General features: G+C 38.9%; 2 protein-coding genes and 1 long non-coding RNA gene across 3 annotated transcripts; 1 reads left to right on the forward strand and 2 right to left on the reverse strand.

The window, feature by feature from the left end:
* The first annotated feature begins 25837 nt into the window (after positions 1 to 25837).
* LOC145766031 (ADP-ribosylation factor-like protein 8B) lies at positions 25838 to 75020 on the forward strand. Its single transcript, XM_082577684.1, has 7 exons — positions 25838 to 26807; positions 35351 to 35431; positions 44863 to 44936; positions 65650 to 65743; positions 71736 to 71803; positions 73858 to 73928; positions 74008 to 75020. Exons 1-7 carry the CDS (start codon positions 26685 to 26687, stop codon positions 74055 to 74057), a joined length of 561 nt encoding a protein of 186 aa, XP_082433810.1. The 5' UTR covers positions 25838 to 26684; the 3' UTR covers positions 74058 to 75020.
* Positions 75021 to 75347: 327 nt separating this feature from the next.
* LOC145767049 (uncharacterized) lies at positions 75348 to 81352 on the reverse strand. Its single transcript, XM_082578787.1, has 6 exons — positions 81209 to 81352; positions 80348 to 80509; positions 79807 to 79898; positions 78615 to 78725; positions 77260 to 77505; positions 75348 to 76942 (listed from the first exon to the last, which is right to left on the reverse strand). Exons 1-6 carry the CDS (start codon positions 81321 to 81323, stop codon positions 76736 to 76738), a joined length of 933 nt encoding a protein of 310 aa, XP_082434913.1. The 5' UTR covers positions 81324 to 81352; the 3' UTR covers positions 75348 to 76735.
* A 39678-nt stretch (positions 81353 to 121030) lies between these two features.
* On the reverse strand, positions 121031 to 122473 carry LOC145765917 (uncharacterized). The gene is made up of 3 exons (XR_014288676.1): positions 122215 to 122473; positions 121523 to 121701; positions 121031 to 121284 (listed from the first exon to the last, which is right to left on the reverse strand). It is a non-coding gene; the product is annotated as an uncharacterized LOC145765917 (long non-coding RNA).
* Between the last annotated feature and the right edge of the window lie 21706 nt (positions 122474 to 144179).

Raw genomic sequence — 144179 nt, forward strand, 5'->3', positions numbered from 1 at the left:
AGATCCTCGAAAGACTGATCTATGCCCGCGTCAACCCAATCATCGACCCGCTCCTTCCAAAAGAGCAAGCTGGGTTTCGGCGCGGAAAATCCACTGTAGATCAGGTCACACTGTTGACCCAAGACATCGAGGACTGCTTTGAGGCAAAAAAGAAGGCCGGCGCTGTCTTTCTAGATCTCACAGCTGCCTATGATACTGTATGGAATCGCGGCCTTACTTACAAGCTGCTTCGCCTGCTTCCTGACCGACATATGGTCCATATGATTATGGAACTCGTCAGGAATCGAAGCTTCACCCTCACCACCGGCAACCCACGGCGAAGCAGACTGAGACGCCTGAAAAACGGCGTCCCACAGGGATCGGTCCTGGCTCCCCTTCTTTTCAACATCTACACCCACGACCTGCCAACCACGGTCTCCGCAAAATACGCTTATGCGGACGATCTGGCAATTCTCCACTCCACAAAGTCGTGGGAAAATCTAGAAGACACCTTGAGCCAGGACATGCAAACCATCTCAGCTTATCTCCAGAACTGGCGACTGAAACTCAGCGAAACCAAAACTGTGGCGGCAGCTTTCCACCTACACAATCGGGAAGCTGATCGTGAGCTACATGTCCACAACAACGGAAAACCTCTGTCCTTCTGCCCCGAGCCAAGGTATCTTGGGGTGACACTAGACAGATCGCTCACATACCGCCACCATTTGGTGTCACTGCGCAAGAAACTGACATCCCGCGCTGCATTACTGAAGCGCCTGGCAGGCTCTAGCTGGGGGGCGAGGGCTGACACTTTGCGAATAGCAGCCTTAGCCCTTGTCTACTCTTCAGCAGAGTACTGTGCACCTGTCTGGTGCCGCAGTGCTCACTGCCACAACATCGACACTGCCATAAACAGCGCCCTGCGCACAGTGACCGGATGCCTGCGTCCCACACCATTGGACAATCTCCCCATTCTCGCTGGCATCCAACCTGCTGAGCTTCGTCGCGAAGAAGCCACTCTGTCCCTCGGTCGACGGGCACTGGAGCCTAACCATCTTCTCCACCACAAGATCTCTGCCTTCCCAAACGGGCACCCCCGCCGACTGAAATCAAGACACCCATTCGTGCCAGCCGCTCGGCTTCTGATCAACGAAGCTGATGAACAAGACATCTCTGCGGCTACTTGGGCGGACCATAAATGGAATTCTGAATGGAAGTCAAGCACCACCAGACTCCATTCATTCATCCCCGACGCCGACACACGCCCCATCGGCCTGACACTACAGAGACAGGCATGGGTGCGCCTCAACCGTCTCCGTACGGGCGTCGGGCTTTTCCGCTCAACCATGCACCAATGGGGAATGGCTTCTTCCTCCTCCTGTGAATGTGGTGCCGAGGAACAGACCGCAGACCACATCATCAATGACTGTACCATCTTCAAACCACCTAACGGAGTGGAAGGTCTGCGCGTCATGGATGATGAAACTAAAGACTGGCTGCTCTCTAGCAGCCTTCCAGTGTAGTCCGGGAACATCGTGAATCTGGGGTGGTAAAAGGATAGACCCTCGGCCCCAGAAGCTCAGACGACGACGACGATGTTGCAAATATGCTACGAGTGCCTTGAAAGAGTTGAATTCACCATTTCAACATAGATGCTTGAACCGGGCAATATTCCATGATATAATGAAACTAGCTTCAGTGGTTGCGTCAGCTTCCTTGCTGAATGTTTTCAACGAGTTCTGCTGGGTATTTAGGGAAAATTTTAGCTCATAAAATTAAGCTTAGCCTATTTCTCCGTAATTCCGACTTAGTTGGGTATAGGTGGTGTGAAAGTTTTTGTGTTTAGCTTCGTAATGGCGTTTCAAGTTACTGGTTTTGTAATGGTTGAACGAAGCATGACAGATAGGACACACAGGTTTACCTCCATTATCAATAAATCACAACTCTTCCTTCCATTCTGTTTTAAAAGTTCTATTCTCCTCTTCATACTTTCTCTTTTTGCAATTCCTCGACGACATTTTTTGGCTAAACTCTTTTTGCAATTAGTATAACCGTAACCAAGACTTGAAACTAGGTCAGCCCTGACGCAAAGCTCTAACATTTTACTAGAACTACAGTCTATAAGTTAGCACACGTCTGTGCAATTATCTACTTTTCGGAGTGTACTTTGATTACTATCTGTCAGTCCATTGCTACTACGTGTGATAAGAACGCATTGTTTCATAATCTGATCAAACAACTCATCAAGACTGGGAAAATGCATGTCTAATTCACCAACGCTAATTCATTAAAGAGCCGCAATCAAAGGCTCAAAGAGCAGCAGTTTGGCAACCCCTGGAAGGTGATAATCTTCTTTTATTTTTACGTTTCGTCCGGGGGCATAGTGAGTATCTAGCTCACTATATCCCCGGTTTCGTCAATCAGACTCGACGAACTTCTTCAGGGGTCTATATCAAGTAGTGACTAGCTGTCTAGCATGGCAAAACACAGGACCATTTGCTGTAAAACAACTAAACATGTAAAATGAAACTTAACTTCCCAACAAAAGTGTCCAGCGCAAATTTTAAAAGTAGAAAAAAAGGAGTTATCAATAAACAAGAAACTTAAATAACGGCATAGCAGGCAGAGAGGAAACGGTATAAGTCATGAAGAATCTAATTGTTTAGCCCACTGCCCAGTTTTCAATCAGCATGAAACCAATTTTGCCTACATACTTCAAACAAGCACTTACAATAGTTTTTTTTACAAAGCAACATGGTCCTGTGTTTTACCATGCTAAATATGTAGCCACAACCTGATCGAGCCCCTTTTTAGACAAGTTGGTCGTGTCGATATCACAGTTTCGTTTGAAGCGTGCACAAGCAGCAGCTGAGTTAAATAGGTAGGCTAGCCACCATAAAAAACATCAGCATAAGAACATAAATTAATTATCATGTTGCTACATTCATTGCAAGCACGCGACAAAAGTTTGACTTCAACAAAATCATTCCCAAGGGAAGCAACTATAAGCACAGTCTTCTTGGGCAAATGTATCTTCAACTCGGTTTTATCACAGAAAATACTAGCTTCTCAAGAAGATTGAGGACATGCCTTCCTTATTTAGAGTGAGGCCATTACTGATCAAAGATATAAACAGGAACGATTTATGGTCTTAATCAAGACTGAAATTTGTGGCATCGCTTCGGCTTTAACTTCGTATTCAGCAAAATGTGAAGGATAGGCAGGGGCGTTGCCGGGGGGTCTAGGTGGTACTTTTAGACCCAGGCCCGGAATATTTAAGGGGCCAGAATTTAAAAAATTCCCCGCGACTTCAAACATTATCAAGATCTTAATATAATCAGATCTAAAGGAATTGCCACCAGAGGTTAAAACAGCCACTTCAGCCGTCAAATGGTAAAGTAGCCTACTGGGCCCCCTTCCGGCTACCGGGTTCACTTCAGCTCTCTGGTAGCCTAGTAAAATACCCACTTCAGCCACCAAACAATAAAATAAAAATTTAATTTGGTTTAGTATAGTGATTTCCCTAACCATGAATATTTAGTGAAATATAACTCGAAACACGAATTTCAAAATAAACAAGCTAATGTTTGTTTAAACTCAAAAACTGAAATGGCACAGGGAGGGATTGCTATCCGTATTTCTGGACTAAAAATTAGACCAAAACCGCTTTTCAGATTGCTGCAATCATCAAATGTTTGACCTAGGCCCAAAAACCTTTCCCAAATCAAATTTAAAACTTTCTGACTGTCTGCATTAACTTTGCTGTAAATTTTTCTTTTCTGGTGAGCCTAGAATTACCAGTGAAACATCAATGGAATCGGGAAGTAATACTCTACCGCCATGCACCATATAAAAGTTCAAAAAAGCAACGCTAATTGGAGATAGTACGTTTCGCGGTTCGAGAAATTTTAAGATTGCGCAAAATTTGTTAAACAACCATGCTTTTGGCATCGAGTTTGATCTATTCTTCTTAATTTTTTACTTTGAACGGCATGTGTCATCCTCATTTTAACAGCAAACTTTAGGCTATATTCATAACATTGTTGATGAAAGGGGCACGAAAATAAATTGGTAGCGGGCCCGAGAAATCCTATCAACGGCCCTAAGGATAGGCTAAAGCTTTGGTAAAGAGTTCGCTTTGTTGAAACATAGACTGACAAAACAAAGTAACTTCAACGGTTTAACATGTTTTATTACACAAAGAGACGTAACATAACTAAAATAAACTCAAACGTTTTCGACACGTTGGCCTAACTTAGCCTACTTGTGTCCTAATCAAGAATTACTTTAATTCTGCAATATACATGAAATGAAAGTTATAAGATAAATCTGACTGTGCACTGTGTTCCTGTAACTATACACTTTGAACTAAAAAGCACAAACTGAACAAGTGATACAAGAATGATTACGAGTAAATAACATGGCGAGAAACATATCACATGAAGTGTAAAATATAACACGCGGCAAGATCGCTTTTTGCCCTGACAAATAGAAATTTGGTTTCATCTTGAGTCTGTTCTCTGATGCCCGCTTGGTGTGTTCTGAACTTCTGATGATCAGTTGTTTCATAATAAAATCAAGAAATTGAAAAACAAGTTTTATTTAATTAGATGGCCATCTTATTCTTTCAATGAAGTCTTAAATATGATCAAGGCTGATAAACTAAAGGACACGCCAGAAGAAGTAGATTTTAGTTATTTTATTAGTGTACCCTTTCTAGGAAAAGATTCAACAAGGTTTGCAAAAAATCTAGCTAATCTTGTAAAAAATAAATTTTCGTGTAATATTCATCTACTATATTACTGTAAAACGTTTTTACAGTGCACCAATATTTTCAATTGAAGTCACCTACTCCCTTTGCTTTTTCTTTGAATGTTGTGTATAAGTTTAGTTGTTTAAAGTTATTTAAACGCCTGGTCAGGCATTTAAATATTTTTGAATAACTGATTTGAAAAGTTGCTTTGTGGTCTCGATGGGGAATTAGAGCAGTGTAAAGCGACTGATTTTAGGAAAACCAATAAAGATTAAAGCATATTCAAGGTGTAGGCTATAGCCTATTATGTGCAATGTGCAGCTGTATGACATGCTACCTGTCAATTGATTGGAGGTGAAAGAATCAGTGGACCAGGAATTAATAACAGCCTACCGTACCGTCAGTGGAGAGTGGTAGGCTGAACAGTGAACACATTTGTTTCAAAATATTTTTGCAAAATTTAACTTTCAAAAATTTCAAATTTCTCTTTTAACCGACTTGAAACTTCTTTAAAAGTCATTTCGTTTAGTGCAGTTTGCTTTTATTTCTGACCATTACAACGGAAAAACAATATATGACAAACATAGCAGAAGTCTAGAAAAAGGTAGAAGCGAAAAAACGCCGACGTTATAACGTGCATGATTCCAAAGCAGGACAATCAATTATGGCACGGTCGCAACACCTCAGCCATCCATAACAATAAAAAAATTGAAATCATTGAACCAAGAATCATCATAGCCTACCTCTCGTTTATCACCGAATGCTAGCCTACAACCATTTTATGATGAAGAACAAGTCTAAAAACACCAGATGGACATAACCATACCTACGTTCTGAGGTTCTCGTATGTTTGTTTTTGTTTTGAAACTGCTTTCACGTAGAAACAAAGCCGTATTCGCTTTTCAAATTCAAAATATTTTTGTTTTCAACATACCTAATAATTTATTTATTGGGGATTGTTCATTATAGTTAGGCCTATTCATATTTTACTAGTTATTTTTTGTTGTATTTTATATTTTTAATATATCACGAGGTTAAAAATAAAATGTATATAAACTGATATGAATAACAAACCATAATATCACCAGCGACTTTATGCTCAATAAGACTTTGACTAATTATAACATCTCTTTGTGTTGCCATGTGCCTACTTTGGACTCTGTCAGTATATTTTCTTGTTGACACGAGAAATTTAACAAATTCTGCTTTAACAAATTACAAAACAAAATTAAGAAAAATCTTTTCTTTCTATTCTTTCTTTTAAAGAATACTTTCAGATCACAAACACATTCTTACAGAGGTTGATGTCATTCGTACTGACAATAACTTTTAAACATTGTGATTTGTGATTTTTTAATGGAAAATGTGATGTCGCCATTACTCGTTTAAGTGTTTATTGCTTTCCATAAATGAAATTGTTGACAGATGGAAACATGGATTGAACAGCAAAGTACGGATTATGTTTCATAAAAATCCCTCTTCCAGGCAAACCCGATTAACCCGACCTAACAGTCCTCTCGAAGACGATCGAAAAACACTGGACCGGATTTTGTAAGCCAGCCCTAATCAACGGCTAATAACTCCGCCGCTAAATATGGCAGGATTAATAAAATTGACATGCACATGGTTGAATGCATTTTGTTTTGTTTTGCAATCAGTTATTTTCAAAACAACTGCGTAGCCTAGTTTGTGTATTCTGAATATATATGTTTCTAAAACGCCCTAAAAACACGAATTGTGCTGGCATTTAGTCATTTTATGGCCGAATTTGCTAGTTCGAATTTTGAGTTTAATTATTAAGTTAGTAGGCTTAAACATGCAAAAGCAATATTTTGAAACAATTTATTTTTTTCAAGGTGTTTTGACATGATTGTGATAAATTGCACTATACTATTGACTTCATTGCGGGCACTAAAGATTGATTTTTGGTTGGAAAAAAATCATTATTGCAGTCTTCAGAAGTAGGCAGTGATGTACGCGCATTCAAAAAATATTGCCGCCGTCAGCGTAAACGCAAACGTTCGAAAAACCATACGCCGTATGCGTCAACGCAACTTGTAAAAAAGTTGGCGGCGTCAGCGCACACTAGCGCAAACTCCTTTCGTTTGCTAGGTGCTAAACATTCACACGGTATAAACCACTTGAAACAAACAAGTTTTATTTTGAATTTTCACGAAGAAACACAAGCATCTGAAAGTGTTCATCTGACATTTTGCTGCGTTTTGGTTTCAATATTGGTTTGCCCATTGAAAACATTCTTTCAACCGCAGCACTGGAAGGTATTGGCGTGTTGTAGCGAAATAAAGTATTTTGGAAATCTTTCGTTGGAAAAGCGCCAACGGTTAATGGTCCTTAGTGTGGCCTCTCTTCCAAGTACGCTTTTACAACCTCGTCTATGCTGTCTTCGCCAGTGTCCTCATAAAGAGCATGGAGTAGCCTACGGGGTTCGTTGTCGCTGGCTTCCTTCGTCTGGTTGCAGTGGCTCTCAGCCTCAGAGTTTTTTAACAACTTTGATATGTGGCGAGTGGCCATTTTTCGAATTTCCACTGGATTGACATCAGGCAACCAATCGAGCCACCGCGAAAGCCTGTAATTCGTATGTATGGCGCTGGCGAGTATGGAATCCGCATCAGTAAACAACCGTCCAAACGTGTAAAGTCAATGGTAACTTTTTCACAAACGAAACTTGCTTACATTACTTTTACAGTACAGTGTAATTCTGTTTATGCAATTGAATTATGGATTAAAACTATTGCTCAGTACTCACCTGTTTTTCATACCCTGCACAAGGCTTTTATGAAGCGGAGAACAGTGTTCGAGGCCACTTATTCCAGCAAACGCATTTAGCAGACTTGCTATTGTGGGAAGAAGAAGACCCATATATGGTCTTTCTTCTCCCTGAAGAATATCCAAAGCAGCAGCAACAGGACTCATTAGGCTACAACTTTGTATTCTCGAAGGAAGGCCAGATCACCTAAAAATTTAGGGTTTATGTAAATATCAAATTTTACTACCAAAACTCATAGACATTGGATTACTCACTTGTTCTAAAAAAGCGCATTTCCAGTTTTGTACAAGAATTTGATAAGCCAGATTTATTGCTATCGCAAATGCCCACGCAGCCCGCCAAACAAGCAACACCATCATAAACGAAGCTCTATCTGGTGGTAGGCTATTTGGGACAACGAGCAACTTTCCCACTTCACTTTTAATTATCTCGGAGGCTTGAGAAGTCCTGAAATAAATAATAAACGAAAATATATAATAAATAATTAATAAATCAAATGAGATGTTGAAAGTGATGCGGCTTGTGTTGTGACCAGTTTTAATCTAATTGCGGATGGTGGTAGATACTAAACACCACATAGGCTATTTAGACGAAACACAAAAATAGCGTATTCTATTGACCTTACACACCTCTGCTGTTTGTTCCATAAAGCAACTGCTTTTCCAAAAGCAGAACGGTTGACCTTTTTGTAACTACTGTTGGAGAAAGCTTTTTCCGAGTCCACTGTAGCAACAAGGTTTAGCGTGTGAGCTGCACATCTCCAATGCCACTGTAGCAACAAGGTTTAGCGTGTGAGCTGCACATCTCCAATGCCACTGTAGCAACAAGGTTTAGCGTGTGAGCTGCACATCTCCAATGCCACTGTAGCAACAAGGTTTAGCGTGTGAGCTGCACATCTCCAATGCCACTGTAGCAACAGGGTTTAGCGTGTGAGCTGCACATCTCCAATGTTTTGGTAGTTCATAAATGCTCTCTTCATCCGTTGCTAAAATTGTCGACAAGCTGGTAATATCTACGCGATCTTTTCATTGTTGTACTATTACTAGGTTCAAGAGAATCTGCTCCGTGTTCTAACACCGTCTCGGAAGTATCGCCAAAAATCCTGTTAATCAGCAATGTCAGGGCTGTAGTTAAGCAGAAGATGTTTATCATCAACAATTTTATGCATTTACCAAAGCTAGGAGACTTACTTAAAAGCTTTCACGAAATTAGATCCATTGTCTCTTGTTGTACTGACAACGTTGGAAGTGATATCGAAGGCCATGTGGGCGTCTTGAATGGACTTTGCAACAACGTTATCAGACGTATGTTTTCTCAATATAATTGTTGACATGCTGGAACTCTCTTTTCTCTTTTTAAAGTCTCTTGGTCGATCCAATGGACTGTCATGCCAAGATAAGACCTAAAAAAAAACATTCTATGATATTCTCACTATGCAAATGTTTTTACAAGAAAATCGTACCAATACCAGAAAATTCTATATTGCAGTTCTTTTACGCTGAGAACATTTTCAGTCTCAAACATGTATACGTGGTCACAGCAGTAAACCAAAATCTCTTCGTGGGAAAATTGTAACATAAAATTCCCGGATCCGTTCGTCTGTATGTAATGACCGAAAGAAACACTCTTCTGGAAACGTCTATTCGAGAATTGTATTTCTGTAAAAATAGCCACTGGCTGTCGAAATTGGAACGCAACACGATACGCCACTAAAACTTGTCACTACAATACAAATTACTTGGATAAAAGACCGAAATTTTGTCCAGCTGGCAAGCACTAAGCAAACCAGTTAAATTTTATGCGACCAACTTCTTCAAGCAACAATTTTAAAATGACGAGAATAAATTACGATATTTCAAACGCACCTAAGCAGTTACTATGACGTAATAATGATAAGCAATGATAAGTTATTCAAGCACCTGTTTAAGTTTGGCTTACACCTGTTCAAGTTTGGCTTACACCTGTTCAAGTAATTAAAGATTTAACGATGATGTAATGTTATGCTGCAGCTGCAATGTTTTACAGGTCTTGCAACGATTCTGCAATCTGCTCATTTTTTAGAAATATCCAATTACGTAATACGCTAAAATTCAGTAGACCTGAATGGTTTTATATGACGTTTGATATGAAAATTGTCCGTAACATAGCGACCCCTAGTTATGACAGTCTAACATGGCATAACTAAAAAAGAATTTAAGGATAATTGTGAGCCAATGAATAAAAACACACGATACACAAATTGTTTGAATCACTCACGTTTAAGTTAATACGCAAATATAAAGGGCCTGCAAAGAATGAACAACAATAAGAATAATACGCGACGATACATGAAATTGGTACCATAGGTACACACTAAAATGATGCTATATGCAATTGTTGCGATAATAACCGACTGTTCTGGGTTCAGACAAGGGTCGACCACCGCAGACAGAACCAGGCTCAAACCCTAACACTTAAGTGTTCTTTACGGGGGCGAGGCACAAAATATCCCTCAACACGTAGGCCTAGTCTACTTTCACTTCCCCCTGTACTCTCATCATAGTTGCAGACGGCAACTTTAGCTCTACGATCCACAGACTTCCCTTTCCTAATTTGTCGAACTACTTCATGCACCCTCCCAAGTTGCTACTTCCCACGTTTACCAATGTCTTGGAGAGAACCCACCACTACAAGTTGACCAGGCTCCAAATTCTCGGCCATTTTTAACCATTTTTTCCGGCCCTGAAGCCCTGGCAAGTAAAAATCTATCCATTTGCTCCAAAATTGCTGAGAAAGTGATAAATTGAACCGATAATCCCTTCTTAATTGGTCACGATCATGTGTTTTCCCAACAGCACAGTATGGGTCTAAGTATGGGGTCAAAAGTGAGGCAGGGGTGATGACAGTAAAATCCCTAGGGTCGTCACTCAAAGGTACCAAATGGCGTTCGTTCACGATCCGAACGGCACTGCCTGTGTAAGTAAGCAGTTCAATAAAATTGGGCTTACGTATTGAAGTTTCCAAAATGTGAAAAAAGTACTTGGTAGATTTGGTTTCGTGGCCGATATGACTAAGTACTTATTTCACATTTTGATTTTAGCCAAAATCTAGCCAAGACATCTACCAGAGGGTTTAACAAGTCAGGATCCGAAATCATTACATCATTAACACAAGTTCCTCGAAATTCAGACTTGCCATCGTAAACAATACGCTTTTTAATTGTGACGTCACAAAGTATGGTAAATACCACTCAAATCCCTTTGCATTTTCTGCTTCACCAGCACGCTCAATATAGCCGTTAGATTTAAGATCCTTTATGGTGTCAGTAAGGAAATCACGAAGTTCAGGTAGTTTTAAAGCCTTCTTTCTTAAAGCAGCAGCTCTATCTGACGCCAACACAAAATTGTTAGTTAAATCATCAATATCTTCCTTTGACGTCACCGGCGCAATTACCGTACCTGTTGTGTTCGCGTCATACACAACAAGTGGTATCGGCAGGCTAATGGTGGGAATTTCTTTATGTCTGTAAAACAATTGCTTTTAGAGAAAAAAACGGCATCAAGAATGGGTTCATCTAATTCAATGTTTCTCAACCTTTTTTGGCCCAACGCCCCCTTCATGAACTGGCAAAATTTTACCGCTCCCCCCCCCCCCCCCCCAACAAAAACGATTAATTACAAAAAGAGAAAAAGTACTATTAATACTTCAAAAAGTGCTCAATGCCAAAAAAAGCCAAGCAGATTATTTTCTTTCAGAAGTACCCATACCATTCAAAAGCATTAACTGTACAGACCCCAATTGTAGTAATGATCTTCATCAAAGAGAAGTTGAATTGTTTTATGATAACTTGATACATGCTCTACATATGTCAGCAAATCCGTTTTCTCAGACAATCAAAAAAAGATCCAAATTAGAAATCACAGGATGGAATGACAAAGTTCACACTGCTCACCAAGTTGCTAGAATTGCTTATCTAGAATGGTTGTCGAGTGGTAAGCCTCTCACTAGCCTTACTTTTAACAAGATGAAAACAACTAGAAAAAATTTTAAATATGCATTACGGAAATGTCGATCAGAGACTGCACAGCTTAAAGCTGATTCTCTTGCTGAAGCCCTTCATCATGAAAATTCGCGAAAATCATTTTGGCAAAAAATTAAGTCCTCTAAAGTTAAAGGTCCTATCTCTTCAACAGTAGGAGGAGCAATTGGGTCTACTGCGGTGACTGAGATGTGGAAAAATTATTATGGCAATTTATTAAACTCTGTGCGTAACAGTGAAGCAATAGACATGTTGATGCAAGACACTGAAGCTTATGCCAATATCGAGAAATATCAATGCACTACTGAAACGATACAAATGCTACTATGCAAATTACCCTTTAATAAATCTGCTGGAAGTGATAAAATTTCAGCCGAACATCTAGTATATGCAGATGAACTATTGTGCTTCTTGTTCAGCTTATTGTTTAATGTATGCCTTTCTCATGGTATGCTGCCTTCACCTTGTTTAAATACCATAATTATCCCTGTTTGTAAGAACAACAAAAGCAATATTCAGGATGCTGGAAATTACAGACCCATTGCAGTGGCAACTGTAGTGTCCAAATTATTTGAACATTATATCCTTGAGCATATTTCACCGTTTTTAAATACATCTGACAATCAGTTTGGATTTAAGCCAAAACATGGCACAGATTTATGTGTTTATCTTTATAAACAAACAGTATCTCATTACATACACAGCAATAGTCCTGTGTTTAGTGTATTTCTGGATGCATCCAAAGCATTTGATAGAGTTAATCACAATATCTTATTTAACAAGTTAGTTTCACGAAATGTTCCTATGTGCTTTGTACGATTATTGAAGCATTGGTATAAAGAACAAATAATGAGAATAAAGTGGGGGAATCAAATTTCTGATCCCTTCCATGTCACCAACGGAGTAAGACAGGGAGGGGTTTTAAGTCCTTACCTGTTTTCTTTGTATATAGATGACTTATCGACTGAATTGAATTCCCTAGATGTCGGATGTAATACTGGTTCATCTCACTTGAATCACCTAATGTTTGCAGATGACTTGTGTGTATTTAGTCCAAATGCTAAAGGTACCAAAAAACTCATTGATGTGTGTGAATCCTATGCTTCTAGACATGACATTATTTTCAACTGTAACAAAACTGTTGGATTGGTCCATCAATGTCGCAAATTTAAAGTTTTGACTTCTCCATGCATGCGGCTGTACAATACACAAATTAAATTTGTTGGACAAGTGAAATATTTAGGTATACTGATTATGGTGATACCATCAGTGATGACGCAGATATTAAAAGGCAAGTGCGATCTCTTTATGTCGCTGCCAATCAGCTTAGGTCCAAGTTTGGAAATTGCTCTACCGAAGTTAAAAATGTAATGTACCAATCATATTGTATGCCAATGTATGGTTCGCAACTATGGTGTAACTATAAAACTTCTACTTTAAATCGCATACGAGTTGCTTACAACGACTCGTACAGAATTATCCACAATTTGTCGAGATGCGACAGTGCTAGAGTGTATCAGGTACAGAACGACGTGTTAACATTTGATGCTCTATTAAGAAAAAATTGCTATGCATTTGTAGAACGTTGCAAAAGATCAATTAATCCACTTTTGCGCAATGTTTTGTCTTCTGATTGCTACTTTAATTCTACATTTTATATTCACTACAACAGTATTTTGTACGTTGTTTGACGTAGCCTGCTTGATGTTGTGTTAGTCTGGTAATTTGTGTGATGACTGTTAAAAAATTTGAATTCTATGGACTTTGAGTCTGATGCAAATAAATAATATCAAATAATATCAATAACATCAAATTTAGACTAGTTACCAGTTTCTAAATCCCTTAGGCTACAGCATGTTTTACCCTAAAAGGGGGATCATCAGAAGAACCTTGTTCAAATAGAATTCTATTTCTATTAGAATACGGTAAGGAATTTTTGATGATCCCCCTGTTAGGGTAAAAAAGGCTGTAAGGGTTTTAGAGACTAGTAATTATAATTGATATATATTTGCAAATATATATTTGCGAGCATGAAAACAGTAGGCCTATAGGCCTACTGGTACGAGTGTGAACCTTGGGCTTGGTGAGAAAGTGCCATTTTCTTCACAACCGGTGTAAGCCAGTGAAAAACATTCGAAGATCACCTCTTATGGATATGTCAAGTGGGTTTTGCTGTTTGGTATGTAGCAGAACAACACAGATGAATCCCTTTTCCACCAGGTATAAGGTAGGAAATGCTACCGCGAAGATACGAGCTCTTTGATGAAATCGTTATGCTGGGCGGTAGATGGTTTAAACCAGAATGCCTCCTAATAATCAAAACGCACCCCTTAAGCCGAGGTAATCATACAGCCCCCTGAAAAATTAAAACGTCCCCTGGGGGGCGGTACCACCCCCGTTGAGAACCACTGATCTAATTGCTCGTTAGCTGAAGACTCTTTTCCTCAGCATGCAAAAGAAGATTGTGTGTGGCTAGCGGATTTTTTTATCTGGACTTACTTTGGAAAACTTGCCTGATGCGGATGCAGCAGTTGCTTACTTTGTCAGTGGGTAAGCTACACGGACGCCGAATTGTGCGACACAAAAAATGCTCTAATTGCAATGAAATTTTGGTTAAAAGTGATAGTTCATGTAATTTACAAGACTGTATACCCGTTAAACATAAACAATTGTTTGTGATGGCAGATCGAGGTGGTCTTTCTGAGCCCACAGAATAGGCTACTGCTTTGCAGTGATTGCACTCGCTGTAGCCTACAATATTACACCGCACTTTCAGACAACAAAGTAATGTTAAATAAATTTTTCAGGGCGAACAATCAAAAGTAGCTATATCTTTTCAAACACTGTTACTCAACTAGTTCAAGAATCGGTGTCGTTGGGCACAGTGGTGTAGAAGCCACTTGGCGGTTCTGGTTCTGTGCCAGGCTGCAGGGGAGGGCAAAATGAGGCTGCACAGTGCACTCAGCACGAGAAATGAAGTAATGCAAAAATAAATAAAAAGTAAAACAAGAAAATGATTTACAAAGAGACAGCTAGCACATCTTAAAAAATTTAAGGATGGAACAACAGCTAAAAAGCTCGATTTGCTTCTTGCGTGATGTTGGATAGCTGTTCATACACCACTTGAATGATAGGCTATGTTTGGATTTTTGAATCTTCACGTGCTGCTGCAAAGCGAAAGTCACAATGGATTCACCAACGCTTTTAAAAGCACTTATGACGACGAGGTGGATTTTTGGAGTTAGCTGTGGAAATTAACAGATTTAAGAGGCTGGTGCGAAGCAGTGAAACCACGTTTGATCGTAATGCAACAGCGTTTGATGTTTTAAAGTGGTTAGCTAAATCACACCTACTTGATTCGACACTATATTTATGCTTGTGTGTGAAACTTTATCTTACCATTGGTGTTTCCATTGCGAGCTGTGAGAGGAGTTTCTCAAAGCTCAAAATGATAAAGTCGTATTTACGTTCTACCATGAATGATGATCTGCTATCAGCTCTATTGATTCTTTAGAGACTAGGCTACATTCAAAAACTTGATTTTGAAGATATTATTGCTAATTTTGCTTCGGCGAAAGCTCGAAAAGTTCAATTTTGAGGCGGCTATTGATCTTTTATTTGCCTAACACATTTGTTGTCCATTTTTTGTCTTTTATTTTTGGCCTTAACGCTGAGACAGGTAGAGGCTTCTTTCTCAAGCAATACCGGTATAGAACTTCTGAGACGCGGCACATTATTTGTAGCTAATTATTTTTATTGAAAAGATTGCTTGAACATGAAGCTATTTCAAAATTTACTGCAGTCTACTTAGGGCGGCATTTTCAACGAAAGCCAGGGGCGGCAGCATATGCTCCTACGCAGGCGCGGATCTAGGTTTTATTTGGGGGGGGGCCAGAAAATTTCAAAATGAATTAAAAATTAGGAAAAAGATAAAACAGATATGAACAATCAGTGACGTAGCCAGAAATTTGGGGGGTTTTGACGGCCGGCGGGCGAAGGCCGTCGGCGTGTTCTCCAAAGGCGACACCCAGCGGCGGGGGTCTGGGGGGCCTCCCACAGAAAATTTTGAAAAATTACTTTCAATTTGGTGCATTCTGAGAGCATTTTCAACAAAAATATGGGTATAAATATTCCTGTAAAATGGTGCTGTCCGGTGGCATATCAAAAGGATAAGATCATGTTTTCTTCGGCATTTTTTCGGTAATAAAGCTAAAATCTCTATGTTTTCTTGTTGCTAATTCCTGGCTGAGATGTTTGAATGTTTGGTATTGGCAAAACTTGCTCTTTTAATGCAGTTTCGCTTAAAATTAGACAAACTTTGTTTTAGAGACATAGAGACTGAAAGCATCATTCTCAATATCGTGACGTCACACGCGTGCCAAAGGGGGTTGTAAGTCCGCTGTGGGACTAATATCAGCTGTTTAGAAGCATATCAAACCATTCAACAATTTCTCACAAAATTTCGGGGGGGGGGCCGGGCCCCTTGCCCCCCCATAGATCCGCGCCTGCTCCTACGCCACTGGTTGGGCAAACTGCTTGACGTGAAATGCTCCAAAAATCATTTCAGCTTTCATTTAATTATACCTACACTGTGCTTTCAATTGTTTTGCCAAAAATGAATTGAAACGTTTTAACAATCGCTTGATCGATCAAGAACCTCCCGCTAAAAAACTCCGTCAAGTGCGAAAACTGACTTCTAAAGCGTCCTCCAAGACATGAGATTTTGCTATTTGTTTTTGGCTTGGTAATGTCGCTAGTCTGCAATGTCATCATACTTGCTATTGTTTGAAACGTATCTGTGTTCCTTGGAGAGTGTTTTTCAACGTTATTTTCATGCAATAAACTGTTTCATGGATGACAGCTACGGCTCTTGATAGGCTACGCTGATTACGACACTTCACTTTGTGACGTCACAAACGTCGCACGATCGTAAAATTTCAACTTAAACGTAATCATTCGTCATTAAGGTCAGATCCTCGCTAGATTTTTGTTAAGTCGATTACCATTGCCAAGTAAACATAAAACATCAGTAACCCTGTTTATGCCGGGCGGAAAAACTGAGTTCCTTGTCCCGTAGTTAAAATTAGTCCCGTAGTAAAAAATAAAAATAAACTTTACAGAGTGTGTATTGTAGCGCCAGAGAGCTCTGTCGTCTCTGACGTCACACGTACACGTCACTAGAATCTTCCAGAAGACTCCGCCTTGAGCGCATAACTGCACGTCTCGGGAATTCAATTCAGCAATCGGGAATTCAACTTCTGTAATCAACGTCACTATGCCGAATTCCTACCTTGGTTCATCGTTATGTAGAATTGCAGTCGTGTTGCGTTGTGTGATCATATGTAAAACTCGCAATCTCACACTAGTACCTTCTTAAAGAAGTTAAGCTCATGATAAAATCAATCAGTCGTTTGTTAAGTTCTTGCAATATGTAAAATCAGTTCTTGCTATAAAATCAATCAGTCGTTTGCTATGTGAAATTTAGTCTTTTGTAGAGTTCTACAACATGTAAAAATCAGAGTGTGTTAAGTTTTTGCTATGTGAAAATCAATAGTTTGTTGAGTTTTTGTTCAATGTGAAAAGTCGGTTCTTTCAATATGGAAATCAGTTGAATGCAATATCAAAAGTCAGAACTTAAAACCAGTATCGAGAAATCAGTCTTGGTAAGCAATATATCAGTTTCGTTGTTGCTACCGTTTTCTATTTTTGGTACTGCCAGGATGACGTTTGGATCAGTTCATTGTTAATGTAGCAGCGACGACATTTCGTATCCAGTTGTTGGTGGTGGAGCTTTAATATTCCGGTGTTTTCCTTTACTTTCTGTGTTGCTGGATCGAAGATTAAAAACTATAAACAATTACGTTGTGAGCAAGCATTGATCTTCTGAGTTGAGTTAGGAAACAATACAGCAGCGTAATCGACCTCGTGTCCTATCATTCCTTGCCGACTTTGCCCAGGAATGTTGCCATCCCACTGATGGCTGTGTATGGGTGGATATGCTGAAAGCAGCGTCCGCTACATATTTCTGGTGACCCCGACGTGATGTTTTGCTAACTGTGAGTTGTAACGACGCGATCTTACTGTGAATTAATTACTTGACTTAACTGTGAATTGACTGAATGTGAACTGATCGCTGGATGCACTGGATTATTCTGGATTATATCACGGATTATAACAAGCCTGCCTTTCATCGGACGCTCCTTCAACGACGACGCCGTGGGACTCAAGTTAAGTAACATTAATTCATGATGTTTGAATACTCTTTTTACATTATCGTAGTAGCCGTAAGCTTTTTAATCTCCCTCGCCGTTGTCGTCCTTGGTCGTTGTCCCACTCGTGGCTCGCGATCGGGGCGTCTTGACAGCAGCGATGACAATGTGTTTCGCCCCCGTCTGGACTGTGGTGCCTGTAGGTATCTTAGGCTTTGTTAAACGTTCACTGTTTAGTTCCCCGTCCTGGGCATGACGTAAAACTGCATCCATCCAGCCGTCCTGGGTACGACGTAAAACTGCATCCCTCCATCCCATCTTTCATCAGTTAGGTGCCGTTCTTGCATAAAGTTATCGTATTAATTACAGCAGTCTTCGTCCTGGGCATGACGTAAAACTGCATCCATTCATCCATCCATTCCACCTTTCCTTAGTTAGCTTAGTCATCGTTTTTGCATACAGTCTTCAAAGGAATTACAGTAGCTCTCCACCACTTCTTAGTCCTGGGTAAGACTTGAAACTGCATACATTACCTCAGTTAATCACTCCCTCGTTTAGCAGTTCCCCGCTCTGTAGTTGTCTTTAGGAGCTTTAGGAGTTGTGTCTTAAGGAGCTGCGCTTCCCTCACATAGGCGTGCGACGCAGCACACTTCCCGTATATAGTACTTGTTATAATCCTTGTCAGTTCACCGTTGTTTTGTTCACGTAGCGCCTCGTTGCTCACCCTTGTAGTCACTGTCGTTAGGAACTTGCTTGTTAAGGTGGTATCATAGATATAAGTCGACATGCTGCTTGCGACTAGCTTGCCCGTCGCTTTCTGCCCTATTGGCCTTGTCCTGCCACTGCTATCGTTGCTTAGTTATCATAGATGTAAGCCGACATGTTGCTTGCGGCTAGCTTGCCCGTCGCTTTCTGCTCTATAGGCATTGTCCTGCTTTTGTTGCCCAGCTGTCATAGATATAAGCCGACATGTTGCTTGCGACTAGCTTGCCCGTCGCTTTCTGCCTCATTGGCCTTGTTTCGTCACAGCTACTCGCATTCATCTGTCCACTGCTTCCTGCCCTGTTGGACCGGTTCTCCGCGCAGTCGCTTCGCATAGCTATCATGCTTTCAGTGTATTTATCGTTTGGTCCCTGTACCTGCAGCACTGCATACACACATTAAATGCTTCCGCAGTGCTCACCTGCTGTAACCGTTGTGTTTAGATTGTACCCTTGTTGTAGTTGTAATTGTAACCTTGTTGTAGTTGTAACCTTGTTGTAGTTGTAACCTTGTTGTAATTGTAACCTTGTAGAATTGCAGTCGTGTTGCGTTGTGTGATCATATGTAAAACTCGCAATCTCACACTAGTACCTTCTTAAAGAAGTTAAGCTCATGATAAAATCAATCAGTCGTTTGTTAAGTTCTTGCAATATGTAAAATCAGTTCTTGCTATAAAATCAATCAGTCGTTTGCTATGTGAAATTTAGTCTTTTGTAGAGTTCTACAACATGTAAAAATCAGAGTGTGTTAAGTTTTTGCTATGTGAAAATCAATAGTTTGTTGAGTTTTTGTTCAATGTGAAAAGTCGGTTCTTTCAATATGGAAATCAGTTGAATGCAATATCAAAAGTCAGAACTTAAAACCAGTATCGAGAAATCAGTCTTGGTAAGCAATATATCAGTTTCGTTGTTGCTACCGTTTTCTATTTTTGGTACTGCCAGGATGACGTTTGGATCAGTTCATTGTTAATGTAGCAGCGACGACATTTCGTATCCAGTTGTTGGTGGTGGAGCTTTAATATTCCGGTGTTTTCCTTTACTTTCTGTGTTGCTGGATCGAAGATTAAAAACTATAAACAATTACGTTGTGAGCAAGCATTGATCTTCTGAGTTGAGTTAGGAAACAATACAGCAGCGTAATCGACCTCGTGTCCTATCATTCCTTGCCGACTTTGCCCAGGAATGTTGCCATCCCACTGATGGCTGTGTATGGGTGGATATGCTGAAAGCAGCGTCCGCTACATGTATCAAGAACAGACTTGAAAACTCTTTCTTGAAGTACAAAAAATATAGAAATAAATTAAATCATCTTATTGAAATAGCTAAACAAAAACACTACCAAGACCGTGTAAAAACAAACAAAAATAATCCAGCAAAACTATGGAAGACTATAAACACAATATTACAAACGAAACAGAAAGATAATATTTCAAATCATTTATTAGAAAACGAACAGAAACAGATTATCACTGATAACAATGAAATAGCACACATGTTTAACAAGTTCTTTAGCACTGTTGGACCTATCATGGCATCCAAAATCAATCCCCCAAACATGTCACCACCTGAGCAAATGAAAAGTCCTCTTCATTCCTTCTATTTAAAGGAAACAAATCCAAATGAGGTCCAACAATACATCAGCGAATTAAATCCAAAAAAATCTGTGAGAAAAGATGATATTCCAATAAGATTTCTCAAGTTTGCAAGCTGCATAATTTCCCCCATATTAAGCCAAATGACAAACAAGTGCATAAATTAAGGGATTTTTCCACACTGCCTGAAAGTTGCTCAAGTAGTACCTATTCATAAAAAAGGTTCAAAGACTGATTGTAGCAATTATCGTCCCATCTCACTTCTCCCTCCTATATCAAAAGTTGTTGAAAAAATTATTTCATCACGTATCAATGAATATGTAGAAAAATACAACTTAGGCTACGGTACTATCAGAGTGTCAATATGGTTTCCGAAATGGCCTCTCTACATCTCTTGCTGTTTCTGATGTCTGTAGTAATATATTATCCAATAAGGTAAGGGACTTCATACATGTAGTGTATTCTTGGATTTATCAAAAGCCTTCGATACCGTGGATCATGCTCTATTGTTAAAAAAAATTGAAAACTGTTATGGTATCAGAGGGGTTCCTCTATGTTTCTTAAGAAGTTATCTAAATAACCGTTCACAATATACATGCATAAACAATACTATATCTAACCCTGAGCATATATTATGCGGAGTCCCACAAGGCTCAATACTTGGACCTTTACTATTTTTACTGTACGTAAACGATATGCCATTGGCTTCTTCTTTTCAAACCACCCTCTTTGCAGATGATACCTTGTAATCCATGTCAGCAAATACACTAAATGATCTCCAAAGTAATGTTAACAAAGAACTTCTGCAAGTTGATAATTGGCTTCGATACAACAAGCTTTCTTTGAATTATTGTAAAACTATGTATATGCTAATCAAGAAAGGAGGGAATAATATAAATGAAAACTTTGCAATATCTATCAATGGAACCCAAATCAATCGCACAGACAATGTAAAATACTTAGGTGTTATAGTTGATGACAAAATGAAATGGACACATCACATAGAAAAACTGACAAAACAATTGCGAAAATCTATTGGTCTTATGTATAAGATTAAGCATTATGTAGATGAAAAAACACTGATGATGTTATACTATGCTCTTATATATACTCATCTCCAATATGGCATCACAAGCTGGGGCACAGCTGACTCTTCCAATCTTAAAATTCTAAACACCTTGCAAAACAATGCACTGAGATGTATAGCCAACTGTGACTACTATACAAAACTTTCCCCCAAATATAAAGAGTTTGATATACTCAAGATAGAGGATGTTCATCGACTAGAACTAGGAAAATTTATGTTTAAAATTCACCATAATATATTACCAAATCATTTTAAAAACATGTTCACAAAATCAAAAGACATTCACAAGTATTTAACCAGAAGTGCTAAGAAAGAGTCTATATATATTCAGCAAATAAATTCCAATTCTGGGAAAAAATGCATTAAATATGCTGGAGCAACCTTGTGGAATAATATCCCAAAGCAAATTACAATGTTGTCGTTTTCTTTTTTCAAAAAGGAATATAAAAAACAACTCATTTCTAATTACTGAAGCTGAATTTTGGCATTATTTACCTTGTTGGCATTGATAAACTGATTTAGGTTACTAGTTACTGACCCATTTAAGTGTCATTCTGTGATTATATTGTTGCTTTAGGCTACTGTTGTTGATAACTTTTTTGTTTTCCTTTTTTGTTGTTGTAGTTTTTCTTTGTGTTTGTTTGTTTTTTCTGTACTATTAATCCAATTATATATTGTATCCAGTAAAACATACCATGTGGGGGCACCTTGACTTAGATAACCGCATGGTTTTTTCGGTGCCTCCATGGTGTAGTTTCCATATAAAAAAAGCTATTTGTTGTATCTCCTGATGTGTACATTGAAAATGAATGTGGAGCTATGCCGAAATAAACTTGATTGATTGATAGTAAAGTCCCGGGTAGAAACATATTGATTTTAACTGTATTGTTGCGTCATACTGTTCCGGACGAAAGATGTCACAGCCAACGTTATGAAAGGCAGTCTATAGTAGTATCGTGAGTGAGGGAGAGAGAGAGAAACCTTTTATTTTGTTTGTTGCGACAATAGTACGGTACAATTATACACAATACGAATAAAATAGTACCATAGCTATCTAAATACCACAACAGACAGGAAGCAGCGAAAGACTATATCAGTCATCGAGTCAGCTGCTTCCCAGTTCTTAATGTGACAAATGTCAAGCATCGGCAAATTACGTTGAAACAAGATAGGCTGATGTTCAGTAATATTAATGAAAGAAAAGAAATCATGTGCTGCTGCGATCCTCAAGTGAAGTCCTGAGGTTTTATTCAAATATAAACTTTATTCCGGGTGATTAAAAATAGGAAAAGTTTTTGAAATCAATAAACTTTTGTAGCAAGTGCGTTTAAACTTCAGTGCAACCAAGAAAAGTTCAAGCCAATAAATAGTACAAGGCTACGAGTAAAAACATTTTCAGTAACAGTATTACAATACAAAAATAATCACAGTTTAAAAAAAGTATAGGCCGATTGTTCTGTCATAAAAGAAATGGCTGAGTGACTCTCAGTGTGACCTGTTAGGCTGCATGAAACTAGCGCAATGTGACCGTATAATTTGACAAACAAATTGAATAAAATGTAAATGAGAAATAATTGAGTGTAACCGAATAACACAATAGGTCAATAATTTTTTCTTCAGATGAAATTTTACAAATCAAATCCAGGCGACGTATTATTACAAAGTTTGAGCCCAAAATAACAATTTATGACACTTTTTGTCACTTTTCCACTGACATAAAGCAACAAAATTTAAATTCAATTAAAAAAAAATCAAACACTTCGCACTGAAATAAAAGCAAGAAAAAAAACAATTTTTGTCGATTTAGGCTAAGTGCGATTGATCCAAACCTGTCTGGCAGCCTTTCTTAAAAACTGACTAGGCTTGATTGCTGGCCAACGTTCGATTTTTATGTCAAAAACTAAGTAATTTATCATTAAAAACTCTTGCACTGATTTGATTAAACTGATTTATACCGATACAACACACACTACTGCAGAAAAGTTAAAAAAAAACACTGAATTTAAAACAAAAAATTTTAGGACAAACTTTGAACCGATTTGACAATGGGCAGCAGGCCTCGAAATTCGATTTTGCTGACGGCGGACAAACGTGTCCGGTCTGAGCAGCTATCTCGGCGGACAAATTAAGTCTCACGGCGGACACACCAATTTTAGCGTCGATCGTCATGCTTGATCACTTTAGCCTATCCTGATAATTTCAGCGAAGTCACTCTGAAAGGTTATCATCAGCACAACGACGTTTGCTTGAAGAGCCAAAGCACCGTGTAGCTGCTGATACGCCGCATAACTGATTAACTTCCACCGAACGAGGTCGTGTGGCTTCTTGCGTCACAATACTCTGGGCAAGAGTCGGAAAACTTCTACAATAACGCTACTATTTTCTGCTGTGCAAAGTTTCACTTGGATCTTTTCTTTAAGTTTATTTTTGCGCGTCATGTGAGCGAAAGTAAATTTTCCGTGGGCCTTTTCTTTCTTACTGTAATACCAATACTTCACAAATTTGGCTGCATCTTGCTGTAATAGCCTACTCGTATAAATCTAATTTTGTAACCAACCTGCTTTATCAATGTTACTCGAGATCAAAGCCAGACATTGTGACGTAAGACTTGAACTAAGTTGCGCGTGATTGGTGTAGAAGTACCGGTACTCCCATCGATTCTTAGCGAAGAATTCACCTTTGTTACGCTGATTCAATGTCATCAATCGTTGAAGCAACATAAAATTCGAAAGTTTTCCTGCTTTTATGGAAACTAAGGGATACAGTATTCACGTTTTCTAGATGCGCGGGAAATTATATTCTCGCAACAATTTTTCGTGCTATGCAGTGACGATTTGTATCGCTCCTGTGTTATTTTTCGGCGGACAAATATGACCGATCTAGATGGTACTTCCCGCGGACATCACATGCTGTGACGGCGAACATGTCCGCGGTGTCCGCCGTGAATTTCGAGGCCTGGGGCAGCAAACAAGATGTTACACTATAGAATGTAAAATAATTAATCCACATGGCTTACTAATCGTTGTTTGATAAATTTTCTACCGTACTGTACTTCAATTGCTTCACTGGATAATCATTTACTTTCCTCATCTCTATTCTTCCAAAGCTGAAGCTGGCGAGTCAATTGCTTGTTTGCTACATGCGGCAACCGCAGACTTGGATTCTTGATATGGGTTTCTTTGAATTGTTCTGTCTTTGCGAATTCTTTATCAATTTCGAAAATTTTCGGACTGAAATGACCACAATTAAATTTCTTTCTTAATTTGTCTAAAATTAGCTATTCTCCAGGCCTAAGTTTTTCTTTAATCCAATTTATATATTTAGACCTGGAGAGCAAAATCTTTGCTGCTTACTTTGTAAAAAGTGACGACCTAAATCTGTGCGATCATAGTTAATAAATATACCTAGTTCGCCAGCTTCCGTTGTTTTAAACTCGGCACGTACACCCTCTGTCGGTGGTTAATACGTTTTGCTGACTCAGCAAAACTACTAGATAACGCTAGAAAGAAGAAACTGTGTTACAGAAGTGCTAAACGTTCCTTTTAGGCCTTCACTGTGTAATTTTAATTAAAATATAATACTCCATGTGCACGTTTTCCTCAGAACATACCGTAGCTCAGAATGCTTGCTGCACCAAGTTGAGCCACATAGACAGAAAGCATGCAGAATAGCACTGGTATCATGACTAGGCCATCAAGTAGTTAAAAGATGATGTGAGTTTTCAAATTACTAAGGAAGTGATTAGTTTATAGTTTGAAGTAGTGGTCTTTAAAGTTCATAAGTTTAAAGGTGGTCTTTAAAGTTCAATGTACCAAGTATATACAACAGCTTAGTAACTGAAAGGTTTAATTACTAAATATTTGTGATGCAAAGAAATTTATTCTCACACAAGTCAGTTCAATCATATATATATTGCTAAAAATCGATTCCGATCAGCTAGAAGCTAGATCATCTTCAGTTAAGCTAAGCTGGAAGCAAACAGCACAAAATTCAAATGATGAAAGTGCAAAGAAATGAAAAAACGTTTTACTCTAGCTACATTAAAGAATTAATGGAAAAAACTAACAATCAAAGACGAAATAAAAGGAAAATTGCACGAAAGAGTATGGTATACAACTGTAAGGCCTACCATCATAAGCCTAACCAGAAACACATTGTTCAACAATACGAAAAATATTGATTAAAATGACAAATTGTATAAAGACTGGGCTTAAACCGATTATGACGAAAAGAATTAACTACCGTACATCAAATTACCTAGAACTGTATCTACAGAATTAATTACATCAAGCGATAACGAAGTGGTCACAAAAATTTTTTTATTGACTAAATTTACTGATTGACTAAAGTTGACTAAATATAGACTATTGAAAAAAATTGACTAAATTACTTACTGACTAAAATTACTGACCAAATTAACTAATGTTTAAACTAAGATAAATTCAAAATGCGGAACTGTAAAAACTAATTGTTACGTCATAAGTAAATGAATAGACTACAACTAAGCAGTCTCCAAAAAGTTGAAAAACGGAAGGGATGACAGGGTTTATTTAACAAAAGGTGTGATTATTTTTTGAATATTAATTTTTGCTTTGGTAATTGTTTGCCATTTGTTTTCATGTAGGTCGAGTAAATCAGTGGATGGTTGTTCTGTGAAGGTGACGTCGAAGCAATGTTCTAGCTTGGGTCTGGTTTGTAAAATGTCGTGGTGGATTTTGGAGTAGTGTTGTAATAGGGATGCCTTTGTGTTATGCTCAACCCTGTGTTATTGTTGTGTCTTGCCTGTCTTTGGTCTAAAAAAGAAAACTCTCTCCCGAAACTATATTCTCATAAAAATATTGCTGAAAGTTTTTTAGCCTAAATTTACCTACAAAATTTGCAGATAGAATGAAAGAGATTTTTTTAATGGAAGATAGAAGATGGAAAAAACGTCTTTTATTCCATACCCTGCTTGAAAAGCAGGAGATATTTTAAAAAATGTCACATAGTTGCAATTCAATAGCTGACATGGCCTTCTTTATGAAACAAGCACCTTACCATTTGACCACCCGAGGGAAGGGCGGCCTATTCTCGGGCCTGATTTAGGAGGGGGAAGGTGCCCCGGGCCCCCCAACTTTTGAAGGGCCCACTACATGGAAAAAATGTGTTTTTATGTTGTTATTTTTCCTTTCAATCTTTAAAGTTTTCTGCAAAATGCTGTACAGTGCTATATTAATGGTACCGTACTGTAGACGCAGAGGTGGTTTTTCGCGCCAAAGGCGCGAAAGATTTTTTTGCACGGGGGCCCCCCAATCTAAAAGTGCCACGGGCCCCCATTCAGCTAAATCCGGCCCTGCCTATTCTATGGGAGTACCCTGCAATCTGCAGGTGTGGTGTCAACTTGTATCAATTCATTAAAAGTGTTGTGCATTTCAGTTTCATTTAATTTTTTGATGGGCTCTAATTAATTAAAGTACCTACGATAGGTTGTATACTACAGTATAGTTAAATATTAAAAATGTTTACATTTTTTGGGAGATTTCTGGATTGGTTCCGATCATTATTTTGGAAAGAAGAAATGGAATTGACTCTTGTTGGCCTTCAGAATTCTGGAAAAACTACATTTGTCAATGTTATTGCGGTAATTATAACAAATTACTTTACAAACAACTTGTTATCTTAATTGAATTACAACTTCTTAATTTCATCAAAATTTATGTCATTGCAAAGCATGAAATAGAATTATATTATATATATTTTAGTTTTTACAACAGACAAAAAGCAGCAAACTATTAAGCAGTGATCAAACTTGTATCATACTGTACTATAATACGGTATTAATAAGAAAAAAACAAAGGTACTGTAGCTACAAAAAAACAAGGCAGTGGCTATTTGACCGGCTCCAGTCTTTGATTCTGAAACAGTATTTGACCGGTCATGACGTCACTGTATAGGCACTTTTTCTCTTTCAAAGCGAAACACGAGAAGAGAAGAAAAAAGTGCCGATATAAGTTCTAAATTCGACAGTTCTATTCAACTGGTTGGGTGGTGCATGCGATCCTTGGACTGGTGTTCAAGAGGGAATGAGTTCGATACTACCCAGAACCGTTATTTTTTGGCAGTGGCTAGTTGTCCGGCGCCGGTCTTTGAATCTGAAACACTATTTGACCGGTCATGACGTCACAAAATAGGCACTTTTTTTTCTCTTTCAAAGCAAAAGACGAGAAGAGTGCCTATATAAGTTCTAATTTAGATAATTATGTTCAACTGATTTGGTGGCACGTAGGATACGTCTCGGCTGGTGCTCCAGAGGGAATGAGTTCGATACTACCGGTACGCGGTTCTTTTTAATTTTTACCTAAATTTTGTCCCGAAGTGACTCAATCGTTAGGCTGCTGCATTTCTGTTGTCAATTTTTAATTTGAGTAGCCTACAGCCCAATTTTTTATGTCTTTTCAACTATGAGTAATAAAGTTAGAGTTTTTTAATTTTCTTGAATTTGAGAATTTCTCTGGGTAATTTTCCGTTCGTCATAAGAGGATGTGACCGTGTTTGCCGAACGACGCATTACATTTTTGCGACTTTGGCTCATAATTTTTCATTCAAGCACGTTTTAAACCTTTCAAGGTTTTGCCACCTTTTCCCGTTCGTTAACGTGTTGGTAGGTTTATATATCGATTTTTGTAGTTAGTATCTTTTTCGTCCCAGACGCGTTTATGACGAAAAATAAAATGATTGATTGATTGCATTACATTTTTGCGTCGTTCAGCAAACACGGTCACATCATCTTATGACGAACGGAAAATTATCCAGAGAAATTCTCAAATTCAAGAAATTAAAAAACTCCAACTTTATTAGCCTACTCATAATTTGAAAAGACATAAAAAATTGGGCTGTAGGCTTCTCAAATTAAAAATTGACCACAGAAATGCAGCAGCCTAACGATTGAGTCACTTCGGGTCAAAATTTAGTTAAAAATTTAAAAAAAATGCTTCCGCGTAGTATCGAACTTATTCCTTCTTGAACACCAGCTCGAAAAGTATCCTACGTGCCACCGAATCAGTTGAACATAAATGTTGAAATTAGAACTTATATAAGCACTCTTCTCGTCTTTTGCTTTACAAGCCTTAAAGCAGCCGGCGGCCATCGCGGCCATGGCCGCTAAGTAGTGGTTGAATGACCGCCGGTGCTACCTCCTCCGTCGGCCAAGTTTGGCCGCCGGTTTCTTCTAGCCAATTATTTAATTTCGCAATAGAATGATCGTGGATTAAATGACGAAAATATGTAGTATCAAAGAGTGACGCAGAATTAGGTCAGCGCATCATAGTCACTACTGTTGTACTGAATATATACAGCTGCGATCACCAGCGCTGTAATTCTTGTTTGCAATTCCCGATGTTTATTTTAACGAAGTGTTAATCCGAAGTGCTAATTTACATCGGCTGGCAATATTGTCGTTTTTATATCGATTCAATGTTGTCGGACATTGAATCGTTGTTAAAAAGGAGAACTAGGTTTGTTGACATCCGTGGGTAAAACACGTGTCTTCATAGTTGAGAACGCTGTGGGTTAGTGACTTCACACCCTCAATGGTGACATCATGACGGAATAAATGGTCAGGTTTTATGAAAGGCGGTATGCAGTTGAAACAATTTACTGAGCTGCGAGCAGTGAAAACAATTTAAGGTCGTTAGATGGTCCCGCAATACCGGATTACAATCCCGATAAAGCATTTAATGCGTGGTGCAACGATTCTATTGCAGGACGTCGCCCAGACTTCAACAACGCTAAGTAATCATTTTAAATGCAAGTTTAATGCTATTTACTTGTGCTATCGTTATTGTATTTTGGCCTCCAAGCACGCAGATTTGGCCGCCGAGAAGGAGCTCTCGGTAGGCCACGATGGCTGCCGGAAAAAAACACGAGTTTTAAGGCTTGCTTTAAAAGAGAAAAAGGCAAAAGTACCTATTTAGTGACGTCATGACTGGTCAAATAGTGTTTCAGATTCAAAGACCGACGCCGGTTAAATAGCCACTGCCTTATTTTTGTTTAACTAAATTTTGACCTGAAGTGACTCAATCGTTAGACACTTCGACCCTTGTATCGCTATCTTCTACCTTTTGATCACGATCTACTAACATTAGAGCTCGACCGATATCACTTTTTCAGGCTGATACCGATATTTATGAAATTTTTAGGCCGATATCGATATATATCGGCCGATATATATATATATCAACTACGAAAAGTTTGTTACCAACAAAGTTATTAAGCAACAAACCAGTCCAAGAAAGTTTATGCATTGGTTTCTGTCATAGGCGCCTAAGCCGTGGGGGCCAGGCCCCCACGCATGTTTCTGTGTGGGGGCAACTTTTTATGCTGCATTGATACATAAAACAATAGATGAACTAGCAATCGGCAGCAGGAAAACATTTTTAATTGCAAACCGCAACAGCTTCGCGATAAATAATCACTAGAGCGAGTAGCGATGCTACAATCCCACCCTAGACAAAAAAAATCTGTCATTTTTACATTGATTTAACGTCTGCAGACGTTGAATCAATGTAAAAATAACTGATTTTGTGCCTGAGACATAGCAAAAATCTACCATTTTGCGTCGATTCAATGTCATCAAATGTTGAATGCACCCAAAAACAACATAATTTGCTACGTTGACGCAGCGTGCGTTCAGCTTAATGCGCTTGCAAACAGACTCGCTTTCGAAAGTCGAGACCTAAGCAGAGAATTGTCGCGGCAGTGAATGGCTTGCTGTGAAAATGAACTTGAAGTCTCAGCCCGAGGTAACCACTAACCACGGCGAGCTATAAAAGAGGGCGCCATGCCACTAACCAACGTAACAATGGCTAGTACAAACCGCATTGCGCACATGCGACATAATCAACACAACAACGGACTCGCGCAAACTGCATGGCGCACACACGACCGTTACCATAGAAACCCGATCAAAGGCGGGGAATATGCGCATTTTTTGTTTCATCTGCAACACGAAAACGGGCGTTATTACAACAAATTGAAACTTGAAAGCAGGTCAGCGATAAGTTGCGATATTGTAGTGAAAGGGAGCAATGTCAAGTCGAAAACTTAATCAAACGTCTCTCCGTAACTATTTTTCAAGGGCTGTTTACGGATGTCAGAAACTTTTAAATTTATTCAAGGTGACGTGCTGTTGAATTGATGTAAACATGAATGATTTTACTTCCAACAAGTATATTTTGAAGCGTATGATCAAGTTAGTATTTTCATTCCATTTACAGTAGGCTACACCTTTTAGTAAACCTTTTCGTCTCTTGTTTCATGCTAATAAATCTAGTTCGTTGCTAAACTTTATGTTGTGCTTAGTTTAAAGAGTCGCAGTCCATCAACCGCTAGCCAACGCAGACGCATAGCATGTGTTTTAGTCGAGTTTTGTTTATAATAATTAACGGTAGGTCGAACGTAGCGAAAACTCCGAGTGTGGCAATAAAAGCAATCCTAGTGTGACGACATAATTACGTCATCCATCTGCGTGACATTTCGCTGAATTTACGTTGCTGCTGATGAAACACGCTTTCGCCCCCACGGCCAAAAAAATAGTTAGGCGCCAATGGTTTCTGTAATGGAAAAATCATTCTTAACACTAACTAATCACAAAAAAACACCAACCAAATTATGCAATATTGTTTTGTTTTCAATTCAATATTCAAAGTAGAGGGCTTTTTTAAATTTCAGCGAAGTCACTCTGAAAGCCTTTCATCAAACCAACGACGTGCGCTTGAAGAGTCAAAGCTCCGCATAGCTGCTTAATACACCCGGTACACGACAACTGGGCGCGACAAAGTGGGCGATACCCACTTGGGCGAGACCAGGTGGGCGACGAGACAAGTGAGCGACGAGCCAAGTGGGCGACGAACCAAGTGGGCGACTAGCCAAGTGGGCGACGGAAGCGAAAGTTTAGCCGTTCGGAAAAAAATATGACTTTTAATTTTTAATCTTGACACACTATTTTGCAATTTGCGGCGTCAAGGTTTATTGTGAAGCTTGAACCCCTGAACCCCTCAGAAGAGACAAACGAATCGCCAAAGAGTGGTTGAAGTCAGTTATGAACGTTCCCTAACCGTTATCAAAGCTTGTCAGTATAACCCCTCCAAAAGAGACAAACGAATCGCCAAAAAGTGGTTTAAGTCAGTTATGAACGTTCCCTAACCGCTATCAAAGCTTGTCAGTATAAAATATTACTTTTAATTTTTACTTTAAAATACAATGGTTGATTTATATATTTTTTTGGACATTTTGACCGAATTGACTACCTATATTTTTTTCGGACATTTTGCTAAAAAATCGGTCAATGACCGAAGAAAAAAAACAGCGCACAATTAGTGTTCTTGACGCTATAAATCGTATGTGCGCGGAAAATCCAATGTCTCATAGAGACTTGCTATTAACTTACATTTACAATGTTGTATGTGAAAGCCGCATCAGCAGTTCACAGAACACATTGTGACTGACAGTCATTACTAGGGCCATTTTGTTTATGACCTAAAAATTGAAAAATATGACTTTATTTTTAGAGCATCAAAGTTATGCTAATCTTCGTAGTTAATGATTCGTATGTAAGCTTTTACATGTATTTTAAACAATAACACACTCGAACAACTAACAAAAACTTCTTGTTTCGCTTGAAAATCACTACAAACATTCAAATGTCTAATGCATGTACCTACCAAACCAGCTACTTAGTAGTTAAGATCTCAGCACTGGCTGATCTAGTGACCTACCGCAAGTGTTTATAATATTCAGAGACTGGATTGTGTGTTGCAAAATAATGTGTCAAGATGATGTCACAATGCAAATTAACATCAAACAGCAAACGCTATTACTAGACTACAAAGAATAATGAAAATGTTGCTTCCAATGCTTCGTGAAACTCAGCGTGAGAACTCTCATTGCCTCCCTTTCACAAATCAACCATTGTATTTTAAAATAAAAATTAAAAGTCATATTTTATACTGACAAGCTTTGATAACAGTTAGGGAACGTTCATAACTGACTTAAACCACTCTTTGGCCATTCGTTTGTCTCTTTTCTGAGAGGTTTCTCTTAAGCTTCACGATAAAACCTGACGCCGTAAATTGCAAAATAATGTGTCAAGATGATGTCATAATGTAAATTAACATCAAACAGCAAGCGCTATTACTAGACTACAAGGAATAATGAAAATGTAGCTTCCAATGCTTCATGAATGCCTTCCTTCCACAAAAAAACCATTGTATTTCAAAGTAAAAATTAAGTCATATTTTATACTGACAAGCTTTGATAACGGTTAGGGAACGTTCATAATTGACTTCAACCACTCTTTGGCGATTCGTTTGTCTCTTTTCTGAGGGGTTTCTCGCTCCACGATAAATCCTGAAGCCGCAAATTGCAAAATAATATGTCAAGATGATGTCACAATGCAAATTAACATCAAACAGCAAGCGCTATTACTAGACTGCAAAAAAACAATGAAAATGTTGCTTCCAATGCTTCCTGAAACTCAGCGTGAGAACTCTCATTGCCTCCCTTCCACAAATCAATCATTGTATTTTAAAGTAAAAATTAAAAGTCATATTTTTTTTTCCGAACGGCTAAACTTTCGCTTCCGTCGCCCTCTTGGCTCGTCTCCCACTTGGCTCGTCACCCACTTGTCTCGTCGCCCACATGGTCTCGCCCAAGTGGGTATCGCCCACTTTGTCTCGCCCAGTTGTCGTGTACCGTAATACACCACATAACTGATTAACCTCCGTCAAACGAGATCGTGTGGCTTCTTGCGTCACAATGCTCTGGACACGAATCGGAAAACTTCTACAATGACGCTACTATTTTCTTCTGTGCAAAGTTTCATTAGGCTTTTTTTAGGGGGTATTTTTGCAACTTCTACAATGACGCTACTATTTTCTTCTGTGCAAAGTTTCACTAGGTTTTTTTCTTTGGGTTTATTTTTGCATGTCATATTGAGCGAAAGTTAATTTTCCCTGGGCCTTTTCTTTCTTACTGTAATACCAAAACTTGACAAATTTTGCTGCATCTTGCCGTTAAAGCCTACTCGAGTGATCTAATTTTGTAACAAATCTTGCTTTAAAAGATCAAAGCCAGACATTGTGACGTAAGACTTGAAATAAGTTGCTCGTGGTTAGTGTAGAAGTACACCAGCACTCCCATCGATTCTTCGCGAAGAATTCACCTGATATCGGCCGATACATATCGGCTGACCGATATATCGGTCGAGCTCTAACTAACATGTAATAATTGTGCTTAAACTTATCTTATAAACAAGTTTAAACCAAAAGAATCTGTGATCCATAAGAATTTACAAAACAACGTTACGCCAGAAGAATCAAATTATTTAGGCAGTGGCTATTTGACCGGCGCCGGTCTTTCAATCTGAAACACTATTTGACCGGTCATGACGTCACTATATAGGCATTTTTTTCTTTTTTTCTTTCAAAGCAAAAAACGAGAAGAGTGACTATATAACTTCTAAATTCAACACCTAGATGCTCAACTGATTCTGTGGCGCGTAGGATACATATCGGGCTGCTGCTCCAGAGGGGATGAGTTCGACACTACGAGGAAGCTTTTTTTTTTTTTTTTTTAACTAAATTTTGACCCGAAGTGACTCAATCGTTAGGTTTCTGCATTTTTGTGGTCAATTTTTAATTTGAGTAGCCTACAGCCCAATTTTTTATGTCGGCCACCCTCGGTAACGCTCGCACAGGACATCACCGGATAAAAACTGGACTACTACTACTACTACTTTTCAAATATGAGTACTTAATAAAGTTAGAGTTTTTTAATTTTCTTAAATTTAAGAATTTCTTTGGATAATTTTCCGTTCATCATAAGAGGATGTGACCGTGTTTGCCGAACGACGCAAAAATGTAATGACAAACGGAAAATTATGACAAACGGAAAATTACCCAGAGAAATTCTCAAATTCCAGAAAATTAAAAATTCTAACTTTTTTACTTAATTTTATTTTTTAGTTTTCTTGAATTTAAGAATTTCTCTGGATAATTTTCCGTATGTCATAAGAGGACGTGACCGTGTTTGCCGAACGACGCAAAAATGTAATGCGTCGTTCGGCAAACACGGTCACATCCTCTTATGACAAACGGAAAATTAACCACAAAAATAGCAAGACTTGCAGCGCTGGTGCGCAGCTAGATATATTCCATAATACAATAAGAAATGTTCCCGCACAATACAACAGCGGCGATTATGACACCCTGACCTAATTTTGCGTCACTGCATCTAATTCCACGATCATTCTATTGCGAAATTAAATAATTGGCTTGAAGAAACCGGCGGCCAAACTTGGCTGACTGAGGAGGTAGCACCGGTGGTCATTCCAGCACTACTTGGCAGCCATGGCTACGATGGCGGCGGCTGCTTTAAGGCTTGTTTATAGTATTATAACGTATGAAAAGAGAAATGATTCAAATAATGACATAATACACAAAAAAGTACAAGCCGTCTTTGCCAACGCACACTTCTAACTATGCTGATTCAACGTCAGGAAACACAAAGTCAACAAAAATGTAAGATTTTGCATACTCACATATAAATGACTACACAAAGCAGCATTCACAAGTAACAACACAAAAATTATTAGGCCTGCATAGCTGCTTTAGCATCAAAATAAATCAATCAGTTGAGGTCAGTCACCTAAAGACTCTATAGCACAAATTATCAACAAGGGTTATCAATCAGTAGGGGAGGTTCTCTGTGAATGCTGGAAACAGAAGAATAGTCTGTTTTTTCTATGACTCGAAGCTACTTAGAGAACGACTTCATATTTTAAATTTAGAAAACAATGATGCATATAATCAGAGTGCAAACGTCGAACAGTAAATGTGACAAAAACTGGTGTAAATGGCATAGTGTAAAAATTAAAAGATCATGTGTTTATGAGTATTTCATTTCAATTATTGCCTGAAATAATAGCAGTAATTAATGATTTTTATACATTGACATAATATTACCTAGCCTTGACCACCCCCAATGGTATGTAGCTTACAGCCCTACATGATCCCATTTTGAGCTAATTCAAATTTGCCAACAGCATAATTGCTATTGTTTAGGGTATAAGTTGCTTTGTTTTACAACTACATCTAAAATCAACTGCTTATATGTCCCTTGTTTCAGTCTGGTCAATTCAATGAAGACATGATACCAACTGTTGGCTTCAACATGAGGAAAGTCACCAAAGGAAATGTTTCAATTAAGGTTAGTGTGACATACTAATGGCAAAATTGAAAAACAGTAATTTTCAACTCCAGCAAAATATGCCTAAAAGTTACAACCTTCACCCTATTCACCAACTCACAATATGAAGGCTGTAATATTAAACTCTAAGGAATCAAAGCATTATGTGTTTCTCGGCAGCTGACTTGTAGCAAGAATTGACAGCGATAGACACATGTTTCGCCCATGAGGCTGGGCTCATCAGTATCGCACCGTAGTGTTAAACTGTTTTATTTGCATCAACAGCGCACGGGTACAAATAATTGACACGGCGAGAGAGCACAAACAAACATAGCCAGGTCGAAGACTTTCAGAAACCGGCCTGCCACACCCCGCGGCGGCGGGGAGCGGCGTGATTTATGGGGTGACGATGCACCCGGAGGGTTAAGTCCACCAGCTTAGGTCGCGAGGGCCAGGCTGAGGAGTCGAGGTACCTGTGGAGGGAGAGTGTGGATCGAAAAACTATATGGCCCGTCCGCAAATTTAGAATGGCAGAGCGGGCCAGGGAGACAGGCTCTTTCTGCATAGCCCAGAAAGAAGCCCTGCGACGGACCGGGCGACCCATCGTGTGTGGACGCTGGAACCGGCAGTAATTGACCGCCGGGCAGCGCCCACGTTTCCTTCACGCGTCCTCGCACAGGTACTTTGACTCTTATACCCGGTCTGCCAGTAGGCAGAGCGGATAAAATTGGGGTCTCCCACGAGGAAGAGAGTCGAACCATTTAAGGATAATTTGGCTTTCGTGGCAGACGAATATTCAATAAAAATGTGGAGCAGAGGCTCGATGAATCAATATACTGTAATCAAAAAAATATATATATATAGGTGGGAGTGTAATTAATACTCACTGGAGAAGAGTAAGCTTTCATTCGGCGAGCACGGATGTGCACTGGCCAGACGTTGAGGCAGGTTCGCCCAGCTGGGTCGGGAGGCTAGCGATCGAAACCAGAGGCACTGATAGGCTACATTACCGGTAAAAATAGAAAATTGGAGTAGAAGTTTTGAGGCTGCATCGAGTTGATCAATGCATTGAAAGCAGAGCGATGTTGATCCGAGCGGGCAAGAACAGCGTTACAAGGCGAAAGCAGCGTATGACAGTTCGAAACAATTGATTGATTAGTACATAGAGAATCTAGTGATGATTGAAATTGCTTAATTGCTATTAAACCAGTCTCAAGTCATAGCCACAAATTTATTCGACCACAGTTTAAGTCTCAGTCAGTTTAACTTACCAGTCAGTTTAACTCTTATCTTTGTGGAAAGAAAAGAGCCAACAAAACCCGAGAAACATATTGTTGATTGGATGGTCTGAATGGCTAGCGTGGATGCTACACCGTTATGGTTAGCGAATCGCAACTGCTCGCTGTACTAGTGAGTGCTCAGCCTTGTGCTGATAGCCGGGAAGAACGCCCCTTTCTTCACAAAGCATTATTTGTTATACAGACGAAATCGGTTAATAATAGTATATGATACCGCTTAAACGTATTAACCGTTTATTTGAATCAAAACCTGAAATCCCAAATCCAATCTAATGTTAAGTAAAACCATCGGTTAAGCGTATACAAACTATACACAGGGTTGAGAAAAACCCGGGTTTTTTTTTGGGTTTTATTGGGTTTTTTTAAAAACGATGCAAAAAAAAGGTAGATTCATGCTTATTTCACCTCAAAACTACTTTTTACGAATGAAATGCCTTTCACTTACAGTACATGCTTGCATATCTCAATAAAATAATGCACTAGGGCTGTTGTTGCTTGAATGTTGCATCATCCATTAATTTCAAGATCAAGTTGGATGTTGCATCATCCACTGATTTCTATACCAAGTTGATGCTACCGTGGTAGAAATCACATTATTGCATCATTTGCTTTAGATTTGAAGACAAGGAGCATTTATGCCATCATGTTTAAATATTTTTTATTATTTATATATATATTATATAGTAATAGATGAGCAATTGCGTGGCCAATGGCTATTTAGGGTTTAGGCAAATGCTCTGAAACAGCCATGCGTTAGAATCCAGAATCTGCAATTGGTAAATAGCCTCCTAAATTGCATTTCACATCATATATACACTTATACAGACTAAAGTAGAGTAGTACTTTCACCAGTTTAACTATAAGGCCTTCTTGCATAAATGAGTTTTAATGTAGTATACACAAAGTGGCATTACTTGATTTTGTGTACTGTACAATATCCACTGCGTTTTCAGTTTATTCTTGGAAATTTACTTCACAATCACATCCTTAAGTCCTAATTTAAAGTTTGTTTTAAGTGCCTTGTAGTGTTTTTGTTCATTTTTTTAATTTTCTAATAAAAACTGGACAAACATGATGCTCTGGGTTTTTTTATGGGTTTTTTTAAGTGGGTTTTTTGGGTCGGGTAAAATACCGACAACCCTGACTATACATGCCGCTTACAAGAATAAGTTGGATAATAGTATTCATTCATTTAATCAATCGAAACAAAGACAAGTGTCTGTAAAGTCTTATTGCACAGCTGGGCTTCATTAATACAGAAGAGCAGACAAAAGGAGTACCGGTAATCAGTTAATCACACTTCCCAATAAAGAAGTTTAAATGCTTTTGATGTCACCCGTCGGTGACTGGCCTTCCAAGAAATGGACGTGGACAAATTATTTCGGCTTGAGAGGGAAGTGTTGGAAAGCATGCCCAAAAGTTTTTACCAGAAAACTTTGGAGAGTTTTTTTTAAATTGCTGAAAAAAGTAGCCCACTGTTGTGAAATGCAGTGCATAATTTCATTTGTACAGTCTCGTTCAGTTGAAGAACATTGCAAATTAATTATTTTACCAGACAGCGCAAAAGACTTGAAAAAAAACTTAGCGATTTCAAAACAAACAGTGAGTGTGAGCCACGTTTTTCTACCATACATACCTCTATTTTCGTAGGCCACGTTCCATACTCAAAACTACACAGCAGGTACGGAGCTAAAAAATACCATGCTTGAAACAAAAACTTCCATCAAAGTTCGCATTGTGATGTCACAGAAATTGGTGAGATGAAAAGAAGTTCGATTGCTGCAGTTTGCAAAAAAATTCTTTGATTGTACAATGTACATGCTCTCCCAGTCAGCAAAGCTGGTCCTTTTTCCATTGATTCAACGTCTGCAGATGATGAATCATTGTAAAAAGGACCAGTTTTGCTGGCTAAGACCATCGCTGACAATACAGCATAGTGTAATGAAAACTTAACCAGTAATCTCTTTAAAGTTTAAAGCAGTTGTAGGATAGGAAGTATTAGTTTGTATTGTGCGTTGCAGCCTAGTCAGCACAGACATCTTTCCAACAATTACGCCTATTCACGATAAACATTTTTTTGGCAAATTGGTTAAACGTATCAATCATACAATCGTATCAAAACGTCTGGCAAATAGGTGATACGATTAACCGATTTCGTCTGTATACATTTTGGATACACAACCTAATGCCGTGAGCACGACTGCTGCAAGACTTGAAAATTTGAAATCTTTTTGACACACAATGGCGAGTAGTGGAGTTTTTTGCATTTAACAACATAAAGGTGATTGTGCCGCTAGTGGTTTACCAGGCTTCCAAGCTCCTTTATTTTTCTGGCGACCAAGCATGGCCTACCAGCTCTTTCTCCTGGCAGTCAAATACTCGTGCCAGGTAGCCTAAATAAAAATTCGTTAGAAGGTTTGTGTTCTTAAACATCAGTTAATTAATATTGTATTTTTGTGTTCGCCCCAAGTAAGAACAACGCAAACAAGGCCTTAAGACATGTTTGCAGTTGTAGCCACATGCTGGTTTTGTGTGGAGACTTTGCTTTGTTTGTAAAAAAGGTTGTAAATGCGAGTGAAGAGAAAAAAGTTTCACTCACAAACACGATTAGAGAAAGAAGTTTGAAATACGAAAGTAGAAATGTTGGCTTGTGGATTGGAAGCCAGCGACCAAACATGGCCTACTTGCACAGTCATGTTGAAGGCCATTTAACGATTTCTTGGCGGCGATGGCTGCCAGAGCTTAGAGGCCTGGTTTACATTTTAACCTTTATGGTGGATTGGAATGGCCCGTTTCGGTGAGTCCACTCCCTATTCGGTGTTTTTTCAATTTTTTTTTTGAATTATTGGGTATCGTAGCCTAATTATCATTGCCGTTTTAAGGTTATGAGTTAGGGGTTACAGGTTAGGAACTCACCGAATCGGACTCACCGAATAGTAGCAGACCCATGGTGGACAGTGGACGCGTATGAGGAGATATCTTAATATCACTGGGTCAACACAATTTTCTATGCCGGAGCAGGGGTCGATCTTAACTTTTTTTTTCACTAGCCCACCGGACTAGTTGCTCCCCGTTTTCACTAGCCCGCACGATTTTTCACTTGTCTGATGACGTATTAAGATAAGTGTTTTGGCTTAGACTGAAACTAACTAAAGTAAAGGCTTTCAGATTTCAGTACGCACAAAAAACACCTTCTCATACTACAGACGCAAACAATGCAATTTTATAACATAAAAAATAAATGTGGCAGGCGGTGTGGTTAATATTTATTTATGTTTTAATATTACATTGTGTGCATCTGTAGTACGAGATGACACGCCACTCGCCAGGGTGGTACAATACAAATATTCGTTTACTGTCAAAAGAAGTGGACTATTGGATGGATTGCGTTTGGTTAGGCCTCTACCGTCAGACCTGTCTGGCTTGTTGGGTCAGCATAACTCTTTAGGTCACGGAGGCACACGAGCTCTTCAACTACGACAAAGTAGCAATCCAAAGAAGAGGGAAAAAACGAAATAAAAGTGAAATAAAATATTGTTTGTAAAAATGTTCAAGCTTGGGGACATATTAATATTACACAGTGACAACAAGCTTTTCTTCGCTGTCAGAATCAGAGGACTTGTCAAAATCAGAATCAGCATGTGTTTTCTTCCTGTCAGTCCTCGTAAAAACATATCCCGTGTTAGGTAGGGTGGTTCAAAAAACCCTTTCAAAAGTTTCCATTTACTATAAAAACACCTTGTGTAAAATATTTTTGAAAAATATTAATGTTTAGGGGTAGCTCAAGGCTTTCGAAATTCGGGGGTATCTGACGAAATGGGTCAAACTATAAATACCTGTGGCTGTATTTCGTAAACCCTTAAAGCAAACCTACATCTGTTTGGGTTCATTTTCATCAGTTTGGAGAGTACTATAACTTGGTAAAGTCAAACAATGCTTAATATGTACTTTTGGAATATTGCGGTTTTAAAAATTTTACAACATGAGTACAAAAACACTTAATGTGAGGTTTTATACATTCTTTTAAACATTTAGTGGTAGCCGAAACACGTTGAAATTTATATTTCATTATAAACTATTATTCAGAATCTTCTGATACTCTGTTGTGTTAATTATAGGTCCAGTTTTGATGACATGAGAAGGCATCACCTGCCACGGCTGCAAAAACAATCACAGAAGCAGGATTTTTGTTTTGCATCAGATGAGGAACTTCTAAAGGTTCACGGGCAATGACTCGTGTGTTCTGACAATTTGCAATCTCGTCCACAATGAACTTTTTCTCATTGACAAAAATGTGACCATGTCCTCCTTTGTTCTTGAGATGATTGAGAAGCTTTGTATCATACAATGTACATATTTCAACCCTGATTGATCTTGAGTGGGCAGTGAGGAGGTTGCAACGTGTTTTCGCATAAGACTTTATCTCAAGGTCTTCATTGACTGTTCTACTGATGGGTTCGCTTTCAAGGGCTGTGGAGGTTTCTTTTAACTTTCTTTGTGGCATTAATCTTCGCCACAACTCGATAAACTGTCTTTTTGAGTAACCAGTGCTCTTAATAATAGCCAAAGGAATGTTCCCAGCACTTCTCAAAATCGTATGGTTATCCGTTTCATTAATTCCACCATGTTTAACAAAGTTTGTCTAAATATTACTATACTATCTTTTAAAATACCTTTATAAGATTATCTGCAGAAAGTTTCATTTTGATTAGAAAAATAAAAGAGCAGTTTATGTGAAAATGAAAAGGTCCCTATTTAGCTGCGGGACCCTGTAATTGTCTGTGTGGAGACTGTACCAAAATCCCGCCACAACATGTTTTTCAGAGATTTGTTGGGATTATTCAGGAGAGTGATATTCTCATCAGACTACTATCTTAATGTGATCAGAGAGTTTCCGTGCCTCAGTGACGTTTAGAGCTGTACTGGACGGAGCTAACTGCTCCCAGATGGGTCGCCCTAGCCAGATTGGCTGAAAGGTAGAGGCCAGACAAAACGTATCCCAAAGTACCAACCCAAGTCCCCAACGGTGGAACAGCTCCATTGCTCCAATCGTTTTTACTTACCATTGGCGAAGCTGATGACCTTGTCAAGTTTATGTTTGCTTGTTGAGTGTGCACCATCAAGTCCACGTTAATCAACCCATACACAGGCGTCTTCGCAAGACTTACTGCGAGGGCCATCATCTTCGAAAATGAGGGATAGCCATCATTACATTCTAAGAAATCACATGCAACTTAAAACCTAGTTGTATAGAATAGAAACAACAGTTTCAAAAGGGTGTAAGGTAGTGTATTTCGCATTTCCTACTTTTCAAACTTTGCAGACTTGTCTGAATAGACACCAGCACACCATTATAAGTAAAAACGTCTTACAATCTCTAGGTGTAAGTTTGGCTTCTCGCATTTATCTTGCTCTTCACTGATTTGAGCTAAACGCATCAAGACGTGTTCCCCTTACGACCATCAGCACTCTTGATAACGCACCATGGCCGATCTTCATAGCAACTGTCCATACAAATCTTCAATATATCAGCTAAAGTTATGTAGGCTAATAAAGTTATAGCCTATATATGTTTATTTGTTTTGTAACATTTTTTATTTTTTTTATTTTCCCTTTGTATCTTAAATTTTTCTGAAGGTGTTGCGACCGTGCCAAATTTTTTTCAACTCAATAACTTACTTCGATCACAAGCACGTTTTAACGTTCGCGTTTTGTCTCTTCTACCTTTTTCTCGACCTTTGCTATGTTGACGTGTATTGTTTTGACGGTCCACGACATTAAGGCGCGAGACAAAAAGGCGCAGAAAAAAGGGCGCAGAGACAAAATGGCGCAGAGGCAAAACGGCGCAGACAAAACGGCGCCAAAGTCAATGTAACAATTTTTTTTTCTTTTGAAAATACTTAACTCAAGCGCGAAGGTTGATCAATAATAGTTTTGATTCAAACGCGTTGCTCACTTCAAGTTCATTTGGGAAGCACGAAATAACATTATTGTAAAGAGAAACTGCTGTGCAATAATATCTAATTTGTGATAATTAAATAAGTTCAATAACACTCAATGACATTCTTAATTCAAATGCGTTGCTCCTTATATTTGAAGTCAAGTTCAGCCGGGAAGTAAAGACCACATTTGGTCGGGGAGCAATTTGAAACAGCGTACATTTGTTTGCAATAAGTTCAAAGATTGTGTCGCATCATTTTCAAGACAAAATACGGCGAGATTAATATTCCCGCATCACACTTTGCGTTCTGTCTCTCACACTAACAACCGTGACGGCTTATCAACTGCCAAGAAACTATTTATTCTGTAATTATCCAGCTGGCAAAAGTGCGACCACAGTGCTTAGATGTGAAAATTGTTTGTTTTGAAAGGTACGAAGATCGGAAACAAATGTTTGCTTAAGATGTAGGCAGATTTGGCTACAAGCCGCAAAAATATATTCTTACACAGCTAACAATTCCATTGATTTTGCATTGATGTTGATTCAAAGTCTGGCAACGTTGAATCAAAGTTATAGTGGCGGATATTGTTACCTGGATAATTGCTTTGTAGTACAGAATTAGCGCACGTGACAGTTCAGAGAGATGGGTGTCAAAGATAGGATGCAAATCAATACCACAGTTGGACGGAATCTATGGCAAACCAGACGGGTTTTATTTTTACTTTTCGAGCTGGGTACAAATTGCAACGGTTTGCCGATGATTAGCGAAATCAGGAATTGTTTATTTACTACGTTTCTGCAGTAATTGTGAATGGGCGTAATTGTTGAGAAGGTGTCTGTGCTGACTAGGCAGCAACGCACATTACAACTGATACTTCATACAACTGTTTACAATTCTGGTTAAACTTTAAAGAGTTTACTAGTTCTGTGTCACATTAACACTATGATGTATGTTCCAGCCAGCAAAACTGGTCCTTTTTACATTGATTTATCGTCAGCAGACATTGAAACAATGTAAAAAAGACCATCTTTGCTGACTGGGAGAGCATGTACGATCAAAGCATTTTTCTACAAACTGCGGCAATCGGACTTGTTTTCATCTCACCGACCTCTGTGATGTCACAACGGGAACTTTGACTGTTGAAGTTTTTGATTCAAGCGTGCTATTTTTAGCTCCTTACCAGCTGTGTAGTTTTGAGAATGGAATGTGGCCTACGAAAATAGTGGTAAGGTAGAAAAACACGGTTCACACTCATTGCTTGTTTTGAAATCGCCAAGGTTTTTTTTTCAAGTCTTTTGCGCTGTCTGGTAAAATAATTAATTTGCAATGTTCCTCAACTGAACGAAACCGCACAAATGAAATTACGCACTGCATTTCACAACAGTAGGCTACTTTTTTTCAGCAATTAAAAAAAAATTCTCCAAAGTTTTCTGGTTTAAACTTTTGGACATGCTTTCCAACACTTCCCTCCCAAGCCGAAATAATTTGTCCGTGTCCATTCCTTGGAGGCCAGTCGCCGACGGATGACATCAAAAGCATTTAAACTTCTTTAAGGAGCAACGCATTTGAATTAAGAATGTCATTGAGTGTTATTGAACTCATTTAATTATCACAAATTAGATATTATTGCACAGCAGTTTCTCTTTACAATAATGTTATTCGTGCTTCCCAAATGAACTTGAAGTGAGCAACGCGTTTGAATCAAAACTATTATAGATCAACTATAGCGCTTGAGTTAAGTATTTTCAAAAGAAAAAAAAATTGTTACATTGACTTTGGCGCCGTTTTGTCTGCGCCGTTTTGCCTCTGCGCCCTTTTTTCTGCGCCTTTTTGTCTCACGCCGTTTTGTTCGCGCCTTAATGTCCTGCTTCGTTGTTTTGATATGATGGTCAGAAATAAAAAAAAAAACAACTGAACTGAACTTATGAACAAACAGACACAAAACTCAATCAAGAGTCTTGTCTCGTGGCATTCAGAATTCAGATCTCCCCTCATTTATGTTTTGCAGCATGGGGATCACACCTTTCGGACCATGGTATTAGGTCGTGTACACTTAGTATTGTTACATGATGTATAATATTAGAATACATTAGCAATTCTCTATGTGTACAATGTACATATTTTGGTGCAATTTTTCAATCAATTTTTAATATTTAAATCTGCAAAAGAACATGCCATAAAATTGCTTGTTGACAGAACCATTCTTGTTTAGATCTGGGATATCGGAGGCCAGCCTCGATTTCGGAGCATGTGGGAGAGATACTGTCGTGGCGTCAATGCTATTGTGTAGGTTTTTTTCTTGACTTGGTTAGGTGTTTCTATTGGTCGGTTAGTATTCAGTTGTACCTAAACTATAGGGTGAACAGAAAGTACTTGTACTTTTTTTTTTATTTAAATATATTGAATATCACTTTGCACTGCTTGGGCGGACCATAAATGGAGTTCTGAATGGAAGTCAACCGCCACCAGACTCTATTCGTTCATCCCCGAAGCCGACAGACAACCCCATCGGTCTAACACTACCAAGATAGGCATGGGTGCGCCTCAACCGTCTCCGTACGGGTGTCGGGCTTTTTCCGCTCAACCATGCACCAATGGGGAATGGCCTCTTCCACCTCCTGTGAATGTGGTGCCGAGGAACAGACCACATTATCAATGACTGCTCCATCTTCAAGCCACCTAATGAAGTGGAAGGTCTGCGTGTCATGGATGATGAAACCAAAGACTGGCTGCTCTCTAGTAGCCTTCCAGTGTAGTCTGGGAACATCGTGAATCTGGGGTGGTAAAAGGATAGACCCTCGGCCCCAGAGGCTCACATGACGACGACGATCACTTATATTTAATGCCTTTTAATATGCTAAATATTTTGCTAAACTCTCAAAATATATTTCTAATTGTAAGGCCTAAAATATGTTAAAGAAAAGCTATCATTCAGCGTCATTGCACGACAAAAACCAACTCAGAAATCATTAACCTCTTAAAACTTGCCAAATCCGCCATTTACCATGTGAATAGAATAGAATTAAGGAACTTGGTACATTTGAAGATCGTCCAAGGGGTGGAAGACCTCGCACTGCTTGAACAAAGAAAATGGTTAAGGCTGTCCGAAAAAGGGTGAGGAGAAACCCAAACGGATCCATTCGTCAAATTGCCAAGGACATGAGTCTGAGGAACACTTCAATGAGAACCACTGTTGAAAAGGATGTTCTGTTGTCTCCTTTCAAGATGATAAAACAGCAGTTCCTTACACCTCTCCAAAAACAAAAGAGGTACTTGAAAGAGCACAGATTCTTCTCAGAGAAATGTAGGCATGTATGGCTGGGCAGGGTCTGCTACTATTCGGCTAGTCCGATTCGGCTGGTCCGCTTCGGTGAGTGCCCTATTCGGCGAGTTTTTGAAAATCCAACAACTCCTTCTGCAAATCCAACGATTGAATATCACCGGTCTACAAAAAAAGATTTTTTATCTGCGGTTTGGACTTTGACAACTGATTTCAGGTAATTTTGGGCTGCTGAATCCAAATCTGAACTCAGATTTTTACTATCACATCGAATTTTTGAGATATGATAACAAAATATTTTGTTTTTGCCAAAAATGAAAGATTTGACATTGCATTTACCAACATATGCAATGCTATAACGAAAGGTTAGTGTTAGGCAGGCCAAAACAGCTTAAATAAGCATTGCCAAAGGCGTGCTTAAATCTTTGTGGTTTCATGCAAAAGGAGTCAGTTATACTTTTAGCCTCCCTTTTTGCTTGTTATTACTGCCTTGTTAATAATGTTGCTTAGAAAACAAATTGGTATCAAAATTGTAGTTTGTGGGTGTATTTCAACTACTTATGCACCGCTTGGATTTCTGGATATAGCACAATGTGTGATAAACGCAACGCCAAATCTTCCACTTTTGATAAAAATAACAATTTTTTGTTATCATGTCTCACAAACCTGACGTGATAGGATAAATCAAAGGTCAGATTCGAAATCAGAACCCCAAAATTACTCTAAATCAGTTTTCAAAGTTCGTGGCGCAAAAATCGTGTAGACCAATGATATTTTTGAATATGCAGACATTGAATCAATGTAAATACGAACTGTTAGGCTAACTGGGTTCTTGGAAGAAATCGAAAGGCTTCTGTGAATGTTTCTCAGTTTCAACGTATCCTAGTCAGCAAAAGTTCTCTTTTCTGTACGATTTCAACGTTTAGCGACGTTAAAACGATGTAAAAACGGCAATTTCTGCTGGTTGGGATAACTAGGCTACGATACCCGATAGTTTCCTTTCAATCCAGCTGTAGGCCACACATTTGGTTAGCCTTCTCATTCTGTTACTACAATGTAAAAATGAACTGTTAGGCTAACTTTCATTCTGTTACTACAATGTAAAAATGAACTGTTAGGCTAGGTTCTTGGAAGAAATTTTTGCTGGTCGGGACAACTAGGCCACGGTACCCCATAATTTCCTTTCAATCCAAGCTAAGCTGTCCACACATTTGTTGATCCAAAGTAATCATTTTACCTATTCAAAAGTACTAATTTTATAGACGGGTCATTCCATGCCAAACGTCCTGAAAATCATAAAGATCCCAGTTTGACCCTCTTCGATTTTGCTCAAACTTTGTCAAAATGTTATTTGGCATGATTTAGCCATACATTACAAATTTTAGCTCAATATCTATTGTAGTTTTGGAAATGTGATGCTTTAAAGTTTTAGGTACCCCCTAAACTTTTCCGCATTCGGTTTTTTGGACCATTTTCAATTAACCATAGTATTTTCTCCCAAGGTTATATAAAGTTTATTTTTGGTAAAATGAAATAACACTAAGAGGTTAGATTGTTGTGCAAATGCCAGCATTTGATGAATGCAAAATAGCAGTACCATCTTTATAGAAGAGCAACAATCACCTCAGTTAGACTTCAGGAAAAGCAGATTCCGGCATGAACAGACAAAACAAGACATTTGATATACCTAGAATCGCGAGTACCTGGAGTAAGAATTTTAAAGAATGCGTAAAATTAATAAAATTGCAAACTTTGATGGTGTTTTTGGCAAGATGCATCACATGCCGAATACTTTTACCTTCAAATGACAGAAAAGGAATGGACTTCGATTTACTTTTGCAACAGCAAACTAGATCAGTACAAAATCAAATGTTATCTATGAAACAAACTGTCATTGAAACAAACCGATATTGGAAGATGCTATCAAAAGAACAAAAAAGGAATTTACTAAATTTTAAACAAGCTGAAAAATCGAGGCACATCGAAAGGTTTCACTGGCTTTGGAATAAGCAAAAAAAGAAACGAGAAGAATTTGGACATTTGATACATCAAAATCCCAATTCTAAAAACCAACGAGATAGAAAGAGGTACAAGATGAGAAAGATCTTCAAAAGAAAACAAGAAAGTCTTAAAAGAGCAGAAACAATGATTTTAAATAAATCAGATATACAATTAGAAGAAACAGACAAACTCTTGCTGATGCATGGCTTAAATTTTGTCCCCACACCCAAATGGTCTCAAAAAACGGAAACTAATGAATGGTTAACTTTGCACCAGCACATAGAAAGAGTTGCACCAACACATGGCCTACATCATTTCCTAGTTTACTCAAGACCACCAACGCGGAGAAAAAACTACAACCCAATCAAATGATGACATATAAAAAGCCAAGCACGCTAGGAAATTTACTTGCAAAATATTAAAAAAATGCCCTGAATACAGAAACACCAACCAACGGCTTCTCCAAACCATGCGGCAAATGTGCACTGTGCGGTAACCATGGAGCGCATAAGCCTATGGTAAAAGAATGCACCTCTATTAAATGTAAACTCAACAAAACTTACAGTCTCAAACAAAAATTAACTTGCCAAAATTACGAGATATACATTGCAACGTGCACCATATGTCACGAACACTATGTAGGACAAACCATGACAAAATTTTCCACACGTTGGGCCACACATAGATCTATTTGGAACAGTTTTAATTACTCTGATAAATCCGGTGACAAAGCAGCATTATTGAAACATTATGCGAAATTCCACAATATTGAACTCAAAAAGAAACCAGCTCTGGCAGACTGCTTTGTCGTCACTTTCGCCGAACAACCCAGCAAACATTGTTTAGACATCGCTGAAGATAAATGGTTACATACAATCAAAGCCACCATAAACATACAGAAATTGATTCGACCAACCACTTAAATCCCATGTCATCAGCAACCTCCGACCCCTGTGGTGTAGATCCTTCAACTATGCCCACTCACACTTATTCTTTTTTGATGCTTTGTCTATGTAAGCTTATGGCAATGGACTGAAATTAAATTGCGGTTTTCTTTGTATTCGCCTTCTAAAACTGTTGTAATTTACTAGATGGATGATAACGTTAATGTATTTATTGAATTTTGTACCAGTATATTGTTGGAAATCGTGGGAGAACACCAGTTAAGATTTAGGCTTGCAGGTTTTGATTTTAATATTATGTAACCATTTATTTAAAATATAATTTTTATGCGTGTTGATAACATCGGAGTTTGCTTTATTTGTTCATTTTACGTATTTTTCAAATTTTCTTTTTTACATGTGCTAGCTGAAGATGCTATTACTATAGCGAAATCGATTCTTATTTAATAAATAACACTAAGAGGTTAAATTGTTGTGCAAATGCCAGCATTTGATGAATGCAAAATAGCAGTACCATCTTTTAGCTACTTTACATGATTGCATTGTCAAAATGCAATTAATGTGCAGCATAATAGAGTAATCAAGCCTCAAAGTAGCTCTTTTCTTCATCAAAAACAAATTTTGTGCCATATTTGGAAGTCTGTAACTTTTTTATGAAAATTAGGATCGTTATTATATTTATAATGTATGCTCTTTCCCTACCAGGCAACAACTTCACCAAGCTTGATAAGTAACATTATATTTATTAGAAAGTTACAATGCATCAAAATATGCACCCCAAGCAAAAAGCCAAAATAACGCCAACTTGTGGTATAAAAATACCCCCGTAGCAAGGTGTTTACAAAATAATCTTTTTAACCATTTGAAGAACATTACCTAAGAAACTTGTGTAGGCCCTACAAAGTTTTGACTTTGTCACTCAACTATTAAGAGGTAAGTTGGGGGCCAATTTTTAACTCCCCATAATAAAATATTGGCTTATTTGCAGAGGAGTCATTCCATGCTTAATTTAGGGAAAAAAATATTAGTACACCCATGGTTCCAGAATTTTATGATATATTGTGTTCAGATAGAGCTCATTGAGACAACTCTTTTAAAAAACAAATTAGCATTCTATGGCCTTCAGTTCTCGAGATATTGAGGATTGCAATTTGGCCACACGAGGGGCAAATCCTGGTTATGCATGAGTGATTTTTAAGTATATTTCTCATATAGATGGTAGAGGAGTGGGGAAAATTGCTATTTGGGGGTTTTCAGGGGCACTGAATTCAATAAAAATAGGGGCGTGAGACCAGAGGGGGGGTACCCAAAAAATAGTATATCCAATTTTATTTTGATAGATATACTAAATCTAGGCTGTATACCAAATTTTAGGTCAAAATATTGAAAAACCATTCATTAGGGGCAAAAAATGTAATTTTTGACCCCAGCGAGGGAATTTTTTTCATAAAAATTAATTTTGGATATAAAATCTGACACAGTTGAGGGAATCAGTTGATTTAAAAGTGTATTCCTACTCATTTTTCAGCAATGAATCCATTTTTAGTGGTTAAAATCATCTATCTCATGTAGAAAGTGATCAAAACTTGATTTTTCTTCCAAAATTGTTGAAAAAATACCCCTCGAAAAAATAATTATTGTAAAAATCTTCTTGCTGTGCCCCCCACATCCCAATTCCAGTATTTTAAGCCCTTGTCTGGGATGGTCAGAATAAATGCAAACATTTTAGTGCAAGAAAAAGTGAAAAATCTCTTGAAATGGCCAAATAGTGCCATTTATGGTATATCATACACGCGAGAATTTGAAAATTTGCTTCATTACATAGCACATAATTAACCAGGGGTCGATCTTAACTTTTTTTTCACTAGCCCACCGGACTAGTTGCTCCCCGTTTTCACTAGCCCGCACGATTTTTCACTAGTCCGACCAGTTTACTGACTTTTCACTTGTCTGATGACGTATTAAGATAAGTGTTTTGGCTTAGACTGAAACTTTAAAGGCTTTCAGATTTCAGTACGCACAAGAGAGCAACAATACGCGCAAAAACACCTTCTAGGTCACGGAGGCACACGAGCTCTTCAACTACGACAAGGTAGCAATCCAAAGAAGCCTCAATAGCGATAACTACCCAGCTAACACTAAGCGTTAGACACTTTGTAGTAATGTTGAATCAGCATTTGATCACGATATATCAACAAAAAAACGTTAATTTCGCTAACTGCTGCTTGCTGAGATGCTGATTGCTGACTTCTCCGTGCTGACCAGGGTTGCCAACCTGTCTTCACCAAAAAAAGCCAGACCTAGTCACAAAAAAAGCCAGCAAAAAAAACAGCTGAAAAAGCCAATTAGTATTCATTAAACATACACATATAAAAAGTGCACAACCAAATAGTGTCCCACCGAACTTTGACTTCAGCGACAACGCAGAAACATAGTTAATGAAAAGACAAGCAACTAAAAAAAATTTCTAGTTTCGGCTTCAAAACGAAATTCGGTCGGACACTACAACCAAATATAAGGTAGAAATTACTGCTCGAATTGACGCAGACCGAATTTTTTCCTAAAAAAAATCGCGAAAGATAAAATTAAGCCAAAAAAAGCGAAAATTATGTTGGCTTTAGATTAATTTGACAAAAAATCGATGAAACATGAAAAAAAGCCAGAAAAAGCCTAATTTTTCTGGCTTTTTTTATTTAAAAAAATTAAGCTAAGCTAGTTAAAAAACAGCCAGATTCTCAAAATCTGGCTTCAAAAAAGCCAAATTTGCAACTCTGTGCTGACTACTACCACGCGTCGTGTCTAGCGAAAATGCGAGAAAAAAGTAGTCACGTGCTCAGTCGACCGACTTTGCCGCCTTCTTCGTTTGCAGTATTTCAGAGTGACGTCGCCGATCGCCATTTTGTAAACCAAAACTTTTCACCGGCGAATATTTTCACTAGCCAATCGGACTAGTACTGCAAAATTTCTACTAGTCCGCGCAAATTTTCACTAGCCATTGGCTAGCGGACTACCGCTAAGATCGAACCCTGTTAACATATACAATATACAGTAATACACACAGTATATTGAGCACAAGGATAGACTATAGTCAGTGTTGTGTCCCAGGGGTGGATGTTCTTCCCCAATGCATGTGGAAATTGAAGGGTTTGTATTTGACTCCTTCTTTGTTTGTTTATTATATTGGTGGGAGGAAATTGAGAGATTAGCAGGGGATTATATCAAGTGTTTTGAGAAAAATATTTACCTCTGATGTGTCCCAATATTTCTATGTTGCCATAATGAATGTTTATTGTTTATGCATATTGCGTATTAGAATTATGTTCATATTTACTGATATTTAGATCAGCAATTGTGCATGATATTGATACACTTAGAAGGTAGGTTTTGCTTTGTTGAATAGAGCTTCGATTTCTTTGGCATTTTTCAAACAGAATTTGTTTGTTCTACCAAAGTCCCACTTTTCTGTAATAATAAGCCTTTTTTCATTTGTAAGGATCTGTTCTTACAAATGAATGTTTTTGTAGATTATAGTATTGAACATCTTGTGAGAAAGGATTCTGAAAAGAATGTTTACCGGGTACATGCAGAAAAACCAGTTGATGACAAAGTTGATGTAGAACAGATCCTTACAAATGAAAAAAGGCTTATTATTACAGAAAAGTGGGACTTTGGTAGAACAAACAAATTCTGTTTGAAAAATGCCAAAGAAATCGAAGCTCTATTCAACAAAGCAAAACCTACCTTCTAAGTGTATCAATATCATGCACAATTGCTGATCTAAATATCAGTAAATATGAACATAATTCTGATATGCATAAACAATAAACATTCATTATGGCAACATAGAAATATTGGGACACATCAGAGGTGAATATTCTTCTCAAAACACCTGATACAATCCCCTGCTAATCTCTCAATTTCCTCCCACCAATATAATAAACAAACAAAGAAGGAGTCAAATACAAACCCTTCAATTTCCACATGCATTGGGGAAGAACATCCACCCCTGGGACACAACACTGACTATAGTCTATCCTTGTGCTCAATATACTGTGTATATATTATGTGTTAATTATGTGCTATGTAATGAAGCAAATTTTCAAATTCTCGCGTGTATACCATAAATGGCACCATTTGGCCATTTCAAGAGATTTTTCACTTTTTCTTGCACCAAAATGTTTGCAGTTTGCAGGGGTATTTTTTCAGTATTTTTGGAAGAAAAATCAAGTTTTGATCACTTTCTACATGAGATAGATGATTTTAACCACCAAAAATGGATTCATTGCTGAAAAATGAGTAGGAATACACTTTTAAATCAACTGATTCCCTCACCTGTGTCAGATTTTATATCCAAAATTAATTTTTATAAAAAAAATTCCCTCGCTGGGGTCAAAAATCACATTTTTTGCCCCTAATGAATGGTTTTTCAATATTTTGACCTAAAATTTGGTATACAGCCTAGATTTAGTATATCTATCAAAATAAAATTGGATATACTATTTTTTGGGTACCCCCCCTCTGGTCTCACGCCCCTAATAAAAACAGTTCCAAATGGCTCAGAGCAATAGTTTTGTCTCTACAGTTATTTTTTGCTCTTTCACTTCAACCGCTTAAATGGTTGAGTGACAAAGTCAAAACTTTGTACACAAGTTCCTTAGGTAATGTTCTTCAAATGGTTAAAAAGATTATTTTGTAAACACCTTGCTACGGGGGTATTTTTATACCATAAGATGGCGTTATTTTGACTTTTTTGCTTGGGGTGCATATTTTCATTCATTGTAACTTTCTAATAAATATAATGTTACTTATCAAACTTGGTGAAGTTGTTGCCTGGTAGGGAAAGAGCATACATTATAAATATAATAACCATCCTACTTTTCATAAAAAAGTTACAGACTTCCAAATATGGCACAAAATTTGTTTTTGGTGAAGAAAAGAGCTACTTTGAGGCTTGATTACTCTATTATGCTGCAAATTAATTGCATTTTGACAATGCAATTATGTAATATAGCTAAAAGTGAATCATTTTACTAAAAATAAACTTTATACAACCTTCTGAGAAAAAGATATGGTTAATTGAAAATGGTCCAAAAAAACGAATGCGGAAAAGTTTAGGGGGTACCAAAAACTTTAAAGCACCATATTTCCAAAACTAAAATAGATACTGAGCTAAAATTTGTAATGCATGGCTAAATCATGCCAAATAACATTTTGACCAAGTTTGAGCAAAATCAAAGAGGGTCAAACTGATAGGTCTAGGACGCTTGGCATGGAATGACCCAGACATAAACATGACGAATTTTAATTTAATATATAGTTCAAACATTTCATTTGTATTTTTTTCTGCACGATTTTAACGTTTAGGGACGTATAAAACGATGTAAAAACGGCAATGATAACCTTTCAAAAAATCGCCTGATAATTTCTTTTAAAAATTTCAATAACTCGACGAATAGGGGACTCGCCGAAACGGGCCATTCCGGGCAGGGCAAGAGATCACTTTTTCAGACGAAAAACTCTTCACAATTGAAGCTCAGTTCCATAACTAAAATGGTAGAATTTATGCTAAGTTTGCAGCAGATATTAGAGATTGAGCTTTGGTAGAGAGTTTGTCTTGTTGAACCATAGGCATACGAAGCCGAGCAACGTGATCAAGTTTAGCATCTTCAAGTTTATTACATTTACATAAACATAAAACTACGCAACAAATTAAGTATCGAACGTTTTCGACATCACAACTCTTCAGGAATAACATACATACAAATTAACTACATCTGAAAAAAATATACAATGGTTAACTAAATCTAAAAAAAAATCTAGCTAAAATTGTCAAAAAGAAATTTGATTGTGACATTTACCCTGTTTATAGAACGTTCAAAGTAGGCAGATATTTTCAGCTGAAGTCGCCTACGCCCTTTGCTTTATGTTCTAATGTCGTTTATAAATTCAGTTGTTTGCGTGATGCAAGCCTGACATACATCGGTATGTCAACAAGACATTTATCGACTAGAGCTGGGGAACACCTGAATTTGAATTCTATACAGAAAAGCGCAATTAAAGATCACATTTTTTCATGTACAGAATGCCAAAATAACGTTTCTATCAAGCAGTTTGAGATCATGTCTAGAGGCAGGTCTGAGTATCAAACTAAGATCTTGGAAGCCCTGTACATAAAACGTCACAATCCACTTTTAAACAGACAATTGTATGCTTGCGGCTCGTCTTTCTTGCTCTCTGTATTTTAAAATTAGTTTTTTCGCACCTTGCCTTTTTACCATATCATGTGACCTGTTTAACACCTTTTGATGCAGTTACCTTTGATTCTCGTGGAGCCTATATCGTTGAGTTTGAGCTAGTCAGAAGTACTGTCCAGTTTTTTGTCCTTTTCTGTTTATAGATTTAGTTAACCATTGTATATTTTTTTCAGATGTAGTTAATTTGTATGTTATTCCTGAAGAGGACATCTTGTGATGTCGAAAACGTTCGATACTTAATTTGTTGCGTAGTTTTATGTTTATGTAAATGTAATAAACTTGAAGATGCTAAACTTGATCACGTTGCTCGGCTTCGTATGCATATTAGAAATTCTGCAAAAACAGTTTACCGCAGTCAAAAATGGCTTCTGTCTGTGTAGGCTGCCATTTTCATAACTTGGAAGTCTCCTTTGATTTTCGTGGAACAAGGAGTTAAAATCGATTCAGATTGTTACATCAACAATATTTTGGTTCCAGCCCTTAAAGAGATGAAGAAAAACACTACAAAGATCAGCCCTTCACATTCCAACAAGATGGTGCACCATCCTACACCTGAAGAAAGACTAAGGACTGGTGGAAATGTGGCCTCCCTCATCGCCTGATTTGAATTCCATGGACTTTTGTGTGTTGTTATTGGAGACTAAGGCATGTTCTGTTGCTCACCCAAGTGTTGATGCTCTGAAGCAATCACTCCTGCCAGAATGGATCAAAATACTCCAGAATGAGCTACGTATCAAAACTTCCAACAAAGAATTGAGAGAGATATATCCAAGTGAAGGGTGTTGAAGATAAATAAAGCAATTTATTTCTAGTATTGTAAGCTCTCATTGTGATACATTTTTGATGAAATTTTATTTATTTTCTATTAATAAATCGTGTATAACTTGGTCTAAGGACTTTCTGTTCACACTGCATAGTGATTAGGGTGGCTTAAAGGGCTAAAAAATGTTTTTGCAAATTTTTATGGGCTACCCTCTAAAAACCTTCCATGTGGTAAAAAACACCTGGTGTAAAATACTTTTGAAAAATACTATCATAATGTTTAAAGGTAGCCCAAGGCTCCCGAAATTTTGACGTTTTTGACAAAAACTTCAGCTTTGAAATGGCCGTATTATAAAAAATATTGATACCAACATACAAGTATTCAAATCAAACAAGTTAGATAGGCTATTGTGTTTCATGTATTCTCGATATACAATATAGCAAAATCTTTCATAGTAAGGTTATTCTGAAATTTGAATTTTGTAGCTATGTTGATTGTTGAAGTAAATCAGCTATTTCTACAATTTACACCAAATTATTTTATTGTTTTTGAGTGGCGAAGGAAAGTTTTTGCATTGCTTGCAGAAGATCTGGTCCTCATTTTTTCTTAAGCGCCCATGCCCCAAATTGCCCCATATAGCGTTTGTAGAAAGGCAGTGCTAACTGCTGACCTGCAGATTATTCTGGCAATTTGAATATCTCTTCTTTTTTTCCACTGAGTTTCTGGAAGATGAAGAAAGGAATCTGAGGTCTTAATTTTTGAAACAGCAACCTTGTTTTGTAATTAGAAAATATTACCAATGTCACATTCTCCATGCTTTCCAATCATGCAGTATCTTTCTTTGCTGCAACAAAGCTTTTCTCATCTGGTCTTTTAGAACACCTGATTGAACCCTTGCAACCGACTGCCATCCTGCTCCAAGAAACTCACTGTGTGGATGTTTCGCGCCTGAAGATAACGGGCTTCCAACTTGCCTCCTACACTCTTAGTAAAATCCATGGAGTTGCGACGTTTGTGCACAGTGCTGCAAATTGGTCACATGTGTCCTCTTCTGATGATAGTGACTCAGACATAGAGTGGGTCGCTACTACTATCGAGAGCGTATGCGTTGTTAACGTCTACAAGTCACCACAGACAAGATTTCTGAACGATTCGATCCCGAACTTCAGTTCCCCATGCATGTACGCTGGCGACTTCAACTGCCACAGCATTCAATGGGGTTATAACATCACTAACTCTGATGGGACAGTTTTGGAAGATTGGGCATCCCTCGTAGAGGCTCAGCTTCTGCACGACCCAAAACAACCTGATAGTTTCCGCTCTGCCAGATGGGGTACCACATCTAACCCCGATTTGGCCTTTGTGAAGCTTGGCGGAATCCTCCCGCATCGTGCTGTACTGGAGAAATTCCCTCGGTCCCAACACCGACCCTCACTGATTGTCCCTTCTAACCCAATTCGACCAGTACCAACCAAATACATCCCAAGATGGAACTTCCGGAAAGCGGACTGGGAAAAGTACACCGACCTTGTAGAGCAGCAATGTAACCAGATTCCTGAAGCAAACACCGTAGGAGTGGACGCAGCATACAAAAAATTCTGTCAACACCTCATCAAGGCAGCCAAGCTATCCATCCCAAGGAGCTGCAGGAGAAATTTTATCCCAACCTGGGATAACGAGTGTCAGCAAAAATATGATATTTTTATGTCATCCGAACCTGGCTTGACAGCTGCGGCAGCCGCTACTGACTTAACAGACTGCATCAACAGGAAAAAAAGAGATAGATGGGAGGAATCCGTCGCTGGAATAGACTTCACCCACTCAAGTCGGAAAGCCTGGTCAACGCTCAACCGCCTCACAGGCAGGACCACGAAACCAAAGCCATGCCCTATAACGGCCAACTCCATAGCGAAACAACTTCTCGCAAATGGCCAATATCAAGGAGCTGATAAAGCGCATGCCAGAGCAGTGAAAAATGAAATCAACCAACTATGGAAGGTACCCAGTTCAAGCTGTTTCCTATCTACCTCTTTTAACATCTCTGAGTTAGACGCAGCCATCAAACACCTAAAAACTGGCAAATCACAAGGCCCAGACAAAATCCCACCAGAGCTAATTAAACATATTGGACCACTCGCACGAGAGTGGCTGCGACAGCTCATGTCATTCTGCCTAAAGAAGTTGCTCCTCCCAAAGATCTGGAGGAAAGCTAACATCATAGCCATTAGAAAGCCCAACAAGCCAGCTGATAACCCTAAAAGTTACAGGCCCATTTCCCTGCTCTGTGTGCCATACAAGTTACTTGAGCGTCTCTTACTGAGCAGACTCGAACCAATCGTTGACCCAAAGCTGCCAGAAGAACAAGCTGGATTCCGACGCGGCCGATGCACAACTGACCAGGTTGTCAAGCTTACTGATGACATCGAAAGTGGTTTTGAAGCCCGTGAGAAGGTGGGTGTTGTCCTAGTGGATCTTACAGCAGCCTATGACACTGTGTGGCACCGTGGTCTTACTATGAAGCTATTACAGCTCATTCCTGACCGACACATGGTTAAGTTTCTGGTAGAGACCATCTCGAACCGTACCTTCATACTGCATACCAACGAGGGAAAACCCAGCAGACCACGCCGCCTGAAAAATGGCGTCCCCCAAGGGTCAACACTATCGCCACTCCTATTTAATATCTATATAAGTGACCTCCCATGCACTACATCGCAACAGTATGGCTATGCGGATGATCTAGCTCTTCTATATGCTCACAGGAACTGGCATGAGGTGGAAAGAAAACTTGAAATTGACCTGAAACTGGTGGCTGACTATCTGGACAAGTGGAGGCTCAAACTGAATGCGTCGAAAACAACAATCTCTGCTTTCCATCTAAATAATCGGGAATCTCAGCGTCAACTGTCTGTCTCGCTAAAAGGAAATCCTTTACCATACACTGCAAACCCAACTTACCTTGGAGTAAAACTTGACCGGCAGTTGACCTACAGACCCCACATCGAGTCACTCCGTGCCAAGGTTACCTCGCGAAATAACCTCTTGAGAAGCCTAGCAGGAACAGGATGGGGAGCCCGAGCATCAACCTTGCGTACAAGTGCACTAGCCTTGGTCTACAGCTCAGCCGAATATGCCTCAGCTGTGTGGAACCGCAGCAGACACACAAAAAAGATGGATGTATGCATTAACGACACCTTGCGCATCATCACTGGCTGTCTCCGCCCCACACCTACTGCTTATCTGCCAACTTTGGCTGGCATTGCTCCTGCTCATGTCCGTAGGGAAGAAGCCTCTTACAAACTGGCTCTACATGCGAGACTCGATCCTCAACACCTTCTCCACAGTCACTCCCAAACAAATGGACCAGTCAGACCTCAACGCCTATCATCAAGGCGCCCATTCCATCGATACGCTATACAACTTGTGGATAAGAACTTCAGCTGCATGGAAACATGGGCCCAAGAATGGAACGAGCTGCCACATATCCCTCCCCAGTTTTCAGTTATGCCAGCACTCTCCATCCCTCCTGGAGCAGACCTCTCAAGAAAGGCATGGGTCACATTGAACAGGATCAGATGTGACGTTGGCTGTACTGGAGCTAATCTGTTTAGGTGGGGGTTGCATAATTCGCCGATATGTGTCTGCGGAGCGGTAGAACAAACAATGCAACACATACTCCACGAATGTTCCATCTTACGACCCCCAAGTGGAATCACTGGTATTCGACAACTGGACCCAACTACCGTATCTTGGCTGCACGAGGAGGCATTGCCAATCTAAGCTGCTACAAGTCAAACGAGAGAAGAAGAAGATCTGGTCTTTAACGTTTGGCATGGCATAACCATCAAAAAGAGTGAAAGACTTACCAACTCTTCTAAAAGTTTCCATGAATGGCAAGCTATGAGCTCTGAGAAACAGCAACGTCATTACTGTGCCCAAAAACTCGACCTGTCCTTCATCATTAAACTAGTCCTTGATTCAACTTGCTGGTACCTCATCTGTTCAAATTTGTCTTGATCAATAGACTCCTAAGAGTTTATAAAACGTTTGAAAAGCTGGATATCTGGTGCAGATAATGATGGCTATACTTCTTCAACAGAAGCAACTGCCATCGACTATTCGACTAGTGTTTGATCTTGGGGTACAAAAACACTTGGCTTCAACATGTTCTGCAGCGTTCCACTCTTTAAATGCATTAAATATATTGCTTGAGTTTGAGCCTCTCCTGTACCGCATGGAAGCTTTCAGCACTGACTGGGCTGTGCTTCTCCCTGAAAAGACACAAGTATGGAAGGACATTCAACCTTGTCATTTCCTGTTAAATCAGGAAGAAGTTTTCCATCCCAATGTAACGTTAAAAGTGCATTAGGAGTAACGTTGATCAAAACTTCCCTTGCAAACTCTTCCTAACAACTACGCCTGCTGCGTCTTGTGCTTGATGTAGGCTAGCCTACTTAAGATAAACTCTTGAATGTTGTATAAAGGCTTTTAGCAATTTCACTGACTATGCACAATTGCACAATGCACACAGTAGCCCTATCTAAATCATTGCTCCTGTCAATACTTGCTAAATGCTAATATTGTAAGCGTTAACACTTCTTTTGTTGGTTTTTGTGACAATGCAGAAAGATCAGATTTTTTTCTGCTTTACTGAAGTTCACACCTTCATTCCAAACACAAAAATCTTTTCCATCGTTAATATTGCTACCTCTCAATTGGTGTGCTTTTCTTCAGATGTTTCTTAGTTTCAGGGAAATGCAATGAAAATAAACTGCGCTGCTTTAAACATCTGGAAGTGGAAAAAAGTGCTAATGACTAGCCTACTATACTGCCTTTTACCTTATTTGGTCTGGTCTGTGTGCAGACAGACCAACTAGTAATGAACAAAGGATCATCGCAGCATAGTAGCAGCTCAGATGGTCAGGCAGATCTCCTTCATCAGTTTAATACTAGAGACCTTCAAAGCCTTTTACCTTACTACTAAAATTGACATCACATTCCTACTGTAATGCTCCAAACCACTGTTGCATTCTGAGCTTCCATTCATTCAGTTACATTCAGTGCCACCCGGTGCAGTAGGTGGGACCTGTCAGTGTACAACTCCGTTGCGGAAGAATGTGTCAATCTGTGGTGTATCAACAAACTTTAGAAGACTCGATAGAAGAAGTTACATCTCTTGTACCTGTACAGTGTACAATTGCGGCATAACAGAGTGTACTGGTAGAGCTAAGTTTGAAAATAACCAGATTGTCAAAAATTTTGATCAAATTTGAAAAAATGAATATTTAAAAATGTTGCTCTGCACCAAATGACAGTTCTCATTATGTTGATGAAAAAATGTACCCCAACACTTATATGTTTGTGTCAATATTTTTCATAATATGGCATATGAAATCTTAAGTTTTCCTCAAAAAAGTCATAATTTCGGTGGCCTTGGGCCAACCCTAAATATTAATATTTTTTAGAGATGTACCATTGTACCAATACCAATATTTTGGCCGATCCCGATACTGCTATCCCTTTTTTAGGCCGATATCGATACTGATACCGATATTTTGGCTGATGCTTTGGTGTTACAAAAAAGAAACAGTTTTGGTATTTGCAAGGAATTATATCAAATGCTAAGTTTTACCTTATTTGCATAAAACTATTAAAAAAAGCTTGCAATTGGCATAATTTATTAAAGATTCAAGAATCCAATCTCAACCGCATGGTTGTGTCCTAATAGTAGGTTTTAGTAAGGCCACTTTCGAAAGACCACCGTAATTGAGGACTGGGGAGGTATAAGGGAAGAAACATTACATCATAATTGGGGTTTCTGAAAAATTAATAAAGTGTTTGCGCAAACTCTCCAAATAGGCTATCATAATTGATAATAAGATGTAAAATGTAAACCAAGTGATTTGTGTGGTCGTACAAAAACTATTCTACAAGTAGCCTAATGTGCAACCTAAAGGCGCTTGTCGTTTGGTTGAAAAGCTTTTGCCGGGCCAAGACTACCCAGGCAGCAAAAATGTATAATTTTGCATCGTTCTTACATTGCTAAATGTTTAAAAAACCTGCGTAATAGGGTGGCTCGTTTTTAAACTTTTTATTTTAATTCTCTCGGGGTAGTGGGAAAAGGGTGCCAATGAGTGAGAAAAAACTCATGACAAAATTTGAGATTCGTAACAAATTGTCTTCAGCCCCCTCATGGGGCTCAAAAGTCGAAAAATAGGGTCAAAACCGAAATTTTTCCAAAAATATTTTTTGTTTGGGTAGATGCAATATTGTTTAGATATATCTAATTAACCTAAAAAAAAATTGGAGTCATTGGAACTATTCCTTCAGCTTCCTCACAGCTTCTGAAAATTTCCATTTTGTTGAAAATTTTGCATTGTTTTGTGTTTGTGGTTACATAACCACAAACTTCGTCAGTGACGTAAATTCAAATAAAAAACGTCACTTTTTCCTACCAAATTAACCCAATTTCATTAAAAAATGACGCAACAGCTCAGGGCAGGTCTGTAAAGAGAAATGCAATGACGTTTTTGTTGTTTTGTGGTTATGAAACCACACACAAAAATGCGAAATTTTCAACAAAATGGAAATTTTCAGAAGCTGTGGGGAAGCTGAAGGAATAGTTTAAATGACTCCAATTTTTTTTTCTTAGGTTAATTGTATATATCTAAACAATATGATATTGTATCTATCTACTCAAACTAAAAATATGTTTGGAAAAATTTCGTTTTTGACCCTATTTTTCGATTTTTGAGCCCCATGAGGGGGCTGAAGACAATTTGTTACGAATCTCAAATTTTGTCATGAGTTTTTTCTCACTCATTGGCACCATTTCCCCACTACCCCGAGAGAATCAAAAAAAAAATTTCAAAACCAAGCCACCCTAGTGTGTAACTTGGTTGTTTTTAGTAAGCTGGTTCTATCAGTTTGTGATTTAATTTCCACCTTTCGTTGTAATAAACTCAACATGCTTAAACAATGTCATGGCAGAGTAAGTAGGCTCAAAATGAAAGCAATTCGTCGCTAATAAGCTGAACTATCGTAACTCCAAAAATGCAGTTTTGAAAAAATTGAATTTTAAAGTTCACGCTGTGTTTGCTGTACGTTGTTTGATCTTTCTAAAAGTTCTCTAACGGAAAAACATAAAAAATAAACATTTTTCAGAGTTTGGTTGTTGAAAAAAAAAGGTAATTCTTTTTTGCAAAAATTGAACGTTAGAAAAATGAATATGGACATACAATAGTTTAACAAAAAAAAATTGTCGAAATGTAGTTACAATAATACAGCAAAATTGTTGTAGCCTATGCGAAATAGAAAGAAATCTAACTAAGCTTTAAACATCAACATGCAAAAAACGATTGAAAGAAAAATTAACTAAAAGAAAAGGGATTGTTAACTTTCAGAGCAGAGTATCGTAAGTCCCATTTTATTTTTTGCAAAATTATCGTAACTTCCATTTACGATAGTTCATCGTTCTGTATCATCAAAACTAAAGTAGATAGAGTTACGATGCTTTAAAGGCCTACTAAATGAAAATTTCAAACGGGAGTTAAGCATTAAAATGCGTAAAGTGAACATTCAAGAATACATTTCAAGAAAAATTACCGAAAAAATGTGTTTTCAATGGCGCTGGCAAGGCCCAAAGTCCAAGGTTTTATTTATTTTCATTTTTTTCAAAATAGCCAAAAGTGCAAACACTGCTCGAGAATACGTCACAAAAGACAGCAATAACAAAAGCCACGTTACCACATCTGATGTTTTGAGCAAACTGTCTGATGTTTTGATGTACATACATAGCCTACAGTCAAATCGCCTGCAGTACCGTAACAATTATTGCGAGATCAGCTGATTGCTAGTCTCTAGTGACGCAGACTGTACAGTCGCACGCTTCGCTGCTCAAGCCCAATCTAGTTTTGAAAGCTCTGACAAAAGCACGCGCGCAATGGGGCAAAATTTTTATTGAAAATCGTTTTATGGTAGCATGTTAAACAGAAAGAACGTGGAAAATCGCCAAGTCAGGTTTTTCCTTTAGTATCCCTTTAACAAAATAAACTGTAGTCTATAAAGATACCAAATCAATCAAAAACGCAATTTTGAAAAATTTGGACCTACGATAGTTCAGCTTATTAACGACGAATTGGACTACGAATCCTCACTAAACTAATCAAAATGGTCTTGTTGCGCCCAAGATGACAACCTCATTGTGAAGAAAGGAGCGTTCTTCCCGGCTTTCAGCATTAGGTTGAGCACTCACTAGTACAGCGAGCAGTTGCGATTCGCTAACCACAACGTTGTAGCTTCCACACTAGCCATTTCAATTCTTGCTACAAACCGGCTGCCGAGAAACATATAATTGATTGGATGGTCTAAATGGCTGGCGTGAAAGCTGCACCGTTATGGTCAGCGAATCGCAACTGCTCGCTGTCGCAACAGCGAATCGCAACAACTTGCATATTTAGATGCGTCTTTTCATGCCCTTTTCAGAAATTTATGTAATTAATTCCCACAATAGTTAGCTTGTCTGAGGCAAGCTTCTCAGCCATCAGCGAATATTGGGATTTCATTGGAGGTGTCCTCTTAAATCTGTTGTACAAGATGATTTAAAATCATCCATGGTTTGTACAAGATTGATATGCCTGAGCAGGAGCTGCTTAAGTTAGTGCATAATGAAGTGAAATGGACGAGGAGCCTACTCCCGTTGTACATTTCATTAATCCTGGAGGTTGAAACTAGATTTGGTTAAGCTTTTTTCTCTTGGGAGAACGATCACCAAATGTTAAAGCATAGCTTACTGTTTGTTGCATAGCCAGATAGGGAGATGAGGGTTGGTGAGAAGAGCTTGTTCAGCCAACTTTCTCATGGTCAATAGTCTGCAGCTTTGTCAGTGCAATTCATATAAGTGGAAGCGGTTGGCCGGTTGAGTCGCAGTGTCAGATATGGACCTGGTTGTCTAACTCTTTATTATTGTTCCATTTATGATGATCCAACAATTAGCTGCAGAGATATTTTGTTAGTCGGCATAGACTTTGGAATTGAGAAGGTTGGTTGGCTCCAACACTCGTCAACTGTGGACAGAGTGAATTCTTCACAACGCATATCTTGGATAGCTGCAAGACTTGGGAGGCAGCAGAGTGGTATTGCTGATATTCGGTCACAATGCATAGGCACCGTAAATAAAACTGTCGATGTTGTTGTGGTGAGTACTACGGCACCAAGCCGGTACTCTGCTGGAATCGACAAGGAACAGTTCTCTACAACTGGAGACAACCAGCCATATTAGTATCACAGATCGAGGCACAGAGTGATGGCGGTGCAATGGGTGCGTAAAAACAACCTGTCTTACCTTTACCGAAAGTACTTTGGCTCGGAGTGGCGTGGTTTTCCATTGAACTCAAGCTTAGCCTCTCGGTTCCATAAACGAAGACCTTGTCATAAAATAATGATAACCTATGTTGGGTGTTTGTGTCTGGATTTTGCATTTGTGATGTAACTAAGTCAACTTCTATTGACTGTCTCTGGTTAGGTTCGTGTTGTTCATGATGTCACCCATAAAACTGGCGACAATTGCCTCGTTTTCCATCGTGCAATAATAATAGAGGTTGAGGTTCACGTGCATGAACAACAGTTTCCAATAAATATCAAAGTGCCTTTCAGCGTCGTGTGCTTGTTAAACTAAATTTAGATCATTTTTCGAAATATACTTTTGTGCTCTTTTTAATCAAAGCCTCCTTCCAACCATCGTGAAGCATCTACCTTCAATCTGTACTGATATTGATCTAATTGAGCAACTCCTTTTTAGGTTTATGGTCGACTCGGCTGACATGGAAAAGATAGAAGCTGCCAGAAATGAACTTCACAACTTATTGGAGAAACCCCAACTTCAGGGAATCCCGGTTGGTAGAATGCTACTTAGTGACATCTAAGACTGAAGTAACCGACCATTAGCCATAAGTTGTTCATTATGTTCTACACTACAACTATTTGAAAGCCAAACTTTTATCGTTATTATTATAATGTGTCTCGTTTTCTCAGTTTGTTCAACTTTGTAAATTTCCCGGGAATCTCATTCCCGGATTCCCTATTTTTTTCAGGCCTGCTTATGGACTACCTTCTAAAAACCTTCCATTTGCTAAAAAACATCTGGTGTAAAATACTTTTGAAAAATGTTAATGTTTAGAGGTAGCCCGAGGCTCCCGAAATTTTGACGTTTTTGACAAAAATTTTAGGTATGAAATGGTACCAGTAATTTCGCCATTTTTTGCGTTTCACAGTGATTGCCATATATAGTCGATTGGTCGTAGATCAGATTAGGCAGCATTACGTTTCGGTTTCATACTATTTTTTTTTTTGGTGGAATTGAAATAAATCTAAATACTGTAACTCGGTTTCGTCGGCAGTTTGCGCTTAACAATGAATGTAGGAAGGAAATCGACTTTATCCGTATCGGTTATTTTGTTAAAGTTTCTGCTCTCTATATCTTACCATTCTCGAGATACGGCCAAAATCACAAAAAATTGCTAAGTGGCACCTTCTGATGACCCCAAAAAGGAAAAAAAAATAGCGTTGAAAATCTATTCAGAATATGACCTAAGCTTATTTTCTTAAAAAGTCGCCCAAAAATAGGACATCCTACCGTTTGTTGCACTGAACCGTTTAAATCATCGACTTGGTTTCTTTTATGATTGTTTCAAAAGTATTCCATGTTTTCAGCTACTCAATATCAATTTTTAAAAATTGTGCTGTTATGTTTTGAGGTCGTTAACTTGAATATTGTCACATTAAGATAATACAGGGTCATCAATAATAATTAACGTTACAACTTCAAACAACTGTATTTAACAAATGGTAGACAATTTTTGATTAATCAACATATAATATTATTGTCAAATAAATAAATATTTAGAAAAAAACAAGTTTTACTCAATGTGTCCGCCATTTGCGTCAATAACAAGTCGGAGACGTTTCGAAAAGGACCTACAAGAGTGATGAAAATCTCTTTGAGGTATTTTGGTCCATTCTTTTTTTCAAATTAGCCTTCAGCGCTTCCAAACTTTGGTGGTGTTTGGTCGAAACCTTGCTCAACAGGTAAGACCTGATGCCAAAGTCTAAGGGGTTCAGGTTTGGGCATGAAGGAAGCTATTCTTTCTTGGAAATGAAGAATGGCACATTGGCTGAAAGCCAGTTTTGCGCTGGCAATCGAAAGGGCGCAGGTTTGACACCGCTCAAGAGCATGCGGCTGTGTCTTTGGCAAGACACTTAAGGGCATGCCTGAAGGTGGACACGAAGATTGGCTTCCTTGCCTTCCCGTCCACTTAATCTAATTCTTCAACTACCGGGTGTAAGCCTGGATACAATAAACAACAAAAAAAGCTTCATGCATAGGCGCCGACTTTTCAAAAAAACTTGTGGGGCGAGAAAGGTGGTGACGTCATAACCATAACGCTATTTTACTCAGCTAAAATAGTCTTTGGTTAAGCTTACCGTCTTGTTTATATTGACACCAAGGTCGCAAATGGAATTTATTAGAAATGCTGCTTGAAACGATTAGTTTTACGCATGCAGTACGCCTAGTCGTAAAAATTTTGATATTATTAGCTCATAATTGGAACAGTTGGAAAACAAGCCGATTCATTTTTTTTTTCGATTTTTGCAAGTGATTTTCACCTCAAAAAGACAGGTTCAACTTATACACGGGACAAGCCGTTGTCCCCAGCTCGGCAGTTTTCTAAATTAACGCACTTTTGCTGCGGCTAAATCATTGCCGATGTAGTGTACGTAGTGTGAAATGACGTCAGCCGAAGTAAAAGTTTTGAATGCGTTTATTTGCAAAGATTCAAACTTAATTTTTAAATTTAATGATTTCTTGTCAATTCCAAACTTTATGGACTTGTTGAGCAATATGCAAAGCTCACAAGACAAAACAGCAAAAAGAGCTGTTTTAAGAGATCATTTTTTTTATTTTTGCGTGTAGGATATAATCGTTCTTATTACTGGTACGTAACATTCCATGATCGTTGAAGTCGATGTCAAGCCTTAGCGGCCGCATAAAACAATGATGTTAGGTTGGCTAGGTGATAATAGCGGTAAGAGACGTCGTTAATGCAGGCAATATCTGCGACCAAGACCATTAAACACCTTTTCTTTTATCGGTTTTTCGATTTAATTCTCACACATTGCGAACAAAACAATGCTGTTAATTCATAATTGATCTCACAGGGGGAAGACCTTGTTGAAAATAGCTCGTCTAATTTAGCTGGTTTACGTAATACTGCAGTGAATAGTTACGTGACAATTCCAGCAGCGTAAGTTACTCTACGCTCTACTGTCAAAATTCCATACGGTATGATTTCCAAGCTGCATTCACGTAATTGTTCGGCGTGTCGTAGTTTCAACTCGATAAAGTTTGCTAAAATCGATTTCATGTTTGAAGTCACAAAAAATCTAACGGACATATGGATAACTCGTGAAATGAGTTATCATAGTTAGTTAATTATTCAACCTCGCATTCGCTTTTTCGCTACCACGCGTTTTGGCTTTGAAGTTGTTCCTCACGCACGGGAAGATAAGCAGTGTGACTGTGAGCGTGCGTGCTGTGCGCATCTCAGTACTGTAGTAATTCACGTTCCAGAGAAAGCCATGCGATCAGCTGCTGTTTTGCGGGCAAGAGCAACGCAGGCTGTTTTTCGCTTTCGGCATTCTTTAAGTCCGTTTAAATGATCTAAATCTCTCGCGAAGTATTTTACCTTTGAAACACCACTTGTAATAGCCATTTTTGTTGCCCCTCAGCCATAAATTTACAGGGGGCGCCGCCCCTCCCCCCCCCGGAAGTCGGCGCGTATGGCTCCATGTGAAGGGGCAGAGTGTTGTTGGAATGACCAATTACGTTTTTGGAAGTGTTTCTTTGCCCAAGCCAACAATGACCCCTCAAGAATATGATTTCGGTAGTTTTCTTTAGATCAATTTCGTAGTTCAATTTCACTCCTTGGTCCACAAAAATCATTGGAATCCTTCCTGATTCGTTCACTGCGGCCCACACCGTCACTGATGCCGCCCCTTGTCTCCGAGTGACAACCTGGGCTTCCACGTCACCAAACACGAATCATTTTGACTGTTAAAATGATGCTGAACATCAAATTTATTCTCATTGCTGAACACAAGGTTTGGCAGCGTGTCAAACCTTTTGTTTAGGTTTTGGCAATGCTTGAGAGCATAATTCTGGCTCTGGAGAGACGTTTCTCAATGGTATTGACATTTAGCAACTGTTCATGTGTTTGAATGGGCTGATCTTCAAATCCTTCTTGAGAACTGTGGACATGGTTCCATAATCCGTAGGCCACGTTCGCCTCTTTTGCCAGTTTTTGAATGGATCTCTTGGGATTTCTTCACACCTTTTCTCTGGTTGCTTTTATCAATTTTGAAGTTCTGGCGTTTCGAGGGTGACCTTGGCCCAGGGTTGAGAAAAACCCGGGTTTTTTTTGGTTTTATTGTTTTTTTTTAAAAAAGATGCAAAAAAGGTAGATTCGTGCTTATTTCACCTCAAAACTACTTTTTACAAATGAAATGCCTTTCACTCACAGTACATGCTTGCATAACTCAATAAAATAATGCACTAAAGCTGTTGTTGCTTGAATGTTGCATCATCCATGAATTTCAAGATCAAGTTGGATGTTGCATCATCCACTGATGTCTATACCAAGTTGAATAGTTGATGCTACCGTGGTCAAGGCCTATGAGAGAGGGGTACGGCGTACTCTTGAGGGCCCAGGCCTGTGATTGTTGGGGGCCCAAAGTTGTGATTTTATAGTTTACGCCCAAATTGTTTGGTTAAAATCATCCTAAACGACTAAATTCAAGCATAAAAGTTGTTATTCTTTAGTCCTGGGGGGCCAGTAATGTAGCAGAAGGGCCCGGAAAGGTAATTGAGTGCATTGAGGGCAAATTATAAGCCCAAAGTGGTGATTTAATGCTATACGTGCAAAAATGTACTGTTCAAAGCACACTAAATTAAATCATAAAAGTTGATTATTCTCCTGACCGGGGGGGGGGGCATAGTGTAGCAAAAGCAGGGTAGAGAAAAACCCAGGATTTTTTTAAAAAGCCTAACCCGCTAGGTTTTTTTTAAAAGCTCGGGTGTTTTTTTTTTTTTTAAAACTATTTGAAAAAGGTGGTTTCATGCTTATATCACTCCACAATAAATTTCGAAGTTGGAGCAGGAGCCGGAGTCAATACTTTCATAGCAGGAGTAAAAAAAGTGACTTCGAACGTTTACCTCTGCTAGGCATGTTGCGTTAATGAAGAAAGGTTATTGGTTAGATGATTAATTTGGTTATGTTTAACAAGATGTTATGTTTGAGCCTTGGTAGAGAGCTTGACTTGTTGTTCCAGATGCATATAACACTCAGTAACGTTAACGGATTTAACATTTTTTGTTAAACACACATAAAAACTAGAATAAACTACTAAATGTAACGTTTTCGACACGACATAGTGTCATCAAGAATCATTATAGGTTACATCGAACAGAAATAAATAAATGAATTTGAAAATTTTACATTAAAGCTGTACAAGCGACACCTTTCAACAGTACCATCGACAACTGACACACGAATTCAATGCAAGATGCACAAATTGGCTAGGGACAGATCACATGATATGCACAACACAAAACACTCAATAATAGTTTTATTGCAGCAATGCAGCCTGATACTATTATTGCGCACAGATGTCCAATTCTGCAGTAAAATGTTGTATGGTGTGCAATACGCCTAAGCAAACATCACGTGTTTTGTCCAAGACAAAAACGGCCCGGAGTGAGAGGGAGGGCCCGGAATGATTCTTAGTAACCCTAGTGAAAATTTCTCTCAGAGGCCCTGACCGTGGTAGAAATCACATTATTGCATCCTTTGCTTTAGATTTGAAGGCAAGGAGCATTTATGCTATCATGTTTAAATATTTTTTATCATTTATATATATATATATTATATATACTGTAGTAATGGATGAGCAATTGAGCGATTGCGTGGCCAATGGCCATTTAGGCAAATGCTCTGAAACAGCCATGCGTTAGAATCCAGAATCTATATGTAATTGGTAAATAGCCTCCTAAATTGCATTTCACATCATATACAGACTATAGTAGAGTAGTACTTTCACCAGTTTAACTATAAGGCCTTCTTGCATAAATGAGTTTTAGTGTAGTATACACAAAGTGGCATTACTGGATTTTTGTGTACTGTACAATATCCACTGCGTTTTCAGTTTATTCTTGGAAATTTACTTCACAATCACATCCTTAAGCCCTAATTTAAAGTTTGTTTTAAGTGCCTTGTAGTGTTTTTGTTCATTTTTTTAATTTTCTAATAAAAACTGGACAAATATGATGCTCTGGTTTTTTTATAGGTTTTTTTTAAGTGGGTTTTTTTAAAAAAAACTACCCGGGTTTTTTTGGGTCAGGTAAAATATCGACAACCCTGCCTTGGCCAGGTCGATTTTTGACATTTCCAGTTTCTTTGTGCCTTTTGAGAGTTCTCAAGACCAAGATTCTGTTAATTTGAAAGTCCTTGCAAATATCACTCCTTGACTTGTCCATTTTGAAGAGCTCTACAATAGCTATTCTTTTATTCAAATTTTTATTCATGGCCCATAAAATTTAGGCCAAAAAGTATATAAGCGAGAAATATTCAATTTATTAACATTGTAACGCTAAATATTGATGTTAAATATAGTTGTTTGAAGTTGTAACGTTAATTAATTATTATTATTGTTGAATGTTGATGACTCTGTATTGTGATCTTTTTATTAATCCTAGCAAACACTTTAATGAGATATTTTTTTTATTTGGTGGTTTTTGATGTTCAAACCATTGTATGATGCAATATTCCTCAGGTTCTGGTCCTGGGGAACAAGAAAGATCTTCCACAGTCTTTGGATGAAAAGGAGATGATCGAACAAATGTAAGTGTCTCCTTGGTGTGTCCTCGCTCAAGTGGATGATTGTTGAAATCAGGAGTAGCAATTGTAAATATTTGTGAGGCCTGAGCAGTGACAATCTTTCCACCTCCTGCTGTGGTCCTCAATCGTTATTGAAAACGATACTTTGCTATTTTCAAAATGTACAGGGTCATCAATATAATTAACGTTACAAGAGATCCAACTCAAAAACTGGCAAAGGAGGCGAACGTGACCTATGGAACCATGTTCAATTGTTCATAGTTCTCAAGAAGGATTTGAAGATCAGCCCATTCAAACGCATGAAGAAACAGTTGCTAAATGTCAATACCATTGAGAAACGTCTCTCCAGAGCCAGAATTCTGCTCTCACGCATTGAAGGAGGAGGCATGCTGCCAAACCCTGTGTTCAGCGATGAGAAGAAATTTGATGTCCAGCATCATTTTAACAGTCAGAATGATCGTGTTTTGTTAAGAGATGGTGACGTGGAACCTGGGTAGTCATTCGGAGACAAGGGGCGGCATTAGTGATGGTGTGTGCCACATTCAACGAATCAGGAAGGATTCCATTGATTTTTGTGGACCAATGAGTGAAATTGAACCAAGAAAACTACCAAAAGGATATTCTTGAGGGGTCATTGTTGGCTTGTTGCCTTGGGCAAAGAAACACTTCAAAAAACGTAATTGGTCATTCCAACAACACTTTGCCCCTTCACATGGAGCTAAGAGAACGCAAAACTGGCTTTCAGCCTATGTGCCGTTCATTTTCAGGGAAGAATGACCACCTTCATCTCCAGACCTAAACCCCCTAGACTTTGGCATCTGGTCTTACCTGAAGAACAAGGTTTCGAGTAAACACCACCAAAGTTTGGAAGCGCTGAAGGCTATCTAAAAAAAAATGGACCTAAATACCTCAAAAAGTTATTCGTGACTCCTGCAGGAATGCAGGTCTTTTTGAAGCTTCTTCTACTTGTTATCGAAGCAAATAGCGGACACATTGTGTAAAACTTGCTTTTTCTGAATATTTATTTATTTGACAATAATATGATATGTTTATTACTCAAAAATTGTCTACCATTTGTTAAATACAGTTGTTTGAAGTTGTAATGTTAATTACACCATGGTCTACAAAAAAGATTTTTTTTTTGCTCCATAAACTTTGAATACTGATTTAGAGTAATTCTGGGGTACTGAATCCGAATCTGACCTTCGATTTATCCTATCACGTCAGGTTTGTGAGATATGATAACAAAAAATTATTATTTTTCTGCGTTTGCTAATTCAGCGTTGAACAAAAACGGATATAATTGTAACGAACACTTCATAAGTGCCATGAAAACAGGGTGGGCGAAACATATTTTACCCACTCTCGTTTCACGGCCCACCCTATTTCGACGCCTATGAACCCATCTAGTCGTCTTCCAACATGTTCATTGAAATTCCATAACCCAAGCACCAACTCGTTCGAACCCTGTAAAACTCACTCCTCCACCAAATCATTATAAAACCTCTCCCTTTTTAAAAGAGCTTATTCTCTTCAACATGGTGCATAAGCACAGATAACTCTTACATCCTTTTCAGAAGCAAGTACCATTGTCATTACTCTGTCACCGTTTCTTCGAACTTCTACAGCTTTCTCACATAATTCCTCTTTTATCAAGATACCTACAGGCTGCTGGGGACTAGGGGGCATTTTTTGTGTTTGCTGCATCATACAAAGTTTAATGCGTAAGTTTTCAAGCTGGATGCCCTTCCTGACGCTAACCAGTTATAGTCGGTAGGTCTAGCCTTTACCTAATAAGGTATCTCCTGCAAGGCAGCAGGATGTCCAATAAGATTTAGACGGCCTGTCGAGACTGTTGCCCTTGAGGTGGAACCTGGACCCACTTGTTAGCTTGATGTTTGATGAAGACCAGAGTCTCCGAGACCCATGGTTTAAAAATCCATGACGACTGCCGATAGTACAAATGTCCTACTTGTACCACACACTAAACCACACAATCATGTTGATCTTCGCAATCATCCTTGTAGTCTCTGTGGATGACTGTGCTTGTTTTGCAGGAACCTGGCTGCGATACAAGACAGAGAGATTTGTTGCTATTCAGTCTCCTGCAAGGAACGTGACAACATTGGTAGGTGACACTCTCGAATAATTGAGTACGTCACGTTATCTGTCTGTGATAATTGAAAGCTTTTGATTGGTTGTTTTAGATATCACGCTTCAATGGTTAACCCAGCACTCCAAACCCGACGGAAGCTAATGCAATCACCCACCTCCTAACGAGATGCCATTTGTGTGCGCACAAAACAACTGCGTAACCATTCAATGACGGATTAGTCCGGCTTATTCCTCGTCGAAGCCAGGCTCGCTTTACCACATAACCTGTGCATGCAAAGCTATGTCGAACCGGAGCGACCGCCTGGCACAATCGTGCCTATTTCAATTGTTTCTTGTTTTCATTTGCGGCACAGTGAAAATGTGCGTTGCATACTTGGCGTATTCTTGCAGTTCCTGGTGTTTTTTGTGTGTATAAAATGCATAAACCCAGCATCACTGCATTGGCATTCTTGCACAGGTGCGGTCTGGGCCGACAGTATGTTGTGTGTTTCAATGAATCGTTGTCCGCTGATTACACATTTTGATTTCCAAACTCAGCGTTTTCCGAGTGTTCGTAGAGACATAAGTGGAATCGTTTACAAAGCTTGAGATCTGTGTTCCGAAATTGAACTTTGTTTCTGTATACACGAGACGATATGTCATTTTATGTGCATTCGCTGCTGCTGATTATTCGCAAAGTTATTTATTTCTTATTTTCAAGAGGTTTATTGTTACGTAAACGGTTAGTGATCGGACATTGACAAAGATTCCATAATGATTCCAAGATAGGTTATTGGGATTAAGCATTTTAACCGTCTTTGTCAAAAAGCAAAAATTTCAATATTGCTTTGTGCGAGAAGTAAAGAACTTGTGCTGTATAAAATTTTAAGGGCCCCAATTTCAAACGTTCATGTGAACCACTAATAAATGTCACTAACGATTATGCTGAAAAAGCGTCGACTTTCTGATTTGCTCCTGCAAAGCAGCAAGCCATGATTTTCACACAAGTATCATTCTGGTCGTCCAGTTGTCTTGTTCAATAGCCCAGCTTACAAAACTGACTAAACTATTCTTGATGCGAGAGTGGCTTTTGTACTGATTAAATTAATATGACGTCATCACACATTCTTTGCTGCCTTGATTAGAATACTGTGCAAACAGAGTGAAGGAGGGATCTACCTGGCGTCGGCAATAGGTTGACCAGTGACTGCTCTATCGAACAGCGAGCATTACGGCGCTAACCAGAGGTCAAGACTTCTCCAAGACCAAATGTAGGAAGAATGGACAGAAATAACCACGTGTTTCGCCCAAAAGACTGGGCTCACTAGTATCGCACCATTAATTCATGCCACAGGGCTCTCCACCACTGCTTTTGCCAGTCAATTGAATTGTTACCCTTGTGATAAAAAAACAACCAAACCAGCAAGGATCTGGAGTAATGGGGCAGCAGAGGTTGAACAGAACGTTTGTATTGAACGGTAATGAAGAAAATGACAATGAACGAATGTCAGGAGAATCACAAGTTCACTATGGTAACTCATGATTGGTGCCACACCCGGACCGCGCCACAGCATAACGTCATAATTATTCAACAGAACAAGAATAAAGCGCACATTGTGAGCACGTACAAGTTGAAAAATTTGCACTGAGCAGATTAAAACATTTGATTACCGTACCCGCAAGAAGGCTACGTTTGGTAATGCAAGAGCTTAAGGTCTTGTTTCAATGCATACGCAAGCAGGAAAAAGATACTGTATGAGAAACACTTGACGACGGGCAAACATGTGACTTGCAGCAGAGATACGAGAGACAGCCTCGTGAACGAACCAAACAGCATTTCGAAGAAAACTCGGGCGTTGGCAAAGCTGTACATTTTTATATTCCACCATCTAATTTTTCAAGCCATTGCAAATTTGATTAAGCATAGCAGTCTCCGATTATTTTTATGCGTTATATACTTATAGATGAAACAAAAAAGAGATAATGCGGAGATGAACATGAAACTCAGTTACATCAGCAAGGTACAGTACATGCAATTATGTGAACTCACTCAGGCATATGAAGTCCAGCAATTCCCTTCAGATGCATTTTGTAATTATTCGTGACACATGTTCAGTGAACATTGAAACCACATAAATGCCTAAAATTCTACATCAGTAAAAGTTATAGTGACATGAAGCCAACGATTAACTTTAAAAATGTCGACATTAAAAAACCTAAGTACTCGCCAGAAGCCGAACAAAACCGAAAACAATCTTATGCTGACGTGTGAAAACGTTAAACAATCGACCAAGATGGGTGGTAGCACCTTTGAAAATGTGACGTGATATCAACCACACGGTAACACAATAAACAGAAATCACAATACTACCGGCGTTACCTCACAACTAAACAAAATCTTAGGACCGAACCATACTAGCACTTAACCGGCAGCATATTGACAATGTAGACAACTTTTATGGGAGAGCACCTCTGAAACTGACGAGATTGCTCAAATATCGCTTGGATATCCCGTTGCTCATACAAAGGAGATTGTGACATCACGACGGTCCAATAGTCAATGTTCTGGAGATATTATCATTCAACAGTCGCTCGCAGTGGGTTCAAGGTGTGTTAGTTTAAAACCTATCATCTAGTGGTTTCTTGAAACGGTGCGAACTTGTTCAGCACGCAACTGGTTCAATCGCAATATTTTGCAGCGAACCCCTCTCAGAGCAGCTGATGGCGTGGCAGATTGTACCAGACTAAGTTGACGTCATAAACACAGTGGGCAGTAGACAATGACAGCTCGAGGGCATCTGGCGGGGCGGGTCAGGACACTTGGATGCTCCAACGGGCTGGTCAGTGGTAATAATAATATACTTGGGGTGAAGGGGTGGTTGGGGCAACAGGGTTATGAGCAACCCCTGGTACAGTGCCCAGTGTAGGAACTTGCGCAGTGGGGAGGCCGTGCACCCTTCCGTACATGGGCTGCATGACGGTAGGGGCCTGCCCAGGGATGGGGTTGTACATTTGTGGGGCCGCAATCACGTACTGTTGAGCAGGAACCTAGAAAGTAATACAAGTTATTACATACTGTAGTTGTATAGTGACAATATGGCAGTGTTAAAGTGAAACATTTAGATAGATTCATCTGGCACTAACCTAGTCAATTTGGTCTTGCAGTGCCGAGCTGAGGTAAGTTTTGCAAATACGCTTACAGTTGAGCACCTTATACGAGGAACTTGATCAAGTGGGTAACAGAACCCACTGTACGAAACCAACGTCATCAACTCAAGGGGATCGCATCAAGACTAGCCACAAAACACGTCATTACAACGCGAACGCTTATTTTAGTGCACATGTAACCAAGGCAACGACCCTACCTTCATCAACGAGCTTGGTCCAACTTGGTATTGCACTTGTTGTTGATAAGGGGAGTTGATGACGTAAGACTTCCCGGCCTGGTCGGTGACGATGGTGGGTTGGGTGGGCCCCTGAGGAACGAAGTACGACCCACCGGCAGCCCCAGCCCCGTTGTGAGGAATGTACATGAGCTTTTGGCTCTGTTGCGCGGGGACAGAAGAGTGGACACCAGGGGTGGTCATCATGTATTGTGATTGGGCGGCCATCTACAAGTTTTTCATGTTCATTTATGTGTTAAAGTTAACACATCGCTGTCACAGTTGGATCAATTATATAAATTTCAGTTCATTACATTTACATTACAATGTCCCATTTTTCAATTACATTGTTCTAACATTTTCAAATTATAATTAAATGTACAATTAATATTACACGTTTCAATTACAAAAATTAAAGGCAAAAATTAAAGGTTTCAATGTTTTTGTTCATGGATGATTTTTGAGAGTTTGATTTCATCAATGACAAGTAGAATTGTATTTGATAAAAATTAAGTTGCAATGCAGAGTTCCTTTTGGACCCCAACTAGCAGCTCGACAAAGATATTAACAGCAATTAAGGGCTGTGGGGTTGGAAGGATTTTGGCGTGTCCGGAGTCGCTAAAAAAGGCCCACTCCGACTTTATACAAAACGAAAAACAACAGAATGTTTGTTTGCAATCTTTTTTCAAAATATTGTTTCTTGTTCTCCGTATTGAGCTCTACAACTTCACCAGAAAATGGAAGTGTTTGTTCTTGTTAGTTTTTATCAAAGTCACTGTTTCACTTTCGATCACAACTTAAAGTAAAATTAAATTTTAAAACAATAAAAAAGGAGAAAAATTATAAAAAGGCAAACCCCTAAAATCTGACAACACTGAAGTCGGAATCGGCCAGTGATAAACAGAGGAGTTCGAGTTGTAATTTTTTCGCCCGACTCCACAACCCTGCATATCATGCATGCAACTTATCAAATGTAATTGTAATTTAAACAAAAATTTTTTAAATTATAATTACACAACACAAAGTCACAATTATAATTACAGTACATGAAAATGTGTAATTATTAATTAATTAGATCCAATTATTGTAATTGATCCAACTCTGATAGCTATTTATGAAATCTTTACCTGACAGAAAACTTAGACACATTATAATCACGCCACATCCGTGCTCCATGATTCAGTCATCAACATACAACACCAGGCAACCTACCTTAACAGAGGAATGCAAGCTCCATCTCCGGGATGGAAACAAGATAATTACTCAAAATGACACCCTTACATACATTGTATGATCTTAGAAGTGGAAGTCCAAACAGACTCGCTGAGATGACTCACCGTAGATGGGGGTTGTTGCGCTTGGATGGCTTGGTGGAAATAAGCCCCAGCATAAACTCCTCCAACGACCGCTGATGCTTGAGAGGATGTTGGGAGAACAACTGGAGTTGGCTGCAATATAAATAGTGGCCGCATGCGAGTCATGACTAGATCTGCAGAGAGTATCAGTGATGGTTCATGGTTTTGATACGTTTATAATATTGAACAGCGATTGAAAAGTAGAAAGATGTGAAAACTTGTTCCAGTTAAGGCACGAAAGGTTGAATTTCAATCGGCGATTCAACGAGTATGAAATTGTATTAACAATACTTCTAAAAGATAAGCAACAAAAAATGCAACAATTCTTTTTACTAATTGTCTCGTGAAGAAGTCAGTGGTTACCAACATTAAGAAGTTCATTATCAAGAGCATACAAAAAACCTCTCACAAATGCAACATCACAACAAGAGTTGTATTGACTGCAGTTGCTAGGCAGCAACGTTTAGAATCCTTTAACCCAGTGTTCTTCAACGGGGGCGATATCGCCCCCCAGGGGGCGATTTTGGCCATTGCGGGGGCGATTTGTACAATTTTTGAAATTGGGGGGCGATTTTACTGTTTAGGGGGGCGATTGGTAAGGCCGAGCGCAATTATCGATCAAGATCGTTCTGGATCCTTAAACTACTTTTTGGTTTGTTCGACTCAGGTTTGAGTCGTTTTTGCAATGCAAATGCGTGTGTGCCTGCGCGATTTTGAGTGTGCTCTGATCAAGCACGTGGTAATTTCGTTGGACAATCGGTAGCTTGCAAGTCGGACGTTTATTTGTCGTAGGGTAGGCTACTGCACTTCAAAAAACTGACTGATTTGTGCAGGGTGTGTGCGCCGCACACCCATCAAAGTTCAAACATGGTTGATTACGGTATTAAGTAGGCTACTTGGTAGCCTTCTCGAGTTACCTGCGGCCGAGCAGAGCTTACTTTCGGTGGCCGTTTCTGAACCCTTCGGCGGCCACGGCCGCCGTTAATTTCGAGGCCTCGTTTGAGGGGGCGATTTGGATCCGCACTTTCAACAAAGGGGCGATTTTGTAAAAAAGGTTGAAGACCACTGCTTTAACCAGTTAATCAAACCCAATACTAATAGTTAAACCTGACAAATTTTGACAATAGCGAATGATGACATGGACATTGGACAACCATAAAGCCCAAACTCTTACCAATGTGGCATCGGACACTGCTGTGGTGGTGTTGGTAGAGCTTGACAAGCTAGCTTGGCTGGGTTTCACTTCAGAGGATTGGGCAGCAACATCTGCAGGAAACATAAATGTCATACAGCAACGGCTAGGTAACATTTAAGCTAACCATACATTGAAACAAAACTATAACACATGTGTACAAAGTTGCACTGTATGTCCAAGGAGACTGATACCCTGCATCATGAGAAAAACCTTTCACTGTACCATTTTTGAAAGACATCTAATTTAAAAAGAACATGAAGTATCTTCTGACAGGTGTCAGTAAGTTAATTATCTTCTGACTCGTGTGAAAACAAATTTCTTTGCACTAATTTAAAAAGATATTGTTCCCCAGACATGTAACACAACAAAATGTTTCACACCAAATAAACTGGTAAAGTTTTGCCAGTTATATAAACATGAATGGGTAATTGGAAATGATAAGCAGCATTACAAAACTGAGACAATTAAAAGAAAAGTGTTAAAGTACAGTAATCACTAATCAGTACATGCAAAGTCTTACCTTTGTCTCGTGCATTTTCCTTCTCGCAACTTTCCATCAGTTGGTTTTCTATCATGGGAACGGACTCGGGGAGTTTTGGAATGCCATGTACTGCTGGCTTAGAAGTAGCCAGATTGTACGTATTAGGAAGGGGAGGAGGGGGTATAGCGACATGCATACCACCTGAAAGATACCGAACTGAGTGAAATCAAATCAACTAACATATTTAGCTTTCATTGATAAACCTACTTTCATACACTTGCAACTACAGTATGGTGATCAACTGATCATACTTCGATTCATTTGTAGTACACTTAAACAATCTAACAGGAAAAAACTACAAAAAATTCACTGTTAACGTTTTCACCCTCATCCAATCTCCACAATCATCACAATCTACAATCTTATTCTTAACAGATCCAAATAAGTTAAACATTCATGAACTTCTTAAAATCTTCAATCCCCTTATCGATTTTATCCATTTTAGCATCCTTCTTTCTGCACTCTTATAAGCGTAAGTCTATTATAAAGTTATTAGTCTCAAGCAAAGCTCCTTCTAAACTTGAATAATGACAGCTACTCACACACCCGTAAACTTGTGTTTGATAGGATCCAACATCAGTGCAAGTGTAATTTGAGTAGTTGGCATAAAAAACTATTGTACATACTACATAGTGTATGTATGCTTTCTTTTCATCCCAAAATTGAACAAGCAAAAGCTGGTGGATGCTTTCGGAAATAAATATAATAGTAATTTGCATCAATATTTTTTACAAAGTAATGCCTGATTTTGTTCAATTAATTTAATCTTTACTTTGAACATTTAACTCCTGACTGAAGATGCCAATTACGAAGCCTGGCACTTATGTTTATGATTCTTACCTGCATATGGCTGTGTGGCCATATATGGAGTGACTGGAGGGTTTGGGACACCTTGGCCACCCGGCATAGTCATTCCACCAGAAACTGCCATCTGATAATATTGCTGAGGATTCATTGCAACAGTTTGAATTGTTAAAAAATATCTCTAATAGTCTAAACAAATTTAAAATAAAGATATGAAAATATACATTAGTAAATCAGTAGGAAATTGATGCAGTAGGCTCAATTAAGAAATCAATTTCAGGGTTTACACAAATTCAGTTATTTTTACCTCAGTAGCCTACCTCATTTAGGCAATTACATATCATACAATACAGGTGTCCAAGCTTTATAGTAGGGTCAAAATAGGAAATAAATGGGCTAACCTGAAAAAAATTGCAAGAAAACGTTTTATTGGTTTTTGCTTTGTCTTAATCTCAATAGAACAACATATGAAGAGTTTATCAAGATTTGAGCATCACAAAGACTGACATCTGACGCCACAAAAAGTGGCCTATTTCCGGTAAAATCTCTCTAGTCTAGACTACCAACTTTAAACCAACATTGCTGTTTTATCCACAATTTGTTGATAATTTATTCATAAAATAAGTATCTAGTGTTGTTATTTTTCCATTATATATACTGTAGTGTATATATATTATATATATAAAACAATGAAAACTATCAATACTACAAAAAAGTGCTCAATGCTAAGCAAAAAAGCAAAGCAGAGCAAATTAAATCAAATATAGTTATTACTATCTGAAGCCTTTACAAATTGTTTCACCTAACGGATCATCAGAAGGTCTGCAAAAACATGCAAAAAAGTAAAGAATCGATAATTCCTGAAAAGATATTAAATAATTACAACTGTAAAAAAACCTTTTAAACCTGTACTTCCTGAAAAGATATTAAATATTATAACCGTAATCCAATCTGCAGTAAAAAAACCTCAGAATTACTAAGGGCTACCTTCATCCATTACTACAAAGTTTCAATGGATTTGTCCATCTGAAAACCAAGCAACATGATGGCAACCTCTATGACATCACAAAAAAGCAAATGCAGTTTGATGATCAATGCAACCCGTAGTAATCTGAAAAAAATAAATGGAAATTGTTTGTTTAAAAACCTGTAAAAACTAAATGAGATTTATAACCTGTAAGAATCAAATGAAATTTAATTTAACATCTAGGAAAAGGAGTCGAAAAATTTTATGGTTTAACCCTCCTTTTAGCTTGCAGGTTGATAGCAATATTGGTAAGGAATTTTTCAAACTTGTTTCCATACACTTTCCGCCCCATCATAGATTGCATAAAATATTCAACCGTAACACTATTAAGCTGAGCTACAGTTGTACTCCGAATGTTGCAAGCATCATATCCTCCCACAATAAAGCAATATTGCAGACTGATAATGAACCATCGCAGCCTGGTTGCAATTGCAGGGTGAAGCCAGATTGTCCTTTGAATGGGCAATGCTTGCAGAAGGCCGTTGTTTACAAAGCTACCATTGATAACGGCCCGAAGGTCCTTAATTACATTGGTTGTTGTGAAACTACTTTTAAAAAACGTTTTTCCAACCATAAATGTACCTTTAATGATAGTTCTAAACGAAACAGCACCGAACTATCTAAGGCAGTTTGGGACCTTAAGGACAAGGGTGTTGATCCTAAAATATCTTGGTCCATCCACAGCTATGCTCGACCTTACAGTGGAGGTGGTCGTAATAATTGTGGCCTATGTTTGGCTGAAAAGCTGGCCATTCTGAAGGCTGATAGTGGCCACCTTTTGAACAAGCGTTCCGAACTGGTGGGTAAATGTCGTCATAGAAACAAATTTAAACTCAAGTACTTCAAAATAAAATAAATTCCTTTTGATTTTCACAGGTTATTTTTAAAAAAAAATTTATTTGATTTTTACAGGTTATAAATCTCATTTAATTTTCACAGGTTTATAAACAGATTTTATTTCATTTATTCAGGTTGCTACAGGTTGCATCATCACAGTTCCTTGTGATTTTCACAGGTTATAGTTTTGAAAAAATTAAATTTCATTTGATTCTTACAGGTTATAAATCTCATTTAGTTTTTACAGGTTTTTAAACAAACAATTTCCATTTATTTTTTTCAGATTACTACGGGTTGCATTGATCATCAAACTGCATTTGCTTTTTTGTGATGTCATAGAGGTTGCCATCATGTTGCTTGGTTTTCAGATGGACAAATCCATTGAAACTTTGTAATAATGGATGAAGGTAGCCCTTAGTAATTCTGAGGTTTTTTTACTGCAGATTGGATTACGGTTATAATATTTAATATCTTTTCAGGAAGTACAGGTTTAAAAGGTTTTTTTACAGTTGTAATTATTTAATATCTTTTCAGGAATTATCGATTCTTTACTTTTTTGCATGTTTTTGCAGACCTTCTGATGATCCGTTAGGTGAAACAATTTGTAAAGGCTTCAGATAGTAATAACTATATTTTATTATATATATATATATAGATAAATTTTGTTTGTGCTGGAATTGATATTATGACGCCAGTATTATGTCATCATGCCTGTAAGAGATAGCCGCCTCTGAGCAAGCAGTTTCACTGAGCAATTGTTACTACATAGAGCGTTGTGCAATATTCTATCCGGTGTGACTGACATGAGCGAACTTCTGCTGGCGATAGAATTTATTTGCTTTGGGAGTTGTCACTCGAATTTAATGTAAAGGTTCCGAACTGGCAAGGAACACAATGTACATCTGCTCTGCAATTTAGGGTGGAGTGAAAAAAATTTTTTTTTTCAAATCAAAAAATCAAATTAACCAAAAGTGGTGTATGGACCTAAAACCAACTTCTGAGAAGGTTTTAGGTTTGTGCCACCTACACCCGGGTGGCCCATAATTTTTAAAGGTCATCCGAGGGTCAAATTTCATGAAAATCCCATAATTTGGAAACCGATTAAGCTAGAATGTTGGTTTTTGGCTTAAAATTTCCAGAAGGTCCATGTTTATATATATATATGCTCTAATGCAGTGATTCTCAAACTTTTTTGGCCCATGGACCATATTTTAAAAAAAAATATCAAATGGACCACTTTGTTATGTTGACGGATGACGCCTCATGAACGCCACTAGTTGAAATTGTATTGCACATAGGTCAGAAAACTCAAGGGCGGGTTCAATCTTAGTCCTTAATAAAATAATATCATGTATATAATTAATTAATTAAGCAAACCCTCTTAATTTTCACACTCCATCTTAACTACTTGAATCATAGACTCCTTAACCCATTTATGCCTAGCGTCCTATATGTAGGACACCTACTCACGGTACACGACAACTGGGCGAGACAAAGTGGGCGATGCCACCTTGGGCGAGACCAGGTGGACGACGAGTCAAGTGGGCGACGGCCAAGGTGGGCGACGGCCAAACTGGGCAACGTGCCAAGTGGACGACGGCCAAACTGGGCGACGGTAGCGAAAGTTTAGCCGGTCGGAACGGTGGTGACATATATAATTTATGTAGGCTAGTTGCTTTGCGGCGTCACGGTTTATCGTGAAGCTTAAAAGAATAAAGTCATATTTTCTGTTTTAGATTATAAAATATGATATTTTATTTTTACTTTAAAATGCAATGATTGAACCCTAGTAACTTCCTAAATGCAGTTCAAACAGCTCCTGTAGACATTGAAATTTGATGATTTGTGGAAGAGAGGCGATGGGAGTTTCACGAAGCATGCTGTAATAGCGCTTGCTGTTTGATGTTAATTTGCATTTTGACATCATCTTGACACATTATTTTGCAACACACAAACCAGTTTCTGAATATTTTAAACGCTTGCGGTAGGTCACTAGGTCAGCCAGTACTGAGATCTTAACTACTAAGTAGCTGGAAAGATGTAAGTGAAAGTCTTTTTATAATTTAATTAGTTGCTTTGCGGCGTCACGGTTTATCGTGAAGCTTAAGAAAATAAAGTCATATCTTCTGTTTTAGATCATAAAATATGACTTTTATTTTTACTTAAAAATACAATGATTGAACCCTAGTAACTTCCTAAATGCAGTTCAAACAGCTCCTGTAGACATTGAAATTTGATAATTTGTGGAAGAGAGGCGATGGGAGTTTCACGAAGCATGCTGTAATAGCGCTTGCTGTTTGATATTAATTTGCATTGTGACATCATTTCGACACATTATTTTGCAACACACAAACCAGTCTCTGTATATTATAAACACTTGCGTTGGGTCACTAGGTCAGCCAGTGCTGAGATCTTTACTCCTAAGTAGCTGGTTTGGTAGCTACATGCATTAGACATTTGAAGTTTGTAGTGATTTTCCAGCGAGACTGAAGTTTTTTGTTAGTTGCTCGAGTGTGTTATTGTACACAATACTTCCTAACCGTTATCGAAAGATGTAAGTAAAAGTCTTTTATAATTTATTTAGTTGCTTTGCGGTGTCACGATTTATCGTGAAGCTTAAGAAAATAAAGTCATATTTTCTGTTTTAGATCATAAAATATGACATTTCATTTTTACTTTAAAATACAATGATTGAACCCTAGTAACTTCCTAAATGCAATTCAAACAGCTCCTGTAGACATTGAAATTTGATAATTTGTGGGAGGCAATGAGAGTTCTCATGCTGTCAAAGCTGAGTTTCACAAAGCATTGGAAGCAACATTTTCATTATTTTTTGTAGCGTAGTAATAGCGCTTGCTGTTTGATGTTAATTTGCATTGTGACATCATCTTGACAGGTGTTTTTGTGCGTATTGTTGCTCTCTTGTGCGTACTAAAATCTGAAAGCCTTTGCTTTAGTTAGTTTCAGTCTAAGCCAAAACACTTATCTTAATACGTCATCAGACAAGTGAAAAGTCAGTAAACTGGTCGGACTAGTGAAAAATCGTGCGGGCTAGTGAAAACGGGAAGCAACTAGTCCGGTGGGCTAGTGAAAAGAAAAGTTAAGATCAACCCTTGGTAATGCATTACTATTAAACATGGTAGATTTTGGTTTTTGTGATTCAGTGAAAATTTGGGGTTCAAGGAAAAATTGCAGATTAGCATTAGGGTTCAGCAGGTTAGTAAAGGTTAAGAACCACTGCACTAAAATATATTGTCTTGTTACTTGGTAGTTTCCATACACTCATGAATCTGTTTGGTACCATCAAGACATTGATGGAGGGAGGTAGACTGAAGGAAGTCCTAGACCGAGAGACAATCTATGGCGAGAATGCTGTGGTACACATGATGAAGGGAAAGGCTGTGCAGTGTGCAGATTGTGCTTTAAGGACATCTCCTAGTAGACTAGTGTCTCACCAACCAAATTGTCTCAGAGATCATTGAATGTGACCCAGAGTTTGAGATTCGTCTGAAACTTTGAAAACTAGTAAGCTTTAAACCCATTCATGGCCGGTGTCCTTTTAAAAGGACATCGTTTTGAATGCATCAGTATTGCATCATCTTATTTTGATTGAATCATTTTGGACTTGCTAGTAGTTGTTTAGGGTCTGTTTTGGAAGGTGTTGATAAATATTTGCAAACAAAGTACTTTTTCTGAATTTTGTGAAAGTTTGAAAATTGTTGAAAAATGAGAAGAGCCCGATAAAGTGAAGTGAGGAGGAACATGTATGTTTTATTGCCTATTGGTAATAGATATGAATTATGTTTCTTCATAGTTTGATACTCTGTAATATTGTGCTTCCTACTACACTCTAATTTGTGTAAGGTTTTGCTTCTTTTATTTGTTTATTTGGCTTTATATTTATTGTTGCCTTTTAAAAGGACACCGGCCACATGGCCACATTTTTTTGGTTGTTTGTAACACTGTCAAAGAATATTGAACATCGTGTAAAAGCAGCACATTGTGCCTATGGAAGACTTAACCATCGTGTTTTCAACAACCATGCTATATTTATCCGCACAAAAATTATGGTCCTCCGGGCAGTCGTTCTATCCACTCTTCTCTATGCTTGTGAAACCTGGACATTATACCGCCGTTACATCAAAAGTCTTGAAAATTTTCAGCAGAGGAAACTGGGTCAAATGCTAGGCACTCGTTGGGAAGATTGTCTCACCAAAGATGCAATCCTTGATCGCGCTAGGTTGCCCAGTTCAGAAGTCACCATATTGCAACACTGCCTTCGCTGGACAGGACATGTCATGAGAAGGAACAACGAGGAGGGACAACTAGAGACAGGAAACCCCCCTCCAGAAGACCAAAAATGAGATACAAAGATTAGCTGAAAGTCTCCCTCAACCATGCAAACATTGATCTGGATTCATGGGAAAACCTTGCTAGTGACAGATTACTCTGCAGAAAAAGATCTAAGGAAGGCACGGAAATTTTCGAAAAAAAGGGATACAAAAAGCCCAAGAAAAACGAACACTAGAAAAGTTAAAACTACCACGTCCCTCCCTCCATACAATCCTTACCCCTCATACAATGTGACTTTTGCCCACGTCTTTTCCATCATACACTGGCCTCCAAAGCCATATATGACATCACCATCCAAAGCCAAATTCGATTTGATGACGAAACCAATGCTCAGACACGAGTTGGAGCCGATGACTGTCAGTGGCGTATCGCTATGGTTTGTGCCGCCCGCGGTGGACCATGATTTTACACCCCTGAACGCGTGAAGTAGGAACCAGCAAATAGAATACGAGCCAAATCCATTTCAAAAAAGATTTTGACTATGCTTTTTCGTTTACGTTTAAAAATATTCTACTGCCACAAGCTTACGACCGAGGGGGAGACTGCCCACTGGGGGGGACACCCCCCCACTAGCTACGCCGATGGTTACCGTGAATATAATATGTTCATACAATAACTTTGAAACGTCCTTCAAGTAAGATCTGACAAATTTCTACCGAAACAAACACCTTCTTATGTTAAGGTATCGCGAGATTTACATTTGACTATGTGGCCGGTGTCCTTTTAAAAGGCAAACAAAAAAATGCATCAAAAAAGTAAAAATCATCAAATTTTTTTAAACTAATTCAAAAGTTATGACAATACAACTTTGTGGCTGAAATATTTCCTAAAAAGAGCAACGGGAACTTGTGGCGGCTTTTAATGGGTTAATTGAACTATCAGCAGATGTTGGAAATTGTCCAACAATTTATTGAGGCCAATCGCACTGGATCATGGGAAATGCATCTCCATGCAGTATCCGATTGTCTGCCAATATATTCTGCCGCGGGTCAGCCAAATTATCTGAAGTCAGCTTACCTATATCTCCAAACGATGACTGTCTTAGAGATTGAACACCTTGCAGGGGTCGATCTTAACTTTTTTTTTCACTAGCCCACCAGACTTTTTGTAAAAAAGCAAGTGAATCTAAAAAAACAAGCCCAATAATTTGCAACCATTACCAATTAGCATAAAGCACGCAGTTTAGCAGTTCAAAATTTTTAATACAATTTTTGCAGTGCATACATGACATTTATTTCAAGAATGACATTTGTTTACGCCATTCCAAGCAATAATTATCTTGAAAAGAATGGATACAATGTTGACTACAATAAAACCTCGCAATTTCAGTGTCAAAATCAAGTTAAAAAAGGTTTTGACTGGCCAAAAAACAAGCAACCCGCAAACTAAAAAAAAATACGCAAACTCGAAAAAAACAAGCCCAAACTTGTGGAAAAACCGCAAGGTTGGCAACACTGGTGCTGGCATACTCACTACGCACCCAATCAGAAGCTACGCTGTTCATGACGTCATCAAGGTTGCGTCTAGAACAGTGCTCTTCAACAGGGGTTCTGCGGAACCCTAGGGTTCCGCGGAACATGCAGTGGGGTTCCGTGAGTTTTAAGGGTTCCGCAAGGGTTCCTCGTTTTATTTAGGGAAATTGATTTTTTGCTTCAGCATTTTGATGCGTCATTCCGATTTTTTACATCACTGCACCGCATTCACACTTCAAGTAGGCCAGTTTGTTAAACGAGGGGTTGACTGCAGTCACCAACCGAATAAAACATTGCTATAATTGTTGCGTCACTGGCTGTTCATTGTTATTCTATTAACAATAACGTTATTGTTACATCACAGTCATAGGATGTAGCCGGTGTAAAGATCACAGAAGTACAAGCAGACTGAGTAGAGACTTGAGCTGCTGTTGATCCTTTGTGAGAATAAAGTAAAAACAGTTTTTAACCAAATTTTTATTGTTTAGTCAAGCCAGATGAAACAAAATAGCATATTTTCTTATATGAAGCCAAAGAATAGCAACAGCGAAGGTGTGGGCGGAAATGAGCCTTGTAGTTCAGTTGTAACAGAGACACCTCCGCCGAAGCGGACCAAATGTAATTCAATTGTCAAGGTTAGAAAATGGTACGACGCATTGGGACAACGTTGAACCACGATTTAAAAAGATTATAAAAGATAAGCAACAACAGAGTCATTAAATGTCTGACTTTATAACTTTTGTAATAACTGTCTATGTTTTGAAATGTATAATTATTTTTTGAGGTGTAACAGTGTAATAACGAAATATTTAATTTTCTGACCAAGCAATTCGTAATTTGTAAATTTTTTTTAGTGGGGTTCCGTGACAAACGCGAAAGTACATGAGGGGTTCCGCGTTGACAAAAAGGTTGAAGAGCACTGGTCTAGAAAGAATAAAGGAAAAATGCAAATTCTAGCTAAATTAAATCAATGCTTTGCCACCGGTTGACTTGGCGCATTGGGTTAGGGCGGTGGCCGGTGGTAGTCATTACATTGACGTGGGTTTGATTTCCACCTCTGCTGTAGGTCTTTTTTCTTCTGTAATTACCAAACAAAGTTCAAAGTAATAATTACATGTAATTCTCTGGCTGAATGCTGGAATGGTCACAATTGGACAGATAACGTAGCTTCTCATTGGTTCGTGGTTGGATTGGACAGTCGCCGGCAGCAATGGCCGAGTGGTTAGCGCGTTGGGCTCGCAGTCGAGAGCCTGCATTTTCGACTCCAGCCACCCGCACTTGCTGTTGTTTCTCTGGGCAAGAAACTTTACGATAATTGCCTCTACCCAGTGATCGATTTCGAGTAATGGGTAGTAGCCTACCAAATTTAAGTCATAAATAGAGTAGACAACCGGAAACAGACATTGCCGTGGGCTGCAGTGTGGGTCACGTGTACGCCGGAAGGCGTACACCGATGCATAGCGCTCAAGTCCGCTTTCCCGCAATGCAGGATAAAGATAAACAAACAAACAAGTCTATGGATTGGATATCTGCATGTTAAAGTGCCTTCATCTCACTACTACCACGTGAATGTCTAGCGAGGTTGCGTGATCTTGAGGCGGGCACGTAACCACTGAGCTAACAGGGTGGACTTACGCCTGGCCTACACAGTTTTTGAAGTTAAGGTTATGTTGGTCAAGCAAAAATAGTAGGCCACACGCTTAGCCAAACGCAGCAGCACCAGTTTTCAAGTTAAAACAATAGAAAATTGATGATGCAGAAATCAGTAGGCTTAACAGCATCAAATTTTACGTATTGAAGCAGTTTAACATTGCTTACCTTAATACGAGAATAATTCGTTCTTGATGAGATACATTTGAAGTTACATATGATCGAAAAATGCTTGGAACTGCCTATTTCATTCAAAAAAATTTTTTTTTAAGTTGGTACACTATCATTTTAGTAGCAAAAATGGGCCCCCTCAAACGTGGAAAAAACGAAAAACTACTCGTTTTTCCTTTACAATGTTATGCTAGGGGGAAAAGTTGCGCGACTTCCCCCCCTCTTGTAGCCCCTGGCTGTGTATTGCTATTGGATACGTGTAATTGTAAATGAGTTGATGTCATGGTTTCTGTAACACTCATTGCAAACAGTAGTGGATTAAGGTTGGCAAGGGTCTTTACCAAAGCCCAGTCAGCCTTGCCCAAATTTGCAATGGATCAGAGTCGAAATATATTTTTTCTGACTTTGATAGTCCTGATGTTTTCAGGTTGAAGGTTTTCAATATTTTTTCACCGGGACATGATAATTTCTATAATGCGACCTTGATTGTAAGTAGTTTCTTATCCACATGATAATTTTTATAATGCGACCCTGATTGTAAGTAGTTTCTTATAAATTTTATGGAAAGTAAAGATGTAAATTTTGAAACTGAATGTCAAATATCATAGTAACATTACATACGAGTCTTTGCTACTTATTTTTGGGATTGAGTTTTTTGTCACATATCCATGATTGTTGCTTGCATATCCTTTGTACTAACTACTTAGAAAGTATTTTAAGCAGTACTTAGTCAGTTTGTACCTATTATGCCTTAACACATAACTATTGGTGCAAATAGTTCAAATATAGCATTTTCACTTCTTCACGTTATATAGCTTTCAAACCAAAAAGTCGTTTTTTATTATTATCAGCTTATGTAGTTAAAATAGAGACAAAAGTTGCATTAGAGCATATATAAACATGGACCTTCTGGAAATTTTAAGCCAAAAACCAACATTCTAGCTTAACCGGTTTCCAAGTTATGGGATTTTCATGAAATTTGACCCTCGGATGACCTTTAAAAATTAAAAATTCTTCATGGAATCTCGCCACTGGCAAACAAATTTTTGCAGTATTTCAGAGTGACGTTGCCAATCGCCATTTTGTAAACCAAAACTTTTCATGGTGAACGATGACACCGGCGAATATTTTCACTAGACAAATCGGACTAGTACTGCAACATTTCTACTAGTCCGCGCAAATTTTCACTAGTTCAGTTCAGTTGTTTTTTTATTTCTGACCATCATATCAAAACAATACACGTCAACATAGCAAAGGTCAAGAAAAAGGTAGAAGCGACAAAACGCGAACGTTAAAACGTGCTTGTGATCGAAGTAAGTTATTGAGTTGAAAAAAATTTGGCACTGTCGCAACACCTTCTAGCGGACTACCGCTAAGATCGAACCCTGCCTTGATGTGTTTCATATGTTCATGCAAGGATACCATATCACTAGGCAAAGTGACAAATTGTGAGTGGACTAGGTTGCAACTTGGTGATCGAACAGACGCTAATGAGATCACTGAAAATTACAGGGGGCTTACATGAGGCAGTGTAATGACGGAACATCAGCGGGCCATCTGGACGATGTAGTCTCCTGTATCACCTGCCTACAATTGTACTATGCAAGAATTTTGTGAGATAAGATATACAAGTAGTGAACAATGAACATCATAGAGGAAACTTCAGCAAGAATTTCAAGGGATACAGTAGATCGGATTAAACTGGCTAACTAAACATTGGCATCAGCAAAGGCAGTCAAGGTTGCAGATGAGCAAATGATAGAACCATCATTCCTGTTTATCCTTGAAATGGATTCCTTGTCCACGAAACATATCATATGTATAGACACCAAAATTATCATTCTAGAGTAGACCAAATACAAGTGAATTTGTTTGTTTTTGTTTGAAATTTGTGATATGGCAGCCACATTGGTGGCATTATTGCATTTCTACATGATGCAATCTTCAACCAAACAAATGAATAGTTTCAATGGATTCCTTGCCCCTCAAAACATACGGTTAGTGGTTACACACCAAAACTATTAGGCAGTGGCTATTTGACCGGCGCCGGTTTTTTGAATCTGAAACACTATTTGACCGGTCATGACGTCACTATATAGGCATTTTTTCTTTTTTTCTTTCAAAGCAAAAGACAAGAAGAGTGCCTATATAAGTTTTAAATTCGGCAGTTATGTTCAACTGATTCTGTGGCGCGTAGGATACCGGTACGTATCAGCAGGGTTCGATCTTAGCGGTAGTCCGCTAGCCAATGGCTAGTGAAAATTTGCGCGGACTAGTAGAAATGTTGCAGTACTAGTCCGATTGGCTAGTGAAAATACTCGCCGGTGAAAAGTTTTGGTTTACAAAATGGCGATTGGCGACGTCACTCTCACTCTGAAATACTGCAGAAATTTGCTTGCCAGAGGCGAAATTGCATGAAGAAGGCTGCAAAGTCGGTCAACTGAACACGTGACTACTTTTTTCTCGCATTTTCGCTAGACACGTCACATGGTAGGATAGTAGTGAGCACGCCAGGTCGCCAGATTTGCCAATTAGGCTTTTTTCAAGCCAGATTTTGAGAATCTGGCTGTTTTTCAACTCGCTTGGCTAATTTTTTTTTAAATAAAAAAAAAGCCAGAAAAATTAGGCTTTTCTGGCTTTTTTCATGTTTCATCGATTTTTTGTCAAATTAATAAAAAGCCAACATAATTTTGGCTTTTTTTGGCTTAATTTTCTCTTTCGCAATTTTTTTTAGGAAAAAAATTCGGTCTGCGTCAATTCGAGCAGTGATTTCTACCTTATATTTGGTTGTAGTTTTCAACTGAATTTCGTTTTGAAGCCGAAACTAGAAAATTTTCTAGTTGCTTGTCTTTTAATTAACTATGTTTCTGCGTTGTCGCTGACGTCAAAGTTTGGTGGGACACTATTTGATTGTGCACTTTTATATGTGTATGTTTAATGAATACTAATTGGCTTTTTCAGCTGTTTTTTGCTGGCTTTTTTTTAGGCTTTTTTTGTGACTAGGTAGGGGTAGGCAGTACAGGGTGGATTTTAGGCAATAACTTTGGATTTTGCATAGGACTCTTTTTTAGACAATAATATGATATGACAATGCTGAATCAGCAAAAAAAATTGAACTTTAGGCGTTTTTGGCGGTTAGCACCACAAAAAACTGAAAATTGCTTTTTTCAGATTTTAAATTTAACAAAAATCACAATTTTCTGAAATGAATGGTTTTCAGATGTAAAAACACTGCATGAACTTGTCGTTTTTTTATGCAAATCAGCTCTGTGAAAATAGAACAATAACTCAAGACTAATTTGGAATAATATTAGTCTAAGAAAAGTCCAAAAAATGGTAAAAAAAGCATAGATATTGAGGCAAAAACACCTAAAATTGAGTTTAATTTCCAAAATATGAAGTAATGATATTTGATACTGCCTGCTATACTTGAGGAATCTTGCAGAAATACTTCTTAATTCCCTTCTTGGGAAACATCCCACTCACCATCAATAACACAGTGTAACAAAACAAGAAAAAAATTTTGTCCTTGAGAAATAATTGCTGTTTTCTGTTTGATTTTGCCAAAAAAATACAAAAAATCTTTGTTGTACCACAATAACTTCAGGTTTGTGTTCCTCAGATTAGTTTGAATTTTTCTCATTTCTCGTGAAAATAGGCATAGCCTATACATAACGTTGAAAATTTACTGTCAGCTGCTTCCAGCAATAGTTACCTACTAATGTGTATAATTAAGTAACAATTGGATTCTGTTTGCACACAAAGCCCAGACAAAGCCTTGCAAGGTTTTACTTTTGTGATGAAACAAAAAGGGCTGAGCATTTTTGCAGTCGCATACCTTACTTGAGCAAGTTATTTAAATTTACTGCTTTGCGAGATGCAACCCCTACACAGTGTGTTTGTCTTGTCTTCAACTCTGAGTTACTGGTGAAAAGCGCCCTTACTATCGCCATTAAAAAGACATAAACGATCATCATCATCAACCAATTTTGATTATACAGGCTATGAATTAATCCTCATGAGGGTGTGGCCTGTCTGTCTGTCAAGAACTAAGTCTTCCCCTCCACACCTCGCGATTTATTGGGTTGGCAGAGTCCATTGTTCAGGGCTACAAGGTCACGTTTTACAAGTTCTTCCCAAGAAAGTTTTGGTCTAACTTGTGTCTTGTGATAGTGTCGGAAAATTGTCATTGATAAAGTCCAATGCTGAGCTACTCATTTTTACAACAGAGCAATGGGACTTATTGGATGACAGTGTTCAACTTATTTCACGAAGAAGCTTTTTAGTGTTCTACACATTTAAAGACGGTTTATGCTACTGCCATGATATAGAAGTCTCTCAGGCTAAATAGGCATTTCCTGCAATCCTTGACTGGAAGCTTTTCATCGACAGCTCATCTAAAATATCACAGCTGGATTGTTGAGTAACGCAGACAAGTGTCCCTCCATTCTTCCGGCTTACTCAGTTTATATAAAGGAAGAATATTAAAACATCAAAATCGTGATGAGTGCATTGAAGTAGGACCTCTACAATTGGGAGGTCGTTGGTGATTTCAAGATGGTGGCTTTCATAATGGTGCTTCCGGGTGGTTCTATCAAGTTTTGATGCTGTCTTTGTCTCTGGGATAACAGAAACACTGTTTTTCACAAGAAGAGGAATTGGCCTCCAAGGACCACCTATGAGATTGGACCTTATAATGTAAAACAACAACCTCCGGTAGATGCAATAAAAATACTGATGTCTTCTCTGCACATAAAACTAGGTCTTAAACAACTCTACAGAGGGTGGAGCGGAGCATTCAAGCAATTAAAGAGCTGTTTTAAAACTTTGCAAGATGCAAAAACCAAAGCTGGAATATTTACGTGATCTGAAGTGAAGCGACTGATAAACTCCATTTACTTTCATGATCGAGATGCTGTCTAAAGTATAACAGACAGCTTGGACCTGTTTCATGTCTGTAGTTAACAGATTTTGGGGCAATCACAAGACAGAGAACTATAGGACAGGGTACTTTTTGATCAACTTAGGGATGCATATTAGAATATGGGATTAATATTATATCATTATTATAATAGGCTATTATATGGGATTATTATTATATGAATTAAGGTATTTACTCGCAGAGTCAGTCATGATGGCGGTCATTTTCTGTCAGTTCAGATATTTTCCCTCAGCGGCACGACTCTGGAATAAGATACCCAAATCCTTATTTCATCACCCTAACCTCCCCCCCCCCCCTCTGAGATGCCATCAACAGTTCAAGAAGTCCATTAAATGCATTAACCTCGAAAGCTTCCACATTTTATACCATAATATTCTTTTTCTCTTCTAGTGTCCAGGGTTTTGCAATAGGCCTGTCCTTTTCTGAACACTTTACCATAAAAAAATTGATGCTTTTTTACCATTTATTTGTGTTTTTTTGACTTTTCTTTGACTAATAAAATTCCGAATTAGTTTTGAGTTATTATTCCATCTTCACAGAGCTGATTTGCATAAAAAATGACAAGTTCATGCTGTATTTCACATTTGAAAACCATTTATTCCAAAAAATTGTGATTTTTTGTTAAATTTACAACCCGAAAAAGCAATTTTCAGGTTTTTGTGGTGCTAACCGCCAAAAACGCCTAAAGTTCAAATTTTTTTGCTAATTTTGCATTGTCATATCATATTATTGTTTAAAAAAGAGTCCTATGTAAAATCTGAATACCTTCATTTTTACTGCCTACCCCTAGACTAGGTCTGGCTTTTTTTGGTGAAGACAGGTTGGCAACCCTGCAGGTCGCCAGCACGAAGCCAGCATCCCAGCAAGCAGCAGTTAGCGAAATTAACATTTTTTTGTTGATATATCGTGATCAAATGCTGATTCAACGTGGGTGCAACCTAGTTCGTACCCTGAACACTTCGTACCCTCAGTTCGTACCCTGAAAAGATCTAGAGAAAAAATTTAAAAAAGCCGAAGTCGCTGATCGGAGTTTCCGCAAAAAAAATTGAGGATTAGGATTAGCGGAAACTGCGGAAAAATATGTGCGGAAACTGCGATCAGTGAGGGTTAGGTTAGTGTTGGGCGATATTGAAAAAAACAAAACGATACGATATTTGAAAAAATACTCGATATTTCGATACTTTTCGATATTTTTGTTCTAATTAAGAAAAAAGTTTCTCAGTCTTCGAAATTAGTGTCGGCAATTGCCGACGCAGAGGCATGAATGGCGCATTAGCATCGGCAATAAAAATGCGGAGGCCACACGAGCGCTTGCAAGGGATGGGTTAGACATTCCTCCCAGTCGTTATGTCACAGCCATAGATTTGCTCCTTAGTCAACACCCTGATCATGATGGAGCTCTGCGAAACAGATGGGTATCATTGCACGAAAGCGGCAAAACGTGGACGTTTCATTGCGAACGGCGAAGACAGTGTAAATTTACAGCCAAGCGATGAGCTTCTTGATGTGTCCGATTCCAGTGATGACACGACAACCTCATCCTCCGATACAGCATCTGATGATTCTGATTCTGACATCTAATTCTCCACCAAACAGACTTTGTGTTGCTCGCAGTATTCCAAGTGTGACGAAATTATGTTTGTGCATACGTAAATCGAGGCAATCTTCACGCAGGGAGCTATTAATTTGTTACCAGTACTGGGTTGAGCAATTAACGTTATTTTATGATAATTCAACGTCGCTAGATGTCGAATTAATGTAAAACAAACGTAAATTTTCTATTGGGCATTGTTGTTGCGCAATATAACCCGTCGGAAAAATTAAATCGATTTGTGTTGATTCGAACGTTGAATCAACCCAAAATTAACTCACTTTTCCTCCCCGTGAGTTATTTAACGTGAATTACCGTAACAGCGTGCGTATCGCGTTGTTCGCTTTATCACTACGTTTGGTATTAATACATCACAACAAATCAAACAGTGCGGGCGTGATAGACTACTCTAGTATATTTTTCGCTTCTCGTTTTGCATGTTTTGGTACAATTTTTTTTCGTAATAAACGTTCACAGCAATTGCCGAGGAAATTTCAACTTTTGCCGTTTGGCCACGGCAACGTTTTTGTAGGGGTTTGCAGTTACGAGTTAGGGCTGTAATAGTTAAAATATCGAACGATATTGAAATAAATATCGATATTGAAAAGATATCGTATCGTATCGAAAATTCGATATATTGCCCAACACTAGGTTAGGTTAGGATTAACTCGAGGGTTAGGATTAGCGGAAACTGCGGAAAAATATGTGCGGAAACTGCGATCAGCGAGGGTTAGGGAGCATAGATTACTCGATGGTTAGAGTTAGGGTAAAGGGAAACTGCAGAAAAATGTTTGCTGAAACTGCGATCAGCGATGGTTAGAGCATAGATTACTCTATGATTAGAGTTAGGGTAAAGGTTAGCGAAAACTGCGGAAAAATGTTTGCAGAAACTGCGATCAGCGAGGGTGAAGGTTAGAGCATAGATTACTCTATGGCTAGGGTAAGGGATAGCGAAAACTACGGAAAATGTTTGCGGAATCTGTAATCAGCAAAAGTTAGGGTTAGAGCATAGATTACTCTATGGTTAGGGTTAGCGGAAACTGCGATAAGCGAGGGTTAGCGTTAGGGTAAGGGTTACGGTTAGCGGAAACTGCGATCAGCAACTTCGGCTTTGTGCTATCTTTCTCTCAATCGTTTCAGAGGGAAAATTTTAAAAATGTTTGCGGAAACTGCAATCAGCAACTTCCGCTTTTTTTATTTTTTCTCTCGATCTTTTCAGGGTACGAAGTGTTCAGGGTACGAACTAGGTTGGATCCATTCAACGTTACTACAAAGTGTCTAACGCTGTGTGTTAGCTGGGTAGTTATCGCTATTGTTAATACGTCATCAGACAAGTGAAAAGTCAGTAAACTGGTCGGACTAGTGAAAAATCGTGCGGGCTAGTGAAAACGGGGAGCAACTAGTCCGGTGGGCTAGTGAAAAAAAAAGTTAAGATCGACCCCTGATCAGGCTGGTGCTCCAGAGGGAATGAGTTCGATACTGCACGGAAATGTTTTTTTTTTAACTCCGTTCGTCATAATTTTCAGTTCGCCATTACATTTTTGCGTCATTCGGCAAACACGGACACATCCTCTCTGCTCGAACTCATTCCCTCTAGAGCACCAGCCCGATACGTATCCTACGCGCCACAGAATCAGTTGAACATAACTGTTTAGTAAAATTTAGTACTGTAGTAATTAGTACTGTAAAATTTAGAACTTATATAGGCACTCTTCTCGTCTTTTGCTTTGAAAAAGAACAAATGCCTATATAGTAACGTTATGACCGCCTTGACCGGTCAAGTACGATAGTGTTTCAGATTCAAAGACTGGCGCCGGTCAAATAGCCACTGCCTAACTATTATCCTAGGTCAAATACTAACTGAGATAGGGAGTTATCTGAAATGGCAGCCATTTTGGACGCCATCTTGAATTTCTCAAAACGCTCAAGGTTGCACGGAGTGCACCCGGCAGATTCTGAAAGAGTAGACCCTAGGCTATCAAAATCAATAAAAAAAAACTTGCATAAAATTTCCAGGTTCAGCCAAAAAATTGGATTTGGCAACCGGACTAACACCAATAACGAAAGACATCTGCTGCTAGAAAGGTCAATGTGACCAAATCTACCAAATTTGTTGGGAAGAAGCACGACTTCCTGTCAAATGATGCCAACAAGCAGTCACTCATTGATATGATAGCAACTTGACTAAAACATAATGACTGTTACGTATGTCGTGCAAGCAGAAGGTGATGCAGATGTAGACATAATACAAGCAACGGTGGATTCATCGAAACAAGGAACCACCACACTCATTGGAGAGCAGGGTTCGATCTTAGCGCTGGTCCTCTGGCCAATGTCTAGTGCGAGTTCCCCGCGGACCAGTACGAATCGTTTCGCACTGGTCCGACTGTCCAGTGCGAAAATATCATTGTATTATGACTGTCGTTTAATCGTTTAGGGTGTGTGGTTCTCGTTTGCGCTTCTATTCAAACAAGAAAACATGTGATCCGTGCGTGTTAAATCGTAAGAAAAAGGCAGCAACATCACGTGTTAAATCATAAGAAAAAAGCAATCGCAACATCATGTGACGATGTTAAATCGAAGGAAAAAGGGGAATCGCAACAACGCGTGAGCTCTGGTAGCCTAGTATAGTACTCTCAAGAGATTTGATGCATAAAAATGTTAAGATTGTGCTAGAGTTTAGAGAGCATGTAAGTGATGAGGCATCAAATTAACTTAATAAATAGGTTAAATTAATAATCATTGTTGACTGTTATTATTGAATTAAGTACTATTGAATAAGAATACCGTACTTAAGGTTTATGCAAGATTGCTTAAAGAATTCGCGTTCTGTTCAATAAAGTTCTCTTTATTACAAAATTTATCAGTAAACGGGACGGACTAGTGCGATCTCATGCGGACCAGTGCAAATGGTGAGCCACTGGTCCGGTTGGCCAGTGCGAAAAAAAGTTAAGGTCGACCCCTGGAGAGGATACAAATTTCCTTATTCTGCTTCTCTACTATGGTGATGTAGACAGTAAAGATCTGTACTTCCGATCAGACAAAGGGAAGCCAACTATCTACAACATCAGTGTTCTGAAAGATTTATATACTTAGGGACCAGGTCTGCATTGACCTGTTGTTTCTTCATGCATTCACAAGTTGTGATACATCTTTTAGAATCTTTGGTGTTGGGAAAAAAATCAGTGTTTCAAAAAGTTATCAATCTTGAGAGACTCTGTATTGCAATCATGCTCAATAGTTTTAAGTGCACTGCACTTTGAACAAGGTAATGTACTAGAAAGTGCTGGGTGTAAGGCTGTAATATCACTAATATTTAACGGGACAACATCTGACTCATTCGCATCATTACGCTATGGCTATCTTTGCACAAAGTTTCAAGCACATTTGTGATGCCTGAGCAGTTGCCGCCGACAAAATCTGCTTTGAAATACTACTCATTACGCTGCTACGTGCAAGCAGGCCTCGAAATATCCGGCGGTCATGACCTCCGGAATGACCTCGAATGTCTGCCAAAGCCGACTCATTGGTCGGTCATAAATGACCACCGCAAAATTCTTGACAAAAATAGAGCTAATGCAACAAAAATATATTTTAAATTTGAATTGTTACAATTGTTTGTTTAACACAAACAAATAAGGACCTAAAACAAAAATAGTACGGTACCGTACAGGCAATTGCTTTAAAGATCACATTAGAGTGGCGTGGTTAACGAACTGATGGCAAAAGTAGCCATTTTTACATCATTTTAACGCCTTGCAATGTTGCCTTGAAATAAAGTTGTCTGAACTTTTCGAACCAGAAGAAACACGACCACACAATACCAGGGTTGTCAGACAGCTTTTGAGAAAAAGAGCCAAACAATGTCGAAAAAAAGGCCAAACTGGGTAAAAAAGAGCCAAATTGTTCAATAATGTCAATAACGTTGCTAATAAAACATAATAACGTTAACAACTTCAATAACGTTACAACATTGCAACAACACAGTCTACATCACTGTTGCCACTCTCTTATCATGGAAAAGTACTAGATTTGACTGAAAAAAACACTAGATTCACAAAAAAACACTAGCATCATAAATACACGATCATTTACATGCATAATGTACAAAAATGACAGCCAATGGCGTTAGTGAGTGTTAAAAGTCCTTAAAATTTTAAAGTAGAACTGAATTTCCTTGAAAGTGAGAGCGCTGAAGTCATAGCCGTAGCAGAGTAAAACATTTTGGGGGGCAAACAAAATTTTTCCAAATTTTCTCCAAATTTAGCCTTTGCAAATATATTGTCAAAAGCGCAATATCGCTCACAATAATCTCTGAGGTAGTGTAGACTAAGAACTCCACACTCATCAAATGTAAGCCTCCGGTATTATACCATATGGTAGGATACGCTACCTACTTTAAACACTTTTCACAGTCATTTGTGTGTATTTTTTAAAGTATTTATGCTAAATATCTCAAATTTGGTCATCATTGGGTGTAACTAGACAAAAAACTCGAGTCCACTTTGAAAAGCACTACAAACACATTGATGCAGCCAAACAAAAATACGTGGGGCTACTTTGAACACTGTCCAAACTTATGCACACCAACATAGCGCTAAATCGCTAAGAAAGCACTAGATAGAAAAAAAAACACTAGATGCAACCCAAAAACACTAGATCTAGTGGAAAAACACTAGGAGTGGCACCACTGGTCTACATTCTAGTACAAAAGCGATTCCAAATCTTCATCTTCTACAGTGTTTCCACTCGAATCTTTAGCATTGGCATAAATATTGTCAGCTGAACACTGTCTAAAAAATCGTAATAAGACTTTTCCGTCTCAATTTCCGAAAGACATTTATTTAAATAGTTAGTTTGATAGTATGTGCCAACTGCTTCCAAAAAGAGCCAAATATTGAAAACTAAGGGCCAAGGGGCCAAACAATTTTTTTGGGGGCCAACTACCTCTAAAAAGGGCCAAATTTCACAAATTTGGCCCCAAAAGGGCCAATCTGGCAAGCCTGCCAATACTGTAGGCTGGTGTGATTTTGTGCAAAATCTACATGCAAAAAAGATGTCCGGTTGAGATATTATGTCCGCTGAAAGGGCCAGTCCGGTAGGAATGCTTGACCGCCGGAAAAAAGTACAAATTTCGAGGCCTGTGCAAGTGATGGCATGGATGGGCCTATGTACCCAAATAGACGCTGAGAAATGGGGTTGGAAAATTCAAGGGGATAAGCTAATACCAGTGATGACGGACAAAACCAGTGATGACGGACTTTTGGTATATCAAAGTCTTCTTTGAAAGTATTTAGTAATGGAAAAGTGTGAATGTACATCTGAATGAAAACATTAGCATATTGGTGTTTATCGGAGATGAGGGAAACTGATTAAAGTTTTCTGTGAGTCTATCTTTCGCACACGGTGATTTTTTACAATATCTCCATATACTTTAAAATTGTAAATGTTCGGGTAAATAGGTGAAAACGTCTTGATGATGTAATCACGGCTGCGATTTTTTCTTTCTTGTCAAACGACCAAAACTTCTGCATTTGTTTGTCAAATAGTAATATGACTTCACAAGAATCAGATAAGGGTTTGGGCGCGAATTACCCCGCAAGTTGTGTGGTTGTACATCAGAGTCACTCAAGTTTTTAATCGCACGCTGGTTGAGTGATTGCAAAGGAGTATCAAGCGCTAACTTGTGTAGCCTACCTACCAGACGTATATATTGTAGCGATCCATTATTTCGTCATAGGCTATAAGTTTCCCTTTCTTTTACTTTAACCTAAATTTATTTCCTAATGTTTGTCACGATTTCTTTCTATCTCTTACCAGGAAAAAGACTTGGAAAGGTTTAATGACGTAGTTTAATGGGTATAACCGAAAAGTAGTCAATTAAATGATTGGATAGTTCTACCGGTAAAATGATAATGAAAACTCTTGAAGGACTTTAACGAACGGCTTCTCTTCTAACTCTAATTTCGAACACAATTTATATCAGCACCAATTCTCATCTACTTGTATTCAATTACTTCAAGTCTCAATCACCAATAATTTCTGCACCAACTACCAATCCACATGAATGAATGTCCCGAATGCTCTGGAAACACATTACATAATAGAGTTCTCGCAATCGAAGGTTACTTCAGGTCAATAACCGATGATAACCTATGTCATAAGAATTTTACAATCAAAACAGTACGCTCGATCAAGATACAAAGCAGCCCGTCGCGAGACCTCGCACATTGATTGTGACAATGTTTCTGTATTTTTTCATGTAAACTGCTGCTGCTCCCGAAGTAAATAAGAAAACGGAAGTGACAATAATATGATTTGTTTGCATTTGGCGAGAGCTCAATCAAACCAGCTCAAGCTGAGCTCAGTTCTGAAAAGATTAAATAGATTGTGTAGAATGTAACAATTTAGACGACTGTTAAAATGTGAAAATACCCCAGCCAGCAAGCCCATATGGGCCCCATATACTATTTTAATGGGCTTGTGGGCATGTGGGTTCTATGTAGGTTTTTGTGTTTTTGCCATATGTGCCCAATATGGGCTTTCTTGCAGAATGTGTTGCTAAATGACAAGGTGAAATATAAAACTTCCAATCTTCAAATGCGTGATCATATAAATGCATTTTAATAAATTTAGCCACATAAAATTATTGATCATGGGCTAAGCATGAAATGTTGATGGGCTTCCCACTTTGTTTATGGGCAGACCATGGGCTTCCCACTTTGTTTATGGGCAGACCATGGGCTACCCACATTTTTCATGGGCAGACCATGAGCTGCCCACATTTTTTATGGGCAGACCATGGGCTGCCCACATTTTTTATGGGCAGACCATGGGCTACCCACGTTTTTCATGGGCAGGCCATGGGCTGCCCACATTTTTTATGGGCAGACCATGGACTGCCCACATTTTTTATGAACTTCCAATTAAAACTTCCAATCTTCAAATGCGTGATCATATAAATGCATTTTAATAAATTTAGCCACATAAAATTATTGATCATGGGCTAAGCATGAAATGTTGATGGGCTTCCCACTTTGTTTATGGGCAGACCATGGGCTTCCCACTTTGTTTATGGGCAGACCATGGGCTACCCACATTTTTCATGGGCAGACCATGGGCTGCCCACATTTTTTATGGGCAGACCATGGGCTGCCTACATTTTTTATCGGCAGACCATGGGCTACCCACACAGTGATTCAAAGGTTTGTGGGCAACCCATACTAATATGATATACACCTCGATCAGCATTTGTCTAGCCTTTGAGATTTTTTAGTTGTCTCAAACGACTTTTATTGATCTTTTAAACAAACACAAAATGAAATTGAACAAGCAAAATTACTGGGGCACCTTTCTATGCATTGCGCAAAGCTCACTGCTTGCAGTTGGAGCACTTTGGCAAGGTTGGCAGTAGTACTATTTTTGGTGCTTACGTACCACAAATAGGAAAATGTCACATGGAGTTATATACCTTTATGGCCATTCCACTGTACAAATACTAAACAGCGTGCAGCCGTGCACTGTCTGCAGTTGACGCTCTTGGCTTACTCCGATTGAGCACTTTATTGGGGGCACCTTGCTATGCATTGCGCAAAATTCACTGCTTGCAGTTTGAGCACTTTGGCATCTGTCTGCAGTTATATATACCTGATATACATATGGGCAGCCTGTATTAGATTTATGGGTTACATATGGGCAGCCCATATTAGATTTGTGGGTTGAGTGTGAGCAACCCACATGAAACCCATAAATGAATATGGGAGCAATGTGATGCCCGCGGACACAATGTGTATGGGTCCCATATGGGCAGCTCACATGGGGCCCGTACATCAGCCCATATGGGTCCCCATGTGGGGCCCATATGGGCTTGCTGGCTGGGACCTAACCTTTTGTTTCGTTATTCTATATTGTTTAAATTTAACTTTTAGCATAAACCTACAATAAAATATGAACACCTTCTGATAATTAAAAATTATAATTCGAATAATAATTGTGTGGAAATCAGTTAATGGATTCAGATAACTAAATTAGTCAAATTAGATAGAATATTTATCAGGTAGTCAGACAGCCTTAATATTAAAATTCAAATATAAACAAACATAAGACCTTAAATAAAATAGGCCTAAATAAATAATTGTTACCACATTGGTTACCCCGCACGTAAGTAGGTTTTTAAACGTAAAAGGTAAGTTTAACAAGATAACCAAAATATGAATAAAAGCCGTTTGTTGGTAAGGAATCCAAACGTTTTGCCACAAGTTTGTCCAGATTTATTGCCTTGAAGTTTAACGTTACGATTTTTCCCGTTTATAAAACATTTAAAGCTGGTTATTATTCTCAGTTGAAGTCTAAAACTCCTTTCCGCTTGTGTTCAAACGTCGTTATAAGTTCACTTGCTCGCATGATGCGAGATCGTCATACATTGGTATGACCACGCGACATTTGGTGACGAGAGTGGGAGAGCATTTGAATTTAGCTAATTTTAATAAAAACGGTGCAATTGAAGACCATATTAGAAACTGCCAATTGTGCTCAAACAATAAACCGTCATTGCAGTCCTTCAAAATTGTTCGTAAGTGTTTGTCCGAGTTCGACACCAAGATTCACGAGGCATTGATAATCAAATCTTTAAGCCCAGGGCTCAACAGGCAATTATTTGCTGGCGGAGCTTCTTATCTTTTACAGTTTTTGATTGAATTATCACGTCTTGTGCTTCTCGCATTTTCTTTGTTTGTGTAGACCGATCCATCGCCTAGCAACGTTCAGCCAATCAGAGCGCATGAGAGCAAGCTATCTTCGCTCAGGGTGGCCAGATTGGCCTTTTTAAGGCCAAATTTCTCGAATTTGGCCATTTTTAAAGACTGTTGGCCTTAGAAATTATACGTTTGGCCTTTTTCTAGATTTGGCCTTAAATTTGGCCTTAAATTTGGCCTTTTTTAAAATTTACTTTTCAAAATGCATAATAATCAATATTTCTCATATATCGTAACCTTACCAGATGAAACTATTGTTCAATACATGTTCTATGCTTGTTTAATAGTCGTAATGTGACGCCGGCGCCGAGTCAGACTGCGCTCACCCGCTAAGTCAGCCAGTGGTGCCAGATTTCACCACTGTAGCGGATTAAAACTCATCCGCTACAATCCTTTTATACTTGCTCCCTTTTGGGCTACTTTCGGAATTATTTTTGCTACAATTTATTAAAATCCGTTACAAGTCATAAAATATCGATAAATATGAATATTATAGATATTATTTTGGAATTATAATGTCAACGCTCAAAAGTAGGTAGCCTAGCCTATGCAGATACTTAACGTGTTCACGTTTCAATCGATCGGTAGTTTAACACAACCGTCGGCTTGCCAGTCGAGTACTGTGTAATGTGCAAGGTAAATATATTGCCAAAGCTAAGCAACATTTCTACAGATGAAAAAAACAAGAAACACCTAAGTTAAATAAAATACCAAACTTCTCTTAAAGTTCTCTCACTAAACTTGTCTATGAAGTCACTGATTTAGAAAAAATGGCATAAATTAATCTAAGTTTAACCATAGTGTGCCATGCATCTATTCGCTCGATTGATCACATTGGTGATGTGGTGAAGTATCATGGTAATATTTTCACTAGTTACTGCTATAAAAACAAAGCCTAGAAACAGAACACAATTTCAACTATTGGAAGTTGTCATAAGAATTCGTTCTCACCTGTTGGACCACAAAATGTGTTGCAAAGACTTCAAGTGCACGTGCACCCCAAATATGATTGAATTGCACAACAGTGCAGGGCCGTAGCCAGATCACAGAACAAGGGAGGCCCGACTGTTTTTTAAGGGTGCCGAAAAAAGAAAATGGGCAAAATCATTATAATTGTAGCTGTTTCTCGAGAACGTTGGGATTTTGCCAGGGGGGGGGCGAAATTTTTTCAGGGGGGTTGAGCAGGGGTGCATTCCTAAAAATTTTTTTGGGGGGGGCTCTAACACTTAGCTGTGTTGTTATAGACAAAGTATGTATAAGTAATCGGTGTAGGTTAGCCAACAATGTTTACCTTTTTTAAAAGGAAACACTGTTCAGTATGTTTTTACTTCTGAACATCATGTCGAAAAACAACCCATGCTAAAACATAGCTTGAAGTACAGAAAAAGGTAGAAGCAACAAAACGTGAAAGCGTGGTTGCATCCGATATAAAATTATAAGTTTGAAATTTGGCTTGGTTGCTACAGTGCAATCTCCTTTGCTTTTTTTTTTTACTGCGTAGGCCTACACTTGAAACTCGATTTGCATGAGCTAATTCCAATCTCTTAACTCAATTGTAAACTTATTTGTATGAGCCAATCCTAAGCACACTTGCAAAAACATTGACTGCAATAGGAAAGTAAGGAAATGCAATTCTTGAAATGAGCGCTTGTGGTTGCAGATTTGCAAAACAAGAACCAATAAGCTGCCAATGTGACAGTTACACTAAAATCTCATTTCGTTATTAACGAACAGTTTAAAAAACTCCAATTACAGCAAAAGCATATTCCAAGTTGGTGCAAACGAGATTACACAAAACAAACAGCCTGTCTGCCAGGTCTTTGGTTTTATGGGCTAAGTTTAAAGCACCACGACAGTCCTTGATTTTAGCCAGCAAACAGTTTTTGCGGAGATCTGAGTTCATTCAATGTGGGCAGCTTAGAATGCTTAAATTGAACATCCACAGCCGACCGATGAGTCTGCAACCACTTCTGAGTTGCCGCAGTGCCATTCCATAAATGAGGAGGTGGTCCATTGATGCTGATGAACAACAATGCTGAAACAAGTGATATGGTCAGCCGTGATCGTAGCTGTGTGATGACCAAGTTCATTTGTGAAAATCCACATTCGGCTTCAGCAGAACTTATAGCAATCTTGTTTAGTACTACGTTCTTGAGCAACTTTATCGTATCTGGTATATGACAAGGATTGTCAACATACAATCGAAAATCGGAAATAGGAGTGATGACATGAAATCTCTCCTCTATTTTTCGTAATCTCTGCTCCCCTTCTTGCCATGGAACTTCGACTGCAGCAGGCCATAACTCTGGTACAATAATTTCCAAGCTCTTCACAGAATTTTCATTGTTGGTGTCCACCATCCTGCTTCCAATGTTCTCAACCAAAGCTTGAATAAACTGATTACGATCAAAAGAAGGGTAGGCTAGTCTCTACGTCGAGCTTTGAACTGGTCCAATGTTGTGCCTTTAAAGGAGTAGTTTTTTGTACTTCCGGGACTCAAGTTAACAACTTCATCAAACGAATACTTTCCTTCTTGAATAGCTTTTTTTATTTGAAGTAGAGAATTAACAGTCCATTTGACATGACGATTAGCTACTACGAAATTGATATTCCCAGTCTGGAGAGTTTCTGACAAAAGTGATAATTGGCGATTGCTATCAACTTATGTTCGTGTTTTTTTGCAGTTCTGTTGTGAGAAAGCTGTTAAAGTGTTACTTGTTCAGTCGAGAAGTTGTTGTTCAGCCAGAAAAGCTGAAAAATGGAACCTTAAACGAGCCCCCTCTGAGCCCCCCCTACATCAAGCCTTTTCGTTTTTCGGGGGGCTGAGCCCCCCCAGAAATGCAACCCTGGGGTTGAGGCCCCCTTGGCCCCCGGTTGGCTACGGGCCTGCAACAATGAGAATTTGTAGGCTATACTTCATCAGAAAATGAATAAACCAACTATTTAGAAGAAATTCTTCAATAATTCAATAAAATATACCGGTAAGTAAATTTGTTAAACATGTATATTTTATTATTTGCGAGTGGTTAGCGCGTTGGGCTCACAGTCGAAAGCCTGCATGTTCGACTCCAGCCACCCGCACTTGCTGTTGTTTCTCTAGGCAAGAAACTTTACGATAATTGCCTCTACCCAGTGATCGATTTCGAGTAATGGGTAGTACGGTACCAAAGTTAAGTCATAAGTATAGTAGACAACCGGAAACAGACATTGCAGTCGGCTGCAGCGTAGGTCAGGTGTACGTCGGAAGGCGTACACCGATGCATAGCGCTCAAGTCCGCTTTCCCACAATGCAGGATAAAGATAAACAAACAAACAAACAAAATTTTTAATACAGTATAAACAGGTAAATAGCTTATCCATTTGGCCTTTTTTATCTAATAGTTTCCTTGTTTTGGCCTTTTTTTGTATTGTTTTGCATTAAAACCTTTTCATAGTCTGGCAACCGTGATTACAAAGCTTATATTATCTTGTTTGAGTTTGGCTTATTTTTGGCCTTTTTTCTACCTATTTGGCCTTAAGTTGGCCTTTTTTCTTGGTGGGTTTGGCTTTTTTTACAAATTTTAGTCTGGCAACCCTGTCTTCGCTTGCCAACTATGCAGTATTTGTTTTGTGCAGTTTCGGTCACGTTTATGCCGTTTTCGTGGTGGTAAATAAGAGGTTTAGTTATGGCACTTGCAGTTTTGACAACAGATATCCAGAGAAATGCCAATATATCACTTTCATTGGCTTTCCTAAACCAAAAATAAGATTGGAAGACTGTTTATGTTGAATCAAAGCATGTGGTCGGCTTCATGTACAGCTAAACGTGTCAAGAATTAACCTTCATTTTTGGCGTATAGGTTGTAGGTGGTCGAATAGTGTACGCTAAGCACTAACGACATGCGACTCCTAGCTCAGAAGGGGCGATGTTCTAACCTTATCTCTTCTAGAGTGCACTGTCTATTAATACCACACAAAAGCAAGCATTGTAGAAGTAGTATAATAATTCAAAGTAAACACAATAACATTAATTAACAATGGTAGAAGCTAATACAAATGAAGGTCACCAGGGCAGACCAGGTTACACACACAGTAATATTACTTAATAGAATAAATGTCCTTAATCAATAGTCCGGGTTCAACCTTGTAGCCATGTTCCGATTTCCGAATGTCCTTTCTTTATTGTCTTTTGTGCATCTCTTTCCTTCACTTCAATTCACGTCCGCTCGCTGAGTTGTTGTTTTCAAAAGTCTTTGTTTAGTATTCATCCGCGGCCACGTTCCCGCCTTGGCGCCTCTAGCGGACAGAACTATTCAGACGCAGGCAGAATTGTAAAGGGGAACGCCACATCACTTGGCGCCAGATGATTAGATCATGAGTAAACGAAATGATCAAACATCGACATGCTTCTTGGCGTGACTTCTCGATGAAGATACTGGTGGCTCGGACTGATGCGTTTGCAGGAATCTTTATAACAGTCTTGTTTGTAGCACTAGTTTTCTTTCAAATTATGCGGCCAAAACTATGTGTTGTCGGTGTTTGCGATCTTAGCAAAACAGAAACCGTCTTACAATGCTGCATCAATTGCCTAAACAATCTATTAGTTAGCTCTGCTGGGGGGTAGGCTTATTACTGATAGACTGATTTTATTGTTTATTTGTGGTGGTGGTTTTGCAATGTACAGTATTAAAATACAATAAATACATGAAGTGTTACCAATTTTAGCATTTTGTGGATGGAAAACCTTCTGACATTTTTCCAGACCCAATTCCAGCTGATGAAATGAAAGTACGAACAACTCGAAAGAGCCGAAAAAGAGTTCTGCAAGATATGTCTCATGACAATGATGCAATGAACAGTGAACAAGATGACCATGCACAAAAGAAGCAAAAAATTATTTCAGAAGCACAAAACAATGGTAGGTTATGATTATCCATGATATCTCAATTAGTCATTTTGCAATGGGTTAGGCTAAATGGTTTATTTCTTGATTTGTGTGAATTACTGGTAGCCTAGCTTGCGGTGGGCCTACTAGGCTATTGGTATTATAGGCTATGTTTCGGTTCATTTTTTTATCTTATGCAACCATTAAATTTAAACAACCATAGTTTACAGACTATGCTATTCATTGCAGAATCCTGTATGCTGGTAACTGAAAACAGGGATATCTAAAGAAGAGAATACGAAGGCTTTTATTACGTCTGACAATAGAAGGGCTATTGTTAATCGTAAATAATCTGTGTTTATCGTAAAATGACAATTGGCACCGATAGGAGTTTAATAAATCTTGTTATGATAACTTGCATTGCGCTATTAACACCAGGCCTGGATATTCACAGCATGCTCGTGGTTGCTTGTTAATTCAACCACCCATATACTTGCTTTACATCTATAGCCTCCTGCAAAGGCTTTGTTATAAAAAACAGCTTACTGGTAACTTTTCAACTGTCTTTGTGAACAAGTATTCTTTAAATGTAGGCTACTCTACGTAACATTTGCTAACTGTCTCTTGTAGCTCATTGTAGGCTACCAGCTGCACTACAAAACTTTCTACGATTTTAAAAAGAACCACATGTTTAAAGCACTACAAACAACCGCCCTGGTAGTGTAATAAGAATAAGGAAATCGCTGCGAGCCTTCATATCCCCTTCTCTAGATATCCCTGACTGAAAATCAAGCTTTGAAAGAAGAACTTTGTGTTCCAAAATTGCAACATGAATCGCAATCTCTTCTTTTGCTACAGATGCAAGAAAGGTCATTTTTTAGTGTAGGTGGTCACAGCGGTAAACCATGTCGACTCCAGCCACCCGCACTTGCTGTTGTTTCTCTGGGCAAGAAACTTTACGATAATTGCCTCTACCCAGTGATCGATTTCGAGTAATGGGTAGTACCAAATTTAAGTCATAAGCAGAGTAGACAACCGGAAACAGACATTGCCGTCGGCTGCAGCGTGGGTCAGGTGTACGTCGGAAGGCGTACACCGATGCATAGCGCTCAAGTCCGCTTTCCCGCAATGCAGGGTAAAAATATGAAAAACAAACAAACAAACAAACAATAATCTCTTCGTGGGAAAATTGTAACGTAAGATTCCCAAATCCTTTCGTCTGCATGCAATGACCGAACAAGAAAACACACTTTCGAAACGTCTATTCAAACAGTGTATTCCAGTAAAATTAGCCCGCGGCTATCGAAATCGAGATGCAACGCCGTACACCTCTAAAAACTGTCACTACAGAACAGGTTAATTGGATAAAAGACGGAACTTTTGTCCAGCTAGCAAGCACTAAGCAAACAGTTAAAATGTGCGACTAACTCTCAAGCAACCATTTCACGAATGACCAGAATAGATATCAATATCTCAAATTCACGTATGCAGTACTGTGACGCAATAATGCAAGACAATTATGAAGTCATTCAAACACCTGCTCCAGAGGCTTCTTCTTCTTTCGTTTGAGACTAGATCAAATTTCAGGGCAGGTGGTGGAGAGCCAGGTGAGTGTAGCTTCGTCCAGCGTTGCTATACCATGCGTTCCATTTGGTGCCTTGTAGATGGGACATTCGAGAACGACATGGTCAGCAGTTTGTTCCTCCGCGCCGCATTCGCAGGCCGATGAGGGAGCCAGACCCCACTTGTGCATGTTGGAATGGAAGCGACCGACTCCGGTTCGGATTCTGTTGAGCTTGACCCAAGTCGGCCGAGGAAGGTCCATACCAGGGGGGCGCGCCACCGGGTGGGGCATAAAACCATGTAGTTTGGTGTCGGTGGCGCACCATGCTGCATTCCAAGTGTCTTCCATGAAGTGTGCTGCGCTGATGGCACGATCGCTGAATGGTTGTAGTAATTCAACAGCAGCTGGCACAAAGGGGTGTCTTGACTTTAGTTGCCGGGGAGATTCCTGAGGTGGGATGTTGAGTTTTGCATGGAGCAAGTGGTCAGGATCCCCCGCCCGGCGAGCCAGGTGTATAATGGCAGAGGCTGATGCAATATTTCATGTTTGAACAGGTTTCAAACTGAAACAGGTTTAAACAGGTTTGACACAAGTCCATGAACGATGGTGCAATTTTGGCACATTTTCTAGCAACTTCCATGACGTAAGATTCAGTAGATCTGAACGGTTTTATATGACGTTTGATTTGTACAGAGATTGGTCGTAACATAGCGGCCCCTAGTTATGACAGTCTAACATGGCATAACTAAAAGAGAATTGAAGGACAATCATGAGCCAATGAATAAAAACACATGATACACAAATTGTTTGAATCACTCACGTTTAAGTTAATACGTAAATACAAAGGGCATGCAAAGAATGAACAACAATAAGAATAATACACGACGATACATGAAATTGGTACCATAGGTACACGCTAAAATGACGCTATATACAATGGTTGCGATAATAACCGACTGTTCCGGGCTCAGACAAGGGTCGGCCACCGCAGACAAAACCAAGCTCAAACCCTAACACTTAGGTGTTCTTTACGGGGGCGAGGCACAAAATATCCCTCAACACGTAGTCTACTTTCACTTTCCCCGTACTCTCATCATAGTTGCAGACGGCAACTTTGGCTCTACGAACCACAGGCTTCCCTTTCCTAATTTGTGGAACTACCTCATGCACCCTCCCAAGTTGATACTTCCCACGTTTACCAATGTCTTGGAGAGAACCCACCACTACAAGTTGACCAGGCTCCAAATTCTCGGCCATTTTCAGCCATTTTTTCCGGCCCTGAAGACCTGGCAAGTAAAAATCGATCCATTTGCTCCAAAACTGCTGAGAAAGTGACAAATTGAACCGATAATCCCTTCTTAGTTGGTCACGATCACGTGGTTGCCCAACAGCACAGTATGGGTCTAAGTATGGGGTCAAAAGTGAGGCAGGGGTGATGACAGTAAAATCCCTAGGGTCGTCACTCAAAGGAACTAAAGGGCGTTCGTTCACGATCCGAACGGCACTGCTGGTGTACGTAAGCAGTTCAATAAAATTGGGCTTACGTATTGAAGAGTCTAAAATGTGAAAAAAGTATTTGGTCACATCAGCCATGAAACCAAATCTTTCAAGCCGAAATCTGGCCAAGAGATCTGCCAGAGGGTTTAAAAAGTCAGGACCCGAAAACATTACATCATTAACACAAGTTCCTCGAAATTCAGACTTGCCGTCGTAAACAATACGCTTTTTTAATTGTGACGTCACAAAGTATGGTAAATACCATTCAAATCCCTTGACATTTCCTGCTTCACCAGCACGCTCAATATAGCCATTAGGTTTAAGATCTTTCATGGTGTCAGTAAGGAAATCACGAAGTTCAGGTTGTTTTAAAGCCTTCTTCCTTAAAGCAGCAGCTCTATCTGACGCCAACACAAAATTGTTAGGTAGATCAATATCTTCCTCTAACGGAACAGGTATCTCAAATCGACCATCTTTCAACTCAATATTCGGTTCGACAAGTTCTCTAGCCAAAATATCATTGCGAGACAATTCACAGGTTTCATTTTGCAAAGTCAAATCCTGAATGACTTTATTCAGGTCTGCTATTTCCATATCGCGAGACTCAATTTTACGCTGAAAGCCAGAGATGACATCCGACTCTGAAGACGTCTGCACTCTGCACACTTTAGCAACGCTTTCAACTAAGGGTGACTTACCACCACAAGTCAACCAACCGAGAGGAGTGAGTAAAGCATGCGGTTCACTACGATTCTCACCAACACGCTCTTCTTTAGCACACATCAAATAAGCGTTGTCGTTGCCAATCAGTACATCTACAGTACTACAATCATTCAAATGAAACATATTCACGTCATGAAAATGACGGAAACCACTTAAATCTTGTTTATGCGGTAAAGTTTTAACATCGTCAGCCCAAGCTGGGTTAACCACCGAAGTTATATCACAAAACAGTTCATTCGTCTCTAACGACTGAATGTTGAGTTTAACAAGTTCAGCACAAGTAGGTTTCTGACCAGCCAGAGTATCCATTTTAAACGATGCTTTGTCATACGGTTTAATGCCAAGCTCGCAGATCAAATCACTCGAAACAAACGTCAACTGCGAATCAGGATCATGCTGACAATACACCAACTTCGATTTGCCAGTCATTGGATTCAAAACACGAGCAGCAGTAATGCGGTTAAAGGCTGCTTTAACATGTCCAATCTTAACATTACGCACAGGAACTCTGGCACCAGCATCATCTTTACCGACCGAATCCAGAGAATCACGTGACGTCACATAAAAATCATGCAGAAGAAAATAGTGTTTCCTATCGTTGTTAGGACCACACTTACGACAGTTGTTTGCATGAACGCAATCCCTAACCATATGCTGGCGCAAACAATTCAAGCATTTGCCAGCTTTCACAATGACATCTCTCCGATCTTTAGGTGTCAAGCGCAAAAATTCTTTACAATTAGACAAAAAATGATATTCAACTTGACCACGTGACGAACAATAAAAACATGCCGGTATGTCACTACGTCTGGCCACACCACCGCGCGGTGCGCCAACAGCAGTCGAGTACTGCGAACTCCCTGAAATCACATTATCATGGGGTTTTACCGACGTCTGCCTAACCGGACAAGAAGGCAATTTTCCTTTGCCAAACTTTTTAAAATGCTGCGACTCACTAGAATCGCCCATTAGCATAATGCTAAAATCAGTCGACTTGCGCGTTTCCTCCCGTACAACAAAACCGAACAAACTCTGAAAAGTAGGCTCATCAGTGCCACCATACTGATCACCTAAAAAGTCAAGATAACGCTGCTTAGCATCAAACGGGAGTCGCTTAGCCAAATCCAAAACAAAACGTCCTTCCAATTTGTCACGCTGACCATAAGCTTGCGCGTAAAGCAGACACTGCGACAATTCATCTTTAAACTCTTTCAAATCAATGGAAGAGATTGAATTCAATTTGCTACCATAGCGATACTTTCTAATTTCCGGTTCGGCGAGAAGACCTCCACGAACCCCAAAACGCTGGGACAAGCGAGCTAACGACATTTCTATCCTGTCTTCCTCTGACAAGCCAGGAGTGTCGGAAACCAAATTAGCAATCGTTTGCGCAGCTGTTCTAACACAAGCTGCTTGTAACAAAGTTAAACGAGTTCCCTTAAAGGGCGAAGCTGCCATCAAGGCCGTAACACGATTTTTAAAGAAAATAAATGGCATATTATTACCATCGTAACCAATCAAGGCCGTCTTATCGAAAAACGTCCTACTATTTTGGTATTCAAAAAAGCAATCCTGTTGTTGAGAACTCGATTTAGCGGGAGAAGACAAACTATATCCCTTAAGGGGCTGAGTGGGCTCAGTCACATGCTCAGCCCGATCACGATCCTCACACACGTTAAAATCAGGAGACACGATACGCCTCTCACAACCACCCAAATTACGTGTAGCTGGGCGATCAACAACTAGCGGCGCAGAAAACTTTGAAGGGGGCAAAGCATTACTGCTAATGGCGGCCCCGTGACCTGTACGCTCTGGGGGAAGAGTTCGGTTGTAATTTGCAGACCTTGGCTCTACAGCCTTCGGAAGACCCTTAGCCGCGGCCCCGAGACCTCCTGAAACAGCTGGAAAGCATGTGGATTGTACAGGTCCACTTACAGATTGAACAGGCATCTGGAAAAGGTTAGGTAAATTAAACTGCGATTGATGTTCACTTCTGGACTGGCTAGAAGAGCCCTTCCTAGAGCTACGCCGGGAGCCCAACTCAGAACGATATTCAGCTAAAACTGCCTCTTTACGTTGTTTGGCCCTCAACTTCTTCTTCTTCTTCTTCTTCTTCTTCTTCTCTCGTTTGACTTGCAGTAGCTTAGATTGGCAATGCCTCCTCGTGCAGCCAAGATACGGTAGTTGGGTCCAGTTGTCGAATACCAGTGATTCCACTTGGGGGTCGTAAGATGGGACATTCGTGGAGTATGTGTTGCATTGTTTGTTCTACCGCTCCGCAGACACATATCGGCGAATTATGCAACCCCCACCTAAACAGATTAGCTCCAGTACAGCCAACGTCACATCTGATCCTGTTTAATGTGACCCATGCCTTTCTTGAGAGGTCTGCTCCAGGAGGGATGGAGAGTGCTGGCATAACTGAAAACTGGGGAGGGATATGTGGCAGCTCGTTCCATTCTTGGGTCCATGTTTCCATGCAGCTGAAGTTCTTATCCACAAGTTGTGTAGCATATCAATGGAATGGACGCCTTGATGATAGGCGTTGAGGTCTGACTGGTCCATTTGTTTGGGAGTGACTGTAGAGAAGGTGTTGAGGATCGAGTCTCGCATGTAGAGCCAGTTTGTGAGAGGCTTCTTCCCTACGGACATGAGCAGGAGCAATGCCAGCCAAAGTTGGCAGATAAGCAGTAGGTGTGGGGCGGAGACAGCCAGTGATGATGCGCAAGGTGTCGTTAATGCACACATCCATCTTTTTTGTGTGTCTGCTGCGGTTCCATACAGCTGAGGCATATTCGGCTGAGCTGTAGACCAAGGCTAGTGCACTTGTACGCAAGGTTGATGCTCGGGCTCCCCATCCTGTTCCTGCTAGGCTTCTCAAGAGGTTATTTCGCGAGGTAACCTTGGCACGGAGTGACTCGATGTGGGGTCTGTAGGTCAACTGCCGGTCAAGTTTTACTCCAAGGTAAGTTGGGTTTGCAGTGTATGGTAAAGGATTTCCTTTTAGCGAGACATACAGTTGACGCTGAGATTCCCGATTATTTAGATGGAAAGCAGAGATTGTTGTTTTCGACGCATTCAGTTTGAGCCTCCACTTGTCCAGATAGTCAGCCACCAGTTTCAGGTCAGTTTCAAGTTTTCTTTCCACCTCATGCCAGTTCCTGTGAGCATATAGAAGAGCTAGATCATCCGCATAGCCATACTGTTGCGATGTAGTGCATGGGAGGTCACTTATATAGATATTAAATAGGAGTGGCGATAGTGTTGACCCTTGGGGGACGCCATTTTTCAGGCGGCGTGGTCTGCTGGGTTTTCCCTCGTTGGTATGCAGTATGAAGGTACGGTTCGAGATGGTCTCTACCAGAAACTTAACCATGTGTCGGTCAGGAATGAGTTGTAATAGTTTCATAGTAAGACCACGGTGCCACACAGTGTCATAGGCTGCTGTAAGATCCACTAGGACAACACCCACCTTCTCACGGGCTTCAAAGCCACTTTCGATGTCATCAGTAAGCTTGACAACTTGGTCAGTTGTGCATCGGCCGCGTCGGAATCCAGCTTGTTCTTCTGGTAGTTTTGGGTCAACGATTGGTTCGAGTCTGCTCAGTAAGAGACGCTCAAGTAACTTGTATGGCACACAGAGCAGGGAAATGGGCCTGTAACTTTTAGGGTTATCAGCTGGCTTGTTGGGCTTTCTAATGGCTATGATGTTAGCTTTCCTCCAGATCTTTGGGAGGAGCAACTTCTTTAGGCAGAATGACATGAACTGTCGCAGCCACTCTCTTGCGAGTGGTCCAATATGTTTAATTAGCTCTGGTGGGATTTTGTCTGGGCCTTGTGATTTGCCAGTTTTTAGGTGTTTGATGGCTGCGTCCAACTCAGAGATGTTAAAAGAGGTAGATAGGAAACAGCTTGAGCTGGGTACCTTCCATAGTTGGTTGATTTCATTTTTCACTGCTCTGGCATGCGCTTTATCAGCTCCTTGATATTGGCCATTTGCGAGAAGTTGTTTCGCTATGGAGTTGGCTGTTTGAACGTCTTTGAGTGCGAACTCAGCAGCTCTAGCTTCGGCTTCAGCTCTTGCGGCAGCTTCTGCTCGTGCGGCCTCAGCAGCTCTCGCTTCGGCCTCAGCTCTCGCGGCAGCCTCAGCTCGTATGGCCTCAGCTCTTGCGATGGCCTCAGCAGCTCTTGCTTCGGCCTCAGCTTGGATCTGGAGCTCCTCTCGTCTTAACTGTAGGTTAATTTGTGCAACTATCCGTGACGAGCTCTCAGACATCCTAGTGCTTACATTTGAGGCGCTATCCTCAGGATGTATGTCAGCATCCAACCTATCTGAGAACTCACTTTCTTTTTGTTCGAAGTTATTTTTTAACGAGTTTAATTCGGGATCTACCCCAGAGATATCTAGACACCGGGATGCGAAACTTGTTTTAGCTGCATACAATCGTAGGGCTAGAGGTGGAAAAATAATATATCAAAAATTACTCTCTAATGCGAACAAACTAGATTCATAACCTTAATAGAAGCACTATGCTGAAGCTGACATGAGAAACCAAAACCAGAATATTAGGAAATAAGATGGTATGCCGGAGTTTTTATTGATAACTAAAGCATGATTAATGTACACATACAAATTGAAGATGAGGCAAGAACGATACTGTAGACTGCAAACTACTAGGAAATAAGATGGTTTTATTCTAGGATATAAGCATTCCGCAATTGAACAATCATTTTACACCAAGCAAAGTTTTCTCAAAACTAACAGATAACTTAGGATTATAGAATCCCTTGTGAACTCTACAGGGCAGCAGAAAGTTTGTCTGAAACTATGAGGAGCTAACTAAGCCATCGTAACTAAGCCAACACGGTGATGCACAGTGCTGATCATGGAATACGTTGATGAGTTGATCAACAAACGGCATCAGTCCAAAATTATTAAAAAAAAAACGGTAAACAGCATTAAATTAACAAGCGCAACAATGAACGATGGCGAACATACTAAGCAAATTCTGCATAGTCTCCGACAAACCAATGGCATGAGCATTGAGCAACAGCACACACAAACGAAGAACAAGGAGTTAAAAAGGTCAGAAGGAAAGAAAGTCAGATTGCGCGTCTGCTTTGGGCAAGACTCTACAGTCTACACCAGTGGTTCCCAACCGGGGTGCCGCGGCACCCTGGGGTGCCAATTGCAATGCTCAAGGGTGCCGCGAGATGTTGAGATATTGCAATACTGCAGCCCATTCTTTATTTTAACTTTAACTCGTTAAGTGCGGAATTTATTTATTTCTAACCGAGTTTCAGTGCGTATTAATTTCGCGTCTCGCAGTTATTCATGGCTCCTTTCTGGAGAGTCGCTTTGTAGGGAAGTCGCTGGCGGTGAGTAGATAGCCTAATTCGCGGTAAGCCTTTGTTTTCTCGCCCAGGAAAAACAGCGTGAAAGAGATTTTGACTCGTTGCTGTTCTTTCCATAAAAACGTTTGAAACGCATCATTATTGCCAGGTTTCATGATTTTATTTTACGTTTCACGGCGCACAATTGGGTCTCCAAATTAGCGTTTTTAGTAGATATCTTCGACCATTTAAATAACGTGAATGCCAAAATGCAGGGCAAAAATGAAACTCTCTTAACTTCAACCGATAAAATGGAAGCACTGAGATAAAAATGCAAATGTGGTGCTTAAAAGTGGAGAACGGAAAGTTTGACATGCTTTCACATTTCTCTGAAATGAAGAACAAAGAAGTTGTCTCATTAATAACTCAGCACCTAAAATCATTGGAAGAAAAAATTGAGAAGTATTTTCCCAGCTTGTCCACGGAAAATTACGCATAAGTAAGAAATCCATTTTTACTGGACTCTCACATTGTTTTGAATCTTAAAGAAGAAGAAGTTTGTAGCAATGGAAATTTTAAGCTTATGCACAATTGCACAAGCAGATGCCTCTCGACGAGTCCTGGATAAAAATTCAAAATGAATATCCTTGCGTTGAAAAGAAAGCTATTGTGCTTTTGCTGCAGTTTATCTCGTCATAGCCTACCTATATGAGAGTGGATTTTCCGTATTATTCAACATAAAAACTAAAAAACGAAAACGACTGCTCATAGTCGAGGAAGAAATGAGGGTGACTTTATCGAATGTGCCCCCAGATATTAAAGGACTTTGTGCAAGAAGTCAAGCCCAAATTTCACACTGACTTTTGAATAAATACATTTATTTACGCGCGCTATAGCCTACTGTAGGCTACAACTCATTCTGTGTTATTTCATACAGTTATTTGAAATACAGAAACCTCATAAAATTGATTCAGCTTTGCCAGGGTGCCGCAAACTATTTATCTCTTTGATAGGGTGCCGCAAGGTCAAAAAGGTTGGGAACCACTGGTCTACACAAAGCAACTCTCGCTCGAACGAAACTATCCCGTCGTTGATGGCTAGCAATAGCTCCACAGGCATTAGTGACTTCCTCAATGAGGCATTCCACAGCCTGAGTATGGGCAGGAAAATGCGGGCATTCAAACTTTTTGTTTGTCAAACTCTTCAGTTAATCCAAGGTAACGTGTGAAAACAAGTGTTGCTGTTCCCAACACAGCAGCTTCTCCTTGACTGATACCCCGAGTTGCAACACTTCCTTCGCAACTGTTGGAAGTGGAAGTCGCATATTTGATGTCCTGAAAATTTTAAACATACCTTGTCTATTCCTATGTCAATAACCAGTTACAAAGTTGAAATAATATTAGCAATTGACAAAATACTTTAACATTAAACGAAACAATAAGTTTAAAAATTATTAAAAATAAATACATGGTTTACACAAGCAGCAAAAGACAGCAGAAGTTTTAAAGTGGGTGCGGCATTAACCTGAACATTATTAGAGCAAAAAATCTGAAAAGATATGTGAGAACTCACTTTTTTGTAAACTCTTTTTTGAAGAGTTGTTGACATTGTCTTTTTGTCAAGAAGCCCAATTTGATATAGAAGTGCTTCTACCCATGATGATATTATTGGGAGAGGACAAACTTCAGTTCTTTTGGGAATGCGGTCTTCCTCAAGACAAATACATCAAATGTGAGCTCCTCATTGAGTCCCTACAAATACACATACAGACAAGCTGATATTACACAACGACATTTTAAAAAGCTTATCCAATTTGTAGCCTAATTGAAAGTGTTGCACTTTTGCCTGTGAAATCCACTTTGTCGAAAATACTATCGCTGATGACTGAATACCTGATTCTACTAGCATGTGATGATATAAGTTAACACAACAGCAGATGATAACAAGTAGGCTGACATCTTTTGAAAAGAAAATAATTAACCTTTTTTCCAGATTCCTAAAAAACTATTTCATTATGAGGACTCTATCTCTGTAAACGTGCAATTAATTTTAAACTTTTAAAGTTCTAAAAACTGTCTGCTGGTTGGCTTTATATGGTATTGATTCATGATGGCTATTATGTTCACATTTAATATTTTAACACCTTCCTTACATCCATGTAGAAAATACCAGTTAATCTATGTTTCATGTCACGATCAAGCTTGAATAAAACCTGTCAGAGAAAACGTAATAAGGTAGGCTACTTCAGTACGGTAGCCTGTTACCTTCAACAAAGCTCAGAATGCAAGGACATCTCACGTAGTGTTGGTAAATTAACATTGAGAAGCTCCTTGAAGGGTCCAATAGCAGAAGAGCTTTCCATGCTTTTTAGCCAATTCTCTTTTTAGAACTTTTATGCATGGTTTATCAATTAACAGCACTGCCAAGAACAACATCAGCTTAATGAACTGAAGATAATATGTGAAGACTGAAGAGATTGATATATCATTTTATGAAGAAAAAAGATACAGTGTACACTGACTGACTGAAGTACACACATACAGAAAACTAAGACTTTAATTCCTGCAAACTTAGTTGTCTACGTTTACCGCAATACTATTAACTTTATTACTGTCATTGTCAAAGCTACATATCAACATACCGCAATATAGAAATGTCAGAATGACGAACAGCAACTTATCAGAATAAGCCGTTTTTATTCCAGAAGACATGACCATTCCGAATTTTGCTTTACACAATTTTGAAAACCTAGCCTGAATGATTAATTATAACATAAAATCATACCAAACAGTTAGCCTGAACATAACTTTCTGTCTAAGTTTTGCAGCTTTCTCATGATCACAACTCGCTGGAAAACCTTTGAGAAGGCCATCACAGACAGCAATCGCGCACGCGTGCGTGTGGCACACACCACATTTGCTTTGAATGACCCATTCAAAGTGCGTTATTTGGGTCACGTGATTGATGCGTTGTGTTGGCATTTTTGGTGGAATCATACTTATGCGAAATTGCTGACGAGTTTGCTCTTTTTTCTTTTTCACGCCGCCCTACGGTTGTATGAGAGAATGATCCATACGTAAGAAGTTTCATATCCGCTACTCTAGAAATCTGTGATCTACCCTATCACGAAGTTCTGCCAAGATTGCAGAGTTAAAAATTTTACTCAAAAGAGCATGGAAATGCCTTAATTCCTCTTCTAAAGTAGATAAGACCTCACATTAATATGCTCCACAAGAAACTTTCTATATCTGTAGGGATATTGTCGAAACTCAAATACATTCTTCCAAACAAAACATTATTACAATTATACTACGCACTGGTACATTCTCATATCGTATATGGGATAACGATTTGGGGTTCATGCTGCAAGACACAAATGAACAAGCTTAGCACCTTACAAAATAAGGCTGTCAGAATAGTAGCAGGTGGCAGGTGGTCTGATCATGTCACACCTTTCTATAAGAAACTTAACATACTCAAGCTTAAAGATTTGTACGAACACGAAATTGCTAAATTCATGTTTAAATTTGATACGGATGTATTGCCTCTGCCTTTCGCACACTACTTTGAAAAAACCAAACTCATGTATAATGCACGTCTTACTAGACACTCTTCCAACGATTGTTACTTTGTCCCACGTTACGCCTCATCCCGACTCCAGCGCAGCATTAAATATGCCGGAGTGAAAGTCTGGAACTCCTTACCAACGAGCTTGCGTAAACTGTCATTTTATTCTTTTAAAAAACAACACAAAAATTCACTCATCGCCAAATACTAGCACGTTTAATTTTGTATTACCTTTATGCTACCGATAGACTACTAAATATACTTCTCTGTGACCATCTTCTAACCCTTGTTCCAATTTTCGTTTTTGAATTATTCTTATCGCAATTTTAGAACTTCTTTTGAATCTGGGGTATCTGCTTGACTCGAAGACCCATGGTCTCTTCGCAGATTCCCGTTGCTGGAAAATTCCTTTTTATTGCTGTATTTATTGTATTATATTTACCTACAACGAAATAAAATCAATCAATCAATCAATCAATCAATCAATAAGTTAGATCGAAAAATTAACAGTTCCTGCTTATCACTCAAAGAACCTAGGGCTACAGAAAGTTTCCCAATTTGAGTCAAAATATCCCGTCTAAGATGCCGGGCCTCTCGAACTGACTTAGCCTCGTCGTTAATGGGTCCCTCCCCAGAATGGCCTGCCCGACCGCAAAGAACATCATCAGGCTTAAACTCAGTCGAGTCGACGGCGGTCGAGTCCCTGTCGCCACCGAGTGTAGACATATTAAATGTTGGGGCTAAATTTAACAATTAAAAATATAAGTTACACAAACACACAAAATTAAGTTATAAAACTTAACTGTAAAGACCGTAAAAATACAAAAAAAAAGAATTTAAATGCACGATACCGTAGCTGTACGAGTATAAAGTCCTAAAGTCCACAAAACTTGCTTGGATTCTTCCACTTGAACTTTAAGCACAGATGGATTGCCTTTAATCTTCTTTCTTGCCAATGAATGTCAAAGTTATTTTTCTTCAGTACCAAACTGAGAAGAAATGTCTTTACTTTTCTTTGCTTCTGTAAGAGTGTAGACTACCAACCAACAAATCTTTTTTTATTATTTCTTGTGCTTCTAAGTAGTTCTTCTGCACTAGCTGACAACAAACACGTCTTTTATTTTTTTATGCCTTCAAGTGCTTCTTGGCCTACCAGCTATAAAAACGTCTTTTATTTTTTATGGTCACAGCGGTAAACCATAATCTCTTCGTGGGAAAATTGTAACGTAAGATTCCCAAATCCTTTCGTCTGCATGCAATGACCGAAAAAGAAAACACACTTTCGAAACGTCTATTCAAAAGTGTATTCCAGTAAAATTAGCCCGCGGCTATCGAAATCGAGATGCAACGCCGTACACCTCTAAAAACTGTCACTACAGAACAGATTAATGGGATAAAAGACGGAACTTTTGTCCAGCTAGCAAGCACTAAGCAAACAGTTAAATGTGCGACTAACTCTCAAGCAACCATTTCACGAATGACTAGAATAGATATCAATATCTCAAATTCACGTATGCAGTACTGTGACGCAATAATGCAAGACAATTATGAAGTCATTCAAACACCTGCTCCAGAGGCTGATGCAATATTTCATGTTTGAACAGGTTTCAAACTGAAACAGGTTTAAACAGGTTTAAACAGGTTTGACACAAGTCCATGAACGATGGTGCAATTTTGGCACATTTTCTAGCAACTTCCATGACGTAAGATTCAGTAGACCTGAACGGTTTTATATGACGTTTGATTTGTACAGAGATTGGTCGTAACAGTAGGCTAAGTTTCATTTTAAATTCTCCTGTTAATGAATTGTTTGCATATTATACTGGTTTATGTCACGTGCAATTTATAACCCTGTTTGATTTTTTGACTCAAAATGCCACAAGTGCCATTAAATACAAAGAATGCAAAGAAAAATGTTTGAAATTGTCTTTGGAAAATCAGCCACTTTTGACTCTTTGCAGGCTAAGAAATGGGTTTTATTTAAAAGATTTGGCCTATAGATTTAATTTTTCATTCCAGTGAATTGTAACAAATCAAACAAACAACGTAGCAGTTGCAGCACAGCACACCATCCAGGCTATGTAACTTCTTCTATAAAAATATGATCAACCATTGAAAACATTGATAACACTGCATGGCTATGGCTCTACAAACCACTGTTGCCACTCTCTTGTCATGGAAAAGTAGGCTACTAGATTCGACTAAAAAAAACACTAGATTCACAAAAAAAAACACTAGCATCATAAATACACGATCATTTACATGCATAATGTACAAAAATGAGAGCCAATGGCGTTAGTGAGTGTTAAAAGTCCTGGTCACAGCGGTAGGCTAAACCATAATCTCTTCGTGGGAAAATTGTCACATAAAGTTCCCGGATCCGTTCGTCTGTATGTAATGACCGAAAAAGAAACACTCCTTCGAAACGTCTTTTCAAAAAGTGTATTCCTGTGAAATTAGCCCGCGGCTATCGAAATCGGGATGCAACGCGTACACCTCTAAAAACTGTCACTACAATACAAACTACTTAGATAAAGACGGAATTTTTGTCCAGCTGTCAAGCACTAAGCAAACAGTTAAATGTGCGACTAACTCTCAAGCAACCATTTCACGAATGACCAGAATAGATATCAATGAAAAAAAATACTTGAATCAATTTTAAGATATTAACGTATACCCTTTAAAGCCTTTAAAGTAGGCCTACATGTTAATTTGAAGAGAAGGAGACATTATTTATGGTCTCTGTTAAAGAAGGACCTTTAGTGCAAACTGGCACACGTTAAAATTATTTGGATTTGAACAGTCAATTCATAAAACTCAGGACGTGATACATCTTCTTGTCCACCATACTATACTTCCAAGTTTGATCAACTAATGAATTGATAGAATTACAAGTCTTTCTAGTATTATTTACTTGTTTCTGTTTCTTGCTTTAGCCATCATAAAGTAACACACTGTTCACTTCAAACTCTGTTATTTATAATGAATACAGAGGACACAGCTTGATTAAACGAGGGCGAAGCATATAAGCAAAACAATTTTTTTTTAATTGAATCGTCACAAACAAAATTATGAAAAATCATGTTGGCCACGTAATGGAATTTTACAGAGTAACCTAGGTATAATCCACTGCGCGACCAACATGATTTGCAAAACAGATTGCAAAACGCGTTTTCGGCTCTTAAAGCCTCATCAGTACAATTAGTGGATCCCTTGTGGACTTTACGCCCATTCAAGGTTAAAAAGTGTCGCAAACCCCCCCTTTTTAATTTGATTTATAGTGTTTTGCATCCGCTTGTGTGGATCATTCTACAGGAGGCTGGCTTGACTGGTCCCAGGTTAGGGTGTATGTCAGCTTGACTGATCCTCCTTCTTGTTGTTAGAATTTAAACACGCCTTTGAATAGTTTTAATGTATTTCATACTTTTTAAACTACTTTTCGCAATCCACAATTGTACTGATGAGGCTTTAAGAGCCGAAAACGCGTTTTGCAATCTGTTTTGCAAATCATGTTGGTCGCGCAGTGGATTATACCTAGGTTACTCTGTAAAATTCCATTACGTGGCCAACATGATTCTTCATAATTTCGTTTGTGACGATTCAATTAAAATAAAAATAAAAAAATAAAATAAATAAATAAAAAAAAAAAAAAAAAAATTGTTTTGCTTATATGCTTCGCCCTCGTTTAATCAAGCTGTGTCCTCTGTATTCATTATAAATAACAGAGTTTGAAGTGAACAGTGTGTTACTTTATGATGGCTAAAGCAAGAAACAGAAACAAGTAAATAATACTAGAAAGACTTGTAATTCTATCAATTCATTAGTTGATCAAACTTGGAAGTATAGTATGGTGGACAAGAAGATGTATCACGTCCTGAGTTCTATGAATTGACTGTTCAAATCCAAATAATTTTAACGTGTGCCAGTTTGCACTAAAGGTCCTTCTTTAACAGAGACCATAAATAATGTCTCCTTCTCTTCAAATTAACACGTACTTTAAAGGCTTTAAAGGGTATACGTTAATATCTTAAAATTGATTCAAGTATTTTTTTTCACTGTATTTAGATGCTTTAAGTATCTGCTTTACGTGGATCCCTTGTGGACTTTACGCCCATTCAAGGTTAAAAAGTGTCGCAAACCCCCCCTTTTTAATTTGATAGATATCAATATCTCAAATTCACGTATGCAGTACTGTGACGCAATAGTGAAATCCATTGTCACGCAATTCAAAACAGGTGTTCAAGCTAGTGATCCAATGTTTCATGTTTAAACAGGTTTCAAACTGAAACAGGTTTAAACAGGTTTGACACAAGTCTTATGAACGATGGTGCAATTTTGGCACATTTTCTAGCAACTTCCATGACGTAATATTCAGTAGACTTGAACGGTTTTTATATGACGTTTAATTAGGTGAACAATTGTCCGGAACAAGTCCTTAAATTTTCAAAGTATGACTGAATTTCCTTGAAAGTGAGAGCCCTGAAGTCATAGCCGTAAGAGAGTAAAACATTTTGGGGGCGAACAAAATTTTCCTCAAATTTGGCCTTTGCAAATATATTGTCAAAAACGCAATATTACTCACAATCATCTCTGAGGTAGTGTAGTCTAAGAACTCCACACTCATCAAACGTAAGCTGACGAAATGTACGACTCCGGTACCATATGGTAAGCTACGCTATACCTACTTTAGTCTACTTTGAACACTTTTCACAGTTATTTGTATATATTTTTAAAAGTATTTCTGCTAAATATCTCAAATTTGGTCATCATTGGGTGTAACTAGACAAAAAACTCGAGTCCACTTTGAAAAGCACTACAAACACATTCTTCTTCTTTGTCGTATGAGCTGTTCTTCCGGACTATATGTTCGGGCATGATGTCATCAGCCACTCGGCAGTCTCGTCATCCAGGGCGTTCAGTCCAAGCGTTCCATGTGGTGGTTGATGGATTGGGCAGTCATGGACGACATGAACTAATGTCTGGTCTGTGGTGCCACACTCGCATCCCGGTGAGGGGCCAGGCCCCATCTGCACATGTCTGAACGAAAGCGACCGACGCCGGTTCGTAGGCGGTTTAGCCGGACCCACGCAAGTCTTGCGAGAGACATTCCCGGAGGGTGGGGATCTACGTCGGGTAGGAAATCACGGAGTCGAGAGGTGTTGTTTTGCCACTCCGTGTTCCATGTGTAGTTCGTCCAGTGTGCCGCACTTATTCCAAGATCTTCAACGTTGTTCAGAAGCTGTCGTGCGGCGGGCACAAATGGGCGTCTTGATTTCAGTCGCTGCTGTCCTCCAGGTAGGCGCTGAAGTGTACTGTGGAGGAGGTGGTCGGGGTCCAGTGCGCGACGAGCAAGGGAAATCATGGCTCCTTTACGGCGAAGCTAAGCAGGTTGGATGCCTGCAAGGATGGGAAGGAAGTCCGTTGGAGTGGGACGCAGGCATCCAGTCACAGTGCGTAGTGCGTCATTGATGGCAGTGTCAATGTGGCGGGTGTGAGAGCTGCGGCACCACACTGGTGCGCAGTACTCAGCGGTAGAATGGACGAGGGCCAAGGTAGCTGTGCGAAGGGTTTTCGCATCAGCTCCCCAGCTGGAACCCGCCAGCCGCCTCAAAAGTGCAACGCGCGCAGATAGTTTTTGCGCAGTGACTCCAGGTGTTGTCGGTATGTGAGTGACCTGTCCAGGGTTACGCCGAGGTAGGTGGGCTCGGCGCAGTAGGGGAGGACAAACACATTGAACTGAACACAGTAGGGAAACAAAACACACAAAAACACAGTAGAAACAGTAGAAAAACAACAAACAGTACAAAAAACAGTACAAAAACAGTACAAAAACAGTAGTAGTAGAAACACAGTAGGAGAAGACAAACACATTGATGCAGCCAAACAAAAATAGGTGGGGCTACTTTGACCACTGTCCAAACTATGCACACCAACATAGCGTTAAAAAAAACACTAGATAGCAAAAAAAAACACTATAGAACACTAGATGCAACCCAAAAACACTAGATCTAGTGGAAAAACACTAGGAATGGCACCACTGCTACAAACCAGTTAAATCGTGTCTTAGAAAGCACTATTTGCAGCAAGTTTCCCATTTTAAGTTTTTTAAGACATCTCAAATAGGTATTTGCTGTCAAACTTGCAAGTACCGCAGAAGAAAATGCTACTTCTAAGAAATCACTGCATAAATGTGACCGAAGCTGCATGAAATCAATGCTGCATAGTTGGCAAGCGAAGATAGCTTGCTCTCATGCGCTTTGATTGGCTGAACGTTGCTAGGCGATGGATCGGTCTATTCTGCCTGATTCCTTTTCTGAACAATTAATTAACTTTTACTTCTCAAATACTTGACCCGTTGTGCTGTGTAGTTTGCAGTTGTTACTTTGTGTGAGCGAGACAGTTTCTTAAATGTTTAGATTTGACCATATTTTTGCTGTGATACTATATGATTCTTTAGCATTTCTTTTAATATGTATTTTTTCTTATAGGCTTGAAAAGGGCTGTATGACTAGCCGAAAACCTTCGCTTTTTGTCTTTTGTTTTTATAATGTTAAATGTAGGTGTAACTTGGTAAACTTGGTAACTTTGTAAACTTGGTACCCTTGGTTCCAATTTAGCCCATATTTGGAGGGGCCTCTGTAGAGATCCATTATTTCGTCATATAAGTTTCCCTTTCTTTTACTTTAACCTAAATTTATTTCCTAATGTTTCTGTAATTTTCCATGTAAATTGCTCCCGAAGTAAATAAGAAAAGGGAAGTGACAATAATATGATTTATTCGCATTTGACGAGAGCTCAATCAGACCAGCTCAAGCTGAGCTCAGTTCCGAAAAGAATAAATAGATTGTGTAGTATGTAACAATTTAGACTGTAGCGATCCGTTATTTTATCATATAAATTCCCTTTCTTTAACTAAATGAACCATTTCAAATCATGCGTAATTTCCTAAAGAATCCACATTATTATCATAAACACTAAACATACCTATTTCACACTATGTCTGTTACAATTGTGTTAACGTTTTAACTCCTTAAATTTGAGCTAAACTTGGTACCCATGGTTCCAATTTAGCCCAAATTTGGGGGGGCCTCTGTAGCGATCCGTTATTTTATCATATAAATTCCCTTTCTTTAACTAAATGAACAATTTCAAATCATGCGTAATTTCCTAAAGAATTGTAATTTTCCATTTAAACTGCTCCCGAAGTAAATAAGAAAAAGGGAACACAAAATGCCTTTTAAAGATCGTCCTTTGGCGAGAGCTCTATCACACGAAACCAGTGGAATTTCTCCCATTTGTGTCGAAATCGGGTCGAACAGTGAACCGCCCGCAACGTTTAATTACCGTTGTTTAACATATCATATGTCTATCGTGGCAGCTCATGCTGCAAAACCTTGCGTTTACGTTGTATTTTAATATTGTAATTATGTAACTTTATACTGTATTTTTTGTGTCTTTTTAACAGCGCCAAGCTGTTGTGCTAAGACGAATGGTCGTAAGGATTGTCCACTCCAACATTCGTCCATTTGTTTATTTTACAGTCTGCAGTAATCGCAGAATTAGGTTATTTTTGTTTGTTCTAAATACATGTGACTGTTTAATCAACCATGCAGTTCCTTGCAGGAAAGTTGCAGCTTCTTCCAGTATAGCCATTTCAAGTACTTTGGAATGAGGTGCACCTCAGCCACTTTGGCAGCTCTTCGATGTCTGGCTATATAAGATGGCCAACCTGCTTTTCAAAAGCTCTTGCCTATACACTGTAGGTTATATAGCTTCATCGCAGGAAAAATGCAAATATTGCATTAATACGAAATCGTTGTCTTTTTCTCCACTGTCTGCATTCTTTCCTATGCAGAACCAGTGGTTTTCAATTTCAACCTTTCTCTCTTTATAGGTTGTCTGCTAAGCGTCTTTGTTTATTGTGTATGGTTGAATATGACTGCGAGTGGCATGCAAATGCGCGCATCTAACGGTTGGCATGGCATGTTACTAACCTATTTAACCTATGTTGGGCAAGCATGCTTATGTCCACGAAACATTACTTTCTTTACTGCATGAAACAACCGCATGGTGTTGAATCATGTAGCCTACTGTATCTTTTTTTATTTCTGTGTTTTGTTTGCAGTTGCTGAACGACTGTTCAGACTTATCAACATTTACGATTTTGTGAATGGTAGTTAGACCTGTCGATGCCTATGTTCTTTTGTTTTAATTAGTTTTGTTCGCCTTTCAAATCGTATCTTTACATTTTGTACAGGTCGACTTATAAACCAAGTCGCTAAATATTTCAAAGTTGAACTTGTAATCAATTTGCTTTGCCTTTCTCAGAAATCATCATGAACAACCAAGATCAAAAACGCAAGTGTTCTGCCCTTTTCACCGCCTGCAACGAAAAAAGTGCTTCAGAGCCACTTGCAACCGACTCTCCAGCGCCTCACAGCGAATGCAAAGGCCGAATGTCAATGATCTCCAGCTGCGTTGATCTCTAGCAAACAAAAAGAAGACAAGGCTGCTGCTGCATTTGCATCAACTCAATCGGCATGATCTGCTTTTCAACAGAAAGAGCCAGACAAACAATGAATGCCTGCTACGGGTTTCAACGGCGCTTACAAAACAGATAATATGAAACCAAGGAACTTTCAGAAATAATTAATTTTTACAAAACAATTAATGTTTCTACGAGGTGGACTCTTCAACACAGCACAAACTCAGACATTCCTTTGCGGAAGGCGGTGGAACCACGCAGAATCACTTCGCGACACGATATCACAAACACAACACCACATTATTATCATAAACACTAAACATACCTATTTCACACTATGTCTGTTACAATTGTGTTAACGTTTTAACTCCTTAAATTTGAGCTAAACTTGGTACCCATGGTTCCAATTTAGCCCAAATTTGGGGGGGCCTCTGTAGCGATCCGTTATTTTATCATATAAATTCCCTTTCTTTAACTAAATGAACCATTTCAAATCATGCGTAATTTCCTAAAGAATTGTAATTTTCCATTTAAACTGCTCCCGAAGTAAATAAGAAAAAAGGAACACAAAATGCCTTTTAAAGATCGTCCTTTGACGAGAGCTCTATCACACGAAACCAGCTCACATCAAACGAGCTCAGTTAGACTAGTTCAGCTCTCAGAAAAACATTAAATTGATTGTTTAATTAAAATGTAATAACTCGTGATAATGTTTCACTATCCTGTAATTTCATTATTCTGTACTGTTTAAATTCAAATTGTGTTAAAGACCTACAACATTATATGAACACCTTCTGATAACTTAAAATTATAATTCGAATAACAATTGTGTGGAAATCAGTTCATGGAGTCAGATAGCCAAACTAGATAAATTAGATAGATAGAAATTTCATCAGGTAGTCAGACAGCCGTAAAATTCAACTAAACTTATAAACTTATACTTAAATATAATAATAAATAATATTACCACAAGACGATTGTTAAAATGTGAAAATACGTAACCTTTTGTTTCGTTATTCTATATTGTTTAAATTCAGCTTTTATCATAAACCTACAATAAAATATGAACACCTTCTGATAATTAGAAATTATACTTCGAATAACAATTGTGTGGAAATTAGTTAATGGATTCAGATAACTAAATTAGTCAAATTAAAGCTAAAACCTCAATTGCTTTCGAGATATGGAACAGGGTGTAGTGAAACCATCTACAATTCCTCTATTAAGAAGTTTATTACGCTAAAATGCAACTAGGTTGTTCTGACGACATAAACTGCAAACTGAATTGAGACTGAAAATAAACACCAGTAAAAACGACAAAGGAACTTAAGGCAACGTAACAAAGCAATCAGCAACGAAGCAATCAGCAACAACGTAAATTACAATGCAACTTAAAGCAATAACACGTCATTCACCCCTTCCATAGATTATCAATAGGGATCAACAAAAATTAAAGGCGCTAATACATTAAATACATTTAATTAATTTACAAATCTGTTTGGCGGTCGCCTTGAACGAGATGAGCGCCGGGGCATGGGGCGCTCGCTGGAATCAGTCGGTATATGAGTTTCCGATGACGGGGCAGGTGCATCTTCATTGACAGACTCATTATTAGTTGTTATTTGTTCGGGAAATTCCACAGATGGATTGTTTATCCCTTCGTTTGGACTCCCGGGATCCGGCAAACTAAGAGTCGACTCGTCAAGGCCACCACGAGCAGTTGGAGCGATGTCACGAATTGACACTGTGGTTTCGCGTCCGTTCGCGAAACGAACGTGCGCGTAGTTCGGAGTTGCATGAGTCATTTCCACTTCTTCGATAAGCGGTTCATACTTGCTAGCACGAACGTGTCGTCTCAATAAAACCTTTTGAGGACATTTAACCCAAGTAGGTATGGAAAGACCTAGACTTGAACGACGCTGAAAATTAAAAAATCGCTCGTGTGGCGTCACGTTTGTTGCAGTACATAATAAAGAGCGCATAGAATGTAAAACATCAGGAAGAACACACTCCCATTTAGAAATAGGAAGATCTCGAGTTTTCAAAGCAAGTTTTACAGAAGTCCAAATTACGTCGTTGTATCTTTCGCATTGGCCATTAGCCCGTGGATTGTATATAGAGGTTCTGCTGGTAGGAATACGCAAACTGTACATGTAAGACACAAAATCATTAGACATAAACGATGCACCTCTATCCGAATGCACATAACCACATTTACCAAACATTGCAAAAAGACTAGACATGCACGAGATTACAGTTTCAGTGTCTACTTTACTACAAGGAAAGGCGAAAGGAAATCGAGAGTACTCATCTACTACAGTCAGAATGTATTTGTTATTCGTAGCAGAAGGTAAAGGTCCTTTGAAATCGATGCTTAAGCGCTCCATAGGTTGCGTAGCTTTTATCAATGGAATTTCAATTGGCTTGTAGAACTTAGGTTTCAACTCAGCACAAATTTCACAAGCGGATGTCATTTTACGGATGTCATCAATAGAATAAGGCAAATTCTTTGTTTTAACATAATGATGCATGCGAGTTACTCCAGGGTGGCATAAGGCCGCATGAATTTCATACAACGAATTGTCCATCATAGTTGCACAATACACTCTAGATAAAGTGTCGGGAGCAGTATTATACTTCCCTGCTCGATAAACAATTTCATAATCGTACTGTGATAGTTCCAGTCGCCATCTCAAAATTTTTGCGTTTTTTACCTTGCCATGGTTGTTGCTGTTATACATGAATGCCACCGATTTTTGATCTGTGACAAGTTTGAATCGGCGTCCCGCTAGAAAATGACTCCATTTTCGAATGGCTTCGATAATTGCCGTCGCTTCTTTCTCTATGCTTGAGTGAACTTTTTCACTTTTGTTGAGTGTCCTGGAAAAAAAAGCAACGGGTCGCCTGTTCTGATTTAAAGTGGCTGAAATGGCAATGTCAGATGCGTCAGTTTCTACTGTAAATGAAATTTCTTCATCTATCACCCCAAGCGTAACTTGAGCCAATTCAGCTTTCAACGTCGCGAAAGAGTTTAGGGCTGCATCATTCAGAGGAAAGGTAGTGTTTCGAATTAGAGGCTGAATCTTGTCAGAATAACGCGAAATCCATTGCGCATAATACGCAAATAAACCGACAATCCTCTGCTGTTGTTTACTACTTTTTGGAGGCGGGATTTTTAGTAAAGATTCCACTCTTTCGGGGTTAGGACTTAAAGTACCTTTAGAGATTCTATATCCAAGCAAGTCGATTGTATCTGCCGAATAAGTACTTTTTGCTTCATTGAAAGTTAGATTGCATTCTCGAGCTACTGCAAGAAATTTTGATAAATTTTGATCGTGCTCTTCTTGGGTTTTCCCGCAAATGGTAATATTGTCAAGATAAGCGTACGTACCTTTGCACTCGTAGTCTTTGATAATGTTGTCCATTATCCGTTGAAAACCAGGTACTGCATTGGTTAGACCAAACGGCGTTCTCTTCCATTGCCACAAGCTTCCATCGGCTTCGAAAGCAGTGTAATTTCGATCTTGCAGAGGAACTTCTACCTGGTGGTACGCACTTTTTAAATCTACCGTTGTATAGATGCTGTTCCTAGCAACATTGTTCACTACGTCTGACATAAGAGGTAAAGGATACGTGTCCAAACAAGTGAATTTGTTTATGGTTTGGCTAAAATCGATGACCATACGCTTTTTGTGATTTTCTTGAGTGACCACAAGAGGTTGTGCTCGCCATGGCGAACGACTCGGCTCAATTAAACCTTCCTTATAAAGTCGCTGCACCTCTGAAGAGATAAAACTTCTATCGGCTTGAGAATACTTTCTAGGCTTTGTAGCAATCGGATGGCACTCCTTCCTTAAGTGTTTGAAAAGCTGTATTAAAGTAGACGTTTTAATAGCTTCTAATGCTCCGATCTGTAACGTTGGCATAGGCCCTCCAAATTGAATGTTCACGCTTTTGTGCTGTTTCATAAAAGTTTGTCCGATAATTAGGTCGGTGAGCAAATTTTTCAAAACAGTGACTCCTACATTATCATACTCTTGTCCAAAAAGCGCGACTTTTACGTTACAGATACCTAAACTTTGCGATGAACATCCTTTCACGGCTAAACCAATGCGGCATTCACTTTCTTCAAGATTTAGTTTTAGACGCTTTCTTAAACGGTCGCTCATGTGACAAAGGGTAGAGCCAGTGTCGATGAGAGCATTGGCTTGAACTCCGTTAACTGTAACAGGGACGTTGACCTATGAGTGGGTGTCGAAAGATTCGGTTGTCATATTCATAATGACATCTCGTGGAGTAGAAGCAGATGAATAAATAGATTTTCGATTTACCCTGGAAAGACGACAAACTTTTGAGAAATGACCTTTTTTAGAACATTTGAAACAAATAACTTCACGAGCAGGGCAATATCTTCTACTATGTCGCCTATTTCCGCAATAGTTACACTTTTCAACCAACGCGGCGCTAACATCTGAGCTTTCTTCCTTATCTGAAGAATCTTCAATTTTAAAGGTAGGACGTGTTTCAAAAGCTGTTGCGCCACAATCAAGTGAAGACGGAGTCTGGCTCGCAGTCATTTCGACACGATTGCAAAACGTTTGGGCATCATCTAAGGATCGAGCTTTATCAAAAGTTTGTTGTAGCGAAGCATTTTTGTCCTCTAGCAAGCGTTGTTTAATGTGATTTGACGAAATCCCAGCGATAAACGAGTCACGTATAGCTTCCTCTTTATGCGCAACTGCCGATACGGCCCGAAAGTCACAGGAGAGGCTCAATCGCTTTAAGGTCTGCATGTACTCGTCTAGTGATTCATCTGGCTTCTGCTTCCTAGTTTTTAAAACAAATCGAGAAAACATGGGGTTAGAAACCTTTTCAAAAAGGCGCTTCAGTTGTTCGATAACCTCATCATAATTTGTTGTCTCACACACCAGTTCATATATTGAAGCGTCTATATGATTTATAAGCAAATTCAACTTGTCTTCAGCTGAAACTTCTCCGAGCTTTTCTAGATAAATTGTAAAAGACTTGTACCAATGCACCCATTGTCGTTTAGCGTCTTTACTTTGCGGGTCCGCAGCTAAGAGTCTAGGGCGCAAGTCATTTAGATCCATACATTTTAGCGTAATAAAATGTAGTGAAACCATCTACAATTCCTCTATTAAGAAGTTTATTACGCTAAAATGCAACTAGGTTGTTCTGACGACATAAACTGCAAACTGAATTGAGACTGAAAATAAACACCAGTAAAAACGACAAAGGAACTTAAGGCAACGTAACAAAGCAATCAGCAACGAAGCAATCAGCAACAACGTAAATTACAATGCAACTTAACCCATTCATGGCCGGTGTCCTTTTAAAAGGACATCGTTTTGAATGCATCAGTATTGCATCATCTTATTTTGATTGAATCATTTTGGACTTGCTAGTAGTTGTTTAGGGTTTGTTTTGGAAGGTGTTGATAAATATTTGCAAACAACGTACTTTTTTTGAATTTTGTGAAAGTTTGAAAATTGTTGAAAAATGAGAAGAGCCCGATAAAGTGAAGTGAGGAGGAACATGCATGTTTTATTGCCTATTGGTAATAGATATGAATTATGTTTCTTCATAGTTTGACACTCTGTAATATTGTGCTTCCTACTACACTCTAATTTGTGTAAGGTTTTGCTTCTTTTATTTGTTTATTTTGCTTTATATTTATTGTTGCCTTTTAAAAGGACACCGGCCACATGGCCACATTTTTTTGGTTGTTTGTAACACTGTCAAAGAATATTGAACAACGTGTAAAAGCAGCACATTGTGCCTATGGAAGACTTAACCATCGTGTTTTCAACAACCATGCTATATTTATCCGCACAAAAATTATGGTCCTCCGGGCAGTCGTTCTATCCACTCTTCTCGATATGCTTGTGAAACCTGGACATTATACCGCCGTTACATCAAACGTTTTGAAAATTTTCAGCAGAGGAAACTAGGTCAAATGCTAGGCACTCTCACCTCTCGCCAAAGATGCAATCCTTGATCGCGCTAGGTTGCCCAGTTCAGAAGCCACCATATCGCAACACTGCCTTCGCTGGACAGGACATGTCATGAGAAGGAACAACGAAGAGGAACAACTAGAGACAGGAAACCCCCTCCTCCAGAAGACCAAGAATGAGATACAAAGATCAGCTAAAAGTCTCCCTCAACCATGCAAACATTGATCTGGATTCATAGGAAAACCTTGCTAGTGACAGATTACTCTGGAGAAAAAGATCTAAGGAAGGCACGGAAATTTTCGAAAAAAAAGGATACAAAAAGCCCAAAAAAAACAAACACTAGAAAAGTTAAAACTACCACGTCCCTCCCTCCATACAATCCTTACCCCCCATACAATGTGACTTTTGCCCACGTCTTTTCCATCATACACTGGCCTCCAAAGCCATATATGACATCACCATCCAAAGCCAAATTCGATTTGATGACGAAACCAATGCTCGGTCACGAGTTGGAGCCGACGACTGTCAGTGGCGTATCGCTATGGTTTGTGCCGCCCGCGGCGGACCATGATTTTGCACCCCTGAACGCGTGAAGTAGGAACCAGCAAATAGAATACGAGCCAAATCCATTTCAAAAAAGATTTTGACTATGCTTTTTCGTTTACGTTTAAAAATATTCTACTGCCACAAGCTTCCGACCGAGGGGGAGACTGCCAACTGGGGGGGACACCCCCCCACTAGCTACGCCGATGGTTACCGTGAATATAATATGTTCATACAATAACTTTGAAACGTCCTTCAAGTAAGATCTGACAAATTTCTACCGAAACAAACACCTTCTTATGTTAAGGTATCGCGAGATTTACATTTGATTATGTGGCCGGTGTCCTTTTAAAAGGCAAACAAAAAAATGCATCAAAAAAGCAAAAATGATCAAATTTTTTTAAACTAATTCAAAAGTTATGACAATACAACTTTGTGGCTGAAATATTTCCTAAAAAGAGCAACGGGAACTTGTGGCGGCTTTTAATGGGTTAAAGCAATAACACGTCACAGGGATCGTGTCAGAACAAGACTAGATCAGAAAGCGAGGCAGACTCCGACTCAGCTCAGCAGCAGCCTAGAGCAGTTAGCTACTTAGTCAAATTAGATAGAATATTTATCAGGTAGTCAGACAGCCTTAATATTAAAATTCAAATATAAACAAACATAAGACCTAAGATAAAATAGGCCTAAATAAATAATTACCACAACATTATCTGTTTTGCTCCAGGAAGAGAACTGTTGTAAACGAGAAACTGAGGATCGCATAAGAAAAAATCTGTTAGGCTATACCGCTAGAGTAACATAGCCTACTGCGAGATTTTTCCTTTGGCATCTCTTAATTCTCCCGGTCTCGCTTAGTACGTCAATGGTTATGCACGTACCAGACGTACCTGCACACAAACACAGTCAGTTACGAGCGAAATATGCATGCAGGCTACCAAGTGTTTGATGCCAAGCGTCAGAACTTCAATCAAAGCTTTTTTCCGCAGTGTTCAAAATGTTCTTCTGGAAGAGAACTCCTTTCTATAAAAGTAGCGGCTTTTTTAATTTCTATTTCTGAACATTTGGTCGGAAACTAGGCTGTTTTCTAGATGTGAAAAACTTCCGTAACAAGTGTCCAACAGAGTCATTTTAACAAGCTGCAATATTGTTAATTGGCTCATATGACGAAATACCAACTGGCATAAACGTTGACAACTAAAAGTAGCCAAGGTTATTTTATTCATAAAAGAAATCCGTTGTGTTGAATAGCACGAATCGTGTGCGGCGAAATGTTTGATGCCAGGCGTTAGAATTTTAATCAAAGCATTTTCCCGTAGTGTTCAAAATGGCGACACGGACGCCTTGGGTATTTCTCGCGTGTGTTCCGGACAATCGATCGTTCACCAAATCAAACGTTACATAAAACCGTTATGGTCTACTTAACCTACCTGGCGTCTTACGTCAGGGAATGTCCAGAGATTGCAACATACTTCGTAAGACCTGTAGGCTAAATTAAAGCATTGCACCTGTAACATAACATTGCACAACCGTTTGAACACCTGTTGAGAATTGCATAACAATGCATATGCACTATTACGTCACAGAAGTTGATTTGGTGCAGTTAAAATATCGCAATCAATTCGTCGTTTTAGAATTGTCGTTTTGGTAAGTTGGTCAAATATTCAACTGTTTGCTTGTGTTTGCCAACTAGACAAAATTTCCGTCTTTTATCTAAGTAATTTGTATTGTGGTGACAAGTTTTTAGTGGTGTATCGCGTTGCATTCCATTTTCGACAGCCTGTGGATATATTTTGCTGAAATACAATTCTTGAAAAAAGACGTTTTCAGAAGAGCATTTTTTCGTGCCATTGCATACAGACGAACAGATCAGGAAAATTTATGTTACAACTTTCCCACGAAGATATTATGGTTTACCGCTGTGACCAGCGTGAAGCTCCCCTTTTAGGCCTTGCCTTGAAGTAGTAGGCTACCTGGCGCAAGAAAATTTACGTAAGTCGGCACTCTTATAATTGCATCACCTGATGTTACCCTTCCCCGATTGTTTCTTGAAAAGAATTTATTTCCCGCGCTTTTTAGAGTAAGCAGCAAAATTTTTCTCTTCAGGCCCAAATGTTTACACAAAAACTCTCCTACAAATGCTGGTGGCGTTGCACTTTACATTAAAAATAATATTGCATATTCTATACGTAATGATATTAGCTTAAATGTACCAAATTGTGAAGACCTCTGGATCGAGATAAAAATAATTCTCAAGACAGCGCAGTCGTGGGTGTCATCTACAGGCATCCTGGACCAAATATTGATAGTTTTCAAAACAGGACAATATTAAACATTGCGGAAATTGAGAAGACGAAATCACAATACATCATTTGCGGAGACATCAACATCAATCTTATGCATGAAAATAAAACCCCTAAAGTAAAAGAATATTTGGACTCACTTGTGACCATAGGCTTGTAATTCCGTGATAAGCCATCCAACTAGATTTTCTAAAATTATAGTGAACCATCTTTATTGGACCATATTTATACAAACATTGAAAAACAACACAAAACCAGCGGTATTTGTTAATCCCTGTATCTGTTTATATGATGTTTCTGATCATTTACCAGTGTTCTTGAGCGTAACTAATTTGAATTTCCTTAAAACCAAAGTTCCGAAATTGACACGATGTATGCGGCATTTTGACAATGAAAACTTTTTATCTGAAATGCATGTTGCTATGAACTCTCTTGATTTCACAAAAAACAACGTCAACACACAATTCTGTGAATTCATAGACGCGTTCCAAAAAACATTCAACAAACACGCACCCAGTGGCGTACGCAGGATTTTCTCAAGGGGGGGGGGTGGGCCATTGAGAGTAGCGTAACCAGGAATTTTGAAACGGGGGGTTTTGACGACCGGCGGGCTAAGCCCGACGGCGTTTTCGCTTAAGATGACACCCAGCGGCGGGGGGTCTGGGGGGGCCTCCCCCAGAAAATTTTGAAAAATTACTTTGCATTTGGTGCATTTTGAGAACATTTTCAACAATAATGTGGGTATGATTATTCCTGTAAAATGGTGCTGTCCGGTGGCATAGCAAAAGCATAAGATCATGTTTTCTTCGGCATTTTTCGGAAATAAAGCTCAGTCTCTATGTTTTCTTGTTGTTAATTCCTGGCTGAGATGCTTGAATGTTTGGTATTGGCAAAACTTGCTTTTTTAATGGAGTTTTGTTTAAAATTAGGCAAGTGTTTTTTAGACTGAAACCATCATTCCCAAGCATAAAGAAACTGAAAGCATCACTCTCAATATCGTGACGTCACACGCGTGCCAAAGTGGGGTTGTAACCTCCAAGGCCCAACCCCCCCCCCCCCCCCTTTTGGCTATGCCACTGGCCATTGATATTCCAGACGTCTTTATGATATCCCAGTATGGTTTTAGTTTAGACTTTATCCATTTCTCTCTCACTAATCACCATAATAGGCTTACAGAACACTATGCTACATTGGCATACCTGGGGTGGGGTAGGTGGATTGGGCCATGTATTTCATATTGGCTTAGTCTATGGGCCATGGCCCAATGGCCCCAAATGCCAAATGGCCCCCCTGCGTACGCCACTGCACGCACCTGTAAGGAAATTATCCCGTAAAGAAGTCAAATTGCAAAACAAACCGTGGATCACAAAAGGAATTCTTAAATCCATAAAGACAAAAAACAGACTAGGCTATATCGAGCGTGCTATAGCCTAAGCACAAAGACGACATGAAAGTAAAGAAATATAAAGCTTACAATAACTGCTTGGTGCATATAAAAAGAATAGCTAAAAGACAACACTACACTCATTTATTTGGAGCAAACAAAGCTGATGCATCGAAGACATGGAAAGTAATTAACGAATTGATCACTAGCAAATCCAAGTTAACATCATCGCTTCCCACCAATACGGAAATAAATAACATTTTACACAAAACTGAATCAACTCACTTTGCAAACATAATGAATGAGTACTTCACCAATATTGGTACTAACATGGCAAGTAAAATTAAACCAACTGGCGTATCCTCTTCAGATTGTTTAACAACAACATGCAAATCCAGTTTTTTACTTGAAGACATCAATCCCAGTGAGGTTTCAAACATCATAATGACATTGAAAACAAAAACTTCTCCTGGAATACACGATATCCCGACAAAATTCATCAAACTTGCAAACTGTATCATTTCACCCATCCTTGCTCGATTATACAACAACTGCTTTGCTCAAGAGACCTATCCAGATCCACTGAAGCTGTCTAAAATCATCCCAATACCAAAGGTATCCATTCCCACCGCTTTAACCGATCTCAGGCCAATATCTCTTTTGCCCACTTTCTCCAAAATTCTTGAAAAGCTTTTGTACGAACGAATGATCAAATTTCTGGATAAAAATAATATATTAACTCCCAGTCAACTCGGTTTTAGGACAAACGATTCGACAGAACTCAGTATAACTCACATATATGATCATTTACTCAAAAACTTAGATAACAATAACTAGGCTATAGGCCTACGTGCTCCATTTTTCTTGACTTGAGTAAAGCATTTGACACTGTTGATCATGGAATTTTATTGAACAAATTATATTGTTATGGTTTGCGTGGGAAAATATGGAACTTGATGAAGTCTTATTTAACCAACAGACAACAATGTACCAAACTTAACTCATTAATTATGCTAAGCAAGTCCGCTACCAGCAAATATTTTCGGGGGGGGGAGCATTTAATTTTTATCAAGAAACAAACATTAAAATGATTCAATGATTCATTGTGACATTTTTATGTTAATGTCAACTGAATTTGAGCAAATTTAGGACCTGGAAATAAGTTAAACTCAAGAAAATATAAAGGAAAAATTACAATTTCATCTTCAAAAATTTGCAAGGGAATTACGAAGCGCAATGTCAGAAAAATGTGCAAAAAAAGACAAGACAAGAAGTAGGCTTTCCAATGGAAATTCGGCCATATCAAAAAAGCTGCCTGTGTTGGACCGAGATGTGACTATTTATCCTTAAAAATACAACTTTAAATTGTGAAAATTAGTTATTTTTACTATCAAATTGCTCATTAAATTATATTTTGAATGGTATTTTGAATGTTGTTGAAGCGCAGGAACGTTTCAATTATTATTTTTCTCTTGTAGGCTAAGCTTATTTTAAATGGCGAAATCGTAATTTCCGTAGGGTGGCAATTGACTAGTAGACCGTATGGTCGTCTCGTTGTCTCCCTGTCGGTATGGGAACTTGTGTAACTTTTGTACTGTGTATATTGCATATTTCAAACATGTACCTATGTTCCTGTTACTGACAAATAAAACATTGATTGATTGGTAGCCTAACTACATTTTTAGAAGTAGTGCTGCCAGATCTTTTTTATTTTTTGTACTAAATTTGTATCATGAAAACTACTTTACTTCTGTAGCTTTAATGTTTTATACAAATTGTTGCAACTATAATCTTTCTCCTTAAATTGCTTTTGACTACATTTTTTTGCATTTTTATCACTACCATTTTGGTGAACCAACAGTATAATTGCATTTAAAGACAAGTCTTTAAATGGCCCTCTTTAAATCTTTAAATGGCCCTACATGTCTTTCCTGGCTAAAAGACTTCTATTCAATCTGTCTGAACCGCA

The sequence above is a fragment of the Aplidium turbinatum genome, chromosome 3, assembly GCF_918807975.1.
Source record: "Aplidium turbinatum chromosome 3, kaAplTurb1.1, whole genome shotgun sequence".
NCBI lineage: Eukaryota > Metazoa > Chordata > Ascidiacea > Aplousobranchia > Polyclinidae > Aplidium > Aplidium turbinatum.

What these genes read in the sequence shown, in the direction of transcription:
- LOC145766031 (XM_082577684.1), top strand. Translation starts at nt 26,685, where the DNA reads ATGTTTACATTTTTTGGGAGATTTCTGGATTGGTTCCGATCATTATTT. An exon ending in AAGGAAATGTTTCAATTAAG is followed by an intron (nt 35,432 to 44,862) that starts GTTAGTGTGACA and finishes ATTCTTGTTTAG; the next exon opens with ATCTGGGATATCGGAGGCCA. An exon ending in CGTGGCGTCAATGCTATTGT is followed by an intron (nt 44,937 to 65,649) that starts GTAGGTTTTTTT and finishes ACTCCTTTTTAG; the next exon opens with GTTTATGGTCGACTCGGCTG.
- LOC145767049 (XM_082578787.1), bottom strand. Translation starts at nt 81,323, where the DNA reads ATGAATCCTCAGCAATATTATCAGATGGCAGTTTCTGGTGGAATGACT. An exon ending in GGCCACACAGCCATATGCAG is followed by an intron (nt 80,510 to 81,208) that starts GTAAGAATCATA and finishes GGTATCTTTCAG; the next exon opens with GTGGTATGCATGTCGCTATA. An exon ending in CGCAACAACCCCCATCTACG is followed by an intron (nt 77,506 to 78,614) that starts GTGAGTCATCTC and finishes AAAAACTTGTAG; the next exon opens with ATGGCCGCCCAATCACAATA.